A 144,179-nucleotide genomic window follows, 5' to 3' on the forward strand; every position below is an offset into this window, starting at 1 on the left:
AGAGCCGCTTTTGGCGTTAAACTTCGCTAGAGCCCAGTCGTTATTGTTGTCTCGCCATTAATCGCCCTAATGGAGGACCAGTACAGGAGGCGGTCAACCTTGGAATATCTGCCGCTCAGCTGTGTCCCGAGAAAGAAAATGCGATAAAGAATTGTAGATACCAACTTCTGTGCGGCAGTCCCGAGGCCTGGACAGCGCAAAGTGGCAAGACATGTTAGCCACGGAGTTGTATAGTACCAACCTGCTAGGAATCGTCGTAGACAAAGTCCATTTAACTTATAAATGGTAAGTGGTATTTATTAATATCATATTGTCATTATGCCTGTAGACTACTGTATTGTTCCTCTATACTCCGTACTCAAGGACACAACGGAGTATAGAACAATACAACTACCTGTGGTTTTCACAGTGCCACTAAGTTGTGTTGCTTTTCGATATCAATATGCAGCTACCGCTTTAGTAGCATAACTTTCAGCTGTGCACACCTACCCGATTAAAGTTGTTGACACTTTAGTCATTAAATTATTATTTTTTTTAACTTGTGAAGTACTAGCGCAAACAATTTCCAATGCAAATAACAATTTCAACTTCTATGTTAAACTGTACTTAGTTAATACTTGTGTTTTTCTAATTGAAATGATTGGCTCTGAGCTGTACAAGCGCATTTGATAGACATTCTGAGCACCCAATAAACGGCGCCGGGCATTCGTAAACCACGCCTCAAATACGAGAAAATGAACAGACCCAAGTTAAAAAAAAAAAAACGAGAACAAAACAAAAATAGAGTATACATCTACAGTGGCATTGACAAATACAGGTAAATGAGTATCAAGCAAGGCACATATCATTTAAGGTAAAAAATAAAATAAAATAAATAAAAATAATTATAATGAAAAAATACATTATGAAAATAAATAAATAAAAATAAGTAAATTACAAATTACAAAGGGGTCACTTTATTCCTCTTTTAAAAGCTCAAGGTCTCTTAATTTCAGTCTTCCCAGACCCAAGTCTCAACCATAGACTGTAAGAGGTCTCAACGAGAAATGGGTCTGGCGTTAGCCCGAAACTTTCGTCCGTCTTGCAAGCAGCATTGATGCATTGTATTGTCATACTGGATGAAAAGAATAAAAACTTGAATTACAAAAAAAAAAAAAAAAAAAAATCGGTTCCGGTTCGATTGTCTGTGTTTTTTTACATCCGTAGCTCAAGCAGTTTGAATGGTGTTTTGACCGTACAGTAGATTTTGTCATTTAAAGCTTCTCCCTCTGGATTATACATATAATGTTATCTATGTTAAATTTCATCTGCAACAATGTGAACTTTTATAATGCATTAATATGAGGACAATTAAAGATCAACGTGCTGCTGCATTTCTCTTTAATATGGTAGGAAATTAAATTATATTTTTATGTGTGACAAGATGATTGACATGCCAGTTTATTATTACTGGATGCTTGTGACTAAGCCACAGAGAGAAACCTTTAAAGATGCTATTTTATGACAAAGTCGGATGTCCCAAAGCTTGGCTACTCTTCTGCCACTCTCAAAGATATCAGCTTTTTCATCACAGAACTATAGGGTGTAGTAGGCTACTGTAGTGCATACTCGTAGGGTGTAGTACTGGATATTGGGACGCGGCAACATTTTCCTGCAAAAGCGCGACACTTAGTGGAGAGAAGCGGAAATTACAATATCATGTAGAACAGACAAAAGTTTGAACTGAATTTAATTTTCTCATCATACTAAAAACCATTTGATCCACTGGCTGCTTAAATACATTGAAATTTGTTTTATCTTTTCATGTAAGTAAAAGGAAATTCAGCACACATTCCCAGACTTCCATTTGTGTTATTTTAGAGTTTTCACTTTACACCAAATGTATACCATTAGCAAAAAAGACATAATACACAATGATTTGATATGTTCAAACTTTTGGCATTTTTACATATAGATATAATAATAACAAAATTAAACTTTATTTATATAGCATGTTTCAGTCATAAAATGCATTTCAAAGTGCTTTACATTAAAAATGATATACTAGTCAAATATCAACACTGACATCCTATTCAATAAAAACATGTGCATCAACATAAGAGATTAAAAATATACTCACATTTGGAGTAACTAATCAAATGCCAGAGTAAAAAGATTAATTTTTAACTTTCTTTATACCTGATGTGTTATTATGGTGCTTAAGTTGCAGATGCCGCATCACAGATTTTCTTTATATATTTTGGGATCCTCCAATAAACCTGCAACACTAGATTACGGTTCTCGATGGGATATCATTAACGAGAGAAATGACAATATAGTTACAGGTCTTTGTCCATAATGAGCTTGTGATGTGATGAGGAGGACTTTACAAAGTTGAAGTCCAGATAAACTGCTGTTATATGTTCTCCTGTTTGAGTTCTTAGTAACCGAGCGGCTGAAGTTTAGATAAACTGAAGTCTATTCATTGATTTTAGTGGGCGACCAGTAAAAAGTGCATGACAGACAGTAGTCAAGTCCACTTGAGATAAGAGATTCGTTTCTGGTTTAAAAAGGCTGGATTTTTGCAATGTTTCTTAGGTGAAAAAATACGATTTTGCCACCTCGGGAGTTAAAACTTAAAATCCGAGTAAGAAATAACTCCAAGTCTTTTACTTTTAGGGCCAACTAGAATGTCAGTCCTATCCTCGTATAATTTTAGACAGTTATTCCAAGTTCAGAAGGGGCCATAATACCAGTAAAGGACCAGCCAGTGGGTCCCATGTTTAACATAAAAATATCTCCCTTTAATATATGTCCTTAACCTAATTTAACGCATAGTTGGAAAGACCTATAGCTTTTCCAAACGATTGATTAAAATATCATATGTGACTTTATTGATTTTTACATTTGTTTAGTCCGTTTTCCCCCAAATGTAGGACGGTATTCCCACTGTGTGTTTTTCTGCGTTAGTCAGCGAAACAGAAGATTACTGATTAACTTGATCAGTTTGTGGGTCAGAAGCTGCTCCGGCAGACGCTCAGATCCTGATGGAGAAACATGACGACTCGACGCTTCAGAACCGGAGCCGGAGCGATGCATGTCGACCCATGTGCTCCGTTCCTCCACATCAGCAGGTCAACGAGAGTGTGTCGCCACGGTACGGTCATGCATCTCTCTTTAATCTGCCGGTTTTACTGAAAAATGTGAAATTATATTCTGATCATGAACGATGCATGATGTTGTTTTGTGTGTTGTGCATCCAAATTGATTTTTAAATGTTCATATTTGCTATTATTGTGAAATTTCATGGATTAAGGAACAGAGTGTTGTTGACTCTTTGTGAGCAGAAGGACTTTGTCTTGTGTCTGTATCGACAAACACTGAACAGAGTAACGGTGAAGATTAAAAACAAACCTTCAGTTTCTGACTGACACTTTTACAAATAACGTGTATTTATTGGCATCGGTGGTCAATGAAGAGCCTTGGGAACTTTTAAATGCACAAAAGATTCTTTATAGTGGAAAAAGAGTCTTTTCCACAGATTCATTGCATTTTTGTACTGTACTGTTGTTGGTTAGATCTATTTAATTTATTTATTTATTTTTTATTTTAATCAAATGTATTTATTTATTTATTTCAATCAAATTTCAATTGTAACATTTTTTATTTATTTTAATCATGTATTTTGATTTATTTATTTGATCAAATATATTTATATTAATTATTGTATTTATTTATTTTCAGGTTCATAACATTCATAACATAACATATACATTAAGGTTTTTATTTATGCGGTTATTTATTTTTTATTTAAATATTTATTTGACTAAATAATATGTTTTTTCATTTATTTTATTTTTTTATGTATTTAATATAACATGAACGTGTCATTTATGAATAGTTATTATTATTCCATGCATAGAGGTCACTATAATAGTCACCTCTACAGTGGACACTCTGCATCTTGCTATACACTGCCTCCTAGTGGCGAGCCTTTGTATGTGGCGTTTTTATTCTCCAAACCAGTCAGAAATGCCAAGTTGCTCCAGAATTTCAGTCCATTCCTTGAACCATCAAGTTATTCATTACTCGTTACATCAAAAAGTAACCGGATTATGTAATGCATGTTACTTGTAATATATTACTTTACTTGTTACGTCAAAAAGTAATCGGATTACGTAATGCATGTTACTTGTAATATATTACTTTACTAATTATGTCAAAAAGTAATCTGATTACGTAATGCATGTTACTTGTAATTTATTACTTTACTTATTACGTCAAAAAGGTATCTGATTACGTAATGCATGTTACCTGTAATGCGATACACCCAACTTGAAAACATCAATAGATTCATGTATATTTCAGTCTGAGGTTTCTCAGTTTCTCTCTTTTGAGCATAATCAGAATTATCAAGTAATAACGCTGAATCGACATACTTTGGTTAAACTGGTAATTTATTTATTTACTTATAATATCTTATACTTTAATTATAATTTTTTTTACACACAGCTCTCCCTTATGGTCCCTGGACCCCAGTTTAGATTATTATATTATTTTATTAAAATGTTGTTCACAATAAGAAAAAAATGGTTCTTTTAAAACCTGAAGACTGAAAAAATCTCTGCATCGCTGTGTAAAACCAACTTTATTTTAGGAGCGAGGCTCTTGACACGTTCCTGAATGAAACATCTCCATCATTGGGAAGCAAGAACTGAGCTTTCCTCCGTCAGAGACTCTTATTTCAGTAACACTAAACCGCAGCCTGAACGCTCTGGTGTAACGAGAAGAGAAGAGACGGGCAGGTTAAATAACGCGTGACGTACATGCAGTGGACACAGACAGAGCAGGAGTTCCTCTAGTAAAACACTCCGGATAAATGAACCCAAGAAATGGATACGAGTGCGTTAATGAGATTTCTCTAGACGTTTAAAGCTTGAAGGATTATCAGAGGAACTGTTTAAGGTGGTCAGTTCTGTTGTGCTGGTATTTAACTAAACTGGTGTTTGACTAAATGCATTTCTGTTTTTACTGTATATGTATGTGTTTTCACAGTCAGAATGCTGAAAACGGAGACGAGGAGGAGAGAAACAAAATGACACGGCCTGACGCTTTCGTCTCGCTGGACGCTGAAGCTGATGTCTCCGCAAGAGGAAGAAAACCAACCCTCGTCAGGTCAGAGATGATCTTCTCGTTTCCTGCACAAACATTCTTAAATCAAGAGACCTACCAAAATCACTGAAGATGTTAAGCCTCGTCTAATGAAAAATGCATCAAAATTAAGTGCATTTATGTTTAAAACAAGAGGATGAGGTCAGAATAAATAATCATATTTTCCCTTTGAATTATGATTATTTTTGGCTCCATTGGCTGATATTACCTCACTTTTTCAATCAAGCAAGACTTAATATCTTCATCCAGTATCTTGATTTAAGAATGTTCAGATATTTGTGCTGGTTTGTGTTTGAATCAGTCTAACGCGCTTCACTCCAGATGTGTCTGTGCTTCTCTTGATTCAGATCCAAAACACTTGATCCTTCACTTCTTCTGCAAGTCCAGAGTGACTCTGAATCCAAGTGTGAACGCAGAAAACCGCAGTCCTGTCATGTGCGTCTGCAGTTTATGAATTCATAAACACTTAAATATGGAAGACTTCTCCTTATATAGAGGCTTTTTGGCATAAATGGTTCTTTAAAACCGAGTCAAGAAGCGTTTGTGTTGTGTTTCAGTTTCTGCGCACTAATTCCCAGTACCACAAAGCTTTTAAGGACGTAAGTGAAGATGAACATCTGAGACAGAGTACGTATTCTCAGTGTGATGTTTATGATGACTTCACTTCTATAATGACACAGCTCTGACTACAGTCGTGTGCTCCTGCGTGGTGTGCCAGGTTACACGTGCGCCCTGCAGAAGGACATGCTGTACCAGGGGAGGCTGTTCGTGTCCGACAACTGGATCTGTTTCCATTCCAAGGTGTTCGGAAAAGACACTAAGGTAAAACCTGAAACTTTTAAGATTCTGAAAGAGTCTCTTCTGCTCACCAAAGCTGCATTTAATCGATCAACATTGAAATATTATTCAAATGTAAAACATCGGTTTGAATATATATACTGTAGTGAAGTGTAATTTATTTCCAGCATCATTACTCCAGTCTTCAGTGTCACATGATCCTTCTGAAATCACTCTAATATGAGGATCAAAAACATTTATGATTATTATAAATGTTTATATTTTTGATGAATAGAAAGTTCAAAAGTACAGTTTTTATTTGAAATAGAATCTTTTGTAACATTACAAATGTCTTTACTGTCAGTTTTGATCAATTTAACGTGTCCTTGATGAGTAATACTATTAATTTATCATATCCCAGCGAATAGGGGATGTTCTCAGTGCGTGGCGAGATTCTCTCAAAGTTATAAACAAACGTTCTTCTACTGACGTCGATAGAAAGTTTGCTTAAACGTCTTTAATAAACCAAAAATGCATTATTTATACATCGTTCTTGAATGTTTTTTCTAAAACATTTCAGTTGGATGTTCCTCAAACACTTTTTAAATGTTACTTGTTTCAGAGAACATTCAAATGTAACAGTCACAATTTTTTGAAGAATGATACAATGTAATGTTTCACTTTTGAAAATACTTGCTGATAATTTACTCACCCCCGTGTCATCCAAGATGTCCATGTCTTTCTTTCTTCAGTGGAAAAGAAATGAAGGTTTTTGATGAAAACATTCCAGGATTTTCTCCATATAATGGACTTCAATGGGGTCCAAACGGTTCAAGGTCCAAATGAGAGTTTCAGTGCAAACTGTTCAAAGGGCTTTAAACGACACCAGACGATGAATAAGGGTCTTATCAAGCGAAACGATCGCTCGTTTAATAAATAAATAACAAAGTTTAAGTTTTATAAGCTCAAATGCTCGCCTTGCTCTGTTCTGTGATGCGCGTTCGTGACTCTCCTGTTCGAACTCGTTCATCAAAACGAACAAATCTTTTCCCGAGTCAACTCGTTCATTTGATTCGTTGAATCAACCAAATGACTCGGAAAAACATTTGTTTGTTTTGATGAACGAGTTCGAACTTGATAAGACCCTTATTCATCGTCTGAAGTCGTTTAAAGCCCTTTGAACAGTTTGCACTGAAACTGTCTTTTGGACCTTGAACCGTTTTGGACCCCATTGAAGTCCATTATATGGAGAAAATCCTGGAATGTTTTCATCAAAAACCTTCATTTCTTTTCCACTGAAGAAAGAAAGACGTGGACATCTTGGATGACACGGGGGCAAGTAAATTATCAGCAAAAGTTTTTTCAAAAGTGAACTACTCCTTTAATGTTCACATCACCAAGAAAACAATTTATTGACGTTAATAATACAGTTTTTATAATTTAATGGGAACGTCAGCAAAATGTTCTTATTTATATGAGCTGTTTTTCATCAGATTGCGATTCCAGTGGCTTCAGTGACCGGCATCAAGAAAACGAAGACGGCCATCTTGCTGCCGAACGCACTGGATATTTCGTCAGCACACGAGCGGGTAAAAGAGTTTGGCGTTCGTGTGAATCTGCTGGTGATTGTGGCGGTTTTACTAATCACTGTGGTTGGGATTTTTCCAGCATGTGTTCGTTTCGTTTCTGTCTCGAGACACGACTTACAAAGTTTTGGTGTCCGTGTGCCCTCAGTTGGTTGTAAGTTCTTCAGTCTGTTGATTTAAACACACGCATTGTATTGGCTTTAGCTGAATTGTGTAGTTTCTGATGAGTAAATGTGGCCCGTCTGCAGGAGAAGAGTCCTGGGATCAGTCAGAACGTCCTGAGAGCAGATCCGGCGTCTCTGCCCACGGTATGACCCTTTGACCTTTCAGCTTTTCAACTGTGAGGTTGAGGGATGCCCACCCGGAAGACTTAGATGCACACCTGCTGTTAACAATCACTGAAGGAAAGAGAAACAACAGGAACAGAAAAAAAGAGTGCAACTAGCAAAAGGGGATTTGAACGGCCTAAGTGCACTAGCTTAGATCGTTAAAATCGGGCCCTTCAATTAATGCCGTCATCCATCCGCTTTCCTCCGGGATATTCAGACGCTGTGTGATGTGTGTGCGCAGGACTTCCCTGCGGATCTGTCGGATGTTGAGGCTCCGGTCGGACCGACGGCTCCTCTTGTGGACGACAGCAGCAGCTCCGACTGTCCAGAGTCACCGGCGTTCGGCAAAACACAGAGTGAGTATTTCAGAGACGCTCAAGGGCCTCGTTTATAACCGCTGTCACACAAAACAGTCCCTGACAGAGCCGGACGTCACGCTGTGATTTATTAACACAAACCTGACGGGAGAATGTGCAAGTACATCTATAAGTTAATAACCTAATTATAAATACAGTGCATGTTCAAATATGTGCAGTGCAACAGTTTAAATAGATAAAAGAATAATTTCAACAATGTTTTACGTCTGATGCATTCATGCCATTATCATTAATGGAGTTAAGCACTTAAATTACAGGAAACACATATTTTATAATCTAATAAATATAAACATTTGGGTTTCACTTTATTTTGATGGTCCCTTTGACACATTCAGTTGACTATAAGCAGTGTTGGGTGTAATTAGTTACTGTAAGTTAATTACTTTTCCCTTGAAAATGTAAAGTAAGGGATTACTCTTCATTTATCTGTAATTTAATTACAGTTACTTCTGATGTAATTGAGGTAAATACTGCGTATAGATCAATCCGATGCATTTTATGTGGTGTCTAAATATTACGACCGCACTCGTACAAATTCGTATGAATTATTGTAAAATATGTATGAAAAAAGTGTGAAATGTCATGAGATCAGACATAAAACAATAGTGGGTTTAATATCAAAATGTATTGTCTGATGTTAAAAAGTATGTTTTTATAATGTAACCTTCTCCACCTTGGTCTGTTTAAGGATAATTCATGCAATTTTATAGTATTTATTTGAACAGATTTAAACAGATTCATGTCTATCCTTGTATTATTCAGCTGGTTGAGATTGATATGGGATTTTGAAAGTAATTAAAAGTAATTAAATACTTTTTAGAGAGAGTAATTAGTACAGTAATCTAATTACACTGTTGAAGAGGTAATAATTAGTAATTAGTTTTTTAGAGTAACTTACCCAACACTGACTATAAGTAAGGTTGCACCAACATCTCTCCAAACTCAACATGTAGTCTCTTATATTCAACAGAATGTTCAAACGGGACCATCAAAATATAGTTTTAGCAATATTAATAGTGGATGCGACGTTTTAAATGTTTTAATGTTTGCTCAGCACATGATAATAGCAGATCTCGTGGTCTGAGGAAATATTTTTACTCTTTATCAACATCCGCTTGTAAAAGAGAAGTACAATATACTTTATATACATATATGTACAAATTAAGGAAATGTTTTCAAACACTTAATTGCATGTTATTTACAGTTAAATGAAAATGTATTTCAATATTCAGTGCAGTCATAATTACTTTTATTGTACTTTGTTTTAAATGTTTTTCTTCCTCAGTATATCACGATTTCCTTTAGTATGTTAGTCAACACAATCAAAACATATTGATTTAAAGAGTACTTTACAGTTAGACTTTACTCAAATTTGACATTTTAAAAGTGCACTTTTGTGTTTAGAAACATCCTCTTCAAGTGGCCTTACAGTATGACAGTATTTAAAAATATACTTTTAAGATTTAAAGAACACTATATATAATTATAGTAATTAAGTGCACTGAATTGTACACTTAAAAAATACTTTTTTACAAGAGTTTCTGTGTGATTCTCTCACAGAATTTCCGAAACGATCCCAAGCTTTTATTGAAGGGACGAAACGAGACGGTGAACTGGATTCTCATCCGCTACAAGAAATTATTGAACCTGAAACGAACTTATCATACACTGGTAAAACTCAAACACACACACACACACACACACACACAGATCTTGAGTCTCTCAGTGATTTCTGTCGTGTGTTTCAGAATCCTCAGGGCCGGTGGAGCTGAAGTTGATGAAGGCTCTGAGGCCTGTGTCTCTCTCTCTGAACACTCTGGTGTTGATCTACCTCTCTCTGTGAGTCTGATCATCTGTGTTTAATCTGTCTTTGAGTCTGATCATGTCAGTGTTCATCCTCTGAGCTTGATCTGCTCTTCATCTCTCAGGGTTTGTGTCCTGCTGTTGTCCTCCTGTTACATGGCCTTTAAGATCGTGACCCTTGAGGAACGTCTGACATCTCTTGTGTCATTGGAGTTTCCCCATAAAAGGTGAAGATGAAAATGATCTAATGGCTTCCATTCATCACAGCAGTTTTTTTAAATTGCTTACACACCAAAAGTTCATTCATTCGATTATCTTCAGATCAAGTCTGCAAAACTGCAGGTGCTAAGGCTGAGCTCTTTACTATAGACACTGTATTCAAAACAGCTCTTGTGGTCCAGAAAATAAATGGCACACTCATTCTCCTCATGTTGTGTGGCTTTATGTGTAGAGTTTAGAGAAAAGGAGCCTTTGTTTGAGAAATTGTGTGCAAGCTATTTTAACCCTTGTGCATCAATTAAAAAAAGTTACACACAGGTAAAAAGAGGACAAAAATGTCCATGTCAAAAAAATGTGACGCTTTGGAGCACAGACTTAAGTTTGGTATCATTTTAAAGAAGACCCTTTGCAGATTATTGCTGAAGTAAAAAAATAATAATAACTAAATCCAAAAAAAATGGATATATAGGTATAAGTTTATGAAAATTATTTATAAAAAATATTTTATATAAAATATATATTTTTTAAATCAGGTTGAATTAAAAACTGCAATAAAATCAAAGCCATAAATCTAAATAGGTTGTGTTCCAAATTTGAGGATGATATCTCAAAAAAATGAGCTTTGGGTAACAGTTTGTTTGGGCGTAGTAACATATTTTCCCCATTGGGTGGCAGCAAAACCCCACTGGAGCTCACAGTGATTGGATTGGAATTTTAAAAGATTGCAAAGATTGCATAATTTTCTAGTTAACTGAACCGGGGATTAAAAATGGCAGTTTTAATGGGTTTCAATGGGGACATTTTTGTCCAAAAGGCGCTGAGAGGGAGTATTTTTTGTACCTAATGCAAGAAAATATTTTTTTAAGAAGAAAATGACGGTGAAATAGTAAAATTCCAATAAAAATACACACCTGTGCCAAGTTTTTTGCAGTTAGCTTTAACACAGGCAAAGTGATCAAAAAACAAAACTGAAATGGACAAAAATGTCCATAAGGATGCACAAGGGTTAAAAAAAACGGAAATTAAATTGTATTAGAGGTATTTTGTCAGGGAACATTCAAAGTAATCTCATCTTACAGTATATGATTTATACATAATTTATGGTGCAGTTTTTATTAGCGAAATGTTTTAGAACATATTTTTGTTATCTTACGGCCCCTTCAGTTTTAGCTCAATGATATATGCACATTATTTGATCTGGAGAAATGCTCAGATTGTCGTATGGCTGAACGCTGTCCGTGTGGTTCTGCTTCCAGAGATGAACATCTGTCCTCCGGAGACACCGCCGAGATCTACTCGGTTCTTTCTGCAAATCTTCTAAAGCTGGAAAAGGTTTGCATGAACGTCTCAGATCTTAACGGGGTCTGCTTGTAGCAGGACTGAGATGAGCTGTTTACTCAGGGTTTAAACCCATTTTGTTGTGAAGATAATATCACAAAACAGTTTTAGATGATCCCAGCTGACCAAAACTGGGATGTTCTAGGAACATTTTGCTAAATGTTTCGATTTTTCTTGGTCACGCGAACTTCCATTTGATCATTTCTCAAACATAACTAGAACATTAGTTCATAACTTTGAGGGAACGTCAACAGCTCATTCCACAGTGATTATGATCATGAGTGATTATTGATTGAACAACACGATTATGCTCCTCCAGATTCACAGAAACCTGCAGAGACTGATGGAGAGCGTGTCTGATGTCTGACGGAAGATCAGTGCCGCTCACTGTCGGGATTTCACTGTGTTTCCTACTGTGAACAAAATCATCTTCATACGTACAAGAAGTTACGGTTTTCTGCAAACATTAGAATAGCTGATCTCAGTAATGGAGTTAACATCTGAGACTGTGTTTTCTCACAGATTCGACTATAGTATATGAAAAAAATTGTATGAGATAAAATTATATGATAATTTGATACTTTGTATGAATAAAGCTGACAATACATGTTCTAAGAAAGTTTTGAAAATGTCATTTCTGAATGTTCCAACTCTGTTTTTAAACGTTTCTGACGTCACAAACGACCTTGTAACCAATCAGATCAACGTGTGATCGTCAACCAGTGGATCTCTGAGTGAGTGAGTGAATGGAGGCGGGGCTCATTTGCATATTCATAGCAACGCGCATACTAAATGAGGCGAGGGTGTCGAGTTACATTCAAGCTATTTTAAAGCATGAAGGACTTTCTTTTGAGGAAAAAACATTTAAATATGTCATTTTGGAGATCAAAGATCACGACTTTGGCGAATCCTGATTTTCTTATTCTCATGAAACAATGTTGTTGTGAGGGTGGTGGTTTGCGGAGGATCTCTTTCAGTTCGGCGCTGTGAAGAGTGAGACAGTGAAAGAGTGTGTTGTATTCTATGCTAATGCGACTGAATGTCATCTCTCCTCTCCACAGAAAACTATTGTTTCTCTGTGAGCTGGAATGAGGACGAGTGACGAGCTCGGGGGAGTTTGATGCTTTCAGACTTCAGTTCACTTCTTTATTTGCTCATGGAGATTTTAGATTTAAATGTATATGAGAATTGCTAATTTCTCTTTGAATTTAAAAAAAAACTATTTATATATAAATAATAATGTTCTAATGTTCTCAAAACGTAAACGTCATTAATAGAACGTTTTTCTAAAGTTGGACGTTGGTCAAACGTTTTTTAAATGTTACTCATTGTTTCAGAACGTTCAAAAAATATTTGCAAAATTGTAAAATACGTTCTTTCTATAATAATAAATAACACGTTTTAATATAAAAATAACTTTTTTTTATAACTTTGAATTCGCTGGAAGCTCATAAAACATGTTTAATTGCAGAATAAATTTTTAGATAGTATAAACATTGTTAATATGCTAGCTGCTTGTCATAGGCTGTCAAAAAAACATAATTGCATGTAAAACATTTAATTAGACCGAAAATGCGCTTCAATGAAATTAAACGCGTCTGTTTTTCTGCTCGGGACGCACGAAAAAAACATTAATGAAAACATCAGAGAATTATATATCACATTTTATTGGAAATTTCATCCTCAAAAGGCTACTTCGCGGATTTGCCCTGAATATGTCTAACATCTGAGCCCTGAAGTCCTCTCTGCTCCCTGTCCTCAACACTTCGGATTTGCACTGTTTCTGTTTTTGCATGAACAAAAGCAAGTGTAAGTCAAAGAGCGAACAGCAGAAACTCTCTCCTGTCAATCACGGTCACGAGTGTCGTCACGTCTGTCGGATTATAACCGGGTCCGTTACCTGCCGTGATTCTCCATCATCCTCATCCTCATGTCGGATCAGCCCTCATCTCCTCCAGCCGGACAGAAGCCCTCGCTCCGGGCCCCGGGGTCCTCTCAGAGCCGCTTCCAGGTGGACCCGGTGGACCCGCTGGACCCGGTCGCGGAGGGGTCGGAGTCCAAGGGCCGGTTCCGGGTGGTGAACTTCCTCAGCCCGACTGACTCCGCTCCTGAAGCCGGTGCGAACGGGGACACGGTGAGGAGCGAGGCATCCGCCGGAGGACTCAGTCATTTCTCAGACACTCACTCCAGCACTTATTACCTGCGGACCTTCGGGCACAACACCATCGACGCGGTGCCTAACATCGACTTCTACCGGCAGACCGAAGCTCCTCTCGGGGAGAAACTCCTGCGCCCGTCGCTGTCGGAACTACACGATGAGCTCGACAAGGTGTGTGTGATCTCCTCAGCTCACATTAATGCACGACTGATATACTTTATACTTTTATTTCTCACTCTATTAAGTGTTCATTTCACTTTGGCTAATTAAAAAAATTAGTAAACCCGTTGCCTTAAATTTAAAAGTGTCAGAAAATAAACGTAATGCTCAATTGAAAAAAAGTAAGTTATGTGAACTTGATAATTCCACATTAGTTAAATGTAGCCTACATAAAACGTATTAAACCTGAAGTTTGTTTACTTAAACATTATTTAGGAAACCTGTGCCTTAAAATGATCAAGTTAAGTCAACTGCTCACCTTTTACAGGAGGCAGGGGCATGTTGTCACACAGTGAATATTACCAGGGTGGGTTTATTTATATATATATTTTTAAATATCAGTTTCTAAACACAAAAAAATAAAAATGTAACCTATTTATTGACACAGTATGCTATTACCTTTGTTTGACATAGGAAATATATCCAAAATTAAGAGCCATTACTAATTTCGTGAAATAAATGAAAATAGCTATAAAACACATGAACTTGTTTTATTTCAGGGATTTGCCATGCAAAGCAGCATTTCACATTTTCATAAAATAAAAATGCTTAAAAAAATAAACATATTTTTTAGCTTTTGTTTAAAAAGAATGACAAGAAACACTAATTTAGTAAAACTTTAATTAAAGTGAAATGAAAACAGGAAATTACAAAACATACAAAAATACAACATAAACTAGAACATTATCTCAATAATTGGATAATTATAAAATACAGCACAGTTGGTGAAAGGTGTAAAAGTTAACGTAAAAATATCAAATCTTTATTTTTGACTGCAGAATTCTGGTTAAAAACGAGTGTTTGGATCTGTCATATAAAACTAGAGAACTTTTATGACTCTAAACATGATAATTATGAACTCTATGATTCCTGCTCTTTATTGTTTTTTAAGACATGCAACAAAAATGTGGTATTAATAACTCTCATCATCAGATCATATTCAGATGTGTTATTATAATAGCAGAATGAGTGGCTGATTCATGTTTCTTCTGAGTCATGTGACATCAGATGACACGCACGCACACACACTCACTTACACACACACTCTCTCTCTCTCTCACACACACACACACTCTCTCTCTCTCACACACACTCTCTCTCACTCTCTCTCTCACACACACACACTCTCTCGCACACACACACACCCACACACAATGTTGTGCTGCTCAGACAATAGTCTCTCTCACACACCCACTCTGTGCACCACGATCTCCCGCTGCAGCGCCGCTTGCGTCACGATGTCAGTGTGTGACTCTGTCAAAGACCCAGTGTCCCGAACATCACTGAACACACACTGAACTGAACACACAGGTTACACCAGTGTCTCTGAGGAGATGTTTGTCAATCAGGAAAGCAATCTCACTAAACCCGAAGAGTGTGTGTTTACGCATGGGTCAGTTGTGTTTCTGTAACTCTTCATCAGATCAGCAAAAATTTAGAAAACAGCAAAAACACACTTTTAAATGTTTATTTCACTGCACTTTTAATGTGTGTGTAGGTTTCAGGTGAAAGGCAGTGAAGTCATATTGTAGTTTCACACACACCAAACTTGAGTTTTACATACCTGTTCGCAAGGTTTGTTCATATATCATTCACCTCATTTATACAAAATTTTACTCATAAAAACATGTTTAAAATTAGTTGTTTTTTTCTGTCTGTTGACAGTATTTCCTGATTTATGGAGTAGAAATCTGAAAAAAAAAAAGAATTAATATGTAAACAAAATCACACTAGAGTCTTGAACCTGCTTTATTAAATGTTCTAGAAACGTATGCAAATTACTGCATATTTAATTAGATAATCCCTCATTTGCATATTTAAACATCATATTTCCGAAAACTTGCATTACATAACAATGTCCGGCGATTAAGTGTGGAGTTATTGTAACGGTAAGGTCTTCACCTGTGTCTGTGTCTTATCTCATGAAGGCTGTGAAGTTCATTTCACTTTCTAAAACTCTTTGAATAATAATATAATAATAATCTGATGAAATATTCTTCAGATGGTGACACTTTAAAAATATTTTCAAGATTTGTTATCACAACATATTTTCTTTTGTCAAATCAACTTTATAATAATTTATTTAGTTGAGATAACTTATTATTTTGAGTTTCTGATGGTTAAATTAATCTCCTTCATTGTATTAACTCACTTTTTCCAGTTCAATCAACTTAAAATTTTAAGGCAACCAGGTTACTTACTTTTTTAAGTTAAACTATCAATATTTTTTTACAGTGAGGTTACTTACCATAGTAATAACAGTAAATTACACATAATTAATACATGCAACTAACAAACAATCAAATCCTAAACCTATCCCTATAGTAAGTACATGTAGTTCAGGTTTATTGATTTCATGCACAGGTAGTACAGGTAAATTATTAAGAAATAATTTATATACATCAAAGTTCATAATCAGTAGTTTAATATATAATTACACTAACGGTGACGCCTTCTCTCCTCCTGCGCTTCTGCTCCTGGTTTCTCTGTATTATTGTTGATCTTAGTTATGGACTGGTTATGATGATAAACACACGTGTGTTGTGTATGGTGCTGATGTGTGTGTGTGTGTGTGTGTGTTCTGCAGGAGCCGTTCGAGGAGGGGTTTCCCAGCGGAGAAGAGCTGGCGGCCGCCGAGATCCTCACACTCAAAGCAGCGTCCGACTCTAAAGGAGGAACAGTGAAGTTCGGCTGGATCAAAGGAGTCTTGGTCAGCGTCAAACACACACACACACACACACACACATCCCAAAAGTTCCCAAAGATTTTTAATTTCAGAGAGATTCCAATTTAAAATAATGTCTCATCCCGTCGCCTGTCACTGACGTCATATCCGCGCTATCCCTGGTGTCCGCTCGTTCTGCCGTAGTAACCATGGCGACAGGCGACAGCTGCGTTACGTCTAGCAGCACGCTCACGCTATCGTTCAAGCATTACGGATCATGGCAAGCAGACTTTGGGACAAAAGGAGAACTAAAACGCGGATCAGTAACAGCGTGGCGATTTCGAGACGCGAAAGCTAGCGTCCGCGGCTAACTTCGACTCGCTCTCGCGTGAGCTTTATTAGACAGTGAGCAAATGTACATAAAACGAATCAATGTTATACAGCTCAACACGATGCGATTTTAGAAATGATCAGTATGTTATTCTAATGTTGATCTCGCGCACTGCTAGTCTCAGACAGACAAACAAACGAACACATAGAATAACATTATAACTTGTGCACTCAAATGCAGTTTAGTGTGATAGTGTAGAGCAAGAGAAAGGAAACGGTAGAAATGTCCTCATTCCTGTATATCCGCGGGACTCGCGTGTGGCGCTGAGATCTGTCTCTCATTAGTACGCCACAGTCATGATAAAACATCGTTCACTCGTCCAGAAACATTATTACATCCATCGGCATGACAACAAGTTCTATAATTCCGCTTATTCACTGCGTCATCAACCTCCGCCTGTGTTATTGTAAGAGGTTAGCGCCCCCTAGCGGCCAAAACTATTACATATCTTATTATTTACAGTCACAGAGTGTTTAGGCTTTACAGCAGATCTAGAATAAAGTTATGTCCAGATAAAGTTGTAAAGATCGTTAGGGATTAACTTAATTGAACTGAAAACAGAAACTGTTAATGTGTTCTGGACGTTCATTCGCACACAGCAGTGTTTGAGCTCGAGAACACACACTTTGAAATACTAGGTTTTGAAAAATGTAGAAAAGCGTGATCATCTCTGTGCAAACTTCAAAAACGTCAATCTGGCGCACGCATGCATATCACGTGTTTACTCTATAGATATGAGCGCTTGAATATATATGTGCACAGGCGTGTAATCTTACTCTACAATATTCATGTGTGACCCTTTTAACAGTCCAATAATGCAGTTTCGTTCCACCTGTTTTTATGCTAATTTTGGGATATCACATTTAAAAAAAGAAGTTAATATAAGCATTAATTGTAAAAATGAATGACATGTCTGGCCTGCATAACACAGTGTTTTATTGTGTTGATGGTGTGCAGATACGATGCATGCTGAACATCTGGGGAGTGATGCTGTTCATCCGGATGTCGTGGATCGTGGGTCAGGCTGGCATCGGTACGCGGATCCGCTCACGCATGCGTACACATAAGACCAACAATATGCATGTAACAAATAACAAGATTTATATATGAATATAAAAACAAAGTTTCCCGCTCAGTGGACACCAACACTACCTGTCATTTAATTATTTTACCGCCTGTGGCAAAAATGAATTTTTCCCCATTTTTAAAAATGGCCGGCATCCTAAATCTTCGTCCTCAAAATTATCAAACAAAGGATGTCTATTGTGTGATATAATTGTCCTTGCTTTAAAAAGGCATATTGTTTGATAAATGTATTCAAGACCTCTTAAAGGGATACCAATCAGTGTCTAAGTGTACTCTTATATTTCCCTGAGACATTTCCAAACCAGCCGGTGATACAAAATGTAGAAACACTTTCAATAAAAGAATCAATTATAGTGTGTCAGTGATTAATGTAGTTTATTTATATATATATATATCTGGAGTAAACCGTGATGTCATCGTCCAGCTCAGTTCAGTTCTGGTGTTATAGTGTCAGTGCAGGAGATTAATAATACTGATGAATATTAAATGTCCACAAATAAGCAAGACAAAGGCGACAGTGAAGGAAACTCTTGTAAGAAACAGTCGCTCGGGTCTGCCACAGTCGGACCAACAGTGTGTGATTATGATTATGATTATGATTCAGGAGCATTACAGGTCAGAAGATTGGAAGATTGGTTTGTGTTGTATGAGCATAGATGATGAATGTGTGCTTGATCTGATTCAGCGCTGTCCTGCGCCATCGTCCTCATGGCCATCGTGGTGACGACCATCACCGGCCTGTCCACGTCAGCGATCGCCACCAACGGCTTCGTGCGCGGAGGTCAGCGGCTCACACACACACACTTACAGTAACCAGAAACATGCAAACCAGAATCATTATCTGATCAAAAATACACTATTTTACAGTGTCAATCATCTGTTTTCTATGTGAATATACAGTAAAGTGTGATTTATTCCTGTGATTTCCAGCATCATTACTCCAGTCTTCAGTGTCAAATCACTCTAATATGAGGATCTGATGCTCAACACACAGTTATGATGATTATCAGTGTTCATATTTTTGTGGAAACTGATACATTTTAATTTTCAGGATTCTTAGATTTATAGAAAGTTCAAAAGAACAGATATTTAAAATATTTATTTGAAATATAATTTTTTGTAACATTGTAACTGTCACTTTTGATCAATTTAACGTGATTCATAAAAGTATTCATTACTTGACCTTCTGACCCCAACATTTACCTGTATACAATACCTGTATTTATATTATCTGTTAGAAAAAAATGCCAAGAGTTCAAATAGCTAGAGATGGTTTATGTTTTTTTTTTTTTAATTAGTCCGATTTATGCAGATTAACTAAACTTTGCTTAAGCTTTTCATTACAGTGTAATTAACAATCACATTATTTGCTAATCTGATGACTAAATTGCCAATTATTTGTGTAAGAAAAAAATGTTGCATGGAATTTATCATGAACTCATTTATATAATAATTTAGTTATAATATATCAGTTATGAAGTTAGAATTTTTTTAGTTTTGAATAAAAACAATGTAAAGATGTTGTTGTTTTTTGTTTAGCGTTTTTTTGCATTTCATTCAACATTTTTTTTTCTCCCATAACTGAAAAAATTCCAACTAAATTAAATTAAATATAATTTACATGATTTTTGATAGACATTATAATATAAAAAATGTTTAATGCAAAAAAAATAGTTATTATTACTGTGTATTTAAATGTATAGATCTTTTTTGTTTTGTTGTTGTTGCAGATGATGTCCTGTTCCCGTTCTACTTTCTGTTAACGTTTGAGTCATAATTTGATCTGAATATGTGAATATGATTGTGTGTGTGTAGGCGGCGCGTATTACCTGATCTCCAGGAGTCTGGGGCCCGAGTTCGGAGGATCCATCGGCCTGATCTTCGCCTTCGCCAATGCCGTCGCGGTGGCCATGTACGTCGTGGGGTTCGCGGAGACTGTCGTGGAACTCCTGGATGTGAGTATGAGCGCAAAACTCGGATGAATAGATCATTTCAACTCCACGAGTAAGCATGAATAATTGTCATTATTTAATGTGCATGTCTTCCACACTCCGTATTTGTGAAACTGTGTTTGTCAGAGCATCGACGCTCTGATGACCGACGAGATCAATGACATCCGGATCGTGGGAACGCTCACTGTGATTCTGCTGCTGGGAATCTCCATCGCTGGAATGGAGTGGGAAGCGAAGGTCGGCACACTCCTATATGGATTCAGATTTCTTCTTGTAGTAGTTATTAATCTCGTGATATATTGATGATCTTCGACAGGCCCAGATTGTGTTATTGGTGATTCTTGTGGCGGCGATATTCAACTACTTCATCGGATCCTTCATCCCGATGGAGTCAAAGGAACCCAAAGGCTTCTTCAGTTATAACGGTGGGATCTGCTCTAGTTTGATATCAGAATGAATCAGTCCAGGATGAGTTCATGACTCTTATGATATAGTATGAAAAGTGATATTTGAAGTCCTTGGATCGCAGCTTTGTTTGATGCGTTGACGTAATCTCCACTGAAACGGGAGGAAAGGCGGGGCTTATTGTTGGCTCCTCCCTCTTTTCAAATAGCCAATAGTGTTTTGTTTACCTCACTGACTGACAGCACCATTAGAAGCGAATCCGAGCGCTGACGATACGCTGGATTCAAGAATAGAAGTGTGAATAAATTCTACTCATTTCATTCTTGAGCAACGTACAGTTGGAAAACAGAATAAAACTCGAGCGTTTGAGCGACTGAACACACACACACACACACACACACACACACACATATACATATACACATATACAGTATATATATAAAAATAACCGTGTCTGTCAACGGTCGCTTCGGTCAGGTGGTGTTTATAGAAAAGGGGGCGGAGCTTTAGATCCTAGAGAGCATATGATTGGACAGAAGATGAAGTCTGCGGTGATGATCCATTTTAGCACGTTTTGAATGCTAATATCTCATGTGAATCTTATTCATAACCTTAAGGTGAACATATTCATATTCATACTCAAAGCTAAAACGTAGGCTACACTTTGATTTCAGCGGGTCTTTAATTTCAAATGTATTTTTGGAAGGAAAAAAAGTTGAAATTTGAATAGTTACACATAGAGCTGCATGCTCGTTGCGTTTTTTGGTCGTGCAGCTTCATCATTAGCACACTGAGGGACACACACACACACACACACACACACATATGATCATACAGGTGTTACACTGGGCCCAGATTGTGTTCATGCTGACTCCTCACACTCAAAGCTCTGTCGTTCCTCTCCAAGCCGCCATAATGATGGAGAACATGGGTCCAGACTTCAGGGATGAAGAAACCTTCTTCTCGGTGTTCGCCATCTTCTTCCCGGCCGCCACCGGGATCCTCGCGGGAGCCAACATATCCGGAGACCTGGCGGTGAGAGACCAAAACACAAAACCAAACATAGTCATCAATTCTCAAATTAAAAACTGAGTTTTGCAAACATTTTCAGTCATATTTATTTTTTCTACTTCAGTTTGTTGCTATATAAGTTAAACATTCAAACGCTGGCTGTCTTAACTTGTTTTCATTATAAATTTATTCAAACATGCATTAAATATGTAAGACCGCTGGTAAATCAAGTAAAAAGATCATGAATATGTGCATATATGAATCAAACGCTCCTCTCTAGAGTTATCTGATATGGACTTTATGGACACTGGACGTTTGAAGGGGTTTTATTGATGGATTACAGGAGACATGATTGATTTCAGGAAGTTGTTCTGTATCTTCATCATTCCTTCTGATGTTCATATTCATATGTATTTGCTGCTGTAACTAGTAGTGAAGAGGAAGAGATGATCGCACACATTAAAAAGACACAAAATCTCTGTTTTTTTAACGTTTTCTTCTCTGGTTCGTTACGGAACAGTCCAATCTTCACACATTATGGGAACGTTACTTTTGAAAGTTCTCTGAAAGTTCTGAAACGATTAGTAATATTTAAAAAACTGAAATGTAACAGAATTCTTCTCTTCTTGGTTCAAATATATCTGGACTTTATTAATGTTACTGGAAGAACATTTGATCATGACTTTGACATCATAATCTCTGAATTTTTGGTTGAAGAGATTTCAGTGAATGATTGTCAAGGATTATATTTGTGATTGTGTGTATTTTCATGGATGATGTTGGTCTCCAGGATCCGCAGTCGGCGATTCCCAAAGGAACTCTGCTGGCGATCCTCATCACCGGACTGGTTTACATCGCTGTCGCCGTCTCTAACGGTAACGCTTTTCCTTTGACTGGAATTGATATTCTATTCTATATTAAAATTGGCGGAAAAAGACACTATTATATTATATTATATTATATTATATTATATTATACACTGCATTGCTTGTTTTGAAGACTTTGAATGAGTCTGCGCCTTCTCATGTGTCAGAGCTTTTCCTCCTTCAGATTACATGATTTTGACTCTTTAAATCTTGTCGTGTCAAGAACAAGAAACATGTCAGACAACACACACAAACAACTCACAAACACAAGACAGACACAAACTCTTTCTCACACACACACAGCAAAAACTCACTTAATTTGTATTTATTTCCCCAGAAAACTTATAGTTTTTCTTGATTGTTTACACACATTTTCTGAAAGAATGCCTCATACTCTCAGAACTCTACACACAACTAAAACACACACACACACACACACAATGGGCAAAACCCCTCAATTCTCCTGCAAAATGAAACTTTACATTCAAAACAAAGTTAAATGTACACTGTAAAAAATAAACCGTAAATTTTACGGTAAAAAAAACGGCAGCTGTGGTTGCCAGAACTTTGGCCGGAACGTTAATGGTTTTACAGACTTAATTTAAAATTTACAGTAATAAACCGTAATTTATTTTCTGATAAAATGTGGATTTACCAACTTATTGATGTATTTATATCTGTTTTAGACCATTGTAATACACTGACAACCAACAATCATCACAGCAGTGATGAGAAATACATGAGCAATCACAGCTCATCACAAGTGAACACTTAATTAAAGAAGCTGCACAGTGTCATTCACACAAACATTAAGCACCATCATGGTAACACACATGAAATTAAAAAAATGCAATAAACATTAATTTAACAGCATTAAATGTAACATATAACCCTAATGAACATAACTGATTAGAAAAAAAAACAATAAAACTATGAGGAACCGTAGTTATTTCAACAAAAAGTCATAAAATGTATAAAAATGTCACACAGGGAATTGTGGGAATGTCAATTTACGGTTTTTCACTGTAAACTATACAATGATTTGTTCTTTTTCACTTTCAAAAACTGTAAATTTAACGGTATTTTACTGTAAAATTATATCACAGTTATTTACCGTGTATAGTACGGAAACTTTCTGTTTACCAATTAACAGTTTTGCACTAGCATTTTTACAGTATTTTACCGTTAAAATCACGGTTATTTTTTACAGTGTACTGTACAAATAAACGTGAACTTGAGCTTGTGGTGTGTAGTGTGGGGTCAGACGCGACGTGTGTTTGCTGTGTTTCAGGCTCTTGTATCGTGCGCGACGCCACCGGCGATGATAACGACACGATCGTGGGCTCGCTGGAGAACTGCACCGACGCCTCGTGCTCGCTCGGGTTCGACTTCTCCATCTGCAGAGAGGGAGGCTGCAAGTACGGGCTTCAGAACGACTTCCAGGTGTGTGTGTGTGTGAGCATAAGATGTGCTTATATCATCATGGTTATATAGAATACACACACTACCAGTCAATCCAAGTCCTCCTGTAGTCAATCATTTCATCTTTGATCACCAAAATTGCATATTTTTTTAAATCATGCCTTAAAATATCTTAAATGTAACTCGACACCCTCGCCTCATTTAGTATGCGCGGTTCTATGAATATGCAAATGAGCCCCGCTTCCACTCACTCACTCACTCACTCACTCAGAGATCCTCTGGTTGACTCACACACGTTGATCTGATTGGTTACAAGGTGGTTTGTGACGTCAGAAACACCAGCGATTTCAGAGCGTGTTTTTAAGCGTATTAAACACACCACATACACACATAAACAACATTAAACGCTGGATTTACACCACAGGGGACTTTAAGATGGTTTATGTGTCTGAAAGAAGTTTTGTTGAGCTGTCTGTGATGGTTCTGTGATGATGTCACTGATGGTTCTGTGATGATGTGGTGTGTGGTTCTGTCAGGTGATGAGTTTGGTGTCTGGGTTCGGGCCGCTCATCACCGCTGGGATCTTCTCCGCTACGCTCTCGTCGGCGCTGGCGTCTCTGGTCAGCGCTCCTAAAGTCTTCCAGGTCAGTGTTCAGATCCTTCTGAGGTCAGAGGTTAACTGAGGTCAGGGCCACACAACATGCATGCTTTTCTTTCTCAGTATTTGAGTCTTGTTTCCAGTCCAAATATCGAAAAAGTCTTAAATCAAGATGCGTTTACTAGATGAGTAAAATTACATAAGATATTATGTCCTGTTCTCTGGGGAATTAATCAAAATAAAGTGAGTTGTTGCTTTAAAAAAAGCAAAATTATCTGCCAATGGGGTCAGAAAAATAATCTTAACTCAAGCAGAAACAAGATTAGTTTTTAATTTCATAAAACTTTCTTACTTTCAACTTTTTGTCATAAATTCATCTTAGTATGTAATAATAATAAATATGAATGTCATATCAACTTTTTATTTCATGATTCTGAGTTTACATCTCATTTTGACTAGATTGTATGTAATAATTAATTCTGTCATATAATTGACTCGCTGACATAATTTCATTTTATCTTATAAATATGACTAATAATTTCAACTTTTTTGTCAGAATTTTTATTTTTAACTTTTTTTTTATAGTAATTCATAATTATGACTGTTTTCAGAAAGTCATGATTTCAGATTTTCAAATCATTTAAGAAAAAAAGCTTCATGAGCGATGTATGAATAATGTTTTTATTATTAAAGACCAGATAACTTTTAACGAATGTTTTATTACATCACTGTAGAGTTTGTTTGTTTGTAACTTTCAGAGAACCTTGACCGAACGCTTGCCAAAGTCCTGAGAACTTCATCTAATGTGATGATTATTAGTCTTTAATTTAATTAATGTGTGCATCATTTCAACCGATCTAATGAGTAATATATAATGAGATGTACAGTCAAAGAAAAACACATTATTGAGCCGTTTGCATCTGCACATTTTCCATGTGTGGTAATGTCAGTGTCAATGACGTCCACTGTTGATTTCACGATTTTCTACTATTATTTTAAGGGTTTCAACATGGCAACCCGATACTAAAGCTTGTGCTTTCTGATTTTCGCACGATTGGGTAATTTATTGCATAATCATCAGATACAGCAGAACACTGATGAAAGCGCTCTCGAAAGGATAATGCATGAAGTCAACAAAATGTTTAATAGTTTGAATGCAATGAAAGCCACTTTGGTTAAAAGCATCTGCCAAATGCATACAGTAAATGATGATGTATTTTCTGTTTTTAACTTATGAGATGATTGTGTGTGTGTGTGTGTGTTTCTGCAGGCCTTGTGTAAGGATAAAATCTACCCAGGATTACATGTGTTCGCCAAAGGATATGGAAAGAACAAAGAGCCTCTGCGCGCGTACGTCCTCACCTTCGTCATCGGCCTGGCCTTCATCCTGATCGGTGAACCACCTCCACCTCACTCTATACAGCGAGTGTCCTTCATCTATACAGCGCTTTAACAGGATAGATCGTTTCAGAGCAGCTTTACAGTGATAATAGAAATTACCGCAACCGATTGTTGCTCCACTTTGAGCTGAAGTGTGTTTTCTGCTCTTTTTCCACACACACTGAACAACATGAAGCATTGCTTGCTCACTGGTTGAGCTAAACTGCTATTATCTAATTGTGGAGTTCAATTGAACCCCCTGGGGACCAAGGTGTATTTGGGGTCCTTGGGATGTTTTGACATGCACTGACATCCATGATTTATAAACACGTTAATGGCAAAGGTGTAAATTCACTCTATATAGCACAAACGCGGCTACCATAATATCTGAGCAACATGTATGTACATGTTTGTATTTTTAAGAGAATAATGTTTGTGTGGTTATTATCAGCTGACAGATATTCAACATAATTCATGTGTGAGAGTCCAACAGAAGGACGGACGAAACCAGTCCAATATCAAACACTGAGTTCTGCTCACCGACTATAGCCAATACACTGATCATGGGGGTATATTGGGGTTTGACTGTGTGTCTAGGATAACGTGTGTTTGTGTTTCAGCGGAGTTAAACATCATCGCTCCCATCATTTCCAACTTCTTCTTGGCCTCGTACGCATTGATAAACTTCTCTGTTTTCCACGCGTCGCTGGCGAACTCTCCAGGCAAGTGTCCTTTCCTCTGAGTCTCGTCCCCTAAACCCTCGTTCACTGCTCCCTACGTTAGTCCACTAATAAGAAAACGAGTGAGTGAATTCGGACAGCCGTTGTTGTGCACTCATTATTGCAGTGCATTGTTGTGGGATTGAATAACATTGCCGTCCCCTTAAATACCAATGCGCTAATGAGGGTGTAGGGGTGATTGATGAAGTGTGTCTTGATTGACGTCTGCACAGGGTGGCGTCCGAGTTTCAAATACTACAACAAGTGGGTGTCGCTGGCCGGAGCCGTGCTGTGCTGCGCCGTGATGTTCGTGATCAACTGGTGGGCGGCGCTGGTCACCAACGGCATCGTCCTGGCGCTCTACATATACGTCAGCTATAAGAAACCAGGTCAGATCTGATATATGATTATGTGCAACATATTGTTTAAAGTCCCCCTGTAGTCAATCATTATATCCCTTAATGCTCATCTTTGATCACCAAAATTACATTTTAAACGTTTTTCTTAAAATATCTGGAATGTAACTCGACACCCTCGCCTCATTTAGTATGCGCGGTTCTATGAATATGCAAATGAGCCCCGCCTCCACTCAGAGATCCACTGGTTGACTCACACACGTTGAGCATCATTACTCCAGTCTTCAGTGTCACATGATCCTTCAGAAATCACTCTAATATGAGGATCTGATGATCAAGACACATTTATGATTATTTCCCATTTTTAGAAATATTTGATGAATAAATAGTTCAAAAAGAACAGCATTTATTTGAAATAGAATCTTTTGTAACATTATAAATGTGTTTACTGTCACTTTGCATTAAAGCGTATTTTAATGTTAACTAGTGTGAGTACTGATTGTAAAGTGTTGTTGATCGTGTGTAACATCATGAGTGTGTGTGTCAGAGGCTGAAGTGTGTGTTTCTGCCGCAGACGTGAACTGGGGGTCGTCCACACAAGCGCTGATGTACAATAAAGCCCTGACACACTCTCTGCATCTGACCGGGGTCGAGGACCACATCAAGAACTTCCGGTCAGATGGCAAAAACACTTCATTTGTATTTATTTAGTCAGAAAACAAGACTTCATATCTTATGGTGTTTTACTACTTTAGTAAATGGATCTTGCTTTAAGACATTTTTGATATTTGGACTGCAAACAAGACTAAAATACTGAGTTGCAGTGAAAACACTTGAATGTATAAAAAAGTGAGATCAAGTATCCTTGCCAACAGCTTTACGATTGTTCTGTATTGAAGTCACAAAAACTTCAGTTAGGGGAAAATAGTCTACCATTTAGTGCAGTTAGCATACATTTTGCTTTGTGTATATGATATTTCCCAAATAAACCGGTATCATAATCCATAACCAAGACCCTTACATCAGTTATAGAGATTTGTAAAACAACTTAAAAAAAAAAAAAATGCTGGGTTGTTTCAAGCCAACTTTGGGTCAAATATGGACAAACCCTGCAGCTGTTGGGTTACATTTTTAACCCACAGTTTGTCCATATTTGACCCAAACCAGCATGTTTAAGAGTGTAGACACATTGGACCACATTAACGTGAGTCACAAATCAGCTCTGTGAAATTTTCATGATTAATCATAACAGAGAAAGTTCATCGAGACAAACTTTAAGTTGGCTTGTGAAAGTTTGGAACAGAAAGTTTAAAGTAGTTGGAAGTTTAAATCAGTTTAAAATTTAAATTAGTCTAAAGTTTAAATTAGTTTGAATTTTAAAATAGTTTGAAGTAATTTAAATGTGCTAAGGTGATCCGGGTGGTTGCTATGCGGTTGTTAAGGTATTTTGGATGGTTGGTATTGTGTTCTGGGTGGTTGCTAGGATGTTCTAACGTATTTTGGGTGGTTGCTAGGCGGTTGCTAAGGTATTTCGGGTGGGTGCTAGGGTGTTTTAATGTATTTTGGGTGGTTGCTAGGCGGTTGCTAAGGTATTTCGGGTGGGTGCTAGGGTGTTTTAATGTATTTTGGGTGGTTGCTAATAAAGTTATTTTTGATTATGAATATTTCCCAGAGCTGATTTGTTAGAACTGAACGTCTGATGTTCCCACAGGCCTCAGTGTCTCGTCATGTCCGGATACCCGAACTCTCGGCCGGCGCTGATGTATCTCGTCCACGCTTTCACCAACAACTCGGGCCTGATGGTGTGCGGACACGTGCGCTCTGTACGTCCCTCAATAACACACACGTCAGCCTTTCTTCAGTGTAAAACTGCAAACATGATGTTTCTCCTGGTTTTCCAGCACAAATATCAAAAGACATTTAGTGGAGAAGCGATGTTATATTCATGCACAGTGCATTAACCACACTTTTGACCTTAAACATGTATATAATGGTGAAATGAACATGCGCTGGATGCCGTTAAAGTATTGATAGTCAATGTTAGTTCATAAACGACTTATTGTGAAGCGTTTCCAAAATAATCTGAACTCTGAATTCTGACTCCATTGGCAGATATCTGGTTTTGGGGGTTTTAGCATAAATTCTCTTATCTTTGATATGTTTAGTAGGATACAAGACCTAATGTAAGGTATTTTGCTCCTCAAGTGAATGTCTCTTGATTTAATCCTGTAGTGTTTTTCATTCAAGTTTTACTTTTTGTTTTTAAAGTGTTTTACTTTCTCAGAATGTGACTTTTGTAGCTCTGGAAAAAAATCCTGTAACGATTCGAAGGTCACAGTTGAGCTCCTCATAATCAAAACTGACCACCATTATTCATTATAGATATGAATGAGAAAAATATATTTTTTTTTACTATCAACAAATCAGACACGATGCAGAAATAAGCACGTCGCAATGAAGGGGTTAATGGACAATTTGTTTTTAATTAGATTTTTTTTATGGAAACCAATAGATCATAATTATTGCATAAATACTATCATAAAAGTCTTTAAAAATACAACATTTTAAATGAAAAATATTATTTTAACAAAAATTTTTGCTTGGATTTTTAATTTGAAGTGTACTTTCTTTTCCTATCATTCCAAGTGTTTTCCTGTGTTTCTATAGTTACCCTCATGTGTTGCCACGGTGATTGATTACCCTCGCCTGTTCCTAGTTATCCTCTGTTTTTGTTCTGTTTCAGTTCTTTCCCTGTGTCTGGATTGACTCTTCAGCTTATGTTTGTTAATAAATGGTTGCGTTTGGATCCAACTGTCCCAAATGAGGCGTTTTGGGAAACGACTAAAATGCTGTGTATTTTCTCAGTTTTTGCAGTTGTTCTGTCGTTCTCCCGCAGGGATACCGGCGGCCGAACTATAAGGAGATGATGAACGAGCAGGTCCGCTACCAGCGCTGGCTCCTGAAGGCCCGAATCAAAGCGTTCTACACCCCAGTGTTTGCTGACGATCTCAGACAAGGAGCCCAGTATCTCCTACAGGTCAGAAATACGAGTCATTGTAGATGAAAGACCTCATGTAGTGAAGACGTGAACCGGTGTAATCTGACAGACGGCTTCACACACACTCCTGAACTGCAAACGTGACGTTCTTCCTCAGTGTTTCTGTCTCGTTTTTCAGCACAGAACATCCTCAAATCAAGACACGATTACTGGAGAAGAAGCAATGGCTGAAAATATTAAGCCTTGTCTAATTAAAATGCATCAAAATTAATGAAATTCATGCTTAAATCTGCTAATGGAGTGACAGAAATACTCTTGTTTCCCCTTTGAGTTCAGACTCAGATCTTGATTTAAGAATGTTTAGATATTTGTGCTGGAGAATAAGGCAGAAACACTAAAACTGCAGTGTAAAAACTATTTTTGAACTATGTTAGAAACTTCACATGTAATTTAATGGGTTTCTTGCCGTTTTCTTAGATATTTCTAGCAAATCTCACAAACAATTACAGACTCTACAGTGTAAGATGAATCTGATGTGGTTTGATTGACAGACGGCTGGTTTGGGTCGGCTGAAACCAAACACACTCGTATTCGGCTTTAAGAACAACTGGAGGGACGGCGAGATGAAGGACGTGGAGACCTACATCAACACCATCCAGCGAGTCTCCTTCTGTCTCCATATTTAGCGTGTTAAAGGCCCTCACACACACTCACACACACACACACACACTGAGTCCGTTTGTTCATACCTGTGACCCGGCGGCTCTGAATCGTCAAACTGCTTGAGCTTCGGATGCGGAAAACACAGAAAATCGAACCCGATCCGAATATTTTTATGATGATAGCGTGATTGATAACGTGAGGTCGTATTTATTTTTTAACGTGTGAAGATAGATGTGTGCGAGGGCCTTTATCACACTTTATTTATCATTGCACTCATCCTGTGAAAAAATAGAAATGCTACTTTAAAACAATTTAGCGGCAAAAGTTTTGTGATATCAACTTAAAGTTTGGGACACAATTTGTTCGAAATACAGCATTTTTTAGAGGCCAAATTATTCTGTTAAAATATGTCTTTTGTTTAGTTCAGTGGATGTGCTTTAGTGTTAACCTACACATATATACAATTTTACACCTGCAAAAAATGCTTTTCTCACTAAGTATTTGTGTCTTGTTTCCAGTCCAAATATCTAAAAATGATTATTACTAGATGAGTAAAATGACATCAGATATTAAGTCTTGTTTTCTGGGGAAATAAATCAAAACGAGTGAGTTTTTGCTTAAAACAAGCTAAATGATCTGCCAATGGGGTCAGAAAACTAATCTTGTTTCTGTTTGAGTTAACATTATTTTTCTGACCCCATTGGCAGATCATTTAGCAACAAATCCCTTAATTTTGATGAATTCCCCTGGAAAACAAGACTTAATATCTCATGTCATTTTACTCCTCTAGTAAATGCATCATGATTAATAATTCTTTCGATATTTGGACTGGAAACAAGACACAAATACTAAGTGAGAAAAGCATTTTTGCAGTGATTGGAGTTTTTTCTTCAAGTATTCATGAATTACAGCCATTAAAGAGTCCATATTTCTGAGTGTGATGCTGTTTTGTCTGGACTAGAGCAGGTTTTTATGATTATTTCCTCATATTCTCAGTGATGCGTTTGACCTGCAGTTCGGGGTGGTTCTCCTGAGACTGAAGGAAGGTCTCGACATCTCTCACATTCAAGGTGGAGTTTGATTAACTGAAGTGAAGCGTCATCCGTGTGGTCTTCATGATTGTAACGCCGCTGCTCTTTCTCCAGATGAGTTTCTGTCGTCGCAGGAGAAGACGTCTGGAGTGAAGGATCTCCTGGTGTCCATCAACATCAAAGACTTCGACAGCGATTCCTCCAAACCATCATCTATAGCCACCAGCTGTCAAAGCAGCCCGCTCATCTTCAGAGGTCAGAGGTCAAGAGCGTTGACTGAACTCCGGTGTATTACGGCATACAAATGTACTCTAGTTTATTCAAAGGCTAACAGGGCGTTCTGGGAAGATTCCCTCAAACTTATGAAACCTCCAGTAACGTTAAAGTCCCCCTGTGGTGTAAATCCAGCGTTTAATGTTGTTTATGTGTCTATGTGTTTAATCCGCTTTAACCGTGTGTGCGTTGATAAGTGGACAGCATTGCTGAGTATTTCCTCCTTCAAACTGCAGTGAACCAAAGACAGTCTCAAAAACACGCTTTGAAATCGCTGGTGTTTCAAACCACCTTGTAACCAATCAGATCAACGTGTGTGAGTCAACCAGTGGATCTCTGAGTGAGTGGAGGTGGGGCTCATTTGCATATTCATAAAACCACGCATACTAAATGAGGCGAGGGTGTCGAGTTACATTCAAGATATTTTATGGAATAATGGAAAAAACATTTAAATATGTGATCAAAGATGAGTTTTAACGGATAAACTGCAGCGGGACTTTAATGAAACGTTCATTCAAGATTTTCTAGTCTTTAATAATGTTCTCAAAACATTAGCACAAAAACATAAGGCCTACTATAGATTGTTCGTGCAGAGTTTGGATGTTCATATAACATTTTTTAAATGTTGCGACTTGTTTCGGAACGTTCCGAGAACATTCAAAATGAACATTCCATGATGTCTGAAGAATGATGCAATGTAACGTTTGCTTCACATATTCAAAATCTGGTGTTGAGGAGATTCCTCCTTCAATGTAAAGCGCATTATAATTATTATAAAAACACTTCAGTTCTGTTTTGTGATCTGCACCTGATGTTTGACGGCAGACTCGAAGAAGCTCCGCCTGCCGCTCAGTTCTGCGGACGAGAGGCTCCTCAACGCCAGCCAGCAGTTCCAGAGGAAGCAGAGCAAGGGGACCATCGACGTGTGGTGGCTGTTCGACGACGGAGGTCACGTGATATTCCAGCTTTAATGTACTTTTGATTGAATGTACAGTCAAACCGCACATGATTCAGACTCCAGATATGATGTTGATATGTTCAGGACACTATAGTTGATTTGTGTAAGTGAGGAGAGCAAAATAAAGTAAACTGTGCCATATTCCAGCCAAATCTTCTTCATCCAGTGACTACAGTAACAATGATTCCTCCACTTTGAGCTGAAGTGTGTTTTCTGCTCTTTTTACACACACACTGAACAACATGAAGCATTGCTTGCTCACTGGTTGAGCTAAACTGCTATTATCTAATTGTGGAGTTCAAAACCAGAAAACCAGTCCAATATCAAACACTGAGTTCTGCTCACATTTATCTCCGACTATAGCCAATACACTGATCATGGGGGACATGAGTATATTCTGGTTTGACTGTTTTCTTAGCCTTCATTATATCCTGTGAGAGCTTGTCACTTTAATAAGTTATTAACCCCTCGCTGTCGTAGGCTTGACTCTTCTGATACCGTATTTGCTGACCAACAAAAAGAAATGGCGCGACTGCAAGATCCGCGTGTTCATCGGAGGAAAGATCAACCGGATCGACCACGACCGCCGAGCGTGAGTGTTACGAACCGTTCTAAACGTGTTCAATGCATTTATTGCACAAATTATTTCATTTAAAAACAGTTTATATTTGTCTGCAGAATTAGTTTGAATCATTTAAACAAAAGCCTCATCAGATCACTAGAAACAAATTAAAGGAGTAGTTCACTTTTGAGAAAACTTTGGCTGATAATTTACTCGCCCCCGTGTCATCCAAGATGTCCATGTCTTTCTTTCCTCAGTCGAAAAGAAATTTTCCTTTCTTCAGGATTTTCTCCATATAATGGACTTCAATGGGGACCAAACGGTTCAAGGTCCAAAAGACAGTTTCAGTGCAAACTGTTCAAAGGGCTTTAAACGATTCCAGACGATGAATAAGGGTCTTATCAAGCGAAACGATCGCTCATTTAATAAATAAATAACAAAGTTTAAGTTTTATAAGCGTTCGTGACTCTCCTGTTCGAACTCGTTCATCAAAATGAACAAATCTTTTTCCGAGTCATGACTCGAAGGGTCCTTGATAAGACCCTTATTCATCGTCTGGAATCATTTAAAGCCCTTTGAACAGTTTGCACTGAAACTCTCATTTGGACCTTGAACCGTTTGGACCCCATTGAAGTCCATTATATGGAGAAAATCCTGGAATGTTTTCATCAAAAACCTTCATTTCTTTTCGACTGAGGAAAGAAAGACGTGGACATCTTGGATGACATGGGGGCGAGTAAATTATCAGCTAAAGTTTTTTTTAAAGTGAACTACTCCTTTAAATTAGTGTGTCAAAACGTTTTAAATGGGATATAATCAGATAATGCAGTACTAACCTTTCACTTTCAATGAAGTTTATCTTTCTGGCACTGCAGATATTTGTTCAAACTCACTTCATTTTGACTCAGGAAACGAGACTTGGTATATTCAGTGATTTTTCTTCCCCAGTAAATGTGTCTTGATTTAATAATATTTGTGCTGGAAGACAAGAATATTGAGTAAAAATCCCATGTTTGCCGTGTAAACTGCTAAAGCTTTTGCTCTGGCACAGGATGGCGGCGTTGCTCAGTAAGTTCAGGATCGACTTCTCGGACATCACTGTTATTGGAGACATCAACATCAAGCCGAAGAAACACAAGTAAGTTCAGATCAGTCGTGAGCAGTGTTGGGGAAAAGCAATGCATCACAATATTGCGTTACTCGCTTAAAAATGACTAATTGTGTTACTTATTAAGAAAAGTAATGCGTTACATTTATGTTACTTTTGTGTTACTTTTGCTCACCTGGTCTGGCCGCTTTATAACCAAAAATGCTATTTTTGAGCAAATAAAGACACCAAAATTAAAATAAGCCTCAGACTGAAGGAAGTGCAGATTCAAGCGTGTCCAGTAGAGGACGCTCAAACACACCTTGGCCAATAGAAACGTCACTGGTTACGTATGTAACCCTAGTTCCCTGAAGGGAACGAGACGCTGCGTGTAAACGCCGTGGGAACGCCTCTGCGTGACGAGTCATGAAGCACGTATGAAATCTGTCCAATGGCGAGACGGAACGTCATAGGCGGGGTGACGTATCGACCAGGAAACTATAAAGCATCCCCGAAACACAAGCGCAACAGCTTCTGATAGGACTGAAGCAAGCGCTCACGGGCATGCTGGGAGTATGGCATAGACACGCAGCGTCTCGTTCCCTTCAGGGAACTAGGGTTACATACGTAACCAGAGACGTTCCCATTCAGGGAACTTCGAGCTGCGTGTAAACGCCGTGGGAACGCTAATACCAACGCCGCCATGCGAGCAGGTGTCCGTTGTATGAAATCAGGCACATATTTAGACGAAAGCACCTGCGCCCCTGGAGCGGAGCTACCATACCCCTGGTTGAGTGAGCCCAGACAGCCAAAGGAGAAGGCTGACCGGCGGACTCATATGCAAATGAGATGGCCTCGACCACTCACTTACTCAACCTCTGCTCAGATGCGGGACAACCTTTCCTCGGAGGTCCAAAACAAACAGATAACTGTTCAGGCTTTCTCCACAGGGCAGCTCTGTGGACATAAGCATCTAGAGCCCTCAGAGGGCAGAGCAGATTAGTTTCTCTTGGTCTGACCTCACAATACCACGAAGAAAAAGAATTACCAATGGGTATCTCCCGTGAAAAGCTCCACTCAAAGGGACGTGGTAAGCAGATAGGCCACCACATACACCTTTAGTGTGGAGTGGGATAACCCTGTGGAGAAATGCTCCAAAGGAATTCCAGCACCGCCACACCGGGCAGTTAACTGGGTCCAACTGGTGTTCTCCCCACCAAGAGGTGAAACATTGCCACCTCAAGGCATATAATCTCCTCGTGGACGGAGCTCTGGATTGGAGGATGGTCTCCACGACCTCAGTCGAGAGACCCGATTCTATGAGCTGGGCCCCCTCAGAGGCCAAGCCACAACCTCCATAGATCTGGGCGGGGGTGAAGTATCGACCCGCATCCATACTCGGGCCGGCCAACGCGGGGCTACTAACAGTAGAAAGACCCCGACTCGGTGAACCCTCTCCAGAACTCCTGGGAGCAGAGCAATCGGGGGAAATGCGTACAGGGGTGACCTCGGCCACTCCTGTACCATCGCATCCAACCCCAAAGGGGCTGGTGGATACAGAGAAACCACAGCATGCAGTGTCTCAGTCCCTGGATTCAAATAGGCCTACCTCGGTATGACCGAAATGACTCCATAGGAGCTCCACCACCTCGGGGTGGAGTCTCCACTCCCCGGGCCTCGGCCCCTGCCTCGACAGGATGTCTGCTCCCCGATTTAAATATCCTGGGATATAAAATCGCCAAAGAAGAAGCTTCCCCTGGGCCCACAGAAGGATCTGGCGCTAGCCTGAATAATGGACATGAGCGCAGACCCCCTTGATGGTCTATAAAAAGACCCCCGATGTGCTGTCTGACCGGACAAGAACATGGTGACCCCTCAGGTCTGGGAGAAAGTCCACAGACCCCGGGCTGAGCGACCACTCATGATCGCCCCCAGCCCGTGAGGGAGGCGTATATCGTTAGCTTCTTTGGAACAATGAAGTAACGGCTGTAATACCCCAACTCTCTGTCGGGGGGAAGAGCTCGTTCTATCGCCCCCTTCAGTAACAGAGCTTTCACCTCTTGTTCCATGACCAGAGCCTGCTCGGGGGATACCACTGTAGGCAAAATCCCCCGAAAACGAGGCGGACGTGACCTGAACTGGATCGCGTACCCGCGTTCGATAGTCTGCAGGACCCATCGAGATATATTTGGAAGACTTCCTCATTCTGCCAGAAATTCCACTAAGGGTACCAGTCTCTCGAGACTGGCCTCTGGAGTAATTATAGAGACAGAAACAGTGCCCTGTGACCGCGCACAGGCAGGGTTTAACGACTGTTCTGTATCGCTCCTCGGAGCAAACGAGCTTCCCTCGGGAAACCACTCGCTAGGACCGTCTGCGCCCACCCTCACAGGCAGGTTCAGCAGAACGGGTCCCTGCAGACCCCCCTGGTGGTTTATGTAAGAGACCACAGACATGTTGTCTGACCGGACAAGAACATGATGATCTCTGAGGTCTGGGAGAAAGTGTTTCAGAGCCTGAAACACCGCCATCATCTCTAGACAATTTATATGCCATCGGAGATGATGGTCTTGCCACAACCCGCGGGCCGAGCGACCACTCATGATCGCTCCCCAGCCCGTGAGAGAGGCATCCGTCGTCACCGTTACCCGGCGACACGGGGCTCCCAGCGCAGGTCCCAGGGACAGGAACCAAGGTTCTTTCCACATAGCCAGGGCACGGAGACCACGTCGCGTGACCTTGATCTTGCGGAGCGGCTTTCCCCTCGGGGAGAACCCCTTGGTCTTGAGCCACCACTGTAGTGGTCTCATGTACAGCAGGCCGCACGGTAACACGTTGGATGCTGCTGCCATCAGACCCAGAATTCTCTGGAATTCCTTTACAGTGAGTGACTGGCCTAGCTTCACTTGCTTGACAGTCGAGATAATCGAGGCTATACAAGCCGGCGACAGACGTGCCTGCATCGTCGTCGAATCCCATACCACGCCTAGAAAAGTGGTCCGCTGAACTGGCGAAAGCACACTCTTCTTAGCGTTGAGTCTCAACCCCAACCTTCTGATGTGGGCGAGGACGGCATCTCGATGCCAAATCGCCTGATGCTCCGATTGAGCCAGAATCAACCAATCGTCGATGTAATTTAAAATGCGAATGCCCTGGAGACGCAGCGGGCCAAGGCCGCGTCCATGCATTTCGTGAAGGTTCGAGGAGATAACGCTAGGCCGAATGGAAGGACCCGATATTGGTACGCTTCGCCCCAAAAAGCGAACCTCAGGAACTTCCGATGTTGCGGAAGGATGGAGATATGGAAGTACGCGTCTTTTTTTTAGGTCTATCGTGACGAAACCAGTCCTCGGACCTGATCTGTGACACGATCTGCTTGAGAGTCAGCATTTAGAACTTGAGCTTCCCTACTGACCGATTTAAGAGGCGCAGGTCTAAAATCGGACGCAGCCGCCCATCCTTCTTTGGAACAATGAAGTACCGGCTGTAATACCCCAGCTCTCTGTCGGGAGGAAGAACTCGTTCTATCGCCCCCTTCAGTAGCAGAGCTTTCACTTCTTGTTCCATAACCAGAGCCTGCTCGGGGGTCACCACTGTGGGCAAAACCCCCCGGAAACGAGGTGGACGCGACCTGAACTGGATCGCGTACCCGCGTTCGATAGTCTGCAGGACCCAACGAGATATATTTGGAAGACTTCCCCATTCTACCAGAAATTCTACTAAGGGTACCAGTCTCTCGAGACTGGCCTCTGGAGTAGTTTTTAAAAACAGAAACAGCGCCCTGTGACCGCGCACAGGCAGGGTTTAACGACCGTTCTGTATCGCTCCTCGGAGCAAACGAGCGTCCCTCGGGAAATCGCTCGCTGGGACCGTCTGCACCCCCCATTACAGGCAGGGTTGGCAGAACGAACCCCTGAGGGCACCGAGAGAGAGCGGGCGCCGGATTCAGCGGCGAACACCTCTGTCTCACGGTGGGGACCACCCTCAGTAGCCTGACACCAGTGGCGTCAGGACTTCTTCGACGAAGCCTTCCTGGCGACAATAACCGTCCTCAGATCGGTTCTATCCCGGGAAGACCTCGCCTGAGAACGCCGCGTCTCAGCCCAGTTTTGCTGGGGAGGAGCCCGCGACGCTCTCTCGACGGGCGGGGCTGCTCTCGCCCAGCAGCCCCCGAAGGATGAGTACGGAGGGGGAGACATTTCTGGAGCGCCGCTGCCTGTTTTTTTCCGGACGACAGCGGCGCATCCAGGAGAAACGCTTTATCTTTCTCCTTCATATTAGCCAGATTTAGCCACAGATGCCTCTCCGTGGCCACCAGGGCTGCCATAGAGCGGCCGACTGATCTGGCCGTCTCCTTGGTGGCACGGAGAGAAATATCTGCCGCCTGACGCAGTATCTCATTAATCACGTCAGTGCCGACGACCTCCCCCTCACTCATATCTCCTAGACCCAGCAATATTAGCATACATAGTATATAGGTCTGGTGTGTCAAAAAATTCTAGCTGACACTGGTTTGTTCCACGATCTACACACCTCGGTGTGTAGATCGGGGAAGAAGGGCAAACACCGGCATGGAGGTAGTGAGTGTGATATTAAAAATCTCTCATCCATTTTACTCTCTCGACTCTTGTTTCTCAACTGGCCATTCAATGGTTAATTTTTCCACAGCCCGAGTCAAAAACCTCCATTTTTTTTTTTTTTCCCCTTATTTTTACTACATTCGCGGGAGACTGGGATGGCAAACGAGCTTCCCTCGCTCTCCACTGAGTCCATAGACTCTGCATCCACACTTTCAACATCCAGCTCCTCAGAACTGGATAATTGAAGTGATGGCGCCTCAGCCCGGGCAGGAAAAACCGCAACGCGGACTCCCGCAGCGAGAACTGAGGCACTGGATCTACCAGGTAAGGGCAGAGAAAGGGCGGGGCCCGTCTCAATCCCCGCTGATAGATCCATCTGCGATCCCCACGACGCAAGCCTTCGCTGTGCCTCGGCAGCAGCGGGACCCGAGCCGCGGGGAGCGCGCACCGAACCACTCTCCTCGAAGAGTGCCCGGCGGGAGCGAAGTGTCTTCATGGGCAGACACTCGCAGTGCACAGCCGGCCCCCTCGAGAGCCGACTGAGCATGCTGCACTCCCAAACAAACAACACACAGATCGTGTGTATCCCCACCCGTGATGAAGCGAGGGCAGGGATGAACACACTTTCTGCTGTTGTTTGCTCGCCATATCAATATATATAAATATACAATATTAGACAGACAGACAAAATTCATACATAGAGCGCTTGTGAAGACTCAGAAGCTGTTGCGCTTGTGTTTCGGGGATGCTTTATAGTTTCCTGGTCGATACGTCACCCCGCCTATGACGTTCCGTCTCGCCATTGGACAGATTTCATACGTGCTTCATGACTCGTCACGCAGAGGCGTTCCCACGGCGTTTACACGCAGCTCGAAGTTCCCTGAATGGGAACTAAAAATATAAAGTCATTTTTAGTAGTCAATATAAACTACATTGGTCAATAAAGTGAAATTAACCCTTGTGCTGCATTAGATTTTTAACACCGTTGAGTGCATTAAGGACCAAAAATGGCCACATATTAAACATTGCCTAAAATATTATATATTATTATTATTTTTCACTTTTACCAAGTTAAATCTTTTAACCAGCATCAGTCCTCATCATAACTACCAAAAATGTATTCAATTTCAGGATTTTAACCCTTTAATTATCAGTTTTGTTTGCGAAACCATCGATTTGTATAAGAGGAAAAAACACAAAAATTCAATTATTTTCAATAAACTAAATGCAAAGAGAAAACTTTAGATTTGGATTATCACAGTCCCACTTTGCAAACAATCCCACTTAGCGCGTTAGAGACCAAAAATGGCCACCTATTAAACATTGCCTATTGCCTAAAATAAGGTGCATTTCCACCCATAGGGAATAAATATGTAGTGACGTCATCTGGTGGAATACACTATATAATGCAAATATAATGCTTTTGCTTCAAAATGAAAGGATGTTTGTGCAAAAATCATGTTTCATGTATTACTGACAGCCTCAGATTTAAACAACGTTTTAATGGGTTTCAATGGGCCATTTTTGGTCTTTATGGTGCTGAGTGTTACTATTTGATCTACACAGTGTGTGTTATACATATTTTGCAAAATGGGATCACATTTTTTACATGTATCCAAAAAGTCACAATTTTGCCAAATTTCATACCATTTGCATTAAAACAGCCAAAATGGTCAAAGAAATTAAACTGCAAAAGACCAAAAATGTCCCTAATGCAGCATAAGGGTTAAATGCATACGAATATTTGTTTTTTATGTAACATTTAATTATGCATAGTCTGATTTTGCATTTGACTGTTTTTTGTTTTTTCATTTTGAGGAATACTGAATCTTTTCTGTGCAAGTGAGACGAGTAAATGCACGCTCGCTTTTAGTCTAGAACTACAATATCATGTTCACACACATGCCTCTGCACTTCCATTTGTTTCAACATGGGGACAGGAGACATATCAGTCTCTACAAAGTAACTTGCATTATATTTTAAGAAATAACAGGGATGTTTTGTTGTAAATTTTAAAAGTAGTGCATTACTGGTTCCTTGACATAATCTGATGAGTCCCCAACACTGGCGATGAGCATGTTTGGCCCAGATCCTCCAGAAACCGTGTGATTGTGTTGTCAGTAAGCAGATGTTTCAGGAGATGATCGAGCCGTACAGACTGAGGGAGGACGACATGGAGCAAGAAGCGGCGGAGAGACTGAAGACGGACGAGCCCTGGAGGATCACAGACAATGAGCTGGAGCTCTACAGGGCCAAGGTGTGTGTGTGTGTGTGTGTGTGCACGAGTATCCGGGTTAGCATTCAGTCACTGGTGTGTGTGTGTGTTCACACTGCACGATGGATCCGTCCTCAAAACTGAAACCCTTTTATGATTCCCATCCCGATCTACAAAAAGATGTTCGAAGGATATTTCTGTAGAAATGTAAAGAATTTGCATGTTACAGAAATAATGTGAGTGACATCAGTTCTTTCTTCTTCCATGAAGTCGAATCGTCAAATCCGTCTGAACGAGCTCCTGAAGGAACACTCCAGCACAGCCAACCTCATCGTCATGTGAGTCACAGTCACACACACACACACACACATAAATACAACATCAAGGCATAAATGATTCAGACTCCAGATATGATGTTGATATGTTCAGGACACTATAGTTGATTTGTGTAAGTGAGGAGAGCAAAATAAAGTAAAGTGTGCCATATTCCAGCCAAATCTTCTTCATCCAGTGACTACAGTAACAATGATTCCTCCACTTTGAGCTGAAGTGTGTTTTCTGCTCTTTTTACACACACACTGAACAACATGAAGCATTGCTTGAGCTAAACTGCTATTATCTAATTGTGGAGTTCAATTGAACAGCTGACAGATATTCAACATAATTCATGTCTCGAGTCGCACGGGTGAATCTCAGAATTATGGATTTTTCTTTTATGCCAAAATTCATTAGGATATTAAGTATGAAGATATTTAGTAAATTTCCTACTTTACATATGTGTGTGAATGAAGCACAATCGCAAAAAAAAATCTCGCATCTCGGCCTAATATTGTCCATTTTACTCATCCAGCTTGTCAGATTTTATATTAATTTGTGATAATGTGAGGAATGTTGGAGGTCTGCCTGTGTGTGTCTGTCGACCTGTGACCTATGACCCGACCTTGTCCCGTCTGACCTCAGAACGATGCCGCTGGCCCGGAAGGGGACGGTGTCCAGCGCGCTCTACATGTCCTGGCTGGACACGCTCTCCAAAGACCTGCCGCCGATCCTCCTCGTCCGAGGAAACCACCAGAGCGTCCTGACCTTCTACTCCTGAGGAACGGCTCACAATCAGCACATCACTAATTTACGTCTTAGATTTAATATATGGAGCTGAACTAATCTTCTTACAGAAATTTTCATATTTTTAATGTAATGACACTACCTTAAAAAACATGCTTGAAATGCATTTTGATGTCCATTTTTACACTAACCCAGAGTTAAAAGCCCTCAGTTTTGCTTTTGCTAGTCAAACTCGCTCCGTGTTTCAGTTCATCTTCTCCATTCAGGCTGGCGTTCTCTAAACTATAAACTCTGGCATCATCGAAGAGCTAATCGACTCTTAATAATACTCATAATCATGGAGAGAGTCAAACACTGTCCTAAACAGGAGGAACACTGACAAATATATGAAATAAACAGCCTTGATTTTAACTGGATAATTTGAGTTTCTGTGCATTATTGTGTGTTTGAGTATTAGAAACTTAAATATATGTTTTGTAGAGAGTGAAAAATATTCAAGATTTGTTATCACAACATTTTTTCTTTTGTCAAATCAACTTTATAATAATTTATTTATTTGAGATAAGTTATTATTTTGAGTTTCTGATGATTAAATTAATCTCCTTCATTGTATTAACTCACTTTTTCCAGTTCAATCAATTCAAAATTTTAAGGCAACCAGGTTACTTACTTTTTTAAGTTAAACCAACAATATTTTTTTTACAGTGAGTGTATAATAAAGTTAAATATATGTTTTGTTGATAGTGAGTGTGTGTGAGCGAGAGTGTGTGCGTCTTACTGTAAAAAATATTTTCAAGATTTGTTATCACAACATATTTTCTTTTGTCAAATCAACTTTACAATAATTTATTTAGTCGAGATAACTTATTATTTTGAGTGTCTGATGGTTAAATTAATCTACTTCATTGTCTTAACTCACTTTTTCCAGTTCAATCAACTTAAAATTTGAAGGCAACCCAGGTTACTTACTTTTTTAAGTTAAAACAACAATATTTTTTTACAGTGTGGTTGCCTTAAAATTTTAAATTGATTGAACTGGAAAAAGTGAGTTAATACAATGAAGGAGATTAATTTAACCATCAGAAACTCAAAATAATAAGTTATCTCAACTAAATAAATTATTATAAAGTTGATTTGACAAAAGAAAATATGTTGTGATAACAAATCTTGAAAATATTTTTTACAGTAAGACGCACACACTCTCGCTCACACACACTCACTATCAACAAAACATATATTTAACTTTATTATACACTGTCTCTCATAGTAATCACAACATTTTATTTAGTTCAGATAACATATAATTTTGAGTTTCTGATGGTTAAATTAATCTCAATATCATTGTATTAACTCACTTTTTCCAGTTCAATGAACTTAAAATTTTAAGGCAACCAGGTTACTTACTTTTAGTTAAAGTTAAAAGTTAAACCAACAATATTTTTTTACAGTGTATAATAAAGTTAAATATATGTTTTGTTGACAGTGATAACTTTGGCTAACATTTAAGAACAAAAATGCGTTTTATCCATCAATCATAGACTGTTTTTCTGATGTTAGTTTGATGCGTTTTCCAGATGGCTGAAAGTAATGTTCCCGCATAATACTCGTAAAATGATAAAATAGAGGGGAAAAAATCCCTTAAAGTTTAACGTAACAAGAAAAAAATAAACATTTAAATAACTAGAACATTGACAAAATAACGTTTTCATAAATGAACCGTAATGTTTGAACACATTCTCGCAAGCGAATACACATGCTCTTTCAATAAATCAAAGTCAAGTAACAGAAATATGTTTCTGAAACGCATTCCTGGATTGATTTACACACACACACGCACGCACACTCGAGAGTGTTTAAAGGCATTTATTACACATGCTGGTGTGTTTTAATGAGTTTAATGTGGAGAGAGTGATCTCCGCCGCACCGCGTGTGTGATTAATACCCTCCCATCACTTGATTTAGGATTCATCACCGTTTTCTGTCAGAAATCCCGTGTGGAGGAGAATGTCAGTGAGTTCCTCCCTTCATCACAGGATCAGGACACACGGAGAGCAGGACGACAGCGGGGATGACTGGGAGATCGGGGTTGGGAATCTGATCATCGACCTGGACGCGGATTTGGAGAAGGATCGACAGAGATTGGAGATGAATCGCGTTTTAAGCGTTAAAAGCACGACGGAAGGTCGCGATCAAGAGCTCGAGTATGATTGCGCGGGCGCGGGCCTTGCGCGCGCCGCGCTCCCGTTCCTCTGCAAGGAGCCCAAGAAATTCAAGCTGAAACGAAGGAATTGCGAGAGAGAGATTGTGAGCGGAATTCCTAAAGTGTGCGTCGGAAAGCGTCGCGAGGCTCAAGGACGCGTCGCGGAGATGAATTCAGCACCAGTGGACAGCAGCCCCGACGCGGGCGCCAGAGCCAGCAAAGACGCGAAGAAAGGCAAAACCCCGAGCAAAGGAGGGAGGAGAGAGAAGGAGCAGGCGAGGACTCGGAAGGAGAAGCACGGGGATGAGTTCGGCCCGCTCCCCGAGAACGGAACCGACAGTCCCGTTTGCAGAGGCGGAATGGACGCGGCTATTGTTGAACACATTGACGACACGAGCTCGGTAAGCAAACATCTGTCCTTCACACACACACCTACAAGTGGATACGCGCATAATAACTGTCAATCTACTGAACGATGGCGGATGCACTGTGTGTGTGTGTGTGTGCGTGAGAACGAAGCCTTCTTCTTCTTCTCATGCACCAAACGTGCTTCTTTATGAATATGAACAATCCTAAACACCATCCGTCGCAATATCAGGTTTTCTTTTGTTTGTCAGCCATTTCCTTTGTTATGCATGCAGCCCTCGTGAAACCGTCATGTCTGTTGCTATTGGAAACCATAAGCATCATAATTCCCCTGTTCGTGAATCTGGACAAAGACACACACTGGCTTGTTTGAAGCCGAGATGCTTTTCGTGTGTTATTTACAGTTTAAAACACAGCGAGAGGCTCCACCCCCTCCTGCTCTATTGTCCCTGTACACTTATCTACATGTCTTTTTCCTTTTGCATTGATTATGCTGACATGATGATGCTGTCATCGCCATTTGTGTGTTTTCATTGCATGAGGAGGATTAAGTGCTTAATTGGATATTTATATGCTGGATCAACATTATCAGATTAAATTGAGCATCAAGAAACTGCATTTTACTTCAGCTGGCACTGTGTTTGCTCTCTCTCTGTCTCTCTCTATCTTTAGTTGAGTGTTAAGACACGGTCAGTCGGAACAAACACACACGAAGCCGAGAAAGCCCTCGAGTCCAGCTACATGGAGCCATGTCAACCCGGAACGAGCGTCAATCTGGAGGGTATTGTGTGGCATGAGACTGAGGAAGGTGAGAGCTTTCTATTCGAGTTATTCTATGCAATATTACGCATTTAAAATATAAATTTCTCCACTTGCTGCATTGGAATTGGTTTAACTGGATACGTAAGGACGAGTTTGTCGTTAGCGCCACAGGACTGCGTTTTCAAAGCAGCTGTGAGACTGAATCATTGAAGGAAGAGGAGACACTAGTTGCATATTGATTAAGCAAATTAAAATTGCAGACCACCATCTTAACTTCCATCACCGAGATCAAACGCTGAATGAATCCATTCGAAAATACAAGAAAAGACCTACTCTTAAAAATAAAGGTTCTTTATTGGCTCCATGAAGAACATTTAACATCCACTGCACAAAAGGTTCTTTAGATTATTAAAATGTAGAAAAACGAAACCAAAAATGGTTTCTTTATTTCCAAGAGTGCACTTTGGGCTAAACCTGAATGTGTTTATTTGGTGATTGTGGATTTTTTAATAACACAATATTTCAGAGGTACTCATTACTGCGAATGTTTCTCTATGATTCCAGGGGTTCTAGTTGTGAACGTCACATGGAGAAAACGGACCTATGTGGGAACTCTCTTGGACTGCACCAAGCATGACTGGGCTCCACCACGGTAATACACCTTCCTTTCTTTCTTCTTGAATGCTTGGCTTGCAGATCCAAGGTGCCAGATTTACTAAACTGGGGAATTAGTGCGAGTCCGCAATCCCATAAATGCGCAGATAGGAAAGTCCTGTAAGGTCAATGAGCAAATTAAAGAACACAGATGCGGCCGCTCATTTACATAAGGACCAACACAATCTACCAAGGGCAACACAAAGTAACTATCGCAGCATGTTGAGCACAAAATGGGTTAAGACATGCTTTTTTGAGTGTTAAAGCCCTGTAGTCATTAATTATATCCTTTAAAAACTCACAAAATTGACATTTAAACGATTTTTCCTTTAAAAGTTCTTGCCTTAAAATATCTTGAATGTAACTCGACACCCTCACCTCATTTAGTATGCATGGTTCTATGAATATGCAAATGAACCCCACCTCCACTCACTCACTCACTCACGTTCAAGTCATCTCGTATAGATCGTAATTACGAGTTGAACGCATTTGAACGCCACCACAATGTCGTAAATACCAGTGGGGAGCTCGGGATTTTCTTTAAGCCCCGATCTGTACGAGTTGGGGGCGTGTCAGTGAGAAACGTTCATTCAACGTCTTGACGGTACATTTTAATTGATTTTCAATGTTTACTCATTGACATTGTAAGGCTTTTTCATTTATAAAGCAAGCTCTCTGCACAAAATATGATATCATTATAATATAAAAATTAAACCTAATGATAGAGTTTACATTGGCTTCATAAGCTAATAAAAAACATAAAAGAAAAACACACCTGATGCGCATTCTTTGTTCTTCATTTTTTTTTATTAGCAGAGTTAACAAACCTTGCTGTATTTTCGTGCAATTCATTAAAAGAAGGTACACCGGCATTTTGCTCCGACGAAACTGACTTGAACGCACCTCACGTCGTAAACACGACTTCCCACCTCGTACGTACGAACTTCCCAGGAGGACTTGAACGCAGCAAGAGATCCACTGGTTGTCGATCACACGTTGATCTGATTGGTTACGAGGTGGTTTGTGACATCAGAAACACCAGCGATTTCAAAGCGTGTTTTTGAGACTGTCTTTGGTTCACTGCAGTTTCAGCAATGCTGTCCACTTATCAACGCACACACGGTGTGTGTTAAAGCGGATTAACCACATAGACACATTAACAACATTAAACGCTGGATTTTCACCACAGGGAGACTTTAAATAATGGTGCAAATACCAGTAAAGTTTCAGTAAAATCAAGTGGCATGATTTATTTAAATACACCAAAAGAGGGTTTGCGTGACACAAGCTGTTAGTAAATCTGGCCCTTTTCAGCCTAAATTGAACCCTGTTTAGATCATTAATTTGAAACGTGTTTATTTACATACACTCATGACTCCTTGTTGTTTTTAACTAGGTTTTGTGAGTCACCAATGAGTGACTGTGAAATGCCTTGTGGACGTGGACGTGGTAAACGGATGCGTCTTGGCATACCAGATCAACCAACTGCTGACCCAAGTCTTTCCAAGATACGAGGACTAAGTCACAAGAGGCGCGGTGTGGGAATCGGCAGCAAAGGCAGACGAGGGAGTCTGAACCTCAGTGGCTGTAGAACACCTGGATACTACGTGGAGGACATCAAATCCAATCCACTTATATGCGGAAAAAGAAAAAGCAAAGCCCCGGCGGATCTAGATTTGAGCTTGGTCTCGGAGGACATTCGGAATGGGAATGGGAAAAGGATACGAGCCAAATCCAGGAGTGCTCCTTCCACCCCTCAGGGTAAATCCGACCCTGTGTTTCTTGATCAGGTTTGCGCCTCCCCGATGCTAATAGACTGTCCACATCCGAACTGCAACAAGAAGTACAAACACATCAACGGGCTCCGTTACCACCAGTCGCACGCTCACCTGAACAACAACAACAGCAAGCAAGAGTTTGAGGTGGAAAGCGAAGACAGACTTTCAGATTTTGATGAAGCACTCGGCTCTGTACCTTTTGATTCTCCTGAGAACATCGTCTCCAAGAAGCCCAGAGGCATTTATAAACTCAATGCAGTCGGTTCTCCAAAGAGCAGGAAAGCATTGCTCAGCAATGAAAGCAGTCCCATGGCCAATGCAAAGATACGCCAGAACTTGACAAGTAAGGATGGATCCATAGACGATCTGAGCAACCTCCCACTCATTTCCAACATGTCTGTCGTCCTTGAAAACTGCCTCATGACGGATCGTAACACGTCTGTCGAGATGCCTAAGCTCGAAGCGGAGGGTGCTATCGATAAGAGGGACATCTGTAGCAAAGTAAAGAAAGAAAGTGGGTTCGCTGAGAGATGCTCGGCTAAGTCTAGGACCAATAGACTCATCAACGCTGCTCCTGCCCCTCCGAAGCTGACCGCTATTCCCCCCGCTGCATTTTCGACTAAAATCCCAGACGTTTCTTCTCATCAGGCCTCTCCAACTGTTACCCTCACAAAAACCAAGAGCCTCTCCCTGAAACCCATTAAGCCAAAGCTGGACATTATTGCACAAGTTAACATGGCCAACACCACCGCAGTCCTGAGCAAAGACAGCAAGAGAAAGGAAAAGCATCGATTAAAGGACAGGAATTGCAAGAGTCCCAAAAGCGACCCGGTTTACACCAAAACGGACGATGCCAAGAGCATCGGGAAAGACTTTCCCGTAAGCCTCTTGAAAGAGCACTTGAGCAAGCAAGATGTGGTGAACGGTCCAGGTGAAACGCAGGAGAGCCGCATGGCGAGTATCAGAGCCGAGGCCGACAAGGTGTACACCTTCTCGGACAACGCGCCGAGTCCTTCCATCGGGAGCTCTGCGAGAATGGACTGTGGCCCTCTTACAAACGGTGACGGAGTTGGAGTGACTGCTAAAACAAACAGTCCCGCATACTCCGACATATCCGATGCAGCCGAGGACGGCGGATCCAACTCGAGATCCAGAAGGAACTCCACACAAGATTCGAACGCCAACATCAATCCCAAAATTCCCAATGCTGGCACGGTGACCCCAGGAAAAGAGGTCCAGTCCACATCTCATGGCCATGGATATGAATCCCATTGTATCCCAGGTTATATGCACTCTGGGCAAGCCAATTCCACATCGTTCCATAAGGTGGCCTCACCTTACGGTCGACCGAAGGATGACTTGAGAGATTCAAGCGAGGATGTAAAAAGCTCAGAATCGTCGAGCCACTCAAGTTCCCAATCGCAGCTTCAGTACGCTGAGACGCACACGGCGCTGGCTCAGTCCTTGTATTACGGACAGTACAGCCGGGGTGTTCCCGTGGACCAGAAGGTTCTGATGATGCCCAGCTCCCACAGGCCGCTCGGTGAGGCGTGCTGCGAGGAAATACAGTACGGCAAGCAGAGTAGAGGTCAAGTTAGGCGAGGATCTGAGCCAAAGGAACGAACGAAGGATGAGCAAAAACAGTTTATGAGCTCTCCTCAGTCGCTTCATAAGGGGGCAAACTCTGTTAAAATTAGCTGTGCGAAACCTGGCTTCATCTATGTGGAGTTGGACAAGCAGCTGTCATTTCAGCAGCAGGGAAAGCCGTCTCATATCCATGCCATGACTAAAGAACAAGCGGTCCTCAACGAATCGGAAGACCTCAGTTTGGAGAGTTCAAACTCAAAATCAAATGTGGACACAAATGTACCATTTCTAAATGTAAGTTACTGATGTTACTTATCATTTACTGAGGAAATGTTCTTTTAAAGACATTAACAGACTTCCAGAAAAGTCCTTGGTTATGCTGGGATAACAGTCCAACGCATGTTGTTATGAGTGGAAATTCTGTATGATCCTTAATCATCAAATGATCGAATTGCCAGGATTCTTTGATGATTGAGATCGTATTGATCCTTTTAAAATTTTCAATGAACGCATTAAACACAGGGCTACTGTTTCATAACAAAGGGCTTCCCTGTAAGGTGTGTAATTTCATTGGTTGTCAGAGCAGAAACTGTTTGACGGTAGATGTTCCTCTGGGTTTAGGCTTCAGAGTCTCAGTCCTGGAGCCACTCTTATCAGTCCAAATATGTGAAGCAGCAAAATCAAGAGGTCAACAAGATCTCTGAGGAAATGATTCTCAGTCCAGACAAGGGGAAAGACTGGCACATGCCTGTAGAGTCCGAGTCCAGGCTGGAGACCGAACTCCAGAACGTCAAGTGTGAGACGGCTGCCGAGGTCTCCGAGGAAAGTACCAGAGCGGACGGGGACGAGATTGTGGACGAGATGTCTGAAGACTCGCAGACCGCGAGAGGGCCGGGGTCGTCACCCCAGCAATCCTTCCTCCAGTTTCAACACTCCTACCCCTATTTACACCTGTGCGAGGCGAGCAGCAATGCGTACAGGGTGATGTCTCCAGCTCTGGTGCACAATTACCCAGGTAATCATCTGTAAATATGACACCGCAATTGTGACCATGGGTGGAAGGGTTAATTGGTTAACAGAAAGTTTCCGTACTATATAAGGTGATATATCTAACCATACATTTAATGTAATTTTACAGTAAAATACAGTTTTTGAAAATGAAAAAGAACATAGTGAAAAATCGTACATTGACATAAAAGAAAAGAAAATTGATGGAGTTTTAGGACACCTTTAGGTCTCTTCATGGAGTTTCACGACACCATTGGGTCACCTGATGGAGTTTTAGGACACCATTGGGTCACCTGATGGAGTTTTAGGACACCATTGGGTCACCTGATGGAGTTTTAGGACACCATTGGGTCACCTGATGGAGTTTTAGGACACCATTAGGTCACCTGATGGAGTTTTAGGACACCTTTAGGTCTCTTCATGGAGTTTCACGACACCATTGGGTCACCTGATGGAGTTTTAGGACACCATTGGGTCACCTGATGGAGTTTTAGGACACCATTGGGTCACCTGATGGAGTTTTAGGACACCATTGGGTCACCTGATGGAGTTTTAGGACACCATTGGGTCACCTGATGGAGTTTTAGGACACCATTGGGTCACCTGATGGAGTTTTAGGACACCATTGGGTCACCTGATGGAGTTTTAGGACACCATTAGGTCACCTGATGGAGATTTAGGACACCATTGGGTCACCTGATGGAGTTTTAGGACACCATTGGGTCACTTGATGGAGTTTTAGGACACCATTGGGTCACCTGATGGAGTTTTAGGACACCATTGGGTCACCTGATGGAGTTTTAGTACACCATTGGGTCACCTGATGGAGTTTTAGGACACCATTGGGTCACCTGATGGAGTTTTAGGACACCATTGGGTCACCTGATGGAGTTTTAGGACACCATTGGGTCACCTGATGGAGTTTTAGGACACAATTGGGTCACCTGATGGAGTTTTAGGACACCATTGGGTCACTTGATGGAGTTTAGGACACCATTGGGTCACTTGATGGAGTTTTAAGACACCTTTAGGTCACCTGATGGAGTTTTAGGACCCCATTGGGTCACTTGATGGAGTTTTAGTACACCATTGGGTCACCTGATGGAGTTTTAGGACACCATTGGGTCACCTGATGGAGTTTTAGGACACCATTGGGTCACCTGATGGAGTTTTAGGACACAATTGGGTCACCTGATGGAGTTTTAGGACACCATTGGGTCACTTGATGGAGTTTAGGACACCATTGGGTCACTTGATGGAGTTTTAAGACACCTTTAGGTCACCTGATGGAGTTTTAGGACCCCATTGGGTCACTTGATGGAGTTTTAGTACACCATTGGGTCACCTGATGGAGTTTTAGGACACCATTGGGTCACTTGATGGAGTTTTAGGACACCATTGGGTCACCTGATGGAGTTTTAGGACACCATTGGGTCACTTGATGGAGTTTAGGACACCATTGGGTCACTTGATGGAGTTTTAGGACACCATTGGGTCACCTGATGGAGTTTTAGGACACCATTGGGTCACCTGATGGAGTTTTAGGACACAATTGGGTCACCTGATGGAGTTTTAGGACACCATTGGGTCACTTGATGGAGTTTAGGACACCATTGGGTCACTTGATGGAGTTTTAAGACACCTTTAGGTCACCTGATGGAGTTTTAGGACACCATTGGGTCACCTGATGGAGTTTTAGGACACAATTGGGTCACCTGATGGAGTTTTAGGACACCATTGGGTCACTTGATGGAGTTTTAGGACACCATCGGGTCACTTGATGGAGTTTTAGGACACCATTGGGTCACCTGATGGAGTTTTAGGACACCATTGGGTCACCTGATGGAGTTTTAGGACCCCATTGGGTCACCTGATGGAGGTTTAGGACACCATTGAGTCACCTGATGGAGTTTTAGGACACAATTGGGTCACCTGATGGAGTTTTAGGACACCATTGGGTCACTTGATGGAGTTTAGGACACCATTGGGTCACTTGATGGAGTTTTAAGACACCTTTAGGTCACCTGATGGAGTTTTAGGACACCATTGGGTCCCTTGATGGAGTTTAGGACACCATTGGGTCACCTGATGGAGTTTTAGGACACCATTGGGTCACCTGATGGAGTTTTAGGACCCCATTGGGTCACCTGATGGAGGTTTAGGACACCATTGAGTCACCTGATGTAGTTTTTCGGTTCCTTGCCACTGTTGCCTTTGGCTAGCTCAGTTGGGGATATTCAAATTAATTAACCAATCATTAATACCATTGATCAGGATGTTTTTCCCCTAAGAAACGAACATTGTTATTATGTTTTGATTGATACTGTGAAGCTGCTTGAATGCAATCTATATTGTGAAAATCTCTATATAAATATACTTGACTTGACATTCTCACAATTGTCTGCATGACACTTCACATTTGATGTATTTTTGTTGAAATAACTGTTTCTTCTTAGTTTTTTCTAGTCAGTTATGTTACATTTAATGGTGTTAAATTAATGTTTACTGCTTTTCTACTTTTTTTAATTTTACGTTACCATGATGGTGTTTAGTGTTTGTGTGAATGGTACTGTGCATCATCTATCACTATTAACTATATTGAGGGAAATTGCTTTTGGTGAGATTTCATTCATCTTGTGACTCTCATTTCCTCTGTGATTGGTGGTTGTGCTACAATGGTACAAGACAGATATTAGTGCTTCAATAAGTTGGTAAATTAACATTTTATCAAATAATGAAATATGGCTTTTTAATGTAAATTTACGTCTGTAAAACCTTCAGGTTTTTCTTACGGTAGATTTCTGGCAACCACAGCTGCCGTTTTTTTACAGAAAATTTTACAACAATTTACATTGTAGTGTCAATAACTATGTGGGGTTAAAGCATTGTTAGAACTTGGTTACCGTACAAAGCTTAACAGATTAAGGATGGGAGTGTCACAGAAGTATTCCCTCACTCGTCTCCGTAGAGGTTTTGGATTGTTTTATTGAGAGTAAACTGTGTGTTTTCCCTTCTAGGTTTCCATTACCCTCTGTATGGGAAGACGGCTGGGAGAGAGGATTCAGAAGCAGCTCAAAGCAGCAAACCCGTGACAGATTCGACCGCATTAGAGCTTCTGTCGCATCCTCTCCTGCCTTATCACGGCAAATCTCCTGTTGTATGTATCCCACTACACAACTGCAAGTGAAAGACAGTTGGATCATTTCTAAGTTGGCCACCACAGTCAGATATGGACCTAAATGTGATCTAAACAAACTGTGTGAAGCTGAAGTTGTCCTGGCTATATAGTTAATAAATCCTGATAAATAAAAATAGTTTCTTAATGAACATCCAGAACAGTAGAGGACATCAAATAAATGCTGGAAAATGTTTGGGAATTGGGATTTGTTGGCACACTATTGAACACAAAAGTGTCATTAATTGATTAAAGGCGATGTAAACAATTTCAGCTGTTTTGATCATTTCAACGGAAACTGAATAATGACAAACACTGCTTAGTTTTCACTGTATGAATGAAATAAATTCTTATACTTATTAAAGCTACAAAAGTTACTCAGCCGAGAGCGAGAGATTATCTCGTTGTCTTTTGTTATTGCAAGCCGTTATTTATACACTTGCAATACTTCAATAATTCCGATATATTGTGCAGCCCTACTTTAACCACATAAAACATGTATATCGCACTTTTTGCAACGCAGATTGTTTCAAAGCAGCAAATGAAGATTGTGTTCAGGCTTGTTGACGCTGTGTTTGCCTCTTCAGCCGGGAGAACGAGGATCGCCGGAGCAGGAGCGAGACGCTGAGCGCGAGAGAGACGCGGGACCGTACGGGCGCCACCTGCAGACGCATCACCTCACACACCTGGGCATGAGCTACACACTGGTGTCCGGCCAGTACGACCCCTTCCAAGGTGAAAAGGTCAACAACAACTGAACTACACTATTACTACTTATTAATATCAATACTGCACAAGCTGAGCTGATTACACTGCTAAACATGCTTTTTTGTCTTGTTTCCAGTCCAAATATCTGAAAATTCTTAAATAAAGATGTCTTTACTAAAGTAGTAAAATACCATAAGATAATAAAGTTGCTGATAATTTACTCACCCCCGTGTCATCCAAGATGTCCACGTCTTTCTTTCTTCAGTCGAAAAGAAATGAAACATTTCTCCATATAATGGACTTCAATGGGGTCCAAACGGTTCAAGGTCCAAAAGACAGTTTCAGTGCAAACTGTTCAAAGGGCTTTAAACGACGCCAGGCGATGAATAAGGGTCTTATCAAGCGAAACGATCGCTCATTTAATAAATAAATAACAAAGTTTAAGTTTTATAAGCACAAATGCTCGCCTTGCTCTGTTCTGTGAGACCTTTTCAACGTAATTGTGTATTTTAAATGAGCGATCGTTTCGCTTGATAAGGCCCTTATTCATCGACTGGAATCGTTTAAAACCCTTTGAACAGTTTGCACTGAAACTGTCTTTTGGACCTTGAACCGTTTGGTCCCCATTGAAGTCCATTATATGGAGTGATTTCATCAAAAACCTTTATCTCTCTTACTCTCTTGCTTAAAGAGCAAGACAGTAAGACAGTGTCGGCCCACATCCGGCCCACATCTGGTTGTGGGTCGACACTGTTCTGTCTGGGGTGGAAATGCTCATGAAAACGGTTCCGGGTGCAAAACCTACCTGGACAAACTTTGACAATGTAAACATGAGAGTGTGAGAGCTGGTCGTAATGTTCTGTGATCTGTGACCTACAGGTTTGAGCTCAGCGGCTCTGGTGTCCAACCAGCAAGTGACGACGACACAAACCTGTTCCAGCGGTGAGGAAGCATTAGTGCACACACGCGTTTTCACATCCACTTCTCCCACAGGGATCTATGACTCGTGTGTCATCATTTCAGCATGTCATATTTTTTTGTTATTTGTGTCGCACTTTGTTTGTCAGAAGTGTAACCTTTTAAATATACTTTTTAAGACGTAATTTAGTTTTTCAACTTCATCTCATAAACGTAATACATTCAAATTTTTATGTAAAAATTATTTTGACTTGTATGTCATAATTTTGATGTGTATGTCATATTTTTTTTACTTTTTAATATACTTTAATATACTTTTTTATATCATAACAATAATTCAATTTCGATTGAATTTTCGAAGTTTTTAATTTCCATTTTTTTAAATGTTTTTTTAAACAATTTATTCGATTGTCAAGGGAACATTCCATCTGATTATGCAAACGAACGTTCTCAATGATTTTTACATCATTATTTTGACTTAGTATGTCAGAATTTTAACGTTTAAATATACTTTTTATGTCATAAATTCGACTTTTTAAGTCATAATTTGGTCTTAATTTAACTTCATCTCATAAACGTTAGAAATTCGAAATTTTATGTAAAAATGGTTACATTATAATCATAATTTCGATGTTTGTCATATTTTTGTCTTTTCGTGTAATTTTTTATATCATAATTATGACATTTAAGTCGTAATTTTAAGTTTTTAATGTACTTTTTACATCATAATTTCGATTAAGTATGTCATAATTTTTATTTTTTTCCCCATAATTTTAAGTTTGTAATGTACTTTTTACATCATAATTTCGATTAAGTATGTCATAATTTAGATTTTTTTTCCCACATAATATTAAGTTTTAAATGTACTTTTTACATCATCATTTTGATTAAGTCATAATTTAGAATTTTTGTCATAATTTTAAGTTTTTAATGTACTTTTTACATCATAATTTCGATTAAGTATGTCATAATTTTTAATTTTTGTCCTAATTTTATGTTTTTTAAATCATAATTTCAATTAAGTATGTCATAATTTTGAATTTTTGTCATAATTTTAAGTTTTTAATTTACTTTTTACATCATAATTTCGATTAAGTATGTCATAATTTTGAATTTTTGTCCTAATTTTATGTTTTTTACATCATAATTTCAATTAAGTATGTCATAATTTTGAATTTTTGTCATAATTTTAAGTTTTTAATGTTTTAAAAACCTGTTTTCTTCGAGTGTCAAGAGAACTGTAGCTATTTGATTGTGCAAACGTACACCTGAACGTTCTCTGAAACTAGTAGTAGTGGTAGTAACGTTTACAAAAGTTCCGTGAAACACAACTAATGCTATGAGTGTTCCTGACCGTCAGTTTAATCTCCACAGAAAACGAGGGTAAGATGTGAGAGGTTCCCGACGCACACGAGGACTCACACACACTCACACACACCCCGACTCCGTCTGTTCTCCTCTGGGAAAGCGGATGAATGTAGGAATGGAGGAGTTTGCAGTGAAGAAAGCCTGTAAATGCTCCATCTTGCTGTTTGTATGCACTTATATCGTCGTGTAACCATAATGTTGAATGTATTTGCTCTCTCTTCACCTCTAAAGGACGGTTTGCAATAGATTACAAGTGACTGTAAGTACGGTGGCTCGCTCTGCATTGACTTATTAACATGAATTTACTGTTATTAACAGCCATTAATCTATTGTATCGTGTAAAGTGGATGTTCATCGACTGCTCATCTCAGTGCCATACAGTATTAGCGTGATGATGTACATAGTTGTACAGTTTACCGAAGCGACTATAACGAGCTTATGTACCTTTGTATTGACGAGTGCAATGTGTGGCCGCTGTTCCCTCAGTAGTGATGAAGATGAAGAAGATGATGATGATGTTTACGAGAGGATTTCTGGACAGTTCGTCAGTGGTTCCTCATCTTTTCTTCATGTCTGCTGGATCATCAAAACCGCAGTTGCTTTTATACTGTCTCTGCCTTAACATGTTTGACGATCCAAATAAACAGTCAAGGTTGTTTTTATCCGTAGTTCTGTGGGAATGATTCAGTGCGGAGATCGTGTGTGTGTGTGTGTGTGTGTGTGTGTGTGTGTGTGTAAAACGCCTCATAATTATGAGAGAAACAGTCTTGTGACATATGAGCTCATAATTATGATGAGCAATTCATACTATTCAGGTTTAAAAGTCGAAATTATGATATTGACATTTTGACAGTGACATTTTAAGACTTTTTATTTAGGAAAATGACTTTTTATATATATATTTTTAAACGTTTTTGCCATTATTTCGATCTATTATGTCATAATTTTGTTTTAATGTCATATATGCTTGAATTTCTGTCAAAATTATGACGTCAGAATTTCAACTTTTTATTTAAGAATAGCTAGGCTAACGTTTTAAGTCTTGTAGCCTATGCCATAATTCCTGCGTGTCTTATTTACGACAGTTATTTCTATTATTTGTATGTCAATTGTGGCATTTAATTCAGAATTTCAACTTTTTTTTTAAAGAATTTAGACTTTTTAATAACATAATAATGACTTCATATTTCATCATTTTGACTGTCATCATTTCGACTGATCATAATAGTGTTTTAATGTCGTAATATTGATTTTCTATGTCATAAATATGACATTAAAGTCAGAATTTTAACTATTTAATAATATCACTTTCTCAAGTCATAATTTGACTTGTATGTCATAATTTCGGCGTGAGTCATATTTTTGACTGTAAATTTTATACTTTTTTTCTGTCATGACATTTAAGTCAGAATTTTTAAAATATTTTACATACTTTTTATGTAATAATTTTGACTTTTAAAGTCATAATTTTAGTTTTCAACTTTATCTCATAAACGAAATAAATTCGATTTTTTATGTCAAAATTATTAGCCTACATTAATATCAGAATTTCGCATATTGAAAGAATATTGTCGACTTGTATGTCATATTTTTCGTTAAAAAAATTAATAACATTCAAGTCCGCATTTTAACTTTTTATTAATATACTTTGTATATCATATTTTTGGCTTGGCATCGCTCATGCCTTAATTTTGACACTTTGGCAATTTCGAGTTTTTTATTTTATTTTATTTTATTATAATCTCATAAAATAAATTAAGTGTCATTATTTCGGGAATGATCCGTTCGTGTTCATCCGTCCTACAGGGGGAGCGCGAGTCACGCACAAACACGCTGCTGTTTCCGGCGGAAGTGACGCAGACTGACAGTTACTGTCGTTATTTGAACACAACAGACGCGCTGAAAGTAAACAACAGATGAAATCAGCTCTGCATCATTATGAGAGTCTTTAATTAACACTCGAGATGACATGGCGTCGAAAGCAGAGCAGCTGCTGATTGTTGTGTCCATTCTTGAAGGTAACTGGTTTATTACTCAAGACTCCTGCGATACAAACAAAGTGAATACAGTGTCATATTAACGATTAATCATGGTGTCAAAACACGCACATTAGTTCTACAATTATTTTTTTAATGTGTATTTTGCTGATAAATATGTCATCAATAAAAAAATATATAGTGTTCTATCTATATAGTACCGTGAAGCACCATGTACGTTAGTAAACAATATGACAGTGGCATTTAAAGACAATTTCGACTTTTTATGACATTAAAGTCCGAATTTCAAACTTTTATTTATGAATATGCCTTTTTAAGACTTGTATGTCATAATTTCTCCGATTTTTTATGTCAATGAATGATGACATTCTTAAGTCAGAATTTTAATTTTGACTGTTTGATATCATAATTATGACTTCAAATTTCCTAAGTAAAACAGTGCTTAACTGAAATGTACTAAATTAAATAAATATGAATATGTTAAAATGAGAAGTTCTACAGAACGAATTTTACTAAAAATAATTCAAACATTAAAATCGTACAGGTTTCTTTAGCTGTAACCAAGAGACATGAGTACATTTCATAGGTAACACTTTTTTCACCATATATAAATGAGCAAGACAAGTGGACCTTGATCATCCATGTTAGTTCATCGGACATTAACTAAGGATAAAATAAAAGTTAAACTCAATTTAACTCTTAGTTAATGCTAAAAATGTAATCTTATTGTAAAGTGTTACCATCTCATTTTAATCCAAAGAGTCTGCTATGGTTAAAGAGCATTAATATTGCACAAATGTATATTACATGTGTAGTCTCTCACTTTATTTGCTTCTATATGAGGACACTTGATGATTATTTCATCAAAATAACAATATAGGTGTGTTATATTTGCTGCTTTGAAACGGTCTCGAGTGACGCTGAGGGATCTGATGTGTGTGTGTGTCTCTCTCCAGGCCGCCAGTTTCCCAGAAGTCCTCGGCTCTCTCTGGTCGTTGAGGCTCGCTTCGACGGAGAGACTTTGGCCACAGACGCGGTGGAGCATCGAGAACATCCACAGTTCTGCACTGAACTGGCCTGGGAGCTCGACCGGCGGACGCTGCACCAGCACAGGTGTGTGTGTGTGTGTGTGTATCTGCACCAGCACAGGTGTGTGTGTGTGTCTCTGCACCAGCACAGGTGTGTGTGTGTGTGTGTGTATCTGCACCAGCACAGGTGTGTGTGTGTGTCTCTGCATCAGCACAGGTGTGGTTTTTTTTTTTATAAAGAACTCTGTCTCTTCTTCTGTCCAAACACACCTCACCTTCGTTAAAGGATGATCAACTTTACGTACGTCAGGTGACTGTAAATGCGCAAAATCTTTTTCCATTGCAGTTTTGTGAAATATTCCTTTTTCAAATTGCCTGAAAAACACCTCATGCGAGCCTGAAAACTTTTTTGCGGAATTGGCGTGTTTCCATTGGGCGTATTCTCAGTCTGCAATTTCAATTTGCGCAATTTACATGTAATCATTAGAAGACACTTTTATCTAAAGCGATTTATATATGAGGAGAACCATAGATGCAGTGAAACTAACAATAGGACAGGAATGTAAGTGCTGTGACCCTTCCCAGTGTAGTGTCTTTAATGGAAACGCCTTCGGTCTGATTCCCACAGGCTCCAGCGGACTCCCATCAAGCTCCAGTGCTACGCCGTGGACTCCGGCTCGTGTGCCCGAGAGAGCGTGGGATACATCGTCCTCGAGCTCAGGTCCGTGCAGGACGTCAAGCAGGTCAGACACTTGCATTCTTGGCTTTTCTGTTCAAGCTTTTGACATTGACAGGGTTTAGCCATGATGAAATGAAGGCGTTTTAACTTTGTCAACAGTAGCCTCGTTTCCATCCACTTTTTGCGCTGTTATGTTATCGACAAAGTGAATATGCGAAAAAAAAACAATACGAAATTTGCCGTCTCCTGACTGTTTCCATTCAATTGACCTTTTACCGATAAGATTGTGTGCGTGATGACGTCACGAATGACGAAAGCGATTTGTCGCATATGTTTTGGTGTATCGCAAAAAAAAAGTGACTTCAGCCGTTTCCATAAACATTTTTTTTTATTTATTTATTTTTTATCGCAAATTATACCTTTTGAGGTTTTTGTTTTGTTTTGTTTTATTGAAAGGATCCCTGTCAGGGGTTCCAGTCAGCACGCCCTCAACACCGAAACAAACAAACAAGAAAATGGAGAGAGTATTCAGGCAGTTAATTGAAATTTGCCAACTTACTGTCATTTCAATTAACAGTTACACAAATAATTGCAAGTGTCCGAAATATCAGAAGACGACGGCAGAATGAAGCAGTTGCTCATCTGATAGGGCTCGAAAACTACCCTTATTATGCGACGAAGCCCAAGCGTCTGGGAGAGACCACGCAATAAGGCGTTCTGGGAGGAAGTTGTGGAGAGACACTTTACAGAAAGTCTCTGGGTGCAACATTTTAGAATGACACGGCCGACGTTTGAGATGCTGTGTGGATTCATTGGTCCTGATGTTGCGCCTACCCCAGGTTGCCACCGACCACCGGTTCCAACACGAAAGCGGATTGCCATTGCCCTCTACAAGCTGGCAACCTGCGCCGAGTATAGAGTGGTAGGCGAAACTTTCGGGGTTAGATTTCTCTGTCGTTTCCCGTCAAAAATACATGTTATATCATTTCCTTCCATTAAATGGAGAAAATAACGAGTCTCCTCATCTGTCCACGAAAACCGCTCCCGAGTCCGCCATAGTGTTTGTTGTGACGACGACTGCACCTTGCGCGTGAGGAAATTATCACGTGACACCACATTTTTTTTCGTGAAAGCCCTTTTTCTCGACAAAAAGTGTTTCCAAACTCGTTTTTCGCGACATTTAAAATATCGACATAACATTTATGCGCTAAAGTTAAACGGAAAAGGATTGTGTCGACATTTGCAAAAAAAAATCGATAATTGGCGTTTCCATCAGCTATATCGGTAAACATTTTGATGCGCGAAACCTTTTTTCGCAAAAAAACCCTTGGATGGAAACCTGGCTAGTGCCTAGTCGGAATTAGGGCTGTCAAACGATTAATTGCGATTAATCGCATCCAAAATAAAAGTTTTTGTTTACATAATATATGTGGGTGCACTGTGTATAATTATTTTATATATAAATACTAGGGTTGGGTATCGTTTGAATTTGAACGATTCTGATTCCGATTCCTTGTTTCGATTCCGGTTCCTAACGATTCTCGATTCCGATTCTTTTAAGAGGCAGGGTCAAAAAAGTTTAGCTAACCTTGCTAACCAACGGCCTTTCTGAAGGAAATAATCCTTCTGTAAAAGTACTCCTTTTGTCACAAATTGTGCATTTTGCCGAGATTTCGTTATTTTTAGAAAAGTGAAGCCACACTTTGAATCGCCGACGTAAGGTACTCATGTTCGACTCTCGTGGGTATGCCAACACTTCTGGTAGACGCTTCTTCGTTGGTGTTGTTCAGCAGTTTCTTCTTCCGCTCGGCGGACTGTGAATATTGAAACTAGGAATCGAAATTTTAACTTTTGAACGATTCCGGGAAAAACGAAAAGTTAGTCCCGGTTCAAATCGATACTCGATTCTCGAGACCCAACCCTAATAATTACACACAAATGTGTGTATATATTTAAGAAATATTTTCATGTATATACTGTATAGATTTATATATAATTGATATTATATATAAATATAATTTTTTTATATTTAAATAATATTTTTTTTCTTAAATATACATATTTAAGAAATATTTTCATGTATATACTGTATAGATTTATATATAAATATAAATATTTTATATTTAAATAATATATTTTTCTTAAATACACATGTGTGTGTGTAGTTATTTATATATATATATATATATATATATACACACAAAATAATTATACACAGTGCACCCACATATATTATGTAAACAAAAACTTTTATTTTGGATGTGATTAATCCTTCATCTGAGCTGATACAAAGTGCCCAGGTGGCTATTCAAAAAATGAATTACCAGATCCTCATATTAGAGTGATTTCTGAAGGATCATGTGACACTGAAGACTGGAGTAATGATGCTGGAAATCACAGGAATAAATTACACTTTATTCACATAGAGAACAGATGATTTACATTAGAATAATATTTCACTGTTTTACTGTATTTATGATCAAATAAATGCAACTTTGATGAGCAGAGTGTGTAGGTTCTCCTGTGTCTGTGTTTGTAACCCGCGTGTGTGTGTGTGTGTGTGTGTGTGTGTGTGTGTGTTCTTCAGGCTCCTAAATGGTATCCTCTGCTCAGCAGCAAATACACGAAACTCAAACCCGCGCTCCTGATCGGGGTGATTATAGAGAACGACACCAAGCCGACCGCGGAGACGTTCAAGGCCAAGAAAGCTCCGCCGAGAGCAGGTGCACGTCCTCCTTTCCTTCCCATAATCCTCCTGTTCTCTGCTTCTGTTGACCAGCTGCAAAGCTTCACGTCCTACTAACCCCTGTCTCGGTTCGCCCACTCATACTACGCCCTAAAAGCATGTGAAGAGTTCAGATGCAAAAGCCTCTAAGTGCCATTTGAAATTTTGTTCTAGAATGACCTTTTTTATCAAGCTTGTATATTTAAGTTCAATCATTTTACCTAAATGACAATTAATAGGTAATTATCATTGACATTTAAGTGGAATTACTGAACTTAAATATACAAGCTTGATAAAAATGATCATTCTAGAAGAAAATTTCAAATGGCACTTAGAGGCTTTTGCATCTGAACTCTTTATGTACTCTTTTTGTGCAGGAAAAAGTGCATATTTTTGAGTGAGCATCACAAGAGTAGATGTGTAGAGTATGCTGTGAGATACACTTATTTTACACACGGTATTATAATATCGTAATATGATGCTCGACTGATGTTAAAAGTGTATGTTGAAATATTTTGACAAAGATAACCTGATTTGGTGGAATCATATAATTATATACTAGCCAATGGCGAATCTATTGGCAAGGTGTGTGTGAGTTGCACACTTGTTTTTCCACACAGTTTTCGCTCGTTCAGTTCGTCATTGTTGAAATCAATTAACGTGTAATTAATTATACCTGCTGTTGTGGTGAAAGATTCATCAGTGCAGTTATTCCAATAAGTTTCTAAAATGATAACAAACAGTGAAAACTCCACTAAAACAACTTGGTTAATGTAATGATGACGTCTCTCTCTCTTTCTCTCTCTCTCTCTCTCTCTCGACCGCCCGCAGGTTCTCCAGCGCCGGCTCCTCTAGAAGCTGCTAAACTCACTGCGGTTCTGAACGAGGAAGAAGCGTTTCATCAGATCGGACCTGCGGATCTCTGCGCTGACATGTTTGTGCTGTCGGTGACGGTTGCGTTTGCTACTAAACTGGAGCAGGTACAGGAATCTAATGTGATGTTTTAAAGAGGATCTATTGTGTTTTCCTCATCCTCATCTGTGTTTAGTGTGTGATGTTGAAGCTCCAGTTCTCCTCTATATCAGTGTCAGTGTTCCTGAACGCCTGAAACGTCACAATATTCCTCATTATAATAATTAATGTGCAGAATAAAGGGGCGGGGCCTGGTTGAGTTAGTTAGTAGTGTGTTAAACTGGTGGTTATGGAAAGGGGCGGGGCATTTCCCATACACATTCGAAGCGCTCGACCAATCACAACACACTGCTCCAGCTGACCAATCATAGCGCAGTGTGCTTTTCAGAAGGCGGGGCTTCATAGAGACAGGAAGTAAACAGAGCGTTACTGACAGACTGGGAAGAGAGGAGCCGCAACAATGGAGAATATGCACAACTTAACACAATACGACACGTTTTCTGTTCTTCAGTTGATCTCCAGCTCGACTAAGCTGTCCGCTGAGGGGTCCGAGTTCTTCTTCTATTACACTCTACTGGGGAACGACGTCACCAGCGAACCGTTCCAGAACCTCCTCAGTCCAAACTTCGAGCCGGAGCGAGCGTCCGTACGCATCCGCAGCAGCGACCGAGTCCTCCGCCTCTTCCTCAGCCAGCAGCCGTGTCTCCAGGTGAGCATCACCATCGTGATCATCGAGAATCTGACTTATGACCTGTAGTACTCCTGAATCATTATCATAATCATACACTGTTCACTCATTGGCCAGAGCAGAACTGGGTGACTGAGTCTGGTTTAAGGGTTTTCCTCCATTCTGGCTCTGATGGAGTTTCGGTTCCTCCACTGTCGCCTTTGCCTCGGCTTGATTAGTTGGGGACATTAAATTTAATATATTCAGCAATATTATTGATCTCCTGCATTGATACTATTATACAAGAACTGAACTGAGCTGACTACATATATATAAATATAAATGAGCTAGATTAATAACTATTATACTACAAAATGAAGCATCACTGAACTGAATTAAAGGAGTAGTTCACTTTTGAAAAAACTTTAGCTGATAATTTACTCACCCCCGTGTCATCCAAGATGTCCACGACTTTCTTTCTTCAGTTGAAAAGAAATGAAGGTTTTTGATGAAAACATTCCAGGATTTTCTCCATATAATGGACTTCAATGGGGACCAAACGGTTCAAGGTCCAAATGAGAGTTTCAGTGCAAACTGTTCAAAGGGCTTTAAACGATTCCAGACGATGAATAAGTGTCTTATCAAGCGAAACGATCACTCATTTAATAAATAAATAACAAAGTTTACGTTTTATAAGCTCAAACGTTTGAACTCAAATGTCCTGTTCGAACTCGTTCATCAAAATGAACGAATCTTTTTCCGAGTCAATTCGTTCGTTGAGTGAACCAAATGACTCGGAAAAAGATTCGTTCATTTTGATGAACGAGTTCGAACAGGAGAGTCATGAACGTGCCCTTTGAACGGTTTCCACTGAAACTCTCTTTTGGACCTTGAACCATTTGGACCCCATTGAAGTCCATTATATGGAGAAAATCCTGGAATGTTTTCATCAAAAACCTTCATTTCTTTTCGACTGAAGAAAGAAAGACGTGGACATCTTGGATGACATGGGGGTGAGTTTTTAAAAGTGAACTACTCCTTTAAGCTGGACTGTGACTATATTCTCTTCCAGACACAAACTTTCTTGCATTATTGTCCTGTTATCTCTGTAAAGCTGCTCTGACACACTCTGTGCTGTAAAAAGCGTTATATAGATAAACGTTGCTTGACTGGACTAATAGTGATGAATGTGCAGGTTGTGATGTAGCTCGTGTTTTGCACACAGATCCATCTCTGCTGTGGAAACCAGTCTCTGGGCAGCACTGACGTCAGTCTGGCCGGTTTAATGAAGAGCGGCGCTGATCTGGCCAAACATCCGGCCACTATAGAGGGCGCCTTCATCCTTCAGCCCCCGAACCGGGTGAAGCTGGACCTGAAGCCGGTCCCGCCGGACCTCCAGCCCACGGTGGGCGTCTCGGTGACTCTGAGAGCCGAGGATCTCACTCGTCAGGTGGAGCATACGACACGCGTTATTATACAGTCAAACCAGAATATACTCAGCCTCATGTCTGCCATGATCAGTGTATTGGCTATAGTCGGTGATAAATGTGAGCAGAACTCAGTGTTTGATATTGGACTGGTTTTGTCCGTCCTTCTGTTGGACTCTCACACATGAATTATGTTGAATATCTGTCAGCTGTTCAATTGAACTCCACAATTAGATAATAGCAGTTTAGCTCAAGCAATGCTTCATGTTGTTCAGTGTGTGTGTAAAAAGAGCAGAAAACACACTTCAGCTCAAAGTGGAGGAATCATTGTTACTGTAGTCACTGGATGAAGAAGATTTGGCTGGAATATGGCACACTTTACTTTATTTTGCTCTCCTCACTTACACAAATCAACTATAGTGTCCTGATCACACTAGTGGAACATATCAACATCATATCTGGCGTCTGATTAATGAGCGGTTTGACTAAACCCATCTTATTATTTCAGTGTTTTAACAGATTATTTTTTTTTTAAACAGTTAGACATTGAAACCGGACCTAAAACTCCAGTGAAGAAAGGCCCCGCTCCGGCCGGCGGTCGTGAACATCGAGTCCCGATGAGCCCGTCGCCCGACAGGAAGTCACATGACCGGCCTCTTCTGTCTCCGGCTGCTTCTCCTGAGCACTCAGAGAGCGAGGCCGAGAGCCTGACCAGTGATGTCAGACAGGCTCCGCCCACAGATCATGACAGGGAAGCTCTGCCCACAGATCATGACAGACAGGCTCCGCCCACATATCATGAGAGACAGGCCCTGCCCACAGAGCGAGAGAGACGGGCTCCGCCCACAGATCATGACAGACAGGCCACGCCCACAGATCATGACAGACTGGCCCCGCCCACAACACATGGCAAGTTTTCAACTTTCAGCAGCAACTCTCTGGTGTCTCTCTCTCTCTCTCTCTCTCTGTTTAACTGCAGTTCCTCCACTGGCCACTAGAGACTCACTCCCATAGACCTCCATGTTAAAATGCCCAACTTTACAGCAGTAAAACATGTTTACAGTAAAGTGCTTTTGGTCTATATCGCTAATTTTGTCCTTCATGGCGACTGTGATGGGGTGAATATTTTTGTGTAATGAATACATACTGTATGTTTCAAAGACATTTGTAGTTTGTTTACTCGTGAGTGTGTGTGTGTTGTCAGTGTGATGGTACAGCATTATAGTAACGTGTATGGTTATCTGTGTAGTGTTTTCAGAAGTTCCTGATGCAGATTCTTCAGTGTCTGTTTCGGCTCCTAAGATCTCGATCCCGGCGTCGGCTCATCACTTCTGCTTCTCGCTGGACCTGCGCAGCGTTCGGGACCTCAGGACCAGCTTCCCGGTCAACTGCATCCTCAGGTGCGCTCACGTCTCCTCGTTGTGGCTCTTCATTTCCCCTTGTAAATCTAAGTTCACTGTTCTTTTTTATAAATATAGGATTTGTATTAAATTGAGTCATTGAGTCGAAACATCTTGTATCATCTGATTGATTGCGTATTACGTATTATTAATCACGCGGTTTCCTCCGGTTGCAGATACGCGTACCAGTTCTTCGGCAGCGCGTCTCCCATCATGACGAGTCCGGCGGTGGAGGTGAAGAAGAACACGGAGGTGTTTCTCCCACAGTCCTTCTGTGCCTTCGACTTCGCCGCGCTGCCCAATCAGCTTCAGGACACGTTCCTCAGGTGCGTCGGCCTGGCGAAACGGCTGAAAACATACGGTTTTGAATTTCTTTCTTAAAGGTGCAGCGTGTAATTTAGCGGCATCTAGCCATTTGCAGATCCTTGATGTTGTTGGTGTGTGTTCAGGGTTCCTCTGCTGGTGGAGATGTGGCACCGAGAGCCCGGTTCTCCTGATGTTCTGCTGGGTTCTGTCAGTATTCAGCTGTCCCGCCTCCTCAGCTCGGAGAAGACCCGGTTCCTGGACCCGTCGGGCCGGCAGCGCTGGAGGCAGAGCTGTACTGAGAGGATTCCCATCATTAAAGCCCACGGGTGTGTGTGTAACCTCAGGCCCTGTCCTCAAACACACACTCGCCTTAAAGGGATAGTTCACCCTCAAATGAAAACTCTGTCAGTAATGACTCGCCCTCATGATGTTCAACCCCGTAAGACTTTCGTTCATCTTCAGAATACAAATAAAGATATAGCAACGAGAATACTTTCTGTGCGCCATGAGGTGTAATTACTGACATAATTTGCATTTTTAGGTGTACTGTCCCTTTAATAGTTGTAATTCATGAACACTTCGAGTTCGTATCTAAGGTAGTTGGCACTATGCATGCAGATGAAGTTAGTATATCACTGGCGATTAATAATAGAGTTTACAGGTCTATATTGAGTTGCTGGATTATATTCTGCTCAGTCGGCGCAGCACACGGCTCTCACCTCTAGATGGCGGCCTCGAAACACACAATGTGGAATATCTATCTAAGTGAGGCTGCATTTCACCCAAAAATACACATTCTGTCATCACTTCTTCTTTTTCACAGCATAAAAGACGACGTTTTATGAGCCAGAGAACATTAGAGCCTGTTGACTTAGTGTATGGACTAAAACACTGATGCATTCTACCGAGTCTTCTTTTGTGTTTTGCAGAATGAGGAAACATGAGGGCGAATAAATGATGACAGAATGATGGTTTTTGGACGAACTGTCCGTCTAATCCCTGTAGTCAATCCCTTAAAACTTGTCTTTGAACATCAAAATGACATTTAAATGTTTTTTTCTTAAAATATATTGAATGTAACTAGATATTTTCTAGATATAAAAAGGATTTTTTTTTTCATCTGATCAGTCTATATATGAAGAGTTCAGATGCAAAAGCCTCTAAGTGCCTTTTGAAATTTTCTTCTAGAATGATAATTTTTATCAAACTTGTATATTTAAGTTCAGTAATTTCACTTAAGTGAAATTACTGAAATTAAATATACAAGTTTGATAAAAATAATCATTAAAGAAGAAAATTTCAAATAGCATTTAGAGGCTTTTGCATCTGAACTCTTCATATATATATATATATATATATATATATATATATATATATATATAATATTTCACTATAATATTTCACAATGTTTTTTTTATTTAATGTTTTTCTTCATTTTAACTAATCCTTATAAACTTTATTTTTATTGTTGTATTTTACTTGTACTGTTTTCTGTGTCTGCAGGTCTGAGGCGTTGGCTGAACTCTGTTACATGAGCGTTCTTGAAGATCTGGGTTTGGTGAACGCTCAGGAAATCCTGGTCTCTGAATCCTCACAGGTGCTGTATCTGATGTTTACATTTACGCTTTTATCCAAAGTCACTTACATTGCATTTCAAGCTCCACATTTACATTCTTATCAGTTCTTACTTTCTCTGGGAATCAAACCCATGACGTTGGCGTTGCAAGTGCCAGCGCTCTCCTGTTACTTCAGATCTGTGAATGTTAATGTGGCCTGAACAGGAGGATTGTGGGTAATGTTTGCAGGCCGCAGTGGTTCCAGGTGGCGGGGGGGCGGAAACACTCGCGCGGCCTCGAGAGACGCTGGAGTACAAGGCGGCGCTGGAGCTGGAGATGTGGAAGGAGATGCAGGAAGACATGTTTGATGATCAGGTCTTAAACTTGCATGTTCAGTCTTTTACTGCTCAAATTACCATCAGTTTCATGATCTCGTGAGATATAAACTCAGGATTGTGAGGAAAAATGTTTGAATAGATTTTTTTTAGTGCTTTACTAATCCTTTTTTCTATAACGTTTACTTTGTTTAACAGCTATAAAGCTTAACCCTCAAACCGTATTCACTTTATAGCCCTTAATCCTGTTATTGTGGACAAATGTGGGCACAGAGGACTCGGGTGTGATCCTAATTTTTATTTATTATAAATGTTATATCACTGTCTTTGATAAAGTTTTGTCTATCCATTTATGGTGTTTTCTTTATTTTGGGGGTATTTTTGAATTTATTTACTCCAAAAAGTACCATATTTTCTATGTAAATTATTTCTATGTACTGTAAATTAATTACTATATAGTTTTTTTTTAACTACATTAAAATATCATTCGAATAAATTCTTAGAGCTAAAACTTAAAGATGAAGTGACTTTGCTGTCTTATTTTGGCTTATTTTAGAATGCTCTAAATTACAGTTTTTCCCATTCATTTCTATGGGTGCCCATTTTTGACCCAAATACAAGATTAAGGAGTTTTTTTTCCCACCCACTTAACATTGTAGAATTGAGTCAAAAAAAAAAATAGTGTATTCAGGAGGCAAACTTAGGAAAAGTAGCCAAGTCTTGTACCGCTCAGATCAAGGGAAGTATTTTTTAAAAATAAATCAAAACTATTTTGCACACATTTGTCCAGAATACAATTTTAGGGTTAAAAGTAATTCCGAATTTTTTATTTATTTATTTTTTTATTAAAGTTTTGACTGTGTGTGTGTTCAGCTGAAGCAGAAGGAGTTGAGTCACATGCAGGCGCTGGCGGAGGAATGGAGGAGAAGAGACCAGCAGAGAGAGGCTCTCATCAAGAAGAAGGTACACACACACACACACACACACACACACACTGACTCATGTGTGTTTCTACTAATTATTTTAAGTTTATTCTGAAAAGTGTTGTGGATGTAAACTTGGAATTGCAAGAGAAAAAAATGCAATTCCCTTTTTTAAATAGTATTTTTTCATGGTGGAAATCAAAGGCAGAGAATGCGTTCTCAGTGCTGTCAAAATAAAAGTCCTTCCACAAACGCTCAATATGGGCTTTGCTGGTTTAGTGGCTGAAGCGTGACGAGAGCGGATGATGGGGATCTGCGGTGTGGTTTATCAGCTGTTGTTCCCTAGGAGCTGGAGTACAGTCTGCTGGAGGAGCAGCTTCAGAAGACCCTGTCGGACCTGGAGAAGAGGGAGAGGGCGCTGGCTCACGCGGAGACCGAGGTGAGGGGTCGCTGTCGGCTAGCGTGTGAACTGGGGGGACTGGTGTCTGACTGTGGCTGTGCTGGTTTAGACGCAGAGACTCCAGCGCGAGATGCGAGCCGAACACGAGTTCAGCATGCGGGAGCTTCAGGACAGCAGCCGGCGTCTGCGAGAGGACTGCGACCACCAGGTGGAGCTGGAGAGGTCAAAGGTCAGGCAGCTCGAGGATCAGCTGACCCGGCAGCGACAGCAGGTGAGCGCGGCAAACACAGCGGACACGACCTGTGCCCTTCTGGAAGCGTGAGCTGGGAGGGGCCTGGTGACCCTGGGGTTGTGAGGTCAAGAGGTCACGCCTGCTGAATCACTGACTGATGTCAACACTCGCTAACACACCCGTTCTTAAGTGAAGTGGTTTACTGGTAATCCAGTGATATAGAGGTGTGATCTTGAGCTTAGGTCACGTTTGTCAGTCTCGTGACGTGCCGTTACATTTAGTCATTTAGCAGACGCCGAGTGTGTGTGTGTGTGTGTGGACCTTCTTTATGAGTCACTTAAATCCAAAGTGTCTTACAAATGAGGAATACGGCAAGCGGATCGTCATTAAAAGTCAAACAACGCAAATAAGTGCTCTAAAAACAGAGTCGCGTGAGCCAGACGAGGGCTTCGAGGAAAAAGGAAATATTTTTAATGAGGTTTCACATAATTCACTGTTTACAATAATTTTGCATCATAAAATATTGTGCATGTGTGGCGGGAAGAAAAGTAAGATCAGAACTCTGACCCTCATCTGAAGGTCACGTACACATTTGAACGAAAGCCAGTTATATTGTTCTGGTCATGTGACTCTATAACAGTAGGACCATGTTCACCATGATGGTTTTGAATTGCTTAAAATATGATTGGAATCACTTAAAAAAAAAAGCAAAATACCATAAATGCAGAATGTCCCATCATATCGGATACATGAAATTATGATGAGAACTTTTGAGACTGATGAGACTTTTGTTTTTGTAATCAGGCTCTAAAAAATTATATTAACATTTGGATTCAGATTTATCGGCCAATATATCGGTTATCGGCTTTCAATTATAAAGAATTATCATTATCGGCCAAATTTTTCATATCGGTGCATCCCTAATAATATATGAAGGTTTATATGATATATGAATATGTTGTGTGCTGATCTGAAATCTGTGTCGGCGTTTCTTGAAAACATTAAGTCTGGATTTCATCTGGTTTTGAAGACGCACTTTAATTTATTGCTACACAGACACACACACACTAAAATTCTGACCGATCCAAATTTTTTGACTGGTAGTGTGTGCGCGTGTGTGTCAAAAGTTTTGGAAAGTTATTTTTTATGTTTTTAAAAAAAGTCTCTTTTGTTCAACAAGGCTGCATTTATTTGATTAAAAATACAATATATATATATATATATATATATATATATAGTTAAATATTATGACAATTTAAAATAACCATTTAATGATTTTTTCATTTTTTAAGTGTAATTTATTCCTGTGATTTCCAGCATCATTACTCCAGTCTTCAGTGTCACATGATCCTTCAGAAATCACTCTAATATGAGGATCTGATGATCAACACACATTTATGATTATTATCAGTGTTAAAAACTGTTATTTACATTTTTATTTCAGGATTAGTTGATGAAAAGAATATGTTTAAGCATCAAATCCGCATATTAGAATGATTTCTGATCACAGGAATAGATTACATTTTAAAATACAAAGTTATTTTAAATTGTCATAATATTTAACTATAATACTGTTTGTTTTTTTTTTGGTATTTTTAATCAAATAAATGCAGCCTTGTTGAACAGTAGAGACTTTTATTAAAAACTAAGGCTGTCAAACGATTTATATATATATAAAGATATATATATATATATATATATATATATATATATATATATAAATACACAATGCATGCTTGTATATATTTAAGAAATATTTTCATGTATATACTGTATATAGATTTATATATAATTTATATTATATATAAATATAAATATTTTATATATAAATAGTATTTTTTTTCTTAAATATACATGCATTTGTGTGTATTTATATATACACAAATTAATTACACACAGTGCACCCACATATAGACACAAACTTTTATTTTGCATGCGATTAATCATTTGACAGCCCTATTAAAAACATTAAACATCTTAACAATCCAAAACTTTTGTTGGTAGTTATATATATATATTAGTTAGTTAGTTATATATATATGCGCACACACACTACCAGTCAAAAGTTTCGAATCGGAAAGATTTTATAAGATGATAGTGACTGTCTGTTATTGTCATCTGTGCGTCCCAGAAGTCCTCGTTATCCGCTGCTGTAATTAATCAGCAGAGTTTTCTGCTGTGAGATCCAGCGTCTGCTTCCTGTTGAGCATCTCTCGCGTCTCCAGCTCTCGGCTCAGACAGCCGGCTCCTGAAATACTGCAGCCTGCCGTCTCACTACCCAGAAAACATCTGGCCCGGCGCAGCGCTAACAAATCAAGCAAAGTAGGTTTCTGACATGCGAAAGAGGAGATGAGAGCGCGTCGGCGTGTACACCGCCTTCCCTCTGGTGTCAGCACCGCGTAAACACACATTTGTCCCGCGTCGACACACACTAACCGGTTTATCCAGGCAGAATCCTCCTCTTTCTGGACAGGATCTGCTCGTTTGCGCGCCGCAGCCGCCGAGTGTCAGAGCGGCCCGCCTGCGTTCTGTCAGACGAGCGAGGATGGAGAGCGCTTGTAAGGTTTTAGTTGGACTGGACGCTGTCTAACACTCTTGAAGTGTTTCAGCGGTAGCCGCTCGCGAGCTGATGGATGCGCTGCTCTGACACACACACACACACACACAGTTTAAACTCACAGTGAGCCTGGGAAAATGTCTGAGTATTTCATCAGATTTTAGCGAATGAACCCTATAAAGCTGCTGTATTATATTTAATCTCTGATGACACACTCTTCAGTGTGTGATCATCTGCACTCTTCCTCCAGTAAAGGTGTGTGACTGTCCCAGTGTCTCCTCCAGCTCCACCAGTCCTTCTGGGTCTCTGACCTGATCTAATCCAGCAAACACATTCATAACACTGATATTAATATTTCAGCTGGACTGAAGCAGCTTCGCTTGATCATGAAGGTTTATTTGTTTATCTCTAATTCAGTACATTGTTTAAAGTAATCAATAATTATATCCCTTAATGCTCAAAATTACATATTTAAATCAAAGTAATACTCCAAGGCACTCGAATTGTGTATACAAACGTTTAGCCTTTATTGGCTTTATTGGCAAATAAGTTCAGCCTTTATTGGCTTTAGTTCATACAATTGGTGAGAGATGCACCATATTTAAATATTTTTTCCTTAAAATATCTTGAATGTAACTCGACACCCTCGCCTCATTTAGTATGCACTTTTCTATGAATATGCAAATGAGCCCCGCCTCCACTCACTCACTCACTCACTCAGAGATCCACTGGTTGACGATCACACGTTGATCTGATTTATATAATATATAATTTTTATCGTTGCTATTTTTGCATATTATTCCTCTGAACATAGCTGAGATGTTTGCTGACGATATCAAAAAATATGAGCCATAAAATCTTGATGTATTAAATATGAAAAACAATTACAAATGTATTAATTAAGATTAAGAAATGTTTTTGGACTATATGTCAAGCTTTATTGGGTGATATTTTTTGCATTCAGTGATCATGTTGTGTTCACTCTTAAAGACGCAGGAGTCTGAGCGTCAGCGGCAGCGTCTGGAGAAGGAGTTCCAGCAGTTCCGGGATCAGCTGAGCGTGCGGCCCGAGGCCCGTCTGCAGTCCGAGATCAGCCTGATGACCCTCGAGAAGGTCACACACACCACACTGATCAGCACACCACATATATGTATGTATATACAGTGTCTGTTTTGAGAGCCTGCTCATACGCTTTTATTATCAAGGTGGAACTGGAGAGGAAACTGGAATCGGCAACTAAATCTAAACTCCACTATAAGCAGCAGTGGGGACGAGCCCTGAAGGAGCTGGCCAGGTTTAAGCAGGTATGATGATGATGATGATGATGATGTACTGTACTCCTGTTGCTTCCACACGGCTGTGGTGATACGTGAACGCTATCAGACATACTGTATTTTTGAAGTCTCAGACAGGATCAGATTATTTTGTGCATAATTATGAGAAAATGTTGTGAACTGGGCCAATCTCATGACAACGTGTCCCCAAATCTCACACCAAAAATGTGTATTTTGCATAAAGAAAATTACTATTAATACTGTGATATTATATTTATAACAATTAAAGACTTTAACTTCTAGATTGTCATGACGGCAATGCATCTGGATGATTTTACTATTTTTAGTACAAATCTGTATATTTTATATATTTTTGACGTTTTTAAGTTATACTACAGGTACTTGAAAATATTTTAGTTTTTACAAATATTGTAAATATATATGTAAACTGTTTTAGATATTCAAGTTATACTAAAATACTTAAAAAATATTTGTAAAATATTATAAATATATTCAAACATTTTAACTATTCAGGTTATACTAGAATACTTTAAAAGTGTTTAAATATATTTAAATTATAATACATATTTTTTAAGTATTCAAGTTATACTAAAATACTTATAATTTTTTTTATTATAAATAATATATTTATTTACTACAAAAGAATTGTAAAAAATATTATACATTTAATTTTTTACTGTATTCAAGTTATACTAAAATAGATTTTTAAATATAAATGTATTTTAAGTCTTATACAATACCTATTTAACTCAGCATAAACCCAGTACAACAAAGAGCGTAATAGTACATTCTTTATCATTTAAATATGTTTTCCCCATAAATGAGAAAGTCATGAGAGTTTGGTGTAAATGTGCCTCGTTGTCATGAAATAATCTCTCAATGTTAAAAGTCTTAATGGCTCTAAAAATAGGCTTAAGTTTGTGCTCTGGATCCAGTCAGCCTGCGGTCTCGAACGAGTTCTCATGGAAATAAAACATGGAGGAACGGTGAGCTGTCACGAGCCGCAGTGAAACATCACCAGTAAGGCCAGTACGGGACCAGTGCAGTGTAAACACAAGCGCTATCAGCCGCTAATAACTGTTGCAGACACACACCAGCTGCAGCGTCTGCGCCAGATACACACAACCAAAACATCGGATGATTCATGGCGCTCCGCGGCCTCCATAACTGCATATGATATTGAACTATAAATCAGGCGTGTATTATGTTCAACATTAAACATCTGAATATCAAGTTGGCTTGTTGGAAGATCGATGGGGGAATTTAAGTGCGTCGTTTTTCACTTCAATATGTAACTTAGTAGTAGAAACACTACACACACACACACACACACTAACAGCAAACGTTTCGGATCGGGGAGACTTTTAAAGTTTTTTAAAGAAGTCTCTTCTGCTCACCAAGGCTGCGTTTATTGGATTAAAAATACAGATTTGATCTCAGGAATAAATTACACTTTACTGTATATTCACATAGAAAACAGATGATTCACATTAGAATAATATTTCACAATATGTACAGTTTTGGGGTATTTTTAATCAAATAAATGCAGCCTTGGTGAGCAGAAGAGACTTCTTTTAAAACATTAAAAGTCTGTGTTCAGATCTTTGCGACGACAGAGCGCATGTTTGAGTTCAGATCTGTTTCTGGAGGACTTCCTGCCGTGAAACGGCCCCAACGCTCCGTCAGGACGAGTCTCTGCAGAAAACTGTTCTTGAGTCGCGTCGAGACGGGTCATTCTCTGGTCACGCGTGTGTTTACACAAGCCATCCTCACACACACACACACACCAAACGAGAACTCTGGGAGCGCTTCACGGGTAGCGAAGGAAACTCAAATGTTCAGGATAAGTGTGTGTGTTCCTCCAGCAGACGGTTGGCTGTAAGTCAAGGCCACATCTAAGTGTGTTTGTTTTACTTGCACTTCTCTTCTCGCTCCAGCGAATGAGATGCTAATTGAATGAGATGACCTCCAACACATGAGATTGGCCCAGTTCAATAAAAAAAGAAAATTATAATTATGCACAAAATAATCTGATCCCGTCTGAGAGTTTAAAACTAGGACAACGTCTAATAGCGTTCATGTATTGTTAAAGCTACTGGACTGCACACACTCTAGTGATGCTCAGAAAACACTGACCATCAGTCCAATCAAGAGTTATAACCAGACGCTTATATCGATGCGCTGCTGGAAAACTGTTCGACCGCCAGAATTCATGTTTCCCATCAAACCATTGATTTAAAAAAAAAGGCCTATACAAATACTCAATTGTTTTAGGAATGAAAGTAGTTCACTTGGCAGCATGTCTGCGTGTCGTCTGTGTTTGGGAAGCAGCAAGTCCCGTACTGGAGTTTAGATGCTCGAGCTTTGTGGATTCTGATTGGCTGTCGATGTTTTTATCGCTCATCAGCTGGAAAAAGTCGCTCTGAAAGTGTTTCTGTCGTTATCATGCCGTTGTTGACTATTCTTTTATATTTTTAAAGCTGTATCTCAGTGTGAATGTGTGTGATAAGATGGTGTTGGACTCTAGAACGCCTGAGCTCACAGCGCTCACATTCTCCTGTTCATTAGTGTACGATCTGTCTAACAGTCCTGTGTGTGTGTGTGTGTGTGTGTGTTCAGCGTGAGCAGGAGAACGCCATGACACGCCTGAAGAAGCAGCAGCAGGAGCTGGAGCACATGAGGCTTCGGTACCTGGCGTCCGAAGAGAAGGAGGCCGTCACCAGCGACAAGCACGAGCTCCAGGACATACGCAACCAGCTCAACAGGTAATTCAGAATAATAACATTACACTTTACTATATTCACATACACAGCCAGCTGTTTTAAATTATAATAATGTTTCACTACTTTTTTTTGTATTTTTAATCAAATAAACGCAGCCTTGGTTAGCAGAAGAGACTTCTTTTAAAAACATCAAATATGTTACCGATTCAAAAATTGACATTAAAACGACTGAAAACGCTGATCACGTGACCATTCACCAACACTAGGCATGAGCGCGTCAGTTGGACACAGTTGGACTATAGAGAGCCTAAGCCCCTCCCCTTCCGGAAGACCACATAGGAAATTCGGAAAAATATTGTATGGTAATCAATGGCAAGAAACGACAAATATTTTGATCTCGTTTGAATTGTGCCCTGAGTTACACATGATGTTTGTCAATTTAAAATATGCATATACGTCAAGAAAGACGCAGTTAAACCGTTGAGGTGTAAGACTGTGAAAATACGTAATATCAAAGACTACAAACCCCAAAAGCGGACATTTACTCTCAATGGATAATGCTAACTTTACTGATGCTAACTTTGCTGACGCTAACTTTACTGGCGCTAACTTTATTGACGCTAACTTTACTGACGCTAACTTTACTGACGTTAACTTTACTGACGTTAACTTTACTGACGCTATCTTTACTGGCGCTATCTTTACTGACGCTAACTTTACTGACGCTAACTTTGCTGAAGCTAACTTTGCTGAAGCTAACTTTGCTGACGCCAACTTTGCTGACGCCAACTTTGCTGAAGCCAACTTTGCTGAAGCTAACTTTGCTGAAGCTAACTTTGCTGACGTTAACTTTGCTGACGCTAAACTTTGCTGACGTTAACTTTGCTGACGTTAACTTTGCTGAAGCTAACTTTGCTGAAGCTAACTTTGCTGACGTTAACTTTGCTGACGCTAACTTTGCTGACGTTAACTTTGCTGACGCTAACTTTGCTGACGCCAACTTTGCTGAAGCTAACTTTGCAGACGCTAACTTTGCTGACGCTAACTTTACTGACGCCAACTTTGCTGACGCTAACTTTGCTGACGCTAACTTTGCTGACGCTAACTTTACTGACGCCAACTTTGCTGAAGCCAACTTTGCTGAAGCCAACTTTGTTGACGCTAACTTTGCTGACGCTAACTTTACTGACGTTAACTTTACTGACGCTAACTTTACTGACGTTAACTTTACTGACGTTAACTTTACTGACGCTAACTTTATTGACGTTAACTTTACTGAAGCTAACTTTGCTGACGCCAACTTTGCTGACGTCAACTTTGCTGAAGCTAACTTTGCTGACGTTAACTTTACTGACGCTAACTTTACTAACGTTAACTTTACTGACGCTAACTTTATTGATGTTAACTTTACTGAAGCTAACTTTGCTGAAGCCAACTTTGTTGAAGCCAACTTTGTTGAAGCTAACTTTGCTGACGTTAACTTCGCTGAAGCCAACTTTGCTGACGTTAACTTTACTGACGCTAACTTTACTGACGTTAACTTTACTGACGTTAAATTTATTGACGCTAACTTTACTGAAGCTAACTTTGCTGACGCCAACTTTGCTGAAGCCAACTTTGTTGACGCCAACTTTGCTGACGCTAACTTTACTGACGTTAACTTTACTGACGCTAACTTTACTGACGTTAACTTTACTGACGCTAACTTTATTGACGCTAACTTTACTGAAGCTAACTTTGTTGACGTTAACTTTGCTGACGTTAACTTTGCTGACGCTAACTTTACTGACGCTAACTTTACTGAAGTTAACTTTACTGACGCTAACTTTATTGACGTTAACTTTACTGAAGCTAACTTTGCTGACGCCAACTTTGCTGACGCCAACTTTGCTGAAGCTAACTTTGCTGACGCCAACTTTACTGACGTTAACTTTACTGACGTTAACTTTGCTGAAGCTAACTTTGCTGAAGCTAACTTTGCTGACGCCAACTTTGCTGACGCCAACTTTGCTGAAGCTAACTTTGCTGACGCCAACTTTGCTGACGCCAACTTTGCTGAAGCTAACTTTGCTGAAGCTAACTTTGCTGAAGCTAACTTTACTGAAGCTAACTTTGCTGACGCCAACTTTGCTGACGCCAACTTTGCTGAAGCTAACTTTGCTGACGCTAACTTTACTGACGTTAACTTTACTGACGTTAACTTTGCTGAAGCTAACTTTGCTGAAGCTAACTTTGCTGACGTTAACTTTGCTGAAGCCAACTTTGCTGAAGCTAACTTTGCTGACGCCAACTTTTCTGAAGCTAACTTTGCTGACGTTAACTTTGCTGACGCCAACTTTACTGACGCCAACTTTGCTGACGTTAACATTGCTGACGCCAACTTTGCTGAAGCTAACTTTGCTGACGTTAACTTTGCTGACGTTAACTTTGCTGAAGCTAACTTTACTGACGCTAACTTTGCTGACGCTAACTTTGCTGACTTTAACATTGCTGACGCCAACTTTGCTGAAGCTAACTTTGCTGACGCTAACTTTGCTGACGCTAACTTTACTGACGCCAACTTTGCTGAAGCTAACTTTGCTGACGTTAACATTGCTGACGCCAACTTTGCTGAAGCTAACTTTGCTGACGCTAACTTTGCTGAAGCTAACTTTGCTGACGTTAACTTTGCTGAAGCCAACTTTGCTGAAGCTAACTTTGCTGACGCCAACTTTTCTGAAGCTAACTTTGCTGACGTTAACTTTGCTGACGCCAACTTTACTGACGCCAACTTTGCTGACGTTAACATTGCTGACGCCAACTTTGCTGAAGCTAACTTTGCTGACGTTAACTTTGCTGACGTTAACTTTGCTGAAGCTAACTTTACTGACGCTAACTTTGCTGACGTTAACATTGCTGACGCCAACTTTGCTGAAGCTAACTTTGCTGACGCTAACTTTGCTGACGCTAACTTTGCTGACGTTAACTTTACTGACGCCAACTTTGCTGAAGCCAACTTTGTTGACGCTAACTTTGCTGACGCTAACTTTGCTGACGCTAACTTTACTGAAGTTAACTTTGTTGATGTTAACTTTGCTGACGCTAACTTTGCTGACGTTAACTTTGCTGAAGCTAATGTCTATCATTGTTTCTATAGTCTTACGTTATAATCGTAACGTTACGCCGTCACGTCACACGGCCGCTCCATGTAGCCGCTTTAGTCTGGACGCGAGTGCAAACGTAGCAAACACTCTCTTTCTATACTAAAGCGTAGTGGTGTGGGTGTGGCCTGAGTCACATGAGCATTACTGAAGTGAAACACTTAAATTCACCCATCGATCTTCCAACTACTTGATATTCAGATGTTTAATGTTGAACAAGAGCATATTAAATAGTGATGATTCATGTCATTAACCCTTTCATGCTTCGAGCTCATTAGTGGACGGATCTCTTCACAAGCCTTGTCTTGCGTTTGTTTGTCAGCGAACGCAGCGTCTCGTTCCCTATTCAGAGAACATGGGTTACACCAGTAACCAGAGACGTTTCCTTTTTGGGTGAACTGTCCCTTTAATAGCGGAGAGAGAGATCGATATATCAGCCTTGTTAATTAATCGGGTAATTTGGTCCATTTTAGATCTTTTTGCTGTCGATGAATAATAATTGTTTTGTCTACATCAGTCTGTCTCAATAGCTGAGCATTAAACTGTGTTATTGACACGAGTGTGTGTTATTGATAGGCTGAAGCAGCAGGAGGAGGCGGCGCGCGTGTGCGTGAGCGAGCGCGCAGACGAGCATGTGAGCGCGGACGAGCACGTGGCGCGTCTGCTGGAGGAGAGAGACACACTCCTGCGCACCGGCGTTTACACACACGACGACCGCATCATCTCCGAGCTCGACCGGCAGATCCAGCAGGCCATGAGCGGCAGGAGCACGTGACATCATCACGCTCATCAACAAACCATATTCACCAGTCAAGACTGGGAGAGGACATTCTGAATCACTTCACTTCATTTCATGACGTTTTGCACAGATTCAATCAAAGTGTGTGTGATTTCATGTTCAGCAGGTGGCGCTGTCTCTGAACAAATCACCTCAGACCTTCATCAGGGCTTTATATGGGATTTATATTTATAGCTTTCTGTGTGTTTTGTACTAGATGGAAGAAATAAATATTTTCTTGTCTTTTTCCTGCTCTGTCGTCTTGACTTTCTCGGATAACTAATGTTGAAACTGACACATACGGGATCGTTTTCATGTGAAAAATATGAGAAAAATATTTTCTCTGGCTCAAAGTACCACACCAATAAAGTGAATTGATGACTGAATAAATTCTAATGTCAACTATCACTATATTTAGTAAAAAATCTCTCTTAGTGAGATTATTTTATCATTCATAATAACATTTCTCTGAAGTTTGCTGCAGACCATTTATGTTCATGTGGTTTAATGTACAAATCATGTTATTGTTTTATGAATCTGTCCCTATAACTAGTTTGAATTTCTAAACTTGATGAGATTAAAAACCTTCTGTTCGAAACACTTTCATATTTGCATTATTAATTAAATAAATCATTTTAGGGGGAAAAATAGAGCGTAAATAATTGAAAGCGAGTAAAATTTATTTTGTCGAGATATAAAATGCAGTCACTTTACTTGCACTCTAACCAGTGAAAGAAATGAACGCTATTAGTGGAGTCATCAGTCTAATCAATGGGAGGTTTTCTGAGAATGAGCCATAAATGTGTTTGTGTTAACCAATCTCTGTTCATTTCTGAGGCATAATAAGCTTATTACAGCATTTATGAACTAATATTATTGTAAGTGTTCCTCTAACTTGGCCCTCTTCTCATGTAAGAATAACATGCGTGTGCTGACAGTGTAAGTGCTTTCATGTGGTCTCTCGGCCCCTCTCCGCCGGCGTGTTATTCTAATGCGCTCATGATAGTTTGACATGGCAGTCCTGATGGTTTTCATGAACTGGTGAACTCGTGTGATGTTTGGGGCAGGACTCGGAGCCGCTGAAAACAGTGTTTGACGCTGATGATGTTCCTCCTACTGTACGACCCCTCCGAGACGCAGACCGTTCTCATTCAAGCACTTTTCATATGGCACTCCAGAGAGAAATCATCATAAAGAAAATTAACAGTCAAAACTATGGCATTCTAAATCATAATTATAGGATTGAGAAATTGAAATTATGACTGATGACATACTACATCATAATTGTAGGATTAAAAAGTTGAAATTATGACAAAAATAATTGAAATTCCTTCAATCAAAAAGTTAAAATTAACAAAAAGTTTTAAAAAATTGCATACTAAATCAATGAGATTAGTGAAAAATCAAAATTATGATAATACATCACATGACAATAAATTATGTTATGAGATCGAAAAGTTGAAATTTTAAAAGTTGAAATTTTGAGTCGAAATTAAAAGTCGACATTTTATTACATACTAAATCTAAAAATGATAAGATTGGAAAGTTGCATTTTTTTATGACATACTAAATAGAAATTTTGAGATTAAAGTTGAAAATAGTTGAATTTTTTATGACATTTTAAATATAAATTATAAGATTAGAAAGTCTAAATTATGACAAAAAGTAGAAATTATGATATTGAAAAGGTTTTAAAATTATGAGGTTATTGTCAAATGCTGTCTCATAATAGAAATTATGCCAAAGAGTCAAAATTATGATATGCTAAATCATAATAATTAAATATAATTTAAACAAAATCACAATCATGAGATTATCAAAAAGGTCATAATTCAACTTTCTCAGTTTCATCTTTATAAGTATCAATTTCGACATTTGATGACATAATTATGACTTTAGAAAGTCATTTTTACACAATAATCATGCTTGTGTTCCTCTTCCACTCGTTCCGAGCTCGTCACGTGACCAGATCGAGACGAGCAGAGGCATTTCTCACAGACTTTATATGTTTCCAATTAGACTTTTTGGAGACGTTTAAGAAAGTCTGACTTTATTGCTAATTGGTTGTGAAAACGTGACCTCAGAGCGGCGAGCAGGAAATTCCACAGAAACCCACGGGCCGCTTTCACGTGTGTTTGCAGAATCATAACTCTCATAGCTCTGAAGATGATGATGTGTTTGGCCTGAGCGTTCGCGGGTCTGCGTTCCCAGGGCCGAGCGCCGTGATGGATGCCGCAAATCTCAACTATTTGTTTTACAAATGTGCGACGCTCCCCCGGGAACAATATGCAAGAACTGGGAACGGTCTACTGTCTGAAGAATGATTAAAGTAGTTGTGCGAGAGAAAACAGGTGACGATCCTGAACAGCAGACGAGAACGCCATCTCAACTTTGTGAAGTTTAATGTGACGTTTCCCTCGAGAGTGTAAAATCATTCATCAATATCTCACAAACACACTCACGCAGATATGGGCTGAAATATGTGCCACCAGAAACTTAATTTGAACCATTTATAATTGAATTTGAATGGCTAACCTTGAAAAACTGAATTTAAATCACTTGGATTGTTTAATTAAAATTGAATTTATTCAAAAACTGAATCTGAATTGTATAGTTTGAAATTGAATTTATTTGTTTGGAACTGAAGTCCAATACAATTTGATCCTCCCTGAAAATTATTCACTTCTCACACTCAGATTCAAGTTACTGAGACAGACATCCAATCGAGCGCAGATCGATAGATAGAGTTAATTGGCGCACAGGACTCCCTCTTGGGCCAATCAGCACCAATGTTTTGGAGCACAGTATGTTACCCGCCATGAAACAAAGAAGAAATACTTGCCGACTGACCAGTTACTGACCACCACCATGGATTCGGCTGGGACAAATACGGTAATGACATTTTTTTTACGATCTAACACCGTGTCCTAACTACACGCGACGCGATAAAATTCCAGCGATAGCAAGTGTGTCTGTCCACTCCACACTGGACGCGACGCGACTGTGAGACCGCCACGCATCAGAACAGCACTGCTGGCCCGCACTTGCATTGGAAATGGGTAAGGACATAATCAAATCAAGAAATAACATTATTAAAAAAACAAAACATTGACAAAATATAGCCTACTCATTGACTAATATTGTTATGAAGTAACGTTAGTCTAGTTGTCTGTTTGCATAGAATTCATTTTGAACGCTATATGCTTTCAAAATCTGAGGTAAATTATCAGTTATCGCTTGTGGCACAGTGACCTATTTTTAACTAAAAATAAATGATGTATACTCATAACCAGTGTAATTTCTTCATTCTGTCAGGTGTGACGTCGCAGAAATAGGAACCGTTTCTAAATTAGAAACTTCGCGTGTCGCCGTCGCGTCTGGTTAGGACAAAAACTCTGATTAACATTGGGAAAGATACCTTTTATCGCGTGTCGCGGCGTCGCGTCGCGTACGGTGTAACGATCTTTTGTTTAACTGTTGTTAATATTATAGCTATTTTGTAGAAACGTTTCGTTTAGTCCGCGATCATACACAAATCATGTTTACAATTACATTAGACGACTAGCTAGCACAATTGTTCTATATGACTAGCACATTAGCATTGTTTCAGTTATTATTTTAGCAACGCAGCAAAGAGCACTTGAGCTAGTCTACAAACATAGGCATAATTATATACATAGACGCCCTATTGGCCGCTTTGGATTTGGAACGTTGATTCTATACGTCAACGGGTCCGCCATTTTGCGGAGGTCAAGACTGCACCGTAATTAAATGTAAGTAAACGGGCGAGTTGCGTTTTTCTGCATAAAAACGCTCTTGGATAAGAATGGTGAAGACCCCCATACTGAGATATTTAAGTCTGCTCATTGTGGAAAAAGCATTTTATGTGATTGACCAGATTTTAGCAATAAAATTGATAACTGATGGATCCTTTATGATAATACATGTTGTGGTACAACTGGGCATACAGTGCAATGCAAATAGTAATTATAACATAAAGTGAGAAGTAATAGTAAATAGTTTTGTCAATAAAATGAACAAATAGTATACAGCAAATAAAATGGTAATGAATACTGGTATAATTATATAAAAATATTGATAATAGTATAGTTTATTATTAATAATGCTATAATAATAGCAATAGAATAAGACATTTCAACTACAGAATTAAATAGTGACATATATTTAATATTTAGCTCTTTTTGTTAAATTTCAGTTTTATTGATCAGTAATAGGCTAGCCATTATGACAGAAGTAGCTTCAGTCAAACATGCAGGATATAAATAGTCTAAATATAAAGTTGCCCTCAGCCAAAACTATTTACCAGGGAACCATTTATAGATTAATGAGACCAAAGATAAACACAAATTATACGAATTATATCTCGTGTTTAACCTCTAGACTAGAGACATCCGAACCAGCGGCAACCGTCAGAAGCACTGGCCGTGGTACGGCTGTTCCAGGCGGGGGAGACGAGCGCTGGGCGGGGGCGCAGCTTACAACTCCGAAAACTTCAGATCAGATTTTTAATTAGGCGCTATCTTTATAAACAAACCACATATTTGAGCTTTAAACAACTACATTGTCGACTGAATAACTATTAAAACTACATTGCGTGACACAATAACAGTAGTATTTATCCTCTAAACGTTACTATTACTAATTAAATCATGACCAAATACAACCAAAAACAAACGTTTAGTCTTGCTTGCCTTGTGAAAAGTACTTCCTCGAAGCTGTTTTCAGTTGTGTGGCAATTTGTCCAGCCCCAAGCAGCGCACAAAATAGGCATTTTTCTCAATTCCCAGTATGAGAGGTATGGGAAAGTTGCTCTCCCCAATATGGCGGCGCCGTTGACGTACGCTCCAGTGGCCAATAGGGTGTCTATGTATTTATTATGTCTATGGTCTACAAATAGCAGTGCTTACTACAACCCTTTTTTTTTGTACTGTCTGCCAGTGAATAGCACGGAGTGAAAGTCAATGATTTCTTTATATCTAGTGACAGTGATCATGTCGTTAGCTCAGATAAGTACCGGTAAACTTAGTTAGAAGATCTAGAAATAGAAGGCATCGCGCTAACTAACTTGCCAGTCCCAACTTTGACTTACCTGAGCCTGTGAACCCAGCTGTTCTTTTGGAGATTCATTTTTGACCAGCTTATGTTGTGATCTGCACAAAGTTTAGCAAGGTGAAACTTAATGTTATAGTGATTATGGGCACGATCCAACTAGTTACAAATTAGTTTTTACTGTTACCATGGTATAGGAAGCATATCTGGCAATATTGTAACAATAACTAGTTGGCTTGTACTGTAGTCACATAACAAGTACAACTGGTTTGCTACTATTCCTTAATTTTGGTGGTTCCTCATCCTCATCCATCGCCTCCATCACATTTGATATAAATTTGACATGAAATCCATAGCAATCAGTGATGATAATTGAATCTGTTTATGATAAAGCAGTTGGCTTTATGCACAGCTGCACTACTTCCTGAACTTAAGCCTGCTCCCTTGTTTCCTGTCTGCCTTTATTGGACAAATTGATTAATTCAGGTGTGCCTGACCTCAGTTGTCATGGCAACAATAATCAGACACACCTGAATTAATCAAGCTTGGCCAATAATGGCAGACAGGAAACAAGGGAGCTGGCTTAAGTTCAGGAAGTAGTGCAGCTGTGCATAAAGCCCATTACATTGCTTTGAAATGAAAAGTTCCTACTACTATCAACCTTTACTACTTCTAGATTATTATGTTACCAGCTACCTCTTTGTAGCTTACATCTCCTATTTGGAATAATTGGATTCACAAAAAATGGATGAAACACGCTTGAACCATGTCATGAGCGTTGGGGTTGTATAGATTGTCCACCAGAGGGCGCTCTACACCGTTCCTGTTGGCAACACTCGTTGAGTTGGTCACGAGACATACATTGCTTGAATAACAATTAAAAGAACATCCCCATCAGTTCTCTTAACTCAAATAAGCATGACAAAATTTGTGACTATCATGTAAGCCGAGAGTGAAGCGTAAATAGCTATTAATAGTTAAGTTACGTTGTTACAGTGTTGTTAACTGACTGTCATTTTAACTTTTGACAATGTGACTGACGTATTTCTTTAATACCGTGTGACATTTATAGCAATGAGACGTATCATCTCTCCTTGGCCTTTTATATTGAAAATGTATGTTTTACAATTTGCAGTATCCCATAATCCATTTGGGATAGGTTTCGAGGGTACTGCGTTGGCATGGTTCAAGTCGTATTTGTCTGAAAGAACGTTTTCAGTTCGCCTTGGAGAATTTGTCTCCTCAATGGCTTCTTTCACGTCTGGGGTCCCCCAGGGCTCCATTTTGGGTCCTATGTTGTTCGCCTTGTGGGTCATATCTTTAGGAAATTTGGAATATCGTTTCATATCTATGCTGATGACACCCAGATCTACCTGCCTCTGAAAAGAAAAGACACTTGTACGTTAGCGCACAAGTGCTACAGTTTACTACAGTGTCTTGAGGAATTTAAGGCCTGGATGGCACAAAATTTCTTATGTTTTAATGAAAACAAGACAGAGGTTATGCTTTTTACCCCCGGAGGTACTTATGAATCACCAAATTTTGATCTTGGTGAGTTGAATCTATTAGTAAAGCCCTATGTCAAAAATCCAGGCTTCACTATGGATTGTGATTTTAAATTGGACAAACAGATTAACTTGGTAGTTAAATCGAGCTTTTTTCCAATTGAGACAACTCACCAAGGTGAAATCATTTCTGTCTTCTAGAGACTTTCAAAAACTCCTCCATATTTTCATCTCATCGTGTCTAGATTATTGTAATGGCCTCTACATACAGTAGGCATTAGTCAGGCCTCTCTCTCTAGACTTCAGAGGGTCCAGAATGCTGCAGCTCGCTTGCTACACCTGCTCTTTCCTCTCTTCACTGGTTGCCAGTTTCTTTTAGAATTAATTTCAAAATTCTGATGTTTGTTTTTAAATCGCTTCATGGCCTTGTTCCTAGGTGTATGACAGAACTGATTAGACCATTTGCTTTTAGTTGTTCCATGTGTGAATCTGAAAACCAGAGGTGAAAGAGCATTCAGTGGCAGGACCGAAGTTGTGGAATAGTTTGCCCCTGTACATCAGACAGTCTCAAACCATTACTATCTTTAAATCGAATCTTAAAACTTACTACTACAGTTTGGCATTTGACGCTATGTGAGAGTTTGTTTTATTGTCGTTTATTTCTTGTATTTTAATCATGTTGGTTGTTTGCATAAGTGATAAAAGTATATATGTGTAAAGCACTTTGTTAACCCCCTCAGACCTGAATTATGTTTCAAGTTTCTGAAAAATATAAAAGTACATTTTCCCAGCTTATGAGGCTTCTATAAATGAAAACAAATGAAAAAAGAACATTTTTATATAATTGCTTTAATTGTTTTTTTTTTTTTCAGAGAAACTCAAAATTTCGACCCCCCCAAAAAAATGACAGTGTTACTTACCTCTATCGTTTTTTTTGTGTGTGAAAAAGTTTCTCCTATCTTCTTGAAACTCTGGATTCTGATAGAGGGCCATGAGACTTAAACCTGAGTGCAAAAATGGAGGCTCTAGACCCTTCCAGAGCTGAGATATCGAAACTCAAAAATTCGACCCGAAAAAAAAAAACGACAGTGTTACCCCTACGTTTTTTCAGTTTTCGGGCGAAAAATCAAGTTTCTCCAATCTTCTCAAAACTCTGGATTATGATAGAGGGCCGCGAGACTTTGACCTGAGCGCAAAAATGGAGGCTCTAGACCCTTCCAGAGCTGAGATATCGAAACTCAAAATTTCGACCCGAAAAAAAAACCGACAGTGTTACCCCTTACGTTTTTTTCAGTTTTCGGGCGAAAAATCAAGTTTCTCCAATCTTCTCAAAACTCTGGATTATGATAGAGGGCCGCGAGACTTTGACCTGAGCGCAAAAATGGAGGCTCTAGACCCTTCCAGAGCTGAGATATCGAAACTCAAAATTTCGACCCGAAAAAAAAACGACAGTGGTACCCCTTACGTTTTTTTCAGTTTTCGGGCGAAAAATCAAGTTTCTCCAATCCTCTCAAAACTCTGGATTATGATAGAGGGCCGCGAGACTTTGACCTGAGCGCAAAAATGGAGGCTCTAGACCCTTCCAGAGCTGAGATTTCGAAACTCAAAAATTCGACCCGAAAAAAAAACGACAGTGTTACCCCTTACGTTTTTTTCAGTTTTCGGGCGAAAAATCAAGTTTCTCCAATCTTCTCAAAACTCTGGATTATGACAGAGGGCCGCGAGACTTTGACCTGAGCGCAAAAATGGAGGCTCTAGACCCTTCCAGAGCTGAGATATCGAAACTCAAAAATTCGACCCGAAAAAAAAACGACAGTGGTACCCCTTACGTTTTTTTTCAGTTTTCGGGCGAAAAATTAAGGTTCTCCAATCTTCTCAAAACTCTGGATTCTGATAGAGGGCCATGAGACTTAAACCTGAGTGCAAAAATGGAGGCTCTAGACCCTTCCAGAGCTGAGATATCGAAACTCAAAAATTCGACCCGAAAAAAAAACGACAGTGGTACCCCTTACGTTTTTTTCAGTTTTCGGGCGAAAAATAAAGGTTCTCCAATCTTCTCAAAACTCTGGATTCTGATAGAGGGCCATGAGACTTTGACCTGAGCGCAAAAATGGAGGCTCTAGACCCTTCCAGAGCTGAGATATCGAAACTCAAAAATTCGACCCGAAAAAAAACGACAGTGGTACCCCTTACGTTTTTTTCAGTTTTCGGGCGAAAAATAAAGTTTCTCCAATCTTCTCAAAACTCTGGATTATGATAGAGGGCCGCGAGACTTTGACCTGAGCGCAAAAATGGAGGCTCTAGACCCTTCCAGAGCTGAGATATCGAAACTCAAAATTTCGACCCGAAAAAAAACCGACAGTGTTACCCCTTACGTTTTTTTCAGTTTTTGGGCGAAAAATCAAGTTTCTCCAATCTTCTCAAAACTCTGGATTATGACAGAGGGCCGCGAGACTTTGACCTGAGCGCAAAAATGGAGGCTCTAGACCCTTCCAGAGCTGAGATATCGAAACTCAAAATTTCGACCCGAAAAAAAAACGACAGTGTTACCCCTTACGTTTTTTTCAGTTTTCGGGCGAAAAATCAAGTTTCTCCAATCTTCTCAAAACTCTGGATTATGACAGAGGGCCGCGAGACTTTGACCTGAGCGCAAAAATGGAGGCTCTAGACCCTTCCAGAGCTGAGATATCGAAACTCAAAATTTCGACCCGAAAAAAAAACGACAGTGTTACCCCTTACGTTTTTTTCAGTTTTCGGGCGAAAAATCAAGTTTCTCCAATCTTCTCAAAACTCTGGATTATGACAGAGGGCCGCGAGACTTTGACCTGAGCGCAAAAATGGAGGCTCTAGACCCTTCCAGAGCTGAGATATCGAAACTCAAAATTTCGACCCGAAAAAAAAACGACAGTGTTACCCCTTACGTTTTTTTCAGTTTTCGGGCGAAAAATCAAGTTTCTCCAATCTTCTCAAAACTCTGGATTATGACAGAGGGCCGCGAGACTTTGACCTGAGTGCAAAAATGGAGGCTCTAGACCCTTCCAGAGCTGAGATATCGAAACTCAAAATTTCGACCCGAAAAAAAAAACGACAGTGTTACCCCTTACGTTTTTTTCAGTTTTTGGGCGAAAAATAAAGGTTCTCCAATCTTCTCAAAACTCTGGATTATGACAGAGGGCCGCGAGACTTTGACCTGAGCGCAAAAATGGAGGCTCTAGACCCTTCCAGAGCTGAGATATCGAAACTCAAAATTTCGACCTGAAAAAAAAAAAACGACAGTGTTACCCCTTACGTTTTTTTTTAGTTTTTGGGCGAAAAATCAAGTTTCTCCAATCTTCTCAAAACTCTGGATTATGACAGAGGGCCGCGAGACTTTGACCTGAGCGCAAAAATGGAGGCTCTAGACCCTTCCAGAGCTGAGATATCGAAACTCAAAAATTCGACCCGAAAAAAAACGACAGTGGTACCCCTTACGTTTTTTTCAGTTTTCGGGCGAAAAATCAAGTTTCTCCAATCTTCTCAAAACTCTGGATTCTGATAGAGGGCCATGAGACTTAAACCTGAGTGCAAAAATGGAGGCTCTAGACCCTTCCAGAGCTGAGATATCGAAACTCAAAAATTCAACCCGAAAAAAAAACGACAGTGGTACCCCTTACGTTTTTTTCAGTTTTCGGGCGAAAAATAAAGGTTCTCCAATCTTCTCAAAACTCTGGATTCTGATAGAGGGCCGCGAGACTTTGACCTGAGCGCAAAAATGGAGGCTCTAGACCCTTCCAGAGCTGAGATATCGAAACTCAAAAATTCGACCCGAAAAAAAAACGACAGTGGTACCCCTTACGTTTTTTTCAGTTTTCGGGCGAAAAATCAAGTTTCTCCAATCCTCTCAAAACTCTGGATTATGATAGAGGGCCGCGAGACTTTGACCTGAGCGCAAAAATGGAGGCTCTAGACCCTTCCAGAGCTGAGATATCGAAACTCAAAAATTCAACCCGAAAAAAAAACGACAGTGGTACCCCTTACGTTTTTTTCAGTTTTCGGGCGAAAAATTAAGGTTCTCCAATCTTCTCAAAACTCTGGATTCTGATAGAGGGCCATGAGACTTAAACCTGAGTGCAAAAATGGAGGCTCTAGACCCTTCCATAGCTGAGATATCAAAACTCAAAAATTCAACCCGAAAAAAAAACGACAGTGTTACCCCTTACGTTTTTTTCAGTTTTTGGGCGAAAAATCAAGTTTCTCCAATCTTCTCAAAACTCTGGATTATGACAGAGGGCCGCGAGACTTTGACCTGAGCGCAAAAATGGAGGCTCTAGACCCTTCCAGAGCTGAGATATCGAAACTCAAAATTTCGACCCGAAAAAAAAACGACAGTGTTACCCCTTACGTTTTTTTCAGTTTTTGGGCGAAAAATCAAGTTTCTCCAATCTTCTCAAAACTCTGGATTATGACAGAGGGCCGCGAGACTTTGACCTGAGCGCAAAAATGGAGGCTCTAGACCCTTCCAGAGCTGAGATATCGAAACTCAAAAATTCAACCCGAAAAAAAAACGACAGTGGTACCCCTTACGTTTTTTTCAGTTTTCGGGCGAAAAATAAAGGTTCTCCAATCTTCTCAAAACTCTGGATTCTGATAGAGGGCCGCGAGACTTTGACCTGAGCGCAAAAATGGAGGCTCTAGACCCTTCCAGAGCTGAGATATCGAAACTCAAAAATTCGACCCGAAAAAAAAACGACAGTGGTACCCCTTACGTTTTTTTCAGTTTTCGGGCGAAAAATCAAGTTTCTCCAATCCTCTCAAAACTCTGGATTATGATAGAGGGCCGCGAGACTTTGACCTGAGCGCAAAAATGGAGGCTCTAGACCCTTCCAGAGCTGAGATATCGAAACTCAAAAATTCAACCCGAAAAAAAAACGACAGTGGTACCCCTTACGTTTTTTTCAGTTTTCGGGCGAAAAATTAAGGTTCTCCAATCTTCTCAAAACTCTGGATTCTGATAGAGGGCCATGAGACTTAAACCTGAGTGCAAAAATGGAGGCTCTAGACCCTTCCATAGCTGAGATATCAAAACTCAAAAATTCAACCCGAAAAAAAAACGACAGTGTTACCCCTTACGTTTTTTTCAGTTTTTGGGCGAAAAATCAAGTTTCTCCAATCTTCTCAAAACTCTGGATTATGACAGAGGGCCGCGAGACTTTGACCTGAGCGCAAAAATGGAGGCTCTAGACCCTTCCAGAGCTGAGATATCGAAACTCAAAATTTCGACCCGAAAAAAAAACGACAGTGTTACCCCTTACGTTTTTTTCAGTTTTTGGGCGAAAAATCAAGTTTCTCCAATCTTCTCAAAACTCTGGATTATGACAGAGGGCCGCGAGACTTTGACCTGAGCGCAAAAATGGAGGCTCTAGACCCTTCCAGAGCTGAGATATCGAAACTCAAAATTTCGACCCGAAAAAAAAAACGACAGTGTTACCCCTTACGTTTTTTTCAGTTTTCGGGCTAAAAATCAAGTTTCTCCAATCTTCTCAAAACTCTGGATTATGATAGAGGGCCGCGAGACTTTGACCTGAGCGCAAAAATGGAGGCTCTAGACCCTTCCAGAGCTGAGATATCGAAACTCAAAATTTCGACTCGAAAAAAAAAACGACAGTGTTACCCCTTACGTTTTTTTCAGTTTTTGGGCGAAAAATCAAGTTTCTCCAATCTTCTCAAAACTCTGGATTATGACAGAGGGCCGCGAGACTTTGACCTGAGCGCAAAAATGGAGGCTCTAGACCCTTCCAGAGCTGAGATATCGAAACTCAAAAATTCGACCCGAAAAAAAAACGACAGTGGTACCCCTTACGTTTTTTTTCAGTTTTCGGGCGAAAAATTAAGGTTCTCCAATCTTCTCAAAACTCTGGATTATGACAGAGGGCCGCGAGACTTTGACCTGAGCGCAAAAATGGAGGCTCTAGACCCTTCCAGAGCTGAGATATCGAAACTCAAAATTTCGACCCGAAAAAAAAACGACAGTGTTACCCCTTACGTTTTTTTCAGTTTTTGGGCGAAAAATCAAGTTTCTCCAATCTTCTCAAAACTCTGGATTATGACAGAGGGCCGTGAGACTTTGACCTGAGCGCAAAAATGGAGGCTCTAGACCCTTCCAGAGCTGAGATATCGAAACTCAAAAATTCAACCCGAAAAAAAAACGACAGTGGTACCCCTTACGTTTTTTTCAGTTTTCGGGCGAAAAATAAAGGTTCTTCAATCTTCTCAAAACTCTGGATTCTGATAGAGGGCCATGAGACTTAAACCTGAGTGCAAAAATGGAGGCTCTAGACCCTTCCAGAGCTGAGATATCGAAACTCAAAATTTCGACCCGAAAAAAAAAACGACAGTGTTACCCCTTACGTTTTTTTCAGTTTTCGGGCGAAAAATCAAGTTTCTCCAATCTTCTCAAAACTCTGGATTATGATAGAGGGCCGCGAGACTTTGACCTGAGCGCAAAAATGGAGGCTCTAGACCCTTCCAGAGCTGAGATATCGAAACTCAAAATTTCGACCCGAAAAAAAAACGACAGTGTTACCCCTTACGTTTTTTTCAGTTTTTGGGCGAAAAATCAAGTTTCTCCAATCTTCTCAAAACTCTGGATTATGACAGAGGGCCGCGAGACTTTGACCTGAGCGCAAAAATGGAGGCTCTAGACCCTTCCAGAGCTGAGATATCGAAACTCAAAAATTCAACCCGAAAAAAAAACGACAGTGGTACCCCTTACGTTTTTTTCAGTTTTCGGGCGAAAAATAAAGGTTCTCCAATCTTCTCAAAACTCTGGATTATGACAGAGGGCCGCGAGACTTTGACCTGAGCGCAAAAATGGAGGCTCTAGACCCTTCCAGAGCTGAGATATCGAAACTCAAAATTTCGACCCGAAAAAAAAAAACGACAGTGTTACCCCTTACGTTTTTTTTTAGTTTTTGGGCGAAAAATCAAGTTTCTCCAATCTTCTCAAAACTCTGGATTATGACAGAGGGCCGCGAGACTTTGACCTGAGCGCAAAAATGGAGGCTCTAGACCCTTCCAGAGCTGAGATATCGAAACTCAAAAATTCAACCCGAAAAAAAAACGACAGTGGTACCCCTTACGTTTTTTTCAGTTTTCGGGCGAAAAATAAAGGTTCTCCAATCTTCTCAAAACTCTGGATTCTGATAGAGGGCCGCGAGACTTTGACCTGAGCGCAAAAATGGAGGCTCTAGACCCTTCCAGAGCTGAGATATCGAAACTCAAAAATTCGACCCGAAAAAAAAACGACAGTGGTACCCCTTACGTTTTTTTCAGTTTTCGGGCGAAAAATTAAGGTTCTCCAATCTTCTCAAAACTCTGGATTCTGATAGAGGGCCATGAGACTTAAACCTGAGCGCAAAAATGGAGGCTCTAGACCCTTCCAGAGCTGAGATATCGAAACTCAAAATTTCGACCCGAAAAAAAAACGACAGTGTTACCCCTTACGTTTTTTTCAGTTTTCGGGCGAAAAATCAAGTTTCTCCAATCTTCTCAAAACTCTGGATTATGACAGAGGGCCGCGAGACTTTGACCTGAGCGCAAAAATGGAGGCTCTAGACCCTTCCAGAGCTGAGATATCGAAACTCAAAATTTCGACCCGAAAAAAAAACGACAGTGTTACCCCTTACGTTTTTTTCAGTTTTCGGGCGAAAAATCAAGTTTCTCCAATCTGCTCAAAACTCTGGATTATGACAGAGGGCCGCGAGACTTTGACCTGAGCGCAAAAATGGAGGCTCTAGACCCTTCCAGAGCTGAGATATCGAAACTCAAAAATTCGACCCGAAAAAAAAACGACAGTGTTACCCCTTACGTTTTTTTCAGTTTTCGGGCGAAAAATCAAGTTTCTCCAATCTTCTCAAAACTCTGGATTCTGATAGAGGGCCATGAGACTTAAACCTGAGTGCAAAAATGGAGGCTCTAGACCCTTCCAGAGCTGAGATATCGAAACTCAAAATTTCGACCCGAAAAAAAAACGACAGTGTTACCCCTTACGTTTTTTTCAGTTTTTGGGCGAAAAATCAAGTTTCTCCAATCTTCTCAAAACTCTGGATTATGATAGAGGGCCGCGAGACTTTGACCTGAGCGCAAAAATGGAGGCACTAGACCCTTCCAGAGCTGAGATATCGAAACTCAAAAATTCGACCCGAAAAAAAAAAACGACAGTGTTACCCCTTACGTTTTTTTTTTTCGGGCGAAAAATAAAGGTTCTCCAATCTTCTCAAAACTCTGGATTATGATAGAGGGCCACGAGACTTTGACCTGAGCGCAAAAATGGAGGCTCTAGACCCTTCCAGAGCTGAGATATCGAAACTCAAAAATTCAACCCGAAAAAAAAAACGACAGTGTTACCCCTTACGTTTTTTTCAGTTTTTGGGTGAAAAGCAAGTTTCTCCAATCTTCTCAAAACTCTGGATTATGATAGAGGGCCGCGAGACTTTGACCTGAGCGCAAAAATGGAGGCTCTAGACCCTTCCAGAGCTGAGATATCGAAACTCAAAATTTCGACCCGAAAAAAAAACGACAGTGTTACCCCTTACGTTTTTTTCAGTTTTTGGGCGAAAAATAAAGGTTCTCCAATCTTCTCAAAACTCTGGATTATGACAGAGGGCCATGAGACTTAAACCTGAGTGCAAAAATGGAGGCTCTAGACCCTTCCAGAGCTGAGATATCGAAACTCAAAAATTCAACCCGAAAAAAAAACGACAGTGGTACCCCTTACGTTTTTTTCAGTTTTCGGGCGAAAAATCAAGTTTCTCCAATCTTCTCAAAACTCTGGATTATGATAGAGGGCCGCGAGACTTTGACCTGAGCGCAAAAATGGAGGCTCTAGACCCTTCCAGAGCTGAGATATCGAAACTCAAAATTTCGACCCGAAAAAAAAAACGACAGTGTTACCCCTTACGTTTTTTTCAGTTTTCGGGCGAAAAATCAAGTTTCTCCAATCTTCTCAAAACTCTGGATTATGATAGAGGGCCGCGAGACTTTGACCTGAGCGCAAAAATGGAGGCTCTAGACCCTTCCAGAGCTGAGATATCGAAACTCAAAATTTCGACCCGAAAAAAAAACGACAGTGTTACCCCTTACGTTTTTTTCAGTTTTCGGGCGAAAAATCAAGTTTCTCCAATCTTCTCAAAACTCTGGATTATGACAGAGGGCCGCGAGACTTTGACCTGAGCGCAAAAATGGAGGCTCTAGACCCTTCCAGAGCTGAGATATCGAAACTCAAAATTTCGACCCGAAAAAAAAAACGACAGTGTTACCCCTTACGTTTTTTTTTAGTTTTTGGGCGAAAAATCAAGTTTCTCCAATCTTCTCAAAACTCTGGATTATGACAGAGGGCCGCGAGACTTTGACCTGAGCGCAAAAATGGAGGCTCTAGACCCTTCCAGAGCTGAGATATCGAAACTCAAAAATTCGACCCGAAAAAAAACGACAGTGGTACCCCTTACGTTTTTTTCAGTTTTCGGGCGAAAAATCAAGTTTCTCCAATCTTCTCAAAACTCTGGATTCTGATAGAGGGCCATGAGACTTAAACCTGAGTGCAAAAATGGAGGCTCTAGACCCTTCCAGAGCTGAGATATCGAAACTCAAAAATTCGACCCGAAAAAAAAACGACAGTGGTACCCCTTACGTTTTTTTCAGTTTTCGGGCGAAAAATTAAGGTTCTCCAATCTTCTCAAAACTCTGGATTCTGATAGAGGGCCATGAGACTTAAACCTGAGCGCAAAAATGGAGGCTCTAGACCCTTCCAGAGCTGAGATATCGAAACTCAAAATTTTGACCCGAAAAAAAAACGACAGTGTTACCCCTTACGTTTTTTTCAGTTTTCGGGCGAAAAATCAAGTTTCTCCAATCTTCTCAAAACTCTGGATTATGACAGAGGGCCGCGAGACTTTGACCTGAGCGCAAAAATGGAGGCTCTAGACCCTTCCAGAGCTGAGATATCGAAACTCAAAATTTCGACCCGAAAAAAAAACGACAGTGTTACCCCTTACGTTTTTTTCAGTTTTCGGGCGAAAAATCAAGTTTCTCCAATCTGCTCAAAACTCTGGATTATGACAGAGGGCCGCGAGACTTTGACCTGAGCGCAAAAATGGAGGCTCTAGACCCTTCCAGAGCTGAGATATCGAAACTCAAAAATTCGACCCGAAAAAAAAACGACAGTGTTACCCCTTACGTTTTTTTCAGTTTTCGGGCGAAAAATCAAGTTTCTCCAATCTTCTCAAAACTCTGGATTCTGATAGAGGGCCATGAGACTTAAACCTGAGTGCAAAAATGGAGGCTCTAGACCCTTCCAGAGCTGAGATATCGAAACTCAAAATTTCGACCCGAAAAAAAAACGACAGTGTTACCCCTTACGTTTTTTTCAGTTTTTGGGCGAAAAATCAAGTTTCTCCAATCTTCTCAAAACTCTGGATTATGATAGAGGGCCGCGAGACTTTGACCTGAGCGCAAAAATGGAGGCACTAGACCCTTCCAGAGCTGAGATATCGAAACTCAAAAATTCGACCCGAAAAAAAAAAACGACAGTGTTACCCCTTACGTTTTTTTTTTTCGGGCGAAAAATAAAGGTTCTCCAATCTTCTCAAAACTCTGGATTATGATAGAGGGCCACGAGACTTTGACCTGAGCGCAAAAATGGAGGCTCTAGACCCTTCCAGAGCTGAGATATCGAAACTCAAAATTTCGACCCGAAAAAAAAAACGACAGTGTTACCCCTTACGTTTTTTTCAGTTTTTGGGTGAAAAGCAAGTTTCTCCAATCTTCTCAAAACTCTGGATTCTGATAGAGGGCCATGAGACTTAAACCTGAGTGCAAAAATGGAGGCTCTAGACCCTTCCAGAGCTGAGATATCGAAACTCAAAATTTCGACCCGAAAAAAAAACGACAGTGTTACCCCTTACGTTTTTTTCAGTTTTTGGGCGAAAAATCAAGTTTCTCCAATCTTCTCAAAACTCTGGATTATGATAGAGGGCCGCGAGACTTTGACCTGAGCGCAAAAATGGAGGCACTAGACCCTTCCAGAGCTGAGATATCGAAACTCAAAAATTCGACCCGAAAAAAAAAAACGACAGTGTTACCCCTTACGTTTTTTTTTTTCGGGCGAAAAATAAAGGTTCTCCAATCTTCTCAAAACTCTGGATTATGATAGAGGGCCACGAGACTTTGACCTGAGCGCAAAAATGGAGGCTCTAGACCCTTCCAGAGCTGAGATATCGAAACTCAAAATTTCGACCCGAAAAAAAAAACGACAGTGTTACCCCTTACGTTTTTTTCAGTTTTTGGGTGAAAAGCAAGTTTCTCCAATCTTCTCAAAACTCTGGATTATGATAGAGGGCCGCGAGACTTTGACCTGAGCGCAAAAATGGAGGCTCTAGACCCTTCCAGAGCTGAGATATCGAAACTCAAAATTTCGACCCGAAAAAAAAACGACAGTGGTACCCCTTACGTTTTTTTCAGTTTTCGGGCGAAAAATCAAGTTTCTCCAATCCTCTCAAAACTCTGGATTATGATAGAGGGCCGCGAGACTTTGACCTGAGCGCAAAAATGGAGGCTCTAGACCCTTCCAGAGCTGAGATTTCGAAACTCAAAAATTCGACCCGAAAAAAAAACGACAGTGTTACCCCTTACGTTTTTTTCAGTTTTCGGGCGAAAAATCAAGTTTCTCCAATCTTCTCAAAACTCTGGATTATGACAGAGGGCCGCGAGACTTTGACCTGAGCGCAAAAATGGAGGCTCTAGACCCTTCCAGAGCTGAGATATCGAAACTCAAAAATTCGACCCGAAAAAAAAACGACAGTGGTACCCCTTACGTTTTTTTTCAGTTTTCGGGCGAAAAATTAAGGTTCTCCAATCTTCTCAAAACTCTGGATTCTGATAGAGGGCCATGAGACTTAAACCTGAGTGCAAAAATGGAGGCTCTAGACCCTTCCAGAGCTGAGATATCGAAACTCAAAAATTCGACCCGAAAAAAAAACGACAGTGGTACCCCTTACGTTTTTTTCAGTTTTCGGGCGAAAAATAAAGGTTCTCCAATCTTCTCAAAACTCTGGATTCTGATAGAGGGCCATGAGACTTTGACCTGAGCGCAAAAATGGAGGCTCTAGACCCTTCCAGAGCTGAGATATCGAAACTCAAAAATTCGACCCGAAAAAAAACGACAGTGGTACCCCTTACGTTTTTTTCAGTTTTCGGGCGAAAAATAAAGTTTCTCCAATCTTCTCAAAACTCTGGATTATGATAGAGGGCCGCGAGACTTTGACCTGAGCGCAAAAATGGAGGCTCTAGACCCTTCCAGAGCTGAGATATCGAAACTCAAAATTTCGACCCGAAAAAAAACCGACAGTGTTACCCCTTACGTTTTTTTCAGTTTTTGGGCGAAAAATCAAGTTTCTCCAATCTTCTCAAAACTCTGGATTATGACAGAGGGCCGCGAGACTTTGACCTGAGCGCAAAAATGGAGGCTCTAGACCCTTCCAGAGCTGAGATATCGAAACTCAAAATTTCGACCCGAAAAAAAAACGACAGTGTTACCCCTTACGTTTTTTTCAGTTTTCGGGCGAAAAATCAAGTTTCTCCAATCTTCTCAAAACTCTGGATTATGACAGAGGGCCGCGAGACTTTGACCTGAGCGCAAAAATGGAGGCTCTAGACCCTTCCAGAGCTGAGATATCGAAACTCAAAATTTCGACCCGAAAAAAAAACGACAGTGTTACCCCTTACGTTTTTTTCAGTTTTCGGGCGAAAAATCAAGTTTCTCCAATCTTCTCAAAACTCTGGATTATGACAGAGGGCCGCGAGACTTTGACCTGAGCGCAAAAATGGAGGCTCTAGACCCTTCCAGAGCTGAGATATCGAAACTCAAAATTTCGACCCGAAAAAAAAACGACAGTGTTACCCCTTACGTTTTTTTCAGTTTTCGGGCGAAAAATCAAGTTTCTCCAATCTTCTCAAAACTCTGGATTATGACAGAGGGCCGCGAGACTTTGACCTGAGTGCAAAAATGGAGGCTCTAGACCCTTCCAGAGCTGAGATATCGAAACTCAAAATTTCGACCCGAAAAAAAAAACGACAGTGTTACCCCTTACGTTTTTTTCAGTTTTTGGGCGAAAAATAAAGGTTCTCCAATCTTCTCAAAACTCTGGATTATGACAGAGGGCCGCGAGACTTTGACCTGAGCGCAAAAATGGAGGCTCTAGACCCTTCCAGAGCTGAGATATCGAAACTCAAAATTTCGACCTGAAAAAAAAAAAACGACAGTGTTACCCCTTACGTTTTTTTTTAGTTTTTGGGCGAAAAATCAAGTTTCTCCAATCTTCTCAAAACTCTGGATTATGACAGAGGGCCGCGAGACTTTGACCTGAGCGCAAAAATGGAGGCTCTAGACCCTTCCAGAGCTGAGATATCGAAACTCAAAAATTCGACCCGAAAAAAAACGACAGTGGTACCCCTTACGTTTTTTTCAGTTTTCGGGCGAAAAATCAAGTTTCTCCAATCTTCTCAAAACTCTGGATTCTGATAGAGGGCCATGAGACTTAAACCTGAGTGCAAAAATGGAGGCTCTAGACCCTTCCAGAGCTGAGATATCGAAACTCAAAAATTCAACCCGAAAAAAAAACGACAGTGGTACCCCTTACGTTTTTTTCAGTTTTCGGGCGAAAAATAAAGGTTCTCCAATCTTCTCAAAACTCTGGATTCTGATAGAGGGCCGCGAGACTTTGACCTGAGCGCAAAAATGGAGGCTCTAGACCCTTCCAGAGCTGAGATATCGAAACTCAAAAATTCGACCCGAAAAAAAAACGACAGTGGTACCCCTTACGTTTTTTTCAGTTTTCGGGCGAAAAATCAAGTTTCTCCAATCCTCTCAAAACTCTGGATTATGATAGAGGGCCGCGAGACTTTGACCTGAGCGCAAAAATGGAGGCTCTAGACCCTTCCAGAGCTGAGATATCGAAACTCAAAAATTCAACCCGAAAAAAAAACGACAGTGGTACCCCTTACGTTTTTTTCAGTTTTCGGGCGAAAAATTAAGGTTCTCCAATCTTCTCAAAACTCTGGATTCTGATAGAGGGCCATGAGACTTAAACCTGAGTGCAAAAATGGAGGCTCTAGACCCTTCCATAGCTGAGATATCAAAACTCAAAAATTCAACCCGAAAAAAAAACGACAGTGTTACCCCTTACGTTTTTTTCAGTTTTTGGGCGAAAAATCAAGTTTCTCCAATCTTCTCAAAACTCTGGATTATGACAGAGGGCCGCGAGACTTTGACCTGAGCGCAAAAATGGAGGCTCTAGACCCTTCCAGAGCTGAGATATCGAAACTCAAAATTTCGACCCGAAAAAAAAACGACAGTGTTACCCCTTACGTTTTTTTCAGTTTTTGGGCGAAAAATCAAGTTTCTCCAATCTTCTCAAAACTCTGGATTATGACAGAGGGCCGCGAGACTTTGACCTGAGCGCAAAAATGGAGGCTCTAGACCCTTCCAGAGCTGAGATATCGAAACTCAAAAATTCAACCCGAAAAAAAAACGACAGTGGTACCCCTTACGTTTTTTTCAGTTTTCGGGCGAAAAATAAAGGTTCTCCAATCTTCTCAAAACTCTGGATTCTGATAGAGGGCCGCGAGACTTTGACCTGAGCGCAAAAATGGAGGCTCTAGACCCTTCCAGAGCTGAGATATCGAAACTCAAAAATTCGACCCGAAAAAAAAACGACAGTGGTACCCCTTACGTTTTTTTCAGTTTTCGGGCGAAAAATCAAGTTTCTCCAATCCTCTCAAAACTCTGGATTATGATAGAGGGCCGCGAGACTTTGACCTGAGCGCAAAAATGGAGGCTCTAGACCCTTCCAGAGCTGAGATATCGAAACTCAAAAATTCAACCCGAAAAAAAAACGACAGTGGTACCCCTTACGTTTTTTTCAGTTTTCGGGCGAAAAATTAAGGTTCTCCAATCTTCTCAAAACTCTGGATTCTGATAGAGGGCCATGAGACTTAAACCTGAGTGCAAAAATGGAGGCTCTAGACCCTTCCATAGCTGAGATATCAAAACTCAAAAATTCAACCCGAAAAAAAAACGACAGTGTTACCCCTTACGTTTTTTTCAGTTTTTGGGCGAAAAATCAAGTTTCTCCAATCTTCTCAAAACTCTGGATTATGACAGAGGGCCGCGAGACTTTGACCTGAGCGCAAAAATGGAGGCTCTAGACCCTTCCAGAGCTGAGATATCGAAACTCAAAATTTCGACCCGAAAAAAAAACGACAGTGTTACCCCTTACGTTTTTTTCAGTTTTTGGGCGAAAAATCAAGTTTCTCCAATCTTCTCAAAACTCTGGATTATGACAGAGGGCCGCGAGACTTTGACCTGAGCGCAAAAATGGAGGCTCTAGACCCTTCCAGAGCTGAGATATCGAAACTCAAAATTTCGACCCGAAAAAAAAAACGACAGTGTTACCCCTTACGTTTTTTTCAGTTTTCGGGCTAAAAATCAAGTTTCTCCAATCTTCTCAAAACTCTGGATTATGATAGAGGGCCGCGAGACTTTGACCTGAGCGCAAAAATGGAGGCTCTAGACCCTTCCAGAGCTGAGATATCGAAACTCAAAATTTCGACTCGAAAAAAAAAACGACAGTGTTACCCCTTACGTTTTTTTCAGTTTTTGGGCGAAAAATCAAGTTTCTCCAATCTTCTCAAAACTCTGGATTATGACAGAGGGCCGCGAGACTTTGACCTGAGCGCAAAAATGGAGGCTCTAGACCCTTCCAGAGCTGAGATATCGAAACTCAAAAATTCGACCCGAAAAAAAAACGACAGTGGTACCCCTTACGTTTTTTTTCAGTTTTCGGGCGAAAAATTAAGGTTCTCCAATCTTCTCAAAACTCTGGATTATGACAGAGGGCCGCGAGACTTTGACCTGAGCGCAAAAATGGAGGCTCTAGACCCTTCCAGAGCTGAGATATCGAAACTCAAAATTTCGACCCGAAAAAAAAACGACAGTGTTACCCCTTACGTTTTTTTCAGTTTTTGGGCGAAAAATCAAGTTTCTCCAATCTTCTCAAAACTCTGGATTATGACAGAGGGCCGTGAGACTTTGACCTGAGCGCAAAAATGGAGGCTCTAGACCCTTCCAGAGCTGAGATATCGAAACTCAAAAATTCAACCCGAAAAAAAAACGACAGTGGTACCCCTTACGTTTTTTTCAGTTTTCGGGCGAAAAATAAAGGTTCTTCAATCTTCTCAAAACTCTGGATTCTGATAGAGGGCCATGAGACTTAAACCTGAGTGCAAAAATGGAGGCTCTAGACCCTTCCAGAGCTGAGATATCGAAACTCAAAATTTCGACCCGAAAAAAAAAACGACAGTGTTACCCCTTACGTTTTTTTCAGTTTTCGGGCGAAAAATCAAGTTTCTCCAATCTTCTCAAAACTCTGGATTATGATAGAGGGCCGCGAGACTTTGACCTGAGCGCAAAAATGGAGGCTCTAGACCCTTCCAGAGCTGAGATATCGAAACTCAAAATTTCGACCCGAAAAAAAAACGACAGTGTTACCCCTTACGTTTTTTTCAGTTTTTGGGCGAAAAATCAAGTTTCTCCAATCTTCTCAAAACTCTGGATTATGACAGAGGGCCGCGAGACTTTGACCTGAGCGCAAAAATGGAGGCTCTAGACCCTTCCAGAGCTGAGATATCGAAACTCAAAAATTCAACCCGAAAAAAAAACGACAGTGGTACCCCTTACGTTTTTTTCAGTTTTCGGGCGAAAAATAAAGGTTCTCCAATCTTCTCAAAACTCTGGATTATGACAGAGGGCCGCGAGACTTTGACCTGAGCGCAAAAATGGAGGCTCTAGACCCTTCCAGAGCTGAGATATCGAAACTCAAAATTTCGACCCGAAAAAAAAAAACGACAGTGTTACCCCTTACGTTTTTTTTTAGTTTTTGGGCGAAAAATCAAGTTTCTCCAATCTTCTCAAAACTCTGGATTATGACAGAGGGCCGCGAGACTTTGACCTGAGCGCAAAAATGGAGGCTCTAGACCCTTCCAGAGCTGAGATATCGAAACTCAAAAATTCAACCCGAAAAAAAAACGACAGTGGTACCCCTTACGTTTTTTTCAGTTTTCGGGCGAAAAATAAAGGTTCTCCAATCTTCTCAAAACTCTGGATTCTGATAGAGGGCCGCGAGACTTTGACCTGAGCGCAAAAATGGAGGCTCTAGACCCTTCCAGAGCTGAGATATCGAAACTCAAAAATTCGACCCGAAAAAAAAACGACAGTGGTACCCCTTACGTTTTTTTCAGTTTTCGGGCGAAAAATTAAGGTTCTCCAATCTTCTCAAAACTCTGGATTCTGATAGAGGGCCATGAGACTTAAACCTGAGCGCAAAAATGGAGGCTCTAGACCCTTCCAGAGCTGAGATATCGAAACTCAAAATTTCGACCCGAAAAAAAAACGACAGTGTTACCCCTTACGTTTTTTTCAGTTTTCGGGCGAAAAATCAAGTTTCTCCAATCTTCTCAAAACTCTGGATTATGACAGAGGGCCGCGAGACTTTGACCTGAGCGCAAAAATGGAGGCTCTAGACCCTTCCAGAGCTGAGATATCGAAACTCAAAATTTCGACCCGAAAAAAAAACGACAGTGTTACCCCTTACGTTTTTTTCAGTTTTCGGGCGAAAAATCAAGTTTCTCCAATCTGCTCAAAACTCTGGATTATGACAGAGGGCCGCGAGACTTTGACCTGAGCGCAAAAATGGAGGCTCTAGACCCTTCCAGAGCTGAGATATCGAAACTCAAAAATTCGACCCGAAAAAAAAACGACAGTGTTACCCCTTACGTTTTTTTCAGTTTTCGGGCGAAAAATCAAGTTTCTCCAATCTTCTCAAAACTCTGGATTCTGATAGAGGGCCATGAGACTTAAACCTGAGTGCAAAAATGGAGGCTCTAGACCCTTCCAGAGCTGAGATATCGAAACTCAAAATTTCGACCCGAAAAAAAAACGACAGTGTTACCCCTTACGTTTTTTTCAGTTTTTGGGCGAAAAATCAAGTTTCTCCAATCTTCTCAAAACTCTGGATTATGATAGAGGGCCGCGAGACTTTGACCTGAGCGCAAAAATGGAGGCACTAGACCCTTCCAGAGCTGAGATATCGAAACTCAAAAATTCGACCCGAAAAAAAAAAACGACAGTGTTACCCCTTACGTTTTTTTTTTTCGGGCGAAAAATAAAGGTTCTCCAATCTTCTCAAAACTCTGGATTATGATAGAGGGCCACGAGACTTTGACCTGAGCGCAAAAATGGAGGCTCTAGACCCTTCCAGAGCTGAGATATCGAAACTCAAAAATTCAACCCGAAAAAAAAAACGACAGTGTTACCCCTTACGTTTTTTTCAGTTTTTGGGTGAAAAGCAAGTTTCTCCAATCTTCTCAAAACTCTGGATTATGATAGAGGGCCGCGAGACTTTGACCTGAGCGCAAAAATGGAGGCTCTAGACCCTTCCAGAGCTGAGATATCGAAACTCAAAATTTCGACCCGAAAAAAAAACGACAGTGTTACCCCTTACGTTTTTTTCAGTTTTTGGGCGAAAAATAAAGGTTCTCCAATCTTCTCAAAACTCTGGATTATGACAGAGGGCCATGAGACTTAAACCTGAGTGCAAAAATGGAGGCTCTAGACCCTTCCAGAGCTGAGATATCGAAACTCAAAAATTCAACCCGAAAAAAAAACGACAGTGGTACCCCTTACGTTTTTTTCAGTTTTCGGGCGAAAAATCAAGTTTCTCCAATCTTCTCAAAACTCTGGATTATGATAGAGGGCCGCGAGACTTTGACCTGAGCGCAAAAATGGAGGCTCTAGACCCTTCCAGAGCTGAGATATCGAAACTCAAAATTTCGACCCGAAAAAAAAAACGACAGTGTTACCCCTTACGTTTTTTTCAGTTTTCGGGCGAAAAATCAAGTTTCTCCAATCTTCTCAAAACTCTGGATTATGATAGAGGGCCGCGAGACTTTGACCTGAGCGCAAAAATGGAGGCTCTAGACCCTTCCAGAGCTGAGATATCGAAACTCAAAATTTCGACCCGAAAAAAAAACGACAGTGTTACCCCTTACGTTTTTTTCAGTTTTCGGGCGAAAAATCAAGTTTCTCCAATCTTCTCAAAACTCTGGATTATGACAGAGGGCCGCGAGACTTTGACCTGAGCGCAAAAATGGAGGCTCTAGACCCTTCCAGAGCTGAGATATCGAAACTCAAAATTTCGACCCGAAAAAAAAAACGACAGTGTTACCCCTTACGTTTTTTTTTAGTTTTTGGGCGAAAAATCAAGTTTCTCCAATCTTCTCAAAACTCTGGATTATGACAGAGGGCCGCGAGACTTTGACCTGAGCGCAAAAATGGAGGCTCTAGACCCTTCCAGAGCTGAGATATCGAAACTCAAAAATTCGACCCGAAAAAAAACGACAGTGGTACCCCTTACGTTTTTTTCAGTTTTCGGGCGAAAAATCAAGTTTCTCCAATCTTCTCAAAACTCTGGATTCTGATAGAGGGCCATGAGACTTAAACCTGAGTGCAAAAATGGAGGCTCTAGACCCTTCCAGAGCTGAGATATCGAAACTCAAAAATTCGACCCGAAAAAAAAACGACAGTGGTACCCCTTACGTTTTTTTCAGTTTTCGGGCGAAAAATTAAGGTTCTCCAATCTTCTCAAAACTCTGGATTCTGATAGAGGGCCATGAGACTTAAACCTGAGCGCAAAAATGGAGGCTCTAGACCCTTCCAGAGCTGAGATATCGAAACTCAAAATTTTGACCCGAAAAAAAAACGACAGTGTTACCCCTTACGTTTTTTTCAGTTTTCGGGCGAAAAATCAAGTTTCTCCAATCTTCTCAAAACTCTGGATTATGACAGAGGGCCGCGAGACTTTGACCTGAGCGCAAAAATGGAGGCTCTAGACCCTTCCAGAGCTGAGATATCGAAACTCAAAATTTCGACCCGAAAAAAAAACGACAGTGTTACCCCTTACGTTTTTTTCAGTTTTCGGGCGAAAAATCAAGTTTCTCCAATCTGCTCAAAACTCTGGATTATGACAGAGGGCCGCGAGACTTTGACCTGAGCGCAAAAATGGAGGCTCTAGACCCTTCCAGAGCTGAGATATCGAAACTCAAAAATTCGACCCGAAAAAAAAACGACAGTGTTACCCCTTACGTTTTTTTCAGTTTTCGGGCGAAAAATCAAGTTTCTCCAATCTTCTCAAAACTCTGGATTCTGATAGAGGGCCATGAGACTTAAACCTGAGTGCAAAAATGGAGGCTCTAGACCCTTCCAGAGCTGAGATATCGAAACTCAAAATTTCGACCCGAAAAAAAAACGACAGTGTTACCCCTTACGTTTTTTTCAGTTTTTGGGCGAAAAATCAAGTTTCTCCAATCTTCTCAAAACTCTGGATTATGATAGAGGGCCGCGAGACTTTGACCTGAGCGCAAAAATGGAGGCACTAGACCCTTCCAGAGCTGAGATATCGAAACTCAAAAATTCGACCCGAAAAAAAAAAACGACAGTGTTACCCCTTACGTTTTTTTTTTTCGGGCGAAAAATAAAGGTTCTCCAATCTTCTCAAAACTCTGGATTATGATAGAGGGCCACGAGACTTTGACCTGAGCGCAAAAATGGAGGCTCTAGACCCTTCCAGAGCTGAGATATCGAAACTCAAAATTTCGACCCGAAAAAAAAAACGACAGTGTTACCCCTTACGTTTTTTTCAGTTTTTGGGTGAAAAGCAAGTTTCTCCAATCTTCTCAAAACTCTGGATTCTGATAGAGGGCCATGAGACTTAAACCTGAGTGCAAAAATGGAGGCTCTAGACCCTTCCAGAGCTGAGATATCGAAACTCAAAATTTCGACCCGAAAAAAAAACGACAGTGTTACCCCTTACGTTTTTTTCAGTTTTTGGGCGAAAAATCAAGTTTCTCCAATCTTCTCAAAACTCTGGATTATGATAGAGGGCCGCGAGACTTTGACCTGAGCGCAAAAATGGAGGCACTAGACCCTTCCAGAGCTGAGATATCGAAACTCAAAAATTCGACCCGAAAAAAAAAAACGACAGTGTTACCCCTTACGTTTTTTTTTTTCGGGCGAAAAATAAAGGTTCTCCAATCTTCTCAAAACTCTGGATTATGATAGAGGGCCACGAGACTTTGACCTGAGCGCAAAAATGGAGGCTCTAGACCCTTCCAGAGCTGAGATATCGAAACTCAAAATTTCGACCCGAAAAAAAAAACGACAGTGTTACCCCTTACGTTTTTTTCAGTTTTTGGGTGAAAAGCAAGTTTCTCCAATCTTCTCAAAACTCTGGATTATGATAGAGGGCCGCGAGACTTTGACCTGAGCGCAAAAATGGAGGCTCTAGACCCTTCCAGAGCTGAGATATCGAAACTCAAAATTTCGACCCGAAAAAAAAACGACAGTGTTACCCCTTACGTTTTTTTCAGTTTTTGGGCGAAAAATCAAGTTTCTCCAATCTTCTCAAAACTCTGGATTATGACAGAGGGCCGCGAGACTTTGACCTGAGCGCAAAAATGGAGGCTCTAGACCCTTCCAGAGCTGAGATATCGAAACTCAAAATTTCGACCCGAAAAAAAAACGACAGTGTTACCCCTTACGTTTTTTTCAGTTTTCGGGCGAAAAATCAAGTTTCTCCAATCTGCTCAAAACTCTGGATTATGACAGAGGGCCGCGAGACTTTGACCTGAGCGCAAAAATGGAGGCTCTAGACCCTTCCAGAGCTGAGATATCGAAACTCAAAAATTCGACCCGAAAAAAAAACGACAGTGTTACCCCTTACGTTTTTTTCAGTTTTCGGGCGAAAAATCAAGTTTCTCCAATCTTCTCAAAACTCTGGATTCTGATAGAGGGCCATGAGACTTAAACCTGAGTGCAAAAATGGAGGCTCTAGACCCTTCCAGAGCTGAGATATCGAAACTCAAAATTTCGACCCGAAAAAAAAACGACAGTGTTACCCCTTACGTTTTTTTCAGTTTTTGGGCGAAAAATCAAGTTTCTCCAATCTTCTCAAAACTCTGGATTATGATAGAGGGCCGCGAGACTTTGACCTGAGCGCAAAAATGGAGGCACTAGACCCTTCCAGAGCTGAGATATCGAAACTCAAAAATTCGACCCGAAAAAAAAAAACGACAGTGTTACCCCTTACGTTTTTTTTTTTCGGGCGAAAAATAAAGGTTCTCCAATCTTCTCAAAACTCTGGATTATGATAGAGGGCCACGAGACTTTGACCTGAGCGCAAAAATGGAGGCTCTAGACCCTTCCAGAGCTGAGATATCGAAACTCAAAATTTCGACCCGAAAAAAAAAACGACAGTGTTACCCCTTACGTTTTTTTCAGTTTTTGGGTGAAAAGCAAGTTTCTCCAATCTTCTCAAAACTCTGGATTATGATAGAGGGCCGCGAGACTTTGACCTGAGCGCAAAAATGGAGGCTCTAGACCCTTCCAGAGCTGAGATATCGAAACTCAAAATTTCGACCCGAAAAAAAAAACGACAGTGTTACCCCTTACGTTTTTTTCAGTTTTCGGGCGAAAAATTAAGGTTCTCCAATCTTCTCAAAACTCTGGATTCTGATAGAGGGCCATGAGACTTAAACCTGAGTGCAAAAATGGAGGCTCTAGACCCTTCCAGAGCTGAGATATCGAAACTCAAAAATTCAACCCGAAAAAAAAACGACAGTGGTACCCCTTACGTTTTTTTCAGTTTTCGGGCGAAAAATAAAGGTTCTCCAATCTTCTCAAAACTCTGGATTCTGATAGAGGGCCATGAGACTTTGACCTGAGCGCAAAAATGGAGGCTCTAGACCCTTCCAGAGCTGAGATATCGAAACTCAAAATTTCGACCCGAAAAAAAAAACGACAGTGTTACCCCTTACGTTTTTTTCAGTTTTTGGGCGAAAAATAAAGGTTCTCCAATCTTCTCAAAACTCTGGATTATGACAGAGGGCCATGAGACTTAAACCTGAGTGCAAAAATGGAGGCTCTAGACCCTTCCAGAGCTGAGATATCGAAACTCAAAAATTCAACCCGAAAAAAAAACGACAGTGGTACCCCTTACGTTTTTTTCAGTTTTCGGGCGAAAAATAAAGGTTCTCCAATCTTCTCAAAACTCTGGATTCTGATAGAGGGCCATGAGACTTTGACCTGAGCGCAAAAATGGAGGCTCTAGACCCTTCCAGAGCTGAGATATCGAAACTCAAAATTTCGACCCGAAAAAAAAAACGACAGTGTTACCCCTTACGTTTTTTTCAGTTTTCGGGCGAAAAATCAAGTTTCTCCAATCTTCTCAAAACTCTGGATTATGATAGAGGGCCGCGAGACTTTGACCTGAGCGCAAAAATGGAGGCTCTAGACCCTTCCAGAGCTGAGATATCGAAACTCAAAATTTCGACCCGAAAAAAAAAACGACAGTGTTACCCCTTACGTTTTTTTCAGTTTTCGGGCGAAAAATCAAGTTTCTCCAATCTTCTCAAAACTCTGGATTATGATAGAGGGCCGCGAGACTTTGACCTGAGCGCAAAAATGGAGGCTCTAGACCCTTCCAGAGCTGAGATATCGAAACTCAAAATTTCGACCCGAAAAAAAAACGACAGTGTTACCCCTTACGTTTTTTTCAGTTTTCGGGCGAAAAATCAAGTTTCTCCAATCTTCTCAAAACTCTGGATTATGACAGAGGGCCGCGAGACTTTGACCTGAGCGCAAAAATGGAGGCTCTAGACCCTTCCAGAGCTGAGATATCGAAACTCAAAATTTCGACCCGAAAAAAAAAACGACAGTGTTACCCCTTACGTTTTTTTTTAGTTTTTGGGCGAAAAATCAAGTTTCTCCAATCTTCTCAAAACTCTGGATTATGACAGAGGGCCGTGAGACTTTGACCTGAGCGCAAAAATGGAGGCTCTAGACCCTTCCAGAGCTGAGATATCGAAACTCAAAAATTCGACCCGAAAAAAAACGACAGTGGTACCCCTTACGTTTTTTTCAGTTTTCGGGCGAAAAATCAAGTTTCTCCAATCTTCTCAAAACTCTGGATTCTGATAGAGGGCCATGAGACTTAAACCTGAGTGCAAAAATGGAGGCTCTAGACCCTTCCAGAGCTGAGATATCGAAACTCAAAAATTCAACCCGAAAAAAAAACGACAGTGGTACCCCTTACGTTTTTTTCAGTTTTCGGGCGAAAAATAAAGGTTCTCCAATCTTCTCAAAACTCTGGATTCTGATAGAGGGCCGCGAGACTTTGACCTGAGCGCAAAAATGGAGGCTCTAGACCCTTCCAGAGCTGAGATATCGAAACTCAAAAATTCGACCCGAAAAAAAAACGACAGTGGTACCCCTTACGTTTTTTTCAGTTTTCGGGCGAAAAATCAAGTTTCTCCAATCCTCTCAAAAATCTGGATTATGATAGAGGGCCGCGAGACTTTGACCTGAGCGCAAAAATGGAGGCTCTAGACCCTTCCAGAGCTGAGATATCGAAACTCAAAAATTCAACCCGAAAAAAAAACGACAGTGGTACCCCTTACGTTTTTTTCAGTTTTCGGGCGAAAAATTAAGGTTCTCCAATCTTCTCAAAACTCTGGATTCTGATAGAGGGCCATGAGACTTAAACCTGAGTGCAAAAATGGAGGCTCTAGACCCTTCCATAGCTGAGATATCAAAACTCAAAAATTCAACCCGAAAAAAAAACGACAGTGTTACCCCTTACGTTTTTTTCAGTTTTTGGGCGAAAAATCAAGTTTCTCCAATCTTCTCAAAACTCTGGATTATGACAGAGGGCCGCGAGACTTTGACCTGAGCGCAAAAATGGAGGCTCTAGACCCTTTCAGAGCTGAGATATCGAAACTCAAAATTTCGACCCGAAAAAAAAAACGACAGTGTTACCCCTTACGTTTTTTTCAGTTTTTGGGCGAAAAATCAAGTTTCTCCAATCTTCTCAAAACTCTGGATTATGACAGAGGGCCGCGAGACTTTGACCTGAGCGCAAAAATGGAGGCTCTAGACCCTTCCAGAGCTGAGATATCGAAACTCAAAAATTCAACCCGAAAAAAAAACGACAGTGGTACCCCTTACGTTTTTTTCAGTTTTCGGGCGAAAAATAAAGGTTCTTCAATCTTCTCAAAACTCTGGATTCTGATAGAGGGCCGCGAGACTTTTACCTGAGCGCAAAAATGGAGGCTCTAGACCCTTCCAGAGCTGAGATATCGAAACTCAAAAATTCGACCCGAAAAAAAAACGACAGTGGTACCCCTTACGTTTTTTTCAGTTTTCGGGCGAAAAATCAAGTTTCTCCAATCTTCTCAAAACTCTGGATTCTGATAGAGGGCCATGAGACTTAAACCTGAGTGCAAAAATGGAGGCTCTAGACCCTTCCAGAGCTGAGATATCGAAACTCAAAATTTCGACCCGAAAAAAAAAACGACAGTGTTACCCCTTACGTTTTTTTCAGTTTTCGGGCGAAAAATCAAGTTTCTCCAATCTTCTCAAAACTCTGGATTATGATAGAGGGCCGCGAGACTTTGACCTGAGCGCAAAAATGGAGGCTCTAGACCCTTCCAGAGCTGAGGTATCGAAACTCAAAATTTTGACCCGAAAAAAAAACCGACAGTGTTACCCCTTACGTTTTTTTCAGTTTTCGGGCGAAAAATCAAGTTTCTCCAATCTTCTCAAAACTCTGGATTATGATAGAGGGCCGCGAGACTTTGACCTGAGCGCAAAAATGGAGGCTCTAGACCCTTCCAGAGCTGAGATATCGAAACTCAAAATTTCGACCCGAAAAAAAAACGACAGTGTTACCCCTTACGTTTTTTTCAGTTTTTGGGCGAAAAATCAAGTTTCTCCAATCTTCTCAAAACTCTGGATTATGACAGAGGGCCGCGAGACTTTGACCTGAGCGCAAAAATGGAGGCTCTAGACCCTTCCAGAGCTGAGATATCGAAACTCAAAAATTCAACCCGAAAAAAAACCGACAGTGGTACCCCTTACGTTTTTTTCAGTTTTCGGGCGAAAAATAAAGGTTCTCCAATCTTCTCAAAACTCTGGATTATGACAGAGGGCCGCGAGACTTTGACCTGAGCGCAAAAATGGAGGCTCTAGACCCTTCCAGAGCTGAGATATCGAAACTCAAAATTTCGACCCGAAAAAAAAAAAACGACAGTGTTACCCCTTACGTTTTTTTTTAGTTTTTGGGCGAAAAATCAAGTTTCTCCAATCTTCTCAAAACTCTGGATTATGACAGAGGGCCGCGAGACTTTGACCTGAGCGCAAAAATGGAGGCTCTAGACCCTTCCAGAGCTGAGATATCGAAACTCAAAAATTCAACCCGAAAAAAAAACGACAGTGGTACCCCTTACGTTTTTTCAGTTTTCGGGCGAAAAATAAAGGTTCTCCAATCTTCTCAAAACTCTGGATTCTGATAGAGGGCCGCGAGACTTTGACCTGAGCGCAAAAATGGAGGCTCTAGACCCTTCCAGAGCTGAGATATCGAAACTCAAAATTTCGACCCGAAAAAAAAACGACAGTGTTACCCCTTACGTTTTTTTCAGTTTTCGGGCGAAAAATCAAGTTTCTCCAATCTTCTCAAAACTCTGGATTATGACAGAGGGCCGCGAGACTTTGACCTGAGCGCAAAAATGGAGGCTCTAGACCCTTCCAGAGCTGAGATATCGAAACTCAAAATTTCGACCCGAAAAAAAAAACGACAGTGTTACCCCTTACGTTTTTTTTTAGTTTTTGGGCGAAAAATCAAGTTTCTCCAATCTTCTCAAAACTCTGGATTATGACAGAGGGCCGCGAGACTTTGACCTGAGCGCAAAAATGGAGGCTCTAGACCCTTCCAGAGCTGAGATATCGAAACTCAAAATTTCGACCCGAAAAAAAAACGACAGTGTTACCCCTTACGTTTTTTTCAGTTTTTGGGCGAAAAATCAAGTTTCTCCAATCTTCTCAAAACTCTGGATTATGACAGAGGGCCGTGAGACTTTGACCTGAGCGCAAAAATGGAGGCTCTAGACCCTTCCAGAGCTGAGATATCGAAACTCAAAAATTCAACCCGAAAAAAAAACGACAGTGGTACCCCTTACGTTTTTTTCAGTTTTCGGGCGAAAAATAAAGGTTCTTCAATCTTCTCAAAACTCTGGATTCTGATAGAGGGCCATGAGACTTAAACCTGAGTGCAAAAATGGAGGCTCTAGACCCTTCCAGAGCTGAGATATCGAAACTCAAAATTTCGACCCGAAAAAAAAAACGACAGTGTTACCCCTTACGTTTTTTTCAGTTTTCGGGCGAAAAATCAAGTTTCTCCAATCTTCTCAAAACTCTGGATTATGATAGAGGGCCGCGAGACTTTGACCTGAGCGCAAAAATGGAGGCTCTAGACCCTTCCAGAGCTGAGATATCGAAACTCAAAATTTCGACCCGAAAAAAAAACGACAGTGTTACCCCTTACGTTTTTTTCAGTTTTTGGGCGAAAAATCAAGTTTCTCCAATCTTCTCAAAACTCTGGATTATGACAGAGGGCCGCGAGACTTTGACCTGAGCGCAAAAATGGAGGCTCTAGACCCTTCCAGAGCTGAGATATCGAAACTCAAAAATTCAACCCGAAAAAAAAACGACAGTGGTACCCCTTACGTTTTTTTCAGTTTTCGGGCGAAAAATAAAGGTTCTCCAATCTTCTCAAAACTCTGGATTATGACAGAGGGCCGCGAGACTTTGACCTGAGCGCAAAAATGGAGGCTCTAGACCCTTCCAGAGCTGAGATATCGAAACTCAAAATTTCGACCCGAAAAAAAAAAACGACAGTGTTACCCCTTACGTTTTTCTTTAGTTTTTGGGCGAAAAATCAAGTTTCTCCAATCTTCTCAAAACTCTGGATTATGACAGAGGGCCGCGAGACTTTGACCTGAGCGCAAAAATGGAGGCTCTAGACCCTTCCAGAGCTGAGATATCGAAACTCAAAAATTCAACCCGAAAAAAAAACGACAGTGGTACCCCTTACGTTTTTTTCAGTTTTCGGGCGAAAAATAAAGGTTCTCCAATCTTCTCAAAACTCTGGATTCTGATAGAGGGCCGCGAGACTTTGACCTGAGCGCAAAAATGGAGGCTCTAGACCCTTCCAGAGCTGAGATATCGAAACTCAAAAATTCGACCCGAAAAAAAAACGACAGTGGTACCCCTTACGTTTTTTTCAGTTTTCGGGCGAAAAATTAAGGTTCTCCAATCTTCTCAAAACTCTGGATTCTGATAGAGGGCCATGAGACTTAAACCTGAGCGCAAAAATGGAGGCTCTAGACCCTTCCAGAGCTGAGATATCGAAACTCAAAATTTCGACCCGAAAAAAAAACGACAGTGTTACCCCTTACGTTTTTTTCAGTTTTCGGGCGAAAAATCAAGTTTCTCCAATCTTCTCAAAACTCTGGATTATGACAGAGGGCCGCGAGACTTTGACCTGAGCGCAAAAATGGAGGCTCTAGACCCTTCCAGAGCTGAGATATCGAAACTCAAAATTTCGACCCGAAAAAAAAACGACAGTGTTACCCCTTACGTTTTTTTCAGTTTTCGGGCGAAAAATCAAGTTTCTCCAATCTGCTCAAAACTCTGGATTATGACAGAGGGCCGCGAGACTTTGACCTGAGCGCAAAAATGGAGGCTCTAGACCCTTCCAGAGCTGAGATATCGAAACTCAAAAATTCGACCCGAAAAAAAAACGACAGTGTTACCCCTTACGTTTTTTTCAGTTTTCGGGCGAAAAATCAAGTTTCTCCAATCTTCTCAAAACTCTGGATTCTGATAGAGGGCCATGAGACTTAAACCTGAGTGCAAAAATGGAGGCTCTAGACCCTTCCAGAGCTGAGATATCGAAACTCAAAATTTCGACCCGAAAAAAAAACGACAGTGTTACCCCTTACGTTTTTTTCAGTTTTTGGGCGAAAAATCAAGTTTCTCCAATCTTCTCAAAACTCTGGATTATGATAGAGGGCCGCGAGACTTTGACCTGAGCGCAAAAATGGAGGCACTAGACCCTTCCAGAGCTGAGATATCGAAACTCAAAAATTCGACCCGAAAAAAAAAAACGACAGTGTTACCCCTTACGTTTTTTTTTTTCGGGCGAAAAATAAAGGTTCTCCAATCTTCTCAAAACTCTGGATTATGATAGAGGGCCACGAGACTTTGACCTGAGCGCAAAAATGGAGGCTCTAGACCCTTCCAGAGCTGAGATATCGAAACTCAAAAATTCAACCCGAAAAAAAAAACGACAGTGTTACCCCTTACGTTTTTTTCAGTTTTTGGGTGAAAAGCAAGTTTCTCCAATCTTCTCAAAACTCTGGATTATGATAGAGGGCCGCGAGACTTTGACCTGAGCGCAAAAATGGAGGCTCTAGACCCTTCCAGAGCTGAGATATCGAAACTCAAAATTTCGACCCGAAAAAAAAACGACAGTGTTACCCCTTACGTTTTTTTCAGTTTTTGGGCGAAAAATAAAGGTTCTCCAATCTTCTCAAAACTCTGGATTATGACAGAGGGCCATGAGACTTAAACCTGAGTGCAAAAATGGAGGCTCTAGACCCTTCCAGAGCTGAGATATCGAAACTCAAAAATTCAACCCGAAAAAAAAACGACAGTGGTACCCCTTACGTTTTTTTCAGTTTTCGGGCGAAAAATCAAGTTTCTCCAATCTTCTCAAAACTCTGGATTATGATAGAGGGCCGCGAGACTTTGACCTGAGCGCAAAAATGGAGGCTCTAGACCCTTCCAGAGCTGAGATATCGAAACTCAAAATTTCGACCCGAAAAAAAAAACGACAGTGTTACCCCTTACGTTTTTTTCAGTTTTCGGGCGAAAAATCAAGTTTCTCCAATCTTCTCAAAACTCTGGATTATGATAGAGGGCCGCGAGACTTTGACCTGAGCGCAAAAATGGAGGCTCTAGACCCTTCCAGAGCTGAGATATCGAAACTCAAAATTTCGACCCGAAAAAAAAACGACAGTGTTACCCCTTACGTTTTTTTCAGTTTTCGGGCGAAAAATCAAGTTTCTCCAATCTTCTCAAAACTCTGGATTATGACAGAGGGCCGCGAGACTTTGACCTGAGCGCAAAAATGGAGGCTCTAGACCCTTCCAGAGCTGAGATATCGAAACTCAAAATTTCGACCCGAAAAAAAAAACGACAGTGTTACCCCTTACGTTTTTTTTTAGTTTTTGGGCGAAAAATCAAGTTTCTCCAATCTTCTCAAAACTCTGGATTATGACAGAGGGCCGCGAGACTTTGACCTGAGCGCAAAAATGGAGGCTCTAGACCCTTCCAGAGCTGAGATATCGAAACTCAAAAATTCGACCCGAAAAAAAACGACAGTGGTACCCCTTACGTTTTTTTCAGTTTTCGGGCGAAAAATCAAGTTTCTCCAATCTTCTCAAAACTCTGGATTCTGATAGAGGGCCATGAGACTTAAACCTGAGTGCAAAAATGGAGGCTCTAGACCCTTCCAGAGCTGAGATATCGAAACTCAAAAATTCGACCCGAAAAAAAAACGACAGTGGTACCCCTTACGTTTTTTTCAGTTTTCGGGCGAAAAATTAAGGTTCTCCAATCTTCTCAAAACTCTGGATTCTGATAGAGGGCCATGAGACTTAAACCTGAGCGCAAAAATGGAGGCTCTAGACCCTTCCAGAGCTGAGATATCGAAACTCAAAATTTTGACCCGAAAAAAAAACGACAGTGTTACCCCTTACGTTTTTTTCAGTTTTCGGGCGAAAAATCAAGTTTCTCCAATCTTCTCAAAACTCTGGATTATGACAGAGGGCCGCGAGACTTTGACCTGAGCGCAAAAATGGAGGCTCTAGACCCTTCCAGAGCTGAGATATCGAAACTCAAAATTTCGACCCGAAAAAAAAACGACAGTGTTACCCCTTACGTTTTTTTCAGTTTTCGGGCGAAAAATCAAGTTTCTCCAATCTGCTCAAAACTCTGGATTATGACAGAGGGCCGCGAGACTTTGACCTGAGCGCAAAAATGGAGGCTCTAGACCCTTCCAGAGCTGAGATATCGAAACTCAAAAATTCGACCCGAAAAAAAAACGACAGTGTTACCCCTTACGTTTTTTTCAGTTTTCGGGCGAAAAATCAAGTTTCTCCAATCTTCTCAAAACTCTGGATTCTGATAGAGGGCCATGAGACTTAAACCTGAGTGCAAAAATGGAGGCTCTAGACCCTTCCAGAGCTGAGATATCGAAACTCAAAATTTCGACCCGAAAAAAAAACGACAGTGTTACCCCTTACGTTTTTTTCAGTTTTTGGGCGAAAAATCAAGTTTCTCCAATCTTCTCAAAACTCTGGATTATGATAGAGGGCCGCGAGACTTTGACCTGAGCGCAAAAATGGAGGCACTAGACCCTTCCAGAGCTGAGATATCGAAACTCAAAAATTCGACCCGAAAAAAAAAAACGACAGTGTTACCCCTTACGTTTTTTTTTTTCGGGCGAAAAATAAAGGTTCTCCAATCTTCTCAAAACTCTGGATTATGATAGAGGGCCACGAGACTTTGACCTGAGCGCAAAAATGGAGGCTCTAGACCCTTCCAGAGCTGAGATATCGAAACTCAAAATTTCGACCCGAAAAAAAAAACGACAGTGTTACCCCTTACGTTTTTTTCAGTTTTTGGGTGAAAAGCAAGTTTCTCCAATCTTCTCAAAACTCTGGATTCTGATAGAGGGCCATGAGACTTAAACCTGAGTGCAAAAATGGAGGCTCTAGACCCTTCCAGAGCTGAGATATCGAAACTCAAAATTTCGACCCGAAAAAAAAACGACAGTGTTACCCCTTACGTTTTTTTCAGTTTTTGGGCGAAAAATCAAGTTTCTCCAATCTTCTCAAAACTCTGGATTATGATAGAGGGCCGCGAGACTTTGACCTGAGCGCAAAAATGGAGGCACTAGACCCTTCCAGAGCTGAGATATCGAAACTCAAAAATTCGACCCGAAAAAAAAAAACGACAGTGTTACCCCTTACGTTTTTTTTTTTCGGGCGAAAAATAAAGGTTCTCCAATCTTCTCAAAACTCTGGATTATGATAGAGGGCCACGAGACTTTGACCTGAGCGCAAAAATGGAGGCTCTAGACCCTTCCAGAGCTGAGATATCGAAACTCAAAATTTCGACCCGAAAAAAAAAACGACAGTGTTACCCCTTACGTTTTTTTCAGTTTTTGGGTGAAAAGCAAGTTTCTCCAATCTTCTCAAAACTCTGGATTATGATAGAGGGCCGCGAGACTTTGACCTGAGCGCAAAAATGGAGGCTCTAGACCCTTCCAGAGCTGAGATATCGAAACTCAAAATTTCGACCCGAAAAAAAAACGACAGTGTTACCCCTTACGTTTTTTTCAGTTTTTGGGCGAAAAATCAAGTTTCTCCAATCTTCTCAAAACTCTGGATTATGACAGAGGGCCGCGAGACTTTGACCTGAGCGCAAAAATGGAGGCTCTAGACCCTTCCAGAGCTGAGATATCGAAACTCAAAATTTCGACCCGAAAAAAAAACGACAGTGTTACCCCTTACGTTTTTTTCAGTTTTCGGGCGAAAAATCAAGTTTCTCCAATCTGCTCAAAACTCTGGATTATGACAGAGGGCCGCGAGACTTTGACCTGAGCGCAAAAATGGAGGCTCTAGACCCTTCCAGAGCTGAGATATCGAAACTCAAAAATTCGACCCGAAAAAAAAACGACAGTGTTACCCCTTACGTTTTTTTCAGTTTTCGGGCGAAAAATCAAGTTTCTCCAATCTTCTCAAAACTCTGGATTCTGATAGAGGGCCATGAGACTTAAACCTGAGTGCAAAAATGGAGGCTCTAGACCCTTCCAGAGCTGAGATATCGAAACTCAAAATTTCGACCCGAAAAAAAAACGACAGTGTTACCCCTTACGTTTTTTTCAGTTTTTGGGCGAAAAATCAAGTTTCTCCAATCTTCTCAAAACTCTGGATTATGATAGAGGGCCGCGAGACTTTGACCTGAGCGCAAAAATGGAGGCACTAGACCCTTCCAGAGCTGAGATATCGAAACTCAAAAATTCGACCCGAAAAAAAAAAACGACAGTGTTACCCCTTACGTTTTTTTTTTTCGGGCGAAAAATAAAGGTTCTCCAATCTTCTCAAAACTCTGGATTATGATAGAGGGCCACGAGACTTTGACCTGAGCGCAAAAATGGAGGCTCTAGACCCTTCCAGAGCTGAGATATCGAAACTCAAAATTTCGACCCGAAAAAAAAAACGACAGTGTTACCCCTTACGTTTTTTTCAGTTTTTGGGTGAAAAGCAAGTTTCTCCAATCTTCTCAAAACTCTGGATTATGATAGAGGGCCGCGAGACTTTGACCTGAGCGCAAAAATGGAGGCTCTAGACCCTTCCAGAGCTGAGATATCGAAACTCAAAATTTCGACCCGAAAAAAAAAACGACAGTGTTACCCCTTACGTTTTTTTCAGTTTTCGGGCGAAAAATTAAGGTTCTCCAATCTTCTCAAAACTCTGGATTCTGATAGAGGGCCATGAGACTTAAACCTGAGTGCAAAAATGGAGGCTCTAGACCCTTCCAGAGCTGAGATATCGAAACTCAAAAATTCAACCCGAAAAAAAAACGACAGTGGTACCCCTTACGTTTTTTTCAGTTTTCGGGCGAAAAATAAAGGTTCTCCAATCTTCTCAAAACTCTGGATTCTGATAGAGGGCCATGAGACTTTGACCTGAGCGCAAAAATGGAGGCTCTAGACCCTTCCAGAGCTGAGATATCGAAACTCAAAATTTCGACCCGAAAAAAAAAACGACAGTGTTACCCCTTACGTTTTTTTCAGTTTTTGGGCGAAAAATAAAGGTTCTCCAATCTTCTCAAAACTCTGGATTATGACAGAGGGCCATGAGACTTAAACCTGAGTGCAAAAATGGAGGCTCTAGACCCTTCCAGAGCTGAGATATCGAAACTCAAAAATTCAACCCGAAAAAAAAACGACAGTGGTACCCCTTACGTTTTTTTCAGTTTTCGGGCGAAAAATAAAGGTTCTCCAATCTTCTCAAAACTCTGGATTCTGATAGAGGGCCATGAGACTTTGACCTGAGCGCAAAAATGGAGGCTCTAGACCCTTCCAGAGCTGAGATATCGAAACTCAAAATTTCGACCCGAAAAAAAAAACGACAGTGTTACCCCTTACGTTTTTTTCAGTTTTCGGGCGAAAAATCAAGTTTCTCCAATCTTCTCAAAACTCTGGATTATGATAGAGGGCCGCGAGACTTTGACCTGAGCGCAAAAATGGAGGCTCTAGACCCTTCCAGAGCTGAGATATCGAAACTCAAAATTTCGACCCGAAAAAAAAAACGACAGTGTTACCCCTTACGTTTTTTTCAGTTTTCGGGCGAAAAATCAAGTTTCTCCAATCTTCTCAAAACTCTGGATTATGATAGAGGGCCGCGAGACTTTGACCTGAGCGCAAAAATGGAGGCTCTAGACCCTTCCAGAGCTGAGATATCGAAACTCAAAATTTCGACCCGAAAAAAAAACGACAGTGTTACCCCTTACGTTTTTTTCAGTTTTCGGGCGAAAAATCAAGTTTCTCCAATCTTCTCAAAACTCTGGATTATGACAGAGGGCCGCGAGACTTTGACCTGAGCGCAAAAATGGAGGCTCTAGACCCTTCCAGAGCTGAGATATCGAAACTCAAAATTTCGACCCGAAAAAAAAAACGACAGTGTTACCCCTTACGTTTTTTTTTAGTTTTTGGGCGAAAAATCAAGTTTCTCCAATCTTCTCAAAACTCTGGATTATGACAGAGGGCCGTGAGACTTTGACCTGAGCGCAAAAATGGAGGCTCTAGACCCTTCCAGAGCTGAGATATCGAAACTCAAAAATTCGACCCGAAAAAAAACGACAGTGGTACCCCTTACGTTTTTTTCAGTTTTCGGGCGAAAAATCAAGTTTCTCCAATCTTCTCAAAACTCTGGATTCTGATAGAGGGCCATGAGACTTAAACCTGAGTGCAAAAATGGAGGCTCTAGACCCTTCCAGAGCTGAGATATCGAAACTCAAAAATTCAACCCGAAAAAAAAACGACAGTGGTACCCCTTACGTTTTTTTCAGTTTTCGGGCGAAAAATAAAGGTTCTCCAATCTTCTCAAAACTCTGGATTCTGATAGAGGGCCGCGAGACTTTGACCTGAGCGCAAAAATGGAGGCTCTAGACCCTTCCAGAGCTGAGATATCGAAACTCAAAAATTCGACCCGAAAAAAAAACGACAGTGGTACCCCTTACGTTTTTTTCAGTTTTCGGGCGAAAAATCAAGTTTCTCCAATCCTCTCAAAAATCTGGATTATGATAGAGGGCCGCGAGACTTTGACCTGAGCGCAAAAATGGAGGCTCTAGACCCTTCCAGAGCTGAGATATCGAAACTCAAAAATTCAACCCGAAAAAAAAACGACAGTGGTACCCCTTACGTTTTTTTCAGTTTTCGGGCGAAAAATTAAGGTTCTCCAATCTTCTCAAAACTCTGGATTCTGATAGAGGGCCATGAGACTTAAACCTGAGTGCAAAAATGGAGGCTCTAGACCCTTCCATAGCTGAGATATCAAAACTCAAAAATTCAACCCGAAAAAAAAACGACAGTGTTACCCCTTACGTTTTTTTCAGTTTTTGGGCGAAAAATCAAGTTTCTCCAATCTTCTCAAAACTCTGGATTATGACAGAGGGCCGCGAGACTTTGACCTGAGCGCAAAAATGGAGGCTCTAGACCCTTTCAGAGCTGAGATATCGAAACTCAAAATTTCGACCCGAAAAAAAAAACGACAGTGTTACCCCTTACGTTTTTTTCAGTTTTTGGGCGAAAAATCAAGTTTCTCCAATCTTCTCAAAACTCTGGATTATGACAGAGGGCCGCGAGACTTTGACCTGAGCGCAAAAATGGAGGCTCTAGACCCTTCCAGAGCTGAGATATCGAAACTCAAAAATTCAACCCGAAAAAAAAACGACAGTGGTACCCCTTACGTTTTTTTCAGTTTTCGGGCGAAAAATAAAGGTTCTTCAATCTTCTCAAAACTCTGGATTCTGATAGAGGGCCGCGAGACTTTTACCTGAGCGCAAAAATGGAGGCTCTAGACCCTTCCAGAGCTGAGATATCGAAACTCAAAAATTCGACCCGAAAAAAAAACGACAGTGGTACCCCTTACGTTTTTTTCAGTTTTCGGGCGAAAAATCAAGTTTCTCCAATCTTCTCAAAACTCTGGATTCTGATAGAGGGCCATGAGACTTAAACCTGAGTGCAAAAATGGAGGCTCTAGACCCTTCCAGAGCTGAGATATCGAAACTCAAAATTTCGACCCGAAAAAAAAAACGACAGTGTTACCCCTTACGTTTTTTTCAGTTTTCGGGCGAAAAATCAAGTTTCTCCAATCTTCTCAAAACTCTGGATTATGATAGAGGGCCGCGAGACTTTGACCTGAGCGCAAAAATGGAGGCTCTAGACCCTTCCAGAGCTGAGGTATCGAAACTCAAAATTTTGACCCGAAAAAAAAACCGACAGTGTTACCCCTTACGTTTTTTTCAGTTTTCGGGCGAAAAATCAAGTTTCTCCAATCTTCTCAAAACTCTGGATTATGATAGAGGGCCGCGAGACTTTGACCTGAGCGCAAAAATGGAGGCTCTAGACCCTTCCAGAGCTGAGATATCGAAACTCAAAATTTCGACCCGAAAAAAAAACGACAGTGTTACCCCTTACGTTTTTTTCAGTTTTTGGGCGAAAAATCAAGTTTCTCCAATCTTCTCAAAACTCTGGATTATGACAGAGGGCCGCGAGACTTTGACCTGAGCGCAAAAATGGAGGCTCTAGACCCTTCCAGAGCTGAGATATCGAAACTCAAAAATTCAACCCGAAAAAAAACCGACAGTGGTACCCCTTACGTTTTTTTCAGTTTTCGGGCGAAAAATAAAGGTTCTCCAATCTTCTCAAAACTCTGGATTATGACAGAGGGCCGCGAGACTTTGACCTGAGCGCAAAAATGGAGGCTCTAGACCCTTCCAGAGCTGAGATATCGAAACTCAAAATTTCGACCCGAAAAAAAAAAACGACAGTGTTACCCCTTACGTTTTTTTTTAGTTTTTGGGCGAAAAATCAAGTTTCTCCAATCTTCTCAAAACTCTGGATTATGACAGAGGGCCGCGAGACTTTGACCTGAGCGCAAAAATGGAGGCTCTAGACCCTTCCAGAGCTGAGATATCGAAACTCAAAAATTCAACCCGAAAAAAAAACGACAGTGGTACCCCTTACGTTTTTTCAGTTTTCGGGCGAAAAATAAAGGTTCTCCAATCTTCTCAAAACTCTGGATTCTGATAGAGGGCCGCGAGACTTTGACCTGAGCGCAAAAATGGAGGCTCTAGACCCTTCCAGAGCTGAGATATCGAAACTCAAAATTTCGACCCGAAAAAAAAACGACAGTGTTACCCCTTACGTTTTTTTCAGTTTTCGGGCGAAAAATCAAGTTTCTCCAATCTTCTCAAAACTCTGGATTATGACAGAGGGCCGCGAGACTTTGACCTGAGCGCAAAAATGGAGGCTCTAGACCCTTCCAGAGCTGAGATATCGAAACTCAAAATTTCGACCCGAAAAAAAAACGACAGTGTTACCCCTTACGTTTTTTTCAGTTTTCGGGCGAAAAATCAAGTTTCTCCAATCTGCTCAAAACTCTGGATTATGACAGAGGGCCGCGAGACTTTGACCTGAGCGCAAAAATGGAGGCTCTAGACCCTTCCAGAGCTGAGATATCGAAACTCAAAAATTCGACCCGAAAAAAAAACGACAGTGTTACCCCTTACGTTTTTTTCAGTTTTCGGATGAAAAATCAAGTTTCTCCAATCTTCTCAAAACTCTGGATTCTGATAGAGGGCCATGAGACTTAAACCTGAGTGCAAAAATGGAGGCTCTAGACCCTTCCAGAGCTGAGATATCGAAACTCAAAATTTCGACCCGAAAAAAAAACGACAGTGTTACCCCTTACGTTTTTTTCAGTTTTTGGGCGAAAAATCAAGTTTCTCCAATCTTCTCAAAACTCTGGATTATGATAGAGGGCCGCGAGACTTTGACCTGAGCGCAAAAATGGAGGCACTAGACCCTTCCAGAGCTGAGATATCGAAACTCAAAAATTCGACCCGAAAAAAAAAAACGACAGTGGTACCCCTTACGTTTTTTTTTTTCGGGCGAAAAATAAAGGTTCTCCAATCTTCTCAAAACTCTGGATTATGATAGAGGGCCACGAGACTTTGACCTGAGCGCAAAAATGGAGGCTCTAGACCCTTCCAGAGCTGAGATATCGAAACTCAAAATTTCGACCCGAAAAAAAAAACGACAGTGTTACCCCTTACGTTTTTTTCAGTTTTTGGGTGAAAAGCAAGTTTCTCCAATCTTCTCAAAACTCTGGATTATGATAGAGGGCCGCGAGACTTTGACCTGAGCGCAAAAATGGAGGCTCTAGACCCTTCCAGAGCTGAGATATCGAAACTCAAAATTTCGACCCGAAAAAAAAACGACAGTGTTACCCCTTACGTTTTTTTCAGTTTTCGGGCGAAAAATCAAGTTTCTCCAATCTGCTCAAAACTCTGGATTATGACAGAGGGCCGCGAGACTTTGACCTGAGCGCAAAAATGGAGGCTCTAGACCCTTCCAGAGCTGAGATATCGAAACTCAAAAATTCGACCCGAAAAAAAAACGACAGTGTTACCCCTTACGTTTTTTTCAGTTTTCGGGCGAAAAATCAAGTTTCTCCAATCTTCTCAAAACTCTGGATTCTGATAGAGGGCCATGAGACTTAAACCTGAGTGCAAAAATGGAGGCTCTAGACCCTTCCAGAGCTGAGATATCGAAACTCAAAATTTCGACCCGAAAAAAAAACGACAGTGTTACCCCTTACGTTTTTTTCAGTTTTTGGGCGAAAAATCAAGTTTCTCCAATCTTCTCAAAACTCTGGATTATGATAGAGGGCCGCGAGACTTTGACCTGAGCGCAAAAATGGAGGCACTAGACCCTTCCAGAGCTGAGATATCGAAACTCAAAAATTCGACCCGAAAAAAAAAACGACAGTGGTACCCCTTACGTTTTTTTTTTTCGGGCGAAAAATAAAGGTTCTCCAATCTTCTCAAAACTCTGGATTATGATAGAGGGCCACGAGACTTTGACCTGAGCGCAAAAATGGAGGCTCTAGACCCTTCCAGAGCTGAGATATCGAAACTCAAAATTTCGACCCGAAAAAAAAAACGACAGTGTTACCCCTTACGTTTTTTTCAGTTTTTGGGTGAAAAGCAAGTTTCTCCAATCTTCTCAAAACTCTGGATTATGATAGAGGGCCGCGAGACTTTGACCTGAGCGCAAAAATGGAGGCTCTAGACCCTTCCAGAGCTGAGATATCGAAACTCAAAATTTCGACCCGAAAAAAAAACGACAGTGTTACCCCTTACGTTTTTTTCAGTTTTTGGGCGAAAAATCAAGTTTCTCCAATCTTCTCAAAACTCTGGATTATGATAGAGGGCCGCGAGACTTTGACCTGAGCGCAAAAATGGAGGCTCTAGACCCTTCCAGAGCTGAGATATCGAAACTCAAAATTTCGACCCGAAAAAAAAAACGACAGTGTTACCCCTTACGTTTTTTTCAGTTTTTGGGTGAAAAAGCAAGTTTCTCCAATCTTCTCAAAACTCTGGATTATGATAGAGGGCCGCGAGACTTTGACCTGAGCGCAAAAATGGAGGCTCTAGACCCTTCCAGAGCTGAGATATCGAAACTCAAAATTTCGACCCGAAAAAAAAACGACAGTGTTACCCCTTACGTTTTTTTCAGTTTTTGGGCGAAAAATCAAGTTTCTCCAATCTTCTCAAAACTCTGGATTCTGATAGAGGGCCATGAGACTTTGACCTGAGCGCAAAAATGGAGGCTCTAGACCCTTCCAGAGCTGAGATATCGAAACTCAAAATTTCGACCCGAAAAAAAAACCGACAGTGTTACCCCTTACGTTTTTTTCAGTTTTTGGGTGAAAAAGCAAGTTTCTCCAATCTTCTCAAAACTCTGGATTATGATAGAGGGCCGCGAGACTTTGACCTGAGCGCAAAAATGGAGGCTCTAGACCCTTCCAGAGCTGAGATATCGAAACTCAAAATTTCGACCCGAAAAAAAAACGACAGTGTTACCCCTTACGTTTTTTTCAGTTTTTGGGCGAAAAATCAAGTTTCTCCAATCTTCTTAAAACTCTGGATTATGATAGAGGGCCGCGAGACTTTGACCTGAGCGCAAAAATGGAGGCTCTAGACCCTTCCAGAGCTGAGATATCGAAACTTAAAATTTCGACCCGAAAAAAAAAACGACAGTGTTACCCCTTACGTTTTTTTCAGTTTTTGGGTGAAAAATCAAGTTTCTCCAATCTTCTCAAAACTCTGGATTATGATAGAGGGCCGCGAGACTTTGACCTGAGCGCAAAAATGGAGGCTCTAGACCCTTCCAGAGCTGAGATATAGAAACTCAAAATTTCGACCCGAAAAAAAAAACGACAGTGTTACCCCTTACGTTTTTTTCAGTTTTCGGGCTAAAAATCAAGTTTCTCCAATCTTCTCAAAACTCTGGATTATGATAGAGGGCCGCGAGACTTTGACCTGAGCGCAAAAATGGAGGCTCTAGACCCTTCCAGAGCTGAGATATCGAAACTCAAAATTTCGACTCGAAAAAAAAAAACGACAGTGTTACCCCTTACGTTTTTTTCAGTTTTTGGGCGAAAAATCAAGTTTCTCCAATCTTCTCAAAACTCTGGATTATGACAGAGGGCCGCGAGACTTTGACCTGAGCGCAAAAATGGAGGCTCTAGACCCTTCCAGAGCTGAGATATCGAAACTCAAAAATTCGACCCGAAAAAAAAACGACAGTGGTACCCCTTACGTTTTTTTCAGTTTTCGGGCGAAAAATTAAGGTTCTCCAATCTTCTCAAAACTCTGGATTCTAATAGAGGGCCATGAGACTTAAACCTGAGTGCAAAAATGGAGGCTCTAGACCCTTCCAGAGCTGAGATATCGAAACTCAAAAATTCAACCCGAAAAAAAAACGACAGCGGTACCCCTTACGTTTTTTTCAGTTTTCGGGCGAAAAATAAAGGTTCTCCAATCTTCTCAAAACTCTGGATTCTGATAGAGGGCCATGAGACTTTGACCTGACCGCAAAAATGGAGGCTCTAGACCCTTCCAGAGCTGAGATATCGAAACTCAAAATTTCGACCCGAAAAAAAAAACGACAGTGTTACCCCTTACGTTTTTTTCAGTTTTTGGGCGAAAAATAAAGGTTCTCCAATCTTCTCAAAACTCTGGATTATGACAGAGGGCCGCGAGACTTTGACCTGAGCGCAAAAATGGAGGCTCTAGACCCTTCCAGAGCTGAGATATCGAAACTCAAAATTTCGACCCGAAAAAAAAAAACGACAGTGTTACCCCTTACGTTTTTTTTTTGTTTTTGGGCGAAAAATCAAGTTTCTCCAATCTTCTCAAAACTCTGGATTATGACAGAGGGCCGCGAGACTTTGACCTGAGCGCAAAAATGGAGGCTCTAGACCCTTCCAGAGCTGAGATATCGAAACTCAAAAATTCAACCCGAAAAAAAAACGACAGTGGTACCCCTTACGTTTTTTTCAGTTTTCGGGCGAAAAATAAAGGTTCTCCAATCTTCTCAAAACTCTGGATTCTGATAGAGGGCCGCGAGACTTTGACCTGAGCGCAAAAATGGAGGCTCTAGACCCTTCCAGAGCTGAGATATCGAAACTCAAAAATTCGACCCGAAAAAAAAACGACAGTGGTACCCCTTACGTTTTTTTCAGTTTTCGGGCGAAAAATTAAGGTTCTCCAATCTTCTCAAAACTCTGGATTCTGATAGAGGGCCATGAGACTTAAACCTGAGTGCAAAAATGGAGGCTCTAGACCCTTCCAGAGCTGAGATATCGAAACTCAAAATTTCGACCCGAAAAAAAAACGACAGTGTTACCCCTTACGTTTTTTTCAGTTTTCGGGCGAAAAATCAAGTTTCTCCAATCTTCTCAAAACTCTGGATTATGACAGAGGGCCGCGAGACTTTGACCTGAGCGCAAAAATGGAGGCTCTAGACCCTTCCAGAGCTGAGATATCGAAACTCAAAATTTCGACCCGAAAAAAAAACGACAGTGTTACCCCTTACGTTTTTTTCAGTTTTCGGGCGAAAAATCAAGTTTCTCCAATCTGCTCAAAACTCTGGATTATGACAGAGGGCCGCGAGACTTTGACCTGAGCGCAAAAATGGAGGCTCTAGACCCTTCCAGAGCTGAGATATCGAAACTCAAAAATTCGACCCGAAAAAAAAACGACAGTGTTACCCCTTACGTTTTTTTTCAGTTTTTGGGTGAAAAAGCAAGTTTCTCCAATCTTCTCAAAACTCTGGATTATGATAGAGGGCCGCGAGACTTTGACCTGAGCGCAAAAATGGAGGCTCTAGACCCTTCCAGAGCTGAGATATCGAAACTCAAAATTTCGACCCGAAAAAAAAACGACAGTGTTACCCCTTACGTTTTTTTCAGTTTTTGGGCGAAAAATCAAGTTTCTCCAATCTTCTCAAAACTCTGGATTCTGATAGAGGGCCATGAGACTTTGACCTGAGCGCAAAAATGGAGGCTCTAGACCCTTCCAGAGCTGAGATATCGAAACTCAAAATTTCGACCCGAAAAAAAAACGACAGTGTTACCCCTTACGTTTTTTTCAGTTTTTGGGCGAAAAATCAAGTTTCTCCAATCTTCTCAAAACTCTGGATTATGATAGAGGGCCGCGAGACTTTGACCTGAGCGCAAAAATGGAGGCTCTAGACCCTTCCAGAGCTGAGATATCGAAACTCAAAATTTCGACCCGAAAAAAAAAACGACAGTGTTACCCCTTACGTTTTTTTCAGTTTTTGGGTGAAAAATCAAGTTTCTCCAATCTTCTCAAAACTCTGGATTATGATAGAGGGCCGCGAGACTTTGACCTGAGCGCAAAAATGGAGGCTCTAGACCCTTCCAGAGCTGAGATATAGAAACTCAAAATTTCGACCCGAAAAAAAAACGACAGTGTTACCCCTTACGTTTTTTTCAGTTTTCGGGCTAAAAATCAAGTTTCTCCAATCTTCTCAAAACTCTGGATTATGATAGAGGGCCGCGAGACTTTGACCTGAGCGCAAAAATGGAGGCTCTAGACCCTTCCAGAGCTGAGATATCAAAACTCAAAATTTCGACTCGAAAAAAAAAACGACAGTGTTACCCCTTACGTTTTTTTCAGTTTTTGGGCGAAAAATCAAGTTTCTCCAATCTTCTCAAAACTCTGGATTATGACAGAGGGCCGCGAGACTTTGACCTGAGCGCAAAAATGGAGGCTCTAGACCCTTCCAGAGCTGAGATATCGAAACTCAAAAATTCGACCCGAAAAAAAAACGACAGTGGTACCCCTTACGTTTTTTTCAGTTTTCGGGCGAAAAATTAAGGTTCTCCAATCTTCTCAAAACTCTGGATTCTGATAGAGGGCCATGAGACTTAAACCTGAGTGCAAAAATGGAGGCTCTAGACCCTTCCAGAGCTGAGATATCGAAACTCAAAAATTCAACCCGAAAAAAAAACGACAGTGGTACCCCTTACGTTTTTTTCAGTTTTCGGGCGAAAAATAAAGGTTCTCCAATCTTCTCAAAACTCTGGATTCTGATAGAGGGCCATGAGACTTTGACCTGACTGCAAAAATGGAGGCTCTAGACCCTTCCAGAGCTGAGATATCGAAACTCAAAATTTCGACCCGAAAAAAAAAACGACAGTGTTACCCCTTACGTTTTTTTCAGTTTTTGGGCGAAAAATAAAGGTTCTCCAATCTTCTCAAAACTCTGGATTATGACAGAGGGCCGCGAGACTTTGACCTGAGCGCAAAAATGGAGGCTCTAGACCCTTCCAGAGCTGAGATATCGAAACTCAAAATTTCGACCCGAAAAAAAAAAACGACAGTGTTACCCCTTACGTTTTTTTTTTTGTTTTTGGGCGAAAAATCAAGTTTCTCCAATCTTCTCAAAACTCTGGATTATGACAGAGGGCCGCGAGACTTTGACCTGAGCGCAAAAATGGAGGCTCTAGACCCTTCCAGAGCTGAGATATCGAAACTCAAAAATTCGACCCGAAAAAAAAACGACAGTGGTACCCCTTACGTTTTTTTCAGTTTTCGGGCGAAAAATTAAGGTTCTCCAATCTTCTCAAAACTCTGGATTCTGATAGAGGGCCATGAGACTTAAACCTGAGTGCAAAAATGGAGGCTCTAGACCCTTCCAGAGCTGAGATATCGAAACTCAAAATTTCGACCCGAAAAAAAAACGACAGTGTTACCCCTTACGTTTTTTTCAGTTTTCGGGCGAAAAATCAAGTTTCTCCAATCTTCTCAAAACTCTGGATTATGACAGAGGGCCGCGAGACTTTGACCTGAGCGCAAAAATGGAGGCTCTAGACCCTTCCAGAGCTGAGATATCGAAACTCAAAATTTCGACCCGAAAAAAAAACGACAGTGTTACCCCTTACGTTTTTTTCAGTTTTCGGGCGAAAAATCAAGTTTCTCCAATCTGCTCAAAACTCTGGATTATGACAGAGGGCCGCGAGACTTTGACCTGAGCGCAAAAATGGAGGCTCTAGACCCTTCCAGAGCTGAGATATCGAAACTCAAAAATTCGACCCGAAAAAAAAACGACAGTGGTACCCCTTACGTTTTTTTCAGTTTTCGGGCGAAAAATCAAGTTTCTCCAATCTTCTCAAAACTCTGGATTCTGATAGAGGGCCATGAGACTTAAACCTGAGTGCAAAAATGGAGGCTCTAGACCCTTCCAGAGCTGAGATATCGAAACTCAAAATTTCGACCCGAAAAAAAAAACGACAGTGTTACCCCTTACGTTTTTTTCAGTTTTCGGGCGAAAAATCAAGTTTCTCCAATCTTCTCAAAACTCTGGATTATGATAGAGGGCCGCGAGACTTTGACCTGAGCGCAAAAATGGAGGCTCTAGACCCTTCCAGAGCTGAGATATCGAAACTCAAAATTTTGACCCGAAAAAAAAACCGACAGTGTTACCCCTTACGTTTTTTTCAGTTTTCGGGCGAAAAATCAAGTTTCTCCAATCTTCTCAAAACTCTGGATTATGATAGAGGGCCGCGAGACTTTGACCTGAGCGCAAAAATGGAGGCTCTAGACCCTTCCAGAGCTGAGATATCGAAACTCAAAATTTCGACCCGAAAAAAAAACGACAGTGTTACCCCTTACGTTTTTTTCAGTTTTTGGGCGAAAAATCAAGTTTCTCCAATCTTCTCAAAACTCTGGATTATGATAGAGGGCCGCGAGACTTTGACCTGAGCGCAAAAATGGAGGCTCTAGACCCTTCCAGAGCTGAGATATGGAAACTCAAAAATTCGACCCGAAAAAAAAAACGACAGTGGTACCCCTTACGTTTTTTTTTTTCGGGCGAAAAATAAAGGTTCTCCAATCTTCTCAAAACTCTGGATTATGATAGAGGGCCGCGAGACTTTGACCTGAGCGCAAAAATGGAGGCTCTAGACCCTTCCAGAGCTGAGATATCGAAACTCAAAATTTCGACCCGAAAAAAAAAACGACAGTGTTACCCCTTACGTTTTTTTCAGTTTTTGGGTGAAAAGCAAGTTTCTCCAATCTTCTCAAAACTCTGGATTATGATAGAGGGCCGCGAGACTTTGACCTGAGCGCAAAAATGGAGGCTCTAGACCCTTCCAGAGCTGAGATATCGAAACTCAAAATTTCGACCCGAAAAAAAAACGACAGTGTTACCCCTTACGTTTTTTTCAGTTTTTGGGCGAAAAATCAAGTTTCTCCAATCTTCTCAAAACTCTGGATTATGATAGAGGGCCGCGAGACTTTGACCTGAGCGCAAAAATGGAGGCTCTAGACCCTTCCAGAGCTGAGATATCGAAACTCAAAATTTCGACCCGAAAAAAAAAACGACAGTGTTACCCCTTACGTTTTTTTCAGTTTTTGGGTGAAAAAGCAAGTTTCTCCAATCTTCTCAAAACTCTGGATTATGATAGAGGGCCGCGAGACTTTGACCTGAGCGCAAAAATGGAGGCTCTAGACCCTTCCAGAGCTGAGATATCGAAACTCAAAATTTCGACCCGAAAAAAAAACGACAGTGTTACCCCTTACGTTTTTTTCAGTTTTTGGGCGAAAAATCAAGTTTCTCCAATCTTCTCAAAACTCTGGATTCTGATAGAGGGCCATGAGACTTTGACCTGAGCGCAAAAATGGAGGCTCTAGACCCTTCCAGAGCTGAGATATCGAAACTCAAAATTTCGACCCGAAAAAAAAAACGACAGTGTTACCCCTTACGTTTTTTTCAGTTTTTTGGTGAAAAAGCAAGTTTCTCCAATCTTCTCAAAACTCTGGATTATGATAGAGGGCCGCGAGACTTTGACCTGAGCGCAAAAATGGAGGCTCTAGACCCTTCCAGAGCTGAGATATCGAAACTCAAAATTTCGACCCGAAAAAAAAACGACAGTGTTACCCCTTACGTTTTTTTCAGTTTTTGGGCGAAAAATCAAGTTTCTCCAATCTTCTCAAAACTCTGGATTCTGATAGAGGGCCATGAGACTTTGACCTGAGCGCAAAAATGGAGGCTCTAGACCCTTCCAGAGCTGAGATATCGAAACTCAAAATTTCGACCCGAAAAAAAAACGACAGTGTTACCCCTTACGTTTTTTTCAGTTTTTGGGCGAAAAATCAAGTTTCTCCAATTTTCTCAAAACTCTGGATTATGATAGAGGGCCGCGAGACTTTGACCTGAGCGCAAAAATGGAGGCTCTAGACCCTTCCAGAGCTGAGATATCGAAACTCAAAATTTCGACCCGAAAAAAAAAACGACAGTGTTACCCCTTACGTTTTTTTCAGTTTTTGGGTGAAAAATCAAGTTTCTCCAATCTTCTCAAAACTCTGGATTATGATAGAGGGCCGCGAGACTTTGACCTGAGCGCAAAAATGGAGGCTCTAGACCCTTCCAGAGCTGAGATATCGAAACTCAAAATTTCGACTCGAAAAAAAAAACGACAGTGTTACCCCTTACGTTTTTTTCAGTTTTTGGGCGAAAAATCAAGTTTCTCCAATCTTCTCAAAACTCTGGATTATGACAGAGGGCCGCGAGACTTTGACCTGAGCGCAAAAATGGAGGCTCTAGACCCTTCCAGAGCTGAGATATCGAAACTCAAAATTTCGACCCGAAAAAAAAAACGACAGTGTTACCCCTTACGTTTTTTTCAGTTTTTGGGCGAAAAATAAAGGTTCTCCAATCTTCTCAAAACTCTGGATTATGACAGAGGGCCGCGAGACTTTGACCTGAGCGCAAAAATGGAGGCTCTAGACCCTTCCAGAGCTGAGATATCGAAACTCAAAATTTCGACCCGAAAAAAAAAAACGACAGTGTTACCCCTTACGTTTTTTTTTTGTTTTTGGGCGAAAAATCAAGTTTCTCCAATCTTCTCAAAACTCTGGATTATGACAGAGGGCCGCGAGACTTTGACCTGAGCGCAAAAATGGAGGCTCTAGACCCTTCCAGAGCTGAGATATCGAAACTCAAAAATTCAACCCGAAAAAAAAACGACAGTGGTACCCCTTACGTTTTTTTCAGTTTTCGGGCGAAAAATAAAGGTTCTCCAATCTTCTCAAAACTCTGGATTCTGATAGAGGGCCGCGAGACTTTGACCTGAGCGCAAAAATGGAGGCTCTAGACCCTTCCAGAGCTGAGATATCGAAACTCAAAAATTCGACCCGAAAAAAAAACGACAGTGGTACCCCTTACGTTTTTTTCAGTTTTCGGGCGAAAAATTAAGGTTCTCCAATCTTCTCAAAACTCTGGATTCTGATAGAGGGCCATGAGACTTAAACCTGAGTGCAAAAATGGAGGCTCTAGACCCTTCCAGAGCTGAGATATCGAAACTCAAAATTTCGACCCGAAAAAAAAACGACAGTGTTACCCCTTACGTTTTTTTCAGTTTTCGGGCGAAAAATCAAGTTTCTCCAATCTTCTCAAAACTCTGGATTATGACAGAGGGCCGCGAGACTTTGACCTGAGCGCAAAAATGGAGGCTCTAGACCCTTCCAGAGCTGAGATATCGAAACTCAAAATTTCGACCCGAAAAAAAAACGACAGTGTTACCCCTTACGTTTTTTTCAGTTTTCGGGCGAAAAATCAAGTTTCTCCAATCTGCTCAAAACTCTGGATTATGACAGAGGGCCGCGAGACTTTGACCTGAGCGCAAAAATGGAGGCTCTAGACCCTTCCAGAGCTGAGATATCGAAACTCAAAAATTCGACCCGAAAAAAAAACGACAGTGTTACCCCTTACGTTTTTTTCAGTTTTTGGGTGAAAAAGCAAGTTTCTCCAATCTTCTCAAAACTCTGGATTATGATAGAGGGCCGCGAGACTTTGACCTGAGCGCAAAAATGGAGGCTCTAGACCCTTCCAGAGCTGAGATATCGAAACTCAAAATTTCGACCCGAAAAAAAAACGACAGTGTTACCCCTTACGTTTTTTTCAGTTTTTGGGCGAAAAATCAAGTTTCTCCAATCTTCTCAAAACTCTGGATTCTGATAGAGGGCCATGAGACTTTGACCTGAGCGCAAAAATGGAGGCTCTAGACCCTTCCAGAGCTGAGATATCGAAACTCAAAATTTCGACCCGAAAAAAAAACGACAGTGTTACCCCTTACGTTTTTTTCAGTTTTTGGGCGAAAAATCAAGTTTCTCCAATCTTCTCAAAACTCTGGATTATGATAGAGGGCCGCGAGACTTTGACCTGAGCGCAAAAATGGAGGCTCTAGACCCTTCCAGAGCTGAGATATCGAAACTCAAAATTTCGACCCGAAAAAAAAAACGACAGTGTTACCCCTTACGTTTTTTTCAGTTTTTGGGTGAAAAATCAAGTTTCTCCAATCTTCTCAAAACTCTGGATTATGATAGAGGGCCGCGAGACTTTGACCTGAGCGCAAAAATGGAGGCTCTAGACCCTTCCAGAGCTGAGATATAGAAACTCAAAATTTCGACCCGAAAAAAAAAACGACAGTGTTACCCCTTACGTTTTTTTCAGTTTTCGGGCTAAAAATCAAGTTTCTCCAATCTTCTCAAAACTCTGGATTATGATAGAGGGCCGCGAGACTTTGACCTGAGCGCAAAAATGGAGGCTCTAGACCCTTCCAGAGCTGAGATATCGAAACTCAAAATTTCGACTCGAAAAAAAAAACGACAGTGTTACCCCTTACGTTTTTTTCAGTTTTTGGGCGAAAAATCAAGTTTCTCCAATCTTCTCAAAACTCTGGATTATGACAGAGGGCCGTGAGACTTTGACCTGAGCGCAAAAATGGAGGCTCTAGACCCTTCCAGAGCTGAGATATCGAAACTCAAAAATTCGACCCGAAAAAAAAACGACAGTGGTACCCCTTACGTTTTTTTCAGTTTTCGGGCGAAAAATTAAGGTTCTCCAATCTTCTCAAAACTCTGGATTCTGATAGAGGGCCATGAGACTTAAACCTGAGTGCAAAAATGGAGGCTCTAGACCCTTCCAGAGCTGAGATATCGAAACTCAAAAATTCAACCCGAAAAAAAAACGACAGTGGTACCCCTTACGTTTTTTTCAGTTTTCGGGCGAAAAATAAAGGTTCTCCAATCTTCTCAAAACTCTGGATTCTGATAGAGGGCCATGAGACTTTGACCTGAGCGCAAAAATGGAGGCTCTAGACCCTTCCAGAGCTGAGATATCGAAACTCAAAATTTCGACCCGAAAAAAAAACGACAGTGTTACCCCTTACGTTTTTTTCAGTTTTCGGGCGAAAAATCAAGTTTCTCCAATCTGCTCAAAACTCTGGATTATGACAGAGGGCCGCGAGACTTTGACCTGAGCGCAAAAATGGAGGCTCTAGACCCTTCCAGAGCTGAGATATCGAAACTCAAAAATTCGACCCGAAAAAAAAACGACAGTGTTACCCCTTACGTTTTTTTCAGTTTTTGGGTGAAAAAGCAAGTTTCTCCAATCTTCTCAAAACTCTGGATTATGATAGAGGGCCGCGAGACTTTGACCTGAGCGCAAAAATGGAGGCTCTAGACCCTTCCAGAGCTGAGATATCGAAACTCAAAATTTCGACCCGAAAAAAAAACGACAGTGTTACCCCTTACGTTTTTTTCAGTTTTTGGGCGAAAAATCAAGTTTCTCCAATCTTCTCAAAACTCTGGATTCTGATAGAGGGCCATGAGACTTTGACCTGAGCGCAAAAATGGAGGCTCTAGACCCTTCCAGAGCTGAGATATCGAAACTCAAAATTTCGACCCGAAAAAAAAACGACAGTGTTACCCCTTACGTTTTTTTCAGTTTTTGGGCGAAAAATCAAGTTTCTCCAATCTTCTCAAAACTCTGGATTATGATAGAGGGCCGCGAGACTTTGACCTGAGCGCAAAAATGGAGGCTCTAGACCCTTCCAGAGCTGAGATATCGAAACTCAAAATTTCGACCCGAAAAAAAAAACGACAGTGTTACCCCTTACGTTTTTTTCAGTTTTTGGGTGAAAAATCAAGTTTCTCCAATCTTCTCAAAACTCTGGATTCTGATAGAGGGCCATGAGACTTTGACCTGAGCGCAAAAATGGAGGCTCTAGACCCTTCCAGAGCTGAGATATCGAAACTCAAAATTTCGACCCGAAAAAAAAACGACAGTGTTACCCCTTACGTTTTTTTCAGTTTTTGGGCGAAAAATCAAGTTTCTCCAATCTTCTCAAAACTCTGGATTATGATAGAGGGCCGCGAGACTTTGACCTGAGCGCAAAAATGGAGGCTCTAGACCCTTCCAGAGCTGAGATATCGAAACTCAAAATTTCGACCCGAAAAAAAAAACGACAGTGTTACCCCTTACGTTTTTTTCAGTTTTTGGGTGAAAAATCAAGTTTCTCCAATCTTCTCAAAACTCTGGATTATGATAGAGGGCCGCGAGACTTTGACCTGAGCGCAAAAATGGAGGCTCTAGACCCTTCCAGAGCTGAGATATAGAAACTCAAAATTTCGACCCGAAAAAAAAACGACAGTGTTACCCCTTACGTTTTTTTCAGTTTTCGGGCTAAAAATCAAGTTTCTCCAATCTTCTCAAAACTCTGGATTATGATAGAGGGCCGCGAGACTTTGACCTGAGCGCAAAAATGGAGGCTCTAGACCCTTCCAGAGCTGAGATATCGAAACTCAAAATTTCGACTCGAAAAAAAAAACGACAGTGTTACCCCTTACGTTTTTTTCAGTTTTTGGGCGAAAAATCAAGTTTCTCCAATCTTCTCAAAACTCTGGATTATGACAGAGGGCCGTGAGACTTTGACCTGAGCGCAAAAATGGAGGCTCTAGACCCTTCCAGAGCTGAGATATCGAAACTCAAAAATTCGACCCGAAAAAAAAACGACAGTGGTACCCCTTACGTTTTTTTCAGTTTTCGGGCGAAAAATTAAGGTTCTCCAATCTTCTCAAAACTCTGGATTCTGATAGAGGGCCATGAGACTTAAACCTGAGTGCAAAAATGGAGGCTCTAGACCCTTCCAGAGCTGAGATATCGAAACTCAAAAATTCAACCCGAAAAAAAAACGACAGTGGTACCCCTTACGTTTTTTTCAGTTTTCGGGCGAAAAATAAAGGTTCTCCAATCTTCTCAAAACTCTGGATTCTGATAGAGGGCCGCGAGACTTTGACCTGAGCGCAAAAATGGAGGCTCTAGACCCTTCCAGAGCTGAGATATCGAAACTCAAAAATTCGACCCGAAAAAAAAACGACAGTGGTACCCCTTACGTTTTTTTCAGTTTTCGGGCGAAAAATTAAGGTTCTCCAATCTTCTCAAAACTCTGGATTCTGATAGAGGGCCATGAGACTTAAACCTGAGTGCAAAAATGGAGGCTCTAGACCCTTCCAGAGCTGAGATATCGAAACTCAAAATTTCGACCCGAAAAAAAAACGACAGTGTTACCCCTTACGTTTTTTTCAGTTTTCGGGCGAAAAATCAAGTTTCTCCAATCTTCTCAAAACTCTGGATTATGACAGAGGGCCGCGAGACTTTGACCTGAGCGCAAAAATGGAGGCTCTAGACCCTTCCAGAGCTGAGATATCGAAACTCAAAATTTCGACCCGAAAAAAAAACGACAGTGTTACCCCTTACGTTTTTTTCAGTTTTCGGGCGAAAAATCAAGTTTCTCCAATCTGCTCAAAACTCTGGATTATGACAGAGGGCCGCGAGACTTTGACCTGAGCGCAAAAATGGAGGCTCTAGACCCTTCCAGAGCTGAGATATCGAAACTCAAAAATTCGACCCGAAAAAAAAACGACAGTGTTACCCCTTACGTTTTTTTCAGTTTTTGGGTGAAAAAGCAAGTTTCTCCAATCTTCTCAAAACTCTGGATTATGATAGAGGGCCGCGAGACTTTGACCTGAGCGCAAAAATGGAGGCTCTAGACCCTTCCAGAGCTGAGATATCGAAACTCAAAATTTCGACCCGAAAAAAAAACGACAGTGTTACCCCTTACGTTTTTTTCAGTTTTTGGGCGAAAAATCAAGTTTCTCCAATCTTCTCAAAACTCTGGATTCTGATAGAGGGCCATGAGACTTTGACCTGAGCGCAAAAATGGAGGCTCTAGACCCTTCCAGAGCTGAGATATCGAAACTCAAAATTTCGACCCGAAAAAAAAACGACAGTGTTACCCCTTACGTTTTTTTCAGTTTTTGGGCGAAAAATCAAGTTTCTCCAATCTTCTCAAAACTCTGGATTATGATAGAGGGCCGCGAGACTTTGACCTGAGCGCAAAAATGGAGGCTCTAGACCCTTCCAGAGCTGAGATATCGAAACTCAAAATTTCGACCCGAAAAAAAAAACGACAGTGTTACCCCTTACGTTTTTTTCAGTTTTTGGGTGAAAAATCAAGTTTCTCCAATCTTCTCAAAACTCTGGATTATGATAGAGGGCCGCGAGACTTTGACCTGAGCGCAAAAATGGAGGCTCTAGACCCTTCCAGAGCTGAGATATAGAAACTCAAAATTTCGACCCGAAAAAAAAAACGACAGTGTTACCCCTTACGTTTTTTTCAGTTTTCGGGCTAAAAATCAAGTTTCTCCAATCTTCTCAAAACTCTGGATTATGATAGAGGGCCGCGAGACTTTGACCTGAGCGCAAAAATGGAGGCTCTAGACCCTTCCAGAGCTGAGATATCGAAACTCAAAATTTCGACTCGAAAAAAAAAACGACAGTGTTACCCCTTACGTTTTTTTCAGTTTTTGGGCGAAAAATCAAGTTTCTCCAATCTTCTCAAAACTCTGGATTATGACAGAGGGCCGTGAGACTTTGACCTGAGCGCAAAAATGGAGGCTCTAGACCCTTCCAGAGCTGAGATATCGAAACTCAAAAATTCGACCCGAAAAAAAAACGACAGTGGTACCCCTTACGTTTTTTTCAGTTTTCGGGCGAAAAATTAAGGTTCTCCAATCTTCTCAAAACTCTGGATTCTGATAGAGGGCCATGAGACTTAAACCTGAGTGCAAAAATGGAGGCTCTAGACCCTTCCAGAGCTGAGATATCGAAACTCAAAAATTCAACCCGAAAAAAAAACGACAGTGGTACCCCTTACGTTTTTTTCAGTTTTCGGGCGAAAAATAAAGGTTCTCCAATCTTCTCAAAACTCTGGATTCTGATAGAGGGCCATGAGACTTTGACCTGAGCGCAAAAATGGAGGCTCTAGACCCTTCCAGAGCTGAGATATCGAAACTCAAAATTTCGACCCGAAAAAAAAACGACAGTGTTACCCCTTACGTTTTTTTCAGTTTTCGGGCGAAAAATCAAGTTTCTCCAATCTGCTCAAAACTCTGGATTATGACAGAGGGCCGCGAGACTTTGACCTGAGCGCAAAAATGGAGGCTCTAGACCCTTCCAGAGCTGAGATATCGAAACTCAAAAATTCGACCCGAAAAAAAAACGACAGTGTTACCCCTTACGTTTTTTTCAGTTTTTGGGTGAAAAAGCAAGTTTCTCCAATCTTCTCAAAACTCTGGATTATGATAGAGGGCCGCGAGACTTTGACCTGAGCGCAAAAATGGAGGCTCTAGACCCTTCCAGAGCTGAGATATCGAAACTCAAAATTTCGACCCGAAAAAAAAACGACAGTGTTACCCCTTACGTTTTTTTCAGTTTTTGGGCGAAAAATCAAGTTTCTCCAATCTTCTCAAAACTCTGGATTCTGATAGAGGGCCATGAGACTTTGACCTGAGCGCAAAAATGGAGGCTCTAGACCCTTCCAGAGCTGAGATATCGAAACTCAAAATTTCGACCCGAAAAAAAAACGACAGTGTTACCCCTTACGTTTTTTTCAGTTTTTGGGCGAAAAATCAAGTTTCTCCAATCTTCTCAAAACTCTGGATTATGATAGAGGGCCGCGAGACTTTGACCTGAGCGCAAAAATGGAGGCTCTAGACCCTTCCAGAGCTGAGATATCGAAACTCAAAATTTCGACCCGAAAAAAAAAACGACAGTGTTACCCCTTACGTTTTTTTCAGTTTTTGGGTGAAAAATCAAGTTTCTCCAATCTTCTCAAAACTCTGGATTCTGATAGAGGGCCATGAGACTTTGACCTGAGCGCAAAAATGGAGGCTCTAGACCCTTCCAGAGCTGAGATATCGAAACTCAAAATTTCGACCCGAAAAAAAAACGACAGTGTTACCCCTTACGTTTTTTTCAGTTTTTGGGCGAAAAATCAAGTTTCTCCAATCTTCTCAAAACTCTGGATTATGATAGAGGGCCGCGAGACTTTGACCTGAGCGCAAAAATGGAGGCTCTAGACCCTTCCAGAGCTGAGATATCGAAACTCAAAATTTCGACCCGAAAAAAAAAACGACAGTGTTACCCCTTACGTTTTTTTCAGTTTTTGGGTGAAAAATCAAGTTTCTCCAATCTTCTCAAAACTCTGGATTATGATAGAGGGCCGCGAGACTTTGACCTGAGCGCAAAAATGGAGGCTCTAGACCCTTCCAGAGCTGAGATATAGAAACTCAAAATTTCGACCCGAAAAAAAAACGACAGTGTTACCCCTTACGTTTTTTTCAGTTTTCGGGCTAAAAATCAAGTTTCTCCAATCTTCTCAAAACTCTGGATTATGATAGAGGGCCGCGAGACTTTGACCTGAGCGCAAAAATGGAGGCTCTAGACCCTTCCAGAGCTGAGATATCGAAACTCAAAATTTCGACTCGAAAAAAAAAACGACAGTGTTACCCCTTACGTTTTTTTCAGTTTTTGGGCGAAAAATCAAGTTTCTCCAATCTTCTCAAAACTCTGGATTATGACAGAGGGCCGCGAGACTTTGACCTGAGCGCAAAAATGGAGGCTCTAGACCCTTCCAGAGCTGAGATATCGAAACTCAAAAATTCGACCCGAAAAAAAAACGACAGTGGTACCCCTTACGTTTTTTTCAGTTTTCGGGCGAAAAATTAAGGTTCTCCAATCTTCTCAAAACTCTGGATTCTGATAGAGGGCCATGAGACTTAAACCTGAGTGCAAAAATGGAGGCTCTAGACCCTTCCAGAGCTGAGATATCGAAACTCAAAAATTCAACCCGAAAAAAAAACG

At 40.6% G+C, this 144,179-nt stretch overlaps 4 protein-coding genes across 11 annotated transcripts; all 4 read left to right on the plus strand.

The window, feature by feature from the left end:
* The first annotated feature begins 2,988 nt into the window (after positions 1 to 2,988).
* gramd2b (GRAM domain containing 2B) lies at positions 2,989 to 12,188 on the plus strand. 7 transcript variants are annotated; one of them, XM_089119933.1, is made up of 14 exons: positions 2,990 to 3,136; positions 5,035 to 5,154; positions 5,473 to 5,586; positions 5,709 to 5,750; positions 5,832 to 5,973; positions 7,422 to 7,517; positions 7,597 to 7,668; positions 7,763 to 7,822; positions 8,085 to 8,199; positions 9,781 to 9,891; positions 9,969 to 10,059; positions 10,149 to 10,250; positions 11,499 to 11,574; positions 11,900 to 12,188. In XM_089119933.1, exons 1-14 carry the CDS (start codon positions 3,027 to 3,029, stop codon positions 11,945 to 11,947), a joined length of 1,299 nt encoding a protein of 432 aa, XP_088976059.1. In that variant the 5' UTR covers positions 2,990 to 3,026; the 3' UTR covers positions 11,948 to 12,188. The 7 variants fall into 7 exon arrangements, with proteins under 7 accessions (XP_088976062.1, XP_088976059.1, XP_088976060.1 ...); XM_089119934.1 differs by having other exon boundaries at positions 2,992 to 3,136; positions 5,039 to 5,154; XM_039653080.2 differs by having other exon boundaries at positions 2,994 to 3,136; positions 5,499 to 5,586; positions 5,709 to 5,778; positions 5,870 to 5,973.
* Positions 12,189 to 12,854: 666 nt separating this feature from the next.
* Positions 12,855 to 42,656, plus strand: slc12a2l (solute carrier family 12 member 2-like). The gene is made up of 26 exons (XM_039653069.2): positions 12,855 to 13,909; positions 16,545 to 16,667; positions 17,971 to 18,046; positions 18,785 to 18,880; positions 19,915 to 20,054; positions 20,178 to 20,288; positions 20,368 to 20,476; positions 21,364 to 21,491; positions 22,258 to 22,342; positions 23,625 to 23,776; positions 24,292 to 24,399; positions 25,624 to 25,747; positions 26,354 to 26,455; positions 26,686 to 26,841; positions 27,383 to 27,482; positions 28,520 to 28,631; positions 29,705 to 29,845; positions 30,358 to 30,464; positions 31,466 to 31,539; positions 31,615 to 31,755; positions 32,599 to 32,721; positions 33,212 to 33,323; positions 34,345 to 34,431; positions 41,082 to 41,217; positions 41,446 to 41,513; positions 42,136 to 42,656. The coding sequence occupies exons 1-26, from the start codon at positions 13,511 to 13,513 to the stop codon at positions 42,269 to 42,271; spliced, it is 3,246 nt and encodes a 1,081-aa protein (XP_039509003.2). The 5' UTR covers positions 12,855 to 13,510; the 3' UTR covers positions 42,272 to 42,656.
* A 1,427-nt stretch (positions 42,657 to 44,083) lies between these two features.
* On the plus strand, positions 44,084 to 57,423 carry znf608 (zinc finger protein 608). Of its 2 annotated transcripts, none has more exons than XR_005618550.2 (9): positions 44,084 to 44,838; positions 45,476 to 45,611; positions 46,130 to 46,217; positions 47,616 to 49,878; positions 50,206 to 50,599; positions 53,610 to 53,749; positions 54,355 to 54,510; positions 55,355 to 55,417; positions 56,768 to 56,793. XR_005618550.2 is itself a non-coding variant. In XM_039653053.2 (9 exons), exons 1-9 carry the CDS (start codon positions 44,242 to 44,244, stop codon positions 56,785 to 56,787), a joined length of 3,849 nt encoding a protein of 1,282 aa, XP_039508987.2. In that variant the 5' UTR covers positions 44,085 to 44,241; the 3' UTR covers positions 56,788 to 57,423. The 2 variants fall into 2 exon arrangements, 1 of the variants encoding a protein (XP_039508987.2); XM_039653053.2 differs by having other exon boundaries at positions 44,085 to 44,838; positions 54,355 to 54,502; positions 56,768 to 57,423.
* Positions 57,424 to 58,609: 1,186 nt separating this feature from the next.
* Positions 58,610 to 82,089, plus strand: cep120 (centrosomal protein 120). The gene is made up of 20 exons (XM_089119939.1): positions 58,610 to 58,779; positions 59,715 to 59,871; positions 60,415 to 60,529; positions 63,053 to 63,188; positions 64,022 to 64,170; positions 64,614 to 64,811; positions 65,995 to 66,219; positions 66,736 to 67,105; positions 67,446 to 67,596; positions 67,773 to 67,922; positions 68,046 to 68,228; positions 69,406 to 69,499; positions 69,708 to 69,833; positions 70,667 to 70,756; positions 71,063 to 71,155; positions 71,226 to 71,387; positions 74,896 to 75,018; positions 75,111 to 75,209; positions 77,820 to 77,965; positions 81,640 to 82,089. Exons 1-20 carry the CDS (start codon positions 58,731 to 58,733, stop codon positions 81,836 to 81,838), a joined length of 3,015 nt encoding a protein of 1,004 aa, XP_088976065.1. The 5' UTR covers positions 58,610 to 58,730; the 3' UTR covers positions 81,839 to 82,089.
* The last annotated feature ends 62,090 nt before the right edge of the window (positions 82,090 to 144,179 follow it).

Source organism: Pimephales promelas, chromosome 14 (genome assembly GCF_988280905.1).
Source record: "Pimephales promelas chromosome 14, fPimPro1.hap1.1, whole genome shotgun sequence".
Lineage (NCBI taxonomy): Eukaryota > Metazoa > Chordata > Actinopteri > Cypriniformes > Leuciscidae > Pimephales > Pimephales promelas.

Coding starts and splice junctions, on each gene's coding strand:
- gramd2b (XM_089119933.1), top strand. CDS start 3,027: ATGGAGAAACATGACGACTCGACGCTTCAGAACCGGAGCCGGAGCGAT. Junction 5,587..5,708: donor GAAAACCGCAGTCCTGTCAT/GTGCGTCTGCAG, acceptor GTTGTGTTTCAG/TTTCTGCGCACTAATTCCCA. Junction 7,669..7,762: donor CCGTGTGCCCTCAGTTGGTT/GTAAGTTCTTCA, acceptor GCCCGTCTGCAG/GAGAAGAGTCCTGGGATCAG.
- cep120 (XM_089119939.1), top strand. CDS start 58,731: ATGGCGTCGAAAGCAGAGCAGCTGCTGATTGTTGTGTCCATTCTTGAA. Junction 68,229..69,405: donor CCCATCATTAAAGCCCACGG/GTGTGTGTGTAA, acceptor CTGTGTCTGCAG/GTCTGAGGCGTTGGCTGAAC. Junction 75,210..77,819: donor AGCTGGCCAGGTTTAAGCAG/GTATGATGATGA, acceptor GTGTGTGTTCAG/CGTGAGCAGGAGAACGCCAT.
- slc12a2l (XM_039653069.2), top strand. CDS start 13,511: ATGTCGGATCAGCCCTCATCTCCTCCAGCCGGACAGAAGCCCTCGCTC. Junction 13,910..16,544: donor TACACGATGAGCTCGACAAG/GTGTGTGTGATC, acceptor TGTGTTCTGCAG/GAGCCGTTCGAGGAGGGGTT. Junction 28,632..29,704: donor TGTGCGGACACGTGCGCTCT/GTACGTCCCTCA, acceptor GTTCTCCCGCAG/GGATACCGGCGGCCGAACTA.
- znf608 (XM_039653053.2), top strand. CDS start 44,242: ATGTCAGTGAGTTCCTCCCTTCATCACAGGATCAGGACACACGGAGAG. Junction 53,750..54,354: donor ATCACGGCAAATCTCCTGTT/GTATGTATCCCA, acceptor TTGCCTCTTCAG/CCGGGAGAACGAGGATCGCC. Junction 55,418..56,767: donor GACACAAACCTGTTCCAGCG/GTGAGGAAGCAT, acceptor TAATCTCCACAG/AAAACGAGGGTAAGATGTGA.